At 35.7% G+C, this 131,124-nt stretch overlaps 1 protein-coding gene and 1 pseudogene across 1 annotated transcript; both read left to right on the top strand.

Moving 5' to 3' along the window:
- Positions 1–30,503: 30,503 nt before the first annotated feature.
- On the top strand, positions 30,504–81,296 carry LOC109452814 (disintegrin and metalloproteinase domain-containing protein 5). The gene is made up of 11 exons (XM_074331500.1): positions 30,504–30,613; positions 31,734–31,917; positions 36,815–36,910; positions 42,370–42,568; positions 50,100–50,190; positions 50,804–50,999; positions 61,520–61,606; positions 65,010–65,121; positions 72,296–72,458; positions 73,952–74,002; positions 81,185–81,296. Exons 1-11 carry the CDS (start codon positions 30,504–30,506, stop codon positions 81,195–81,197), a joined length of 1,302 nt encoding a protein of 433 aa, XP_074187601.1. The 3' UTR covers positions 81,198–81,296.
- A 5,683-nt stretch (positions 81,297–86,979) lies between these two features.
- Positions 86,980–108,663, top strand: LOC109452813 (heterogeneous nuclear ribonucleoprotein A1-like 2; annotated as a pseudogene).
- The last annotated feature ends 22,461 nt before the right edge of the window (positions 108,664–131,124 follow it).

Raw genomic sequence — 131,124 nt, 5'->3', positions numbered from 1 at the left:
GCTCTAATGCATCTTTTGGAGCAAAAGTTAATATAAGACTCAGTCTTATATTCTATTATGTTAGATAAGACCCGGTCTTTATTATAGTAAAATAAGATTGGGTCTCATATTAATTTTTGCTCCAAAAGATGCATTAGAGCTGATTGTCTGGTTAGGTCTCATTTTTGGGGAAACACAGTAGTGACAGTTTTACTCCTTTTCCAATTGGATTCCTTTTTCTTTTTCTTGCCTAATTTCCTCTATCTTCTTAAATGTTTTTACCTCCTTTAACCTTGATGTTATATTTAAGTGTATAGTGCCCTATTCTGAATAAAGGTTGCAGTTTCCTGCTTCTATCTGTTAGTAACCTTACTCATAGTTTTCTGTCCTTCTTTCTTTTTGTTTTAGGTAAAATAACCTTTTTCAGTATTTCCTGTAAGGCTTTGTAGTGGAAAATTCCCTCAGCTTCTGTATATCTGGAAAGGTCTTTATTACTCCTTCGTATCTAAAGGATAACTTTGCTGGATATATAGTATTCATGGCTGGTATTTTGAATAATTTGAATATTTGATTCCACTTCCCCCTGAGTTCCTGCTGAACAATCTGATGATAACCTAATGGACTTTCCTTTGTAAGTTACCATCTTTTTTCCCTGATTGCCTTGAGAACTCTTTTTTTGTCATTAATTTTTGACAGCTTCAATATAACGTGCTTTGGAGAAGGCCTTTTTGGATTAAGGTAATTAAGTGTTCAATTTGCTTCTTGGATTTGAAGATCCAGTTCTTTACATAGGTTTGGGAAGTTCTCATTGACTATTTGTTTAAATAGACTTTCTGTGTCCTTCTCCCCTCTTTTCCTTCTGGTATACACTTTGTTCTTCTATTGCTCTTTCTAATAGAGTCAGATAGTTCTTGTAGAGTTCTTTTATTTGTTTTAACTCTCAAGTCTCTCTCTCCTTCCATCTGCATCATTTCCAGATTTTTGTCTTTGATGTCACTAATTGTTTCCTCCATCTGGTCAGCTCTATTTTCTAAGCTCACAATTTTATTCTTCCTGTCCTTTATTGAGTTCTCCAGCTCCAGAATTTCTATTTGGTTCTTTTTTAAAATTTCAATCTCTATGATAAAATATTCATTTTGTTTATTGATTTTATTTCTGAGTTCATTAAGCTTCCTATCTGAGTTTTCTTGCATCTTGTTGATTTTTTTCAGACCTGCAGTCTTGAATTCTCTATCATTTAAGTTACATATTTCCATGTCCTCAAATTTATTTTCTGGAGGTATTTTATTTTCTTTCTGAGCTGCCTGTTACCTTGTTTATTCATGGTAATTAATGGATTATTTATCTTCCTGTGCATCTATGGGAGTGAATTCTGCAGTAGGTTGATATGAAGAGGTATTTCTTTTGCTTATCAGTAGGTAGCACTGGAGTGCCTTATTTTCTCTTGCCCTGTTTCATCTTCTTACAGGGTATAAGACTACCTGGGGAGGTGGGTATCTCCTCTGTGACCATGTCACCTCAGTCTCAGGGTACTATCCCTGTAGGAGGATGTGGTAAGTGATGGGGTTCTGAGCCCCTAAAATCCCAGTGCTGCCCCTGCAGCTGGATGCAGAGCTGTATGCCTCAGCAGCCCTGGGTGCCCCTGCTGGGATCAACAGGTCAAGCAGCAAGGGTGACGTGGACTGGGAGAGGCAGCTGGTGGGTTTGTGGCTTTATTCTCCTCCAAGTAATGGTGACTGCCCGACCGCAGCTGCCTCACCTCTACAGCTCCTCCCTTATCATGGGAGTTAGCCGCATTGTGCATCTGCCACTCAGGAGCTGTCTCTCCCGTTCTCAGGGCGGTAGATATTATTCTCTTTAATCCATCACTACTACCATTTTTTTCTGGGACCCACTGCAAACACTAGGAGGATGTATGGGAGGCAAGCTCTGGGAGGGTGGGGGAAGGAGGCCAGGTTCAGTGGCTTTGTTTTCTGCCTGGCAGTGAGGGCTCTTAGACCACAGTTGTCACACTTCTGTATTCACTCTTTTCCCCGATGTCTCTGCCCAATCGCTGATCCCTCAGGTAGGATTGCTGGGGCCACAGAGAGTACACCTGCAGAATCCATCCTCTCCTCTTTCGGTACCGCATTGAGCTCTGGGCTGCGACCCGCAGCCTCCATCTCTGCACTTCTCCTTCCCCTCCCACCCTGTTCACCACAATTCACCCACCTTTGGATGTTTTGATGCATGGATCTCTCAGACATGTTTGTGTGTTGATTAGGGAATCATTTGTTGAATTATAGCTTTTCAACTTGTAACTTTAAGGGGAGAGATCAGGGGACCTCTTACCCTGCCCTGCCTCTGACATCCAATTGCACATTTTATATGATTCCATTTTCTCCCCTCTCTTTGCATATGAATTATATTTGAAAAATTTTTAAGCAGTTTCCTTAAAGTTTATCACATATATTTATAATTGATTTAGTTGTAATCTAATTGCAATTAATTAGACAAAACTAACTGAAAGAAAGTAGAACCTATTAATCTAATTTGAAAGCTTTTTAAAGGTTACCTGGGTGTTGTTCACATCAGGATGGAAAGACATACAGACATGGAAATGACTGTCCTACAGGAAGAAGTTTATCATACTCATAGTTCCCTAAAAAAAGGAGGCATGACACACTATCCAGGGGCCAGATGAGGAAGCACTAGGATTGCTCAGGAAGTATAGGGAGCCAAGGGGAAAACATGGGCAACAACCTCTATTTTGGTTTCCTTGGGAAGGAATGGGCAAGGGAGGGTAAGCAGGCCTAGTATTGGCTAGTTTGAAAAATTTCAGCATGCTCTGCTGCATAGAGGCTATCCCTAGTTGTCTGATGCCTGGCTGTGGTGTACTTTTAGTAGGTGGATCATGGCCTGAGTATGTGAGCCTGATAAAGCAGGTGGTAAGTTGTATAAGCTCTGGACTGATTGCTTTGCATATGCAAAGAACACTTGCAGGTGAGTTTTTTTCACTATCTTAAAGAATTGCGTAACCCTAACAGGGGCAGTCCTCCAGAGTTGGCAAGGCCTCAGGTATCAAAGCATCAGAACACAGAAAATAAAAAATCATCATTAATTCAATTAGCCTTGTTGACATATTATTGAACATTTGGGGTAATAAAAAAGGCAACTTTTAGAGACTAGGGCATAAGTTGCACTAAACAGCATAGGAAACATTTTACTATGAGAATAAAAAGGAGAAAAACAAGGAAAAGTATAAGGAATCCTTTTAGGCCAACTCATAACTAAATTTCCCATTTATGTAGCACTAGCCAAAGAAATGGATCTGAAATTTCTGGAGTCTCTAACAGTATTGTTGTGGAGTTGTAAATTGTGTTAAAATTATATGCATATTATATATATATATGTTAAAATTATATGCATATTATATATACACATATATATTAACATTTCCATGTATATTAATTATATATATATGTTTATTTTTTATTTTTTTGACAATAATACCCTGATCTATTTCTTGGTTCAAAGTAGCAAGTCAGATCAGGCAGTTTATGTTGTTGGAGAATATCGATTGATAATTTGGTAAAGTATATGTAACGATTAGTAGTATTTGTATGTAACCAAAGGGAAGAGGTGGTTGTGGTCATGGTCAGAAATGTACGGTGGGAGGTTGTGGTAGAAAACTGAAGAGGGTAGTAGGAGAAGGCACTGGTGAGTGAGTGCGCCTCTCCCCAGGGGTCCAGATGTTCACTGAAATGAAGCAGGTGACTCCTAGGGAAAGCAATACTCTCCATTAGTTTTTAGCATGGCACATATAGTAGTAACTTTGACCAGACTTTCCTTTAGACCTGGAGTGCTGGGTTATATGTTTGACAAAGAACAAAATCTATACCAGATAGCAAGTTCAGGAAACACAGTAGATTTTCTAATATCAAAGTAAGAAAATCAATAAATTTCCAGCGTCCAATTATGCTTTAAGAGAGGCAGTCCGTGTACATGCCGAGTGTGGAGGTAAAGCTGTCTCAGGTACAGGAGAGAACTCTATCAGGGAGCTCTTAGGCTGGCGTGATATCGTCTGAGGTGATGTCACCTCTAGCAATGATCCTGGGCCAGGGCAGTTGTTCGAGATGTAGAGCTGGGGTATCCTTTTCAATTTGATACCTACTTGAGTTAATGTAGGTCTTGTTTTTGTGGCTCTGTAATTATTATAATAATGCTGAGGTACTTGTGTAATTTGAACTATTGGGCCTGGACCTTGGGACCCTGACTATAATATCATTTAACTCAAGGGGCTTGTGGGTGCACCGCTAGCCAAAGTGATGTTGGGATCTGTACCAGAGCCTGACTGGCACAGTTAAAGCCCAAATTAAGCATAGGCGGATGTAAGAGTGCGTAGCAGTCTGACATTTTGCCCTATTAAGTGATGAGAAGGGTTCTGTTGTAAATAGATTTTAAACCACATGACCTGATTTAGGTGTATGTTGTTAATAGAGTGTCAGATTGTTTGCTATTTAACATATCTGTGCTTGAGGTTGGGGCTCCAGAATTAGGCTATAGTTGGTTACTATGGACCCTTTGCTCAGTTGGTTTGGTTGGTGACAGGCAAAGGGGTGAGGTCTTTGGATTGTAGGGTTTGTATTAGCCAAACTCAGTGGCATGTGGACCTCAGCATTTGCCATGTTTGGTTGAAACAGTGGCCTACTTGGAAGATTTGGGCTTCCAGATTGCACACCAATGAAAGCACCCAGACCAATAGTATAGCTGCTCCAATGTGCAGCTGCACATGATAGGACCCTGTGTGTGTGTGTGTGTGTGTGTGTGTGTGTGTGTGTGTGTGAAGTTTAAGCTCAAATGGGTGTCATATCATATTAGCAGATAACTGGGCCATGAGGAAATCTATGGTTTACAGATCTCAGTGGAGTATGCACCCTGGATCAGGACTCCAGCTCTTACGGGCATGGGGCAAGATAAAAAAACTATAAAGATAGGGGAGATATAATTAAAGGGCCTCATATATAATGAGTCTTTGCATACATGAAGGCAAGACATAGCCCTTTAAATACAGGAAAGGGCGGTTGGGAAAGTTTTTAAAAGTTGAAGTGAGGTGCAAGTTATCCAAGGCTCCTGGAATTAAGAGAGATTAAGACTTTAGTCAATATGGACACCCATTAGGGCCCATTTGCTGGACTAGAATTTGAAAAGGAATTGTTTGAGAAGACCATTATATCTGTCAATTAAATCAGCTGTCTGGGGTCCATCAGAGACATGAAAGTTGTATTGAATGCCTTTTTCAAGATACCAGCATTTTGTCTTCTGAGAAAATTACTTGGTTATTCTTTATGATGTCTGTAACTCTGAAGGAGATAAGGAATGTCGTGGAACGGTCTTGTATTTTGTCCTAAGAACTTCTTCTGATCAAAAGCTTGGATGGAGGAAGGAGGGATTGCTTGGGTTCAAGCAGTCTTCCAGTAAATGAAATTACTCTCTCTCCTCTGAAGGTGGATTGAAATGTCCGATGCATCAGTTAATTGTTGTTTGCTACATCTTAGTGGCTACAGTTGAACAATAAGAAACCCAGGGCAATATGTGGGATACAAAATTTAGAAATATCTTCATGGGTCATGGACATCTTTTCCTCTAAATGGTTCTTTACTTGGACCTCCCTCACAATGATATCTTGCTCCTGGTCCATCAGGAACCAACTAAATTTTTTTTTTAAGACTATTTTTTATAGCAGTTTTAGATTCACACAAAATTGAGGGGAAGACGTAGATTTCTCATATACCGTACCCTTGCCCCCACACGTGCATAGCCTCCTCTGTTACCAACATCAATCACCAGGATTCCCCATCCTTTCCATATATACACACACACACATATATATAACATACATATATATTAGATATATATGTATAGTTATATATATATATATATATATGTGTGTGTACTGGGGGTGTCAAAAATGTATACACATTTTAAGAGATGTTATCTATGCTCAAGCAGTAGTTCACTGTAAATGGAAGTGTCTGGACGCTGATGGTCCACTTTGAGCACCGCTCTGAACACCTCTTATAATTGCAGAGTCAGACATGACTTGTATTCATCTTTTGTTATCAGTATATATTGAGTATTATAATAACACAGTGTTTCCTTTCTTAAAATGTGTGTATATTTTTTAGCACCCTCTGTATATACATAAAATATATATGTATATTTTACCAAAGGTGAACCTACATTGACTCATCAAAATCACCCAAAGTCCATAGTTTACCTTAGGGTTCAATCTTAGTGTTATACACACACACACACACACACACACACACACACACATTATGGTATCATACAGAGCATTTTCACTACCCTAAAAATTCTCTATGCTCTGCTTATTAATTTCTCCCCTCCCCACCTGCAACCATGGACCTTTTATTGTCTCCATAATTTTGTTTTATTCAGAATGTCATATACCCTGTTTCCCCGAAAATAAGACCTAGCCAGACAATCAGCTCTAATGCGTCTTTTGGAGCAAAAACTAATATAAGTCCCGGTCTTATATTATGTTAGCTAAGACCCGGTCTTATATTATGCTAAAATAATATTAATTTTTCTCCAAAAGACACATTAGAGCTGATTGTCTGGCTAGATCTTATTTTCGGGGAAACAGTAGTTAAAATCATACAGTGTGTAGCCTTTTTAGATTGGCTTCTTTCACTTAATAAAATGCATTTAAATTTCCTCCATTCCTTTTCATTACTTGATAGCTCATTACTTTTTAGTGCTGAATAATATTGTGTTACCTGAAATGTGCCACAGTTTATGTATCCACTCACCTACTTAAGGACATTGTGGTTGCTTGCAAGTTTTGGCAATTATGCATAAAGCTGCTATAAATGTCTGTGTACAGCAATTGGAAGTGATCCAGGGGAGAACAACAATTCCTACTGAGGTTGTATTGGTTATCGATTGCTACATAACTGTTACATAACTGATCAAATTTAGCAGATGAAAGCAACACACTTCTGTGGAATAGGAATTTAGGAGCAGCATAATGGGTGAAATCAAGGTGTCAACTAGAGCTGTAGTTATCTCATGGTTCAACACAGAGATGATTTGCTTCCAACCTCAGTTACATGGCTGTTGGAAGACCTTAGAAAATCTTTTCCCAAGCTCACACATGTGGGCCTTTCCACAGGCCTTCTTCATGACATAGTAGCTGGCTGGTTTCCCCCAGAGTGAGGAGAGTGAGACATGGAATCCAAGCAGTCAATGTTTTTATAATCTATATTGGAAATGATGACAAATCACTTCTGCTATATTCAATTAATTAGAAGCAAGTCAATAAGTCCAACTTGCACTCAGTGGAGTGGGATACACAACGACATAAGTAGCAGAAGGCAGGGATCATTGGGACCCATTTTAGAAGCTGCATTCTATAAAGAAAATGTAGAATTGATTATTAAAATAAAAGATTAGAGGCATTTTGTTGAAAATAGTTCAAAGAAGCAATATAATGTGGTGTTTAAGACTCTATTAGATTTGCTAAGATAGCTGGTCTTAAGTAAGTGATAGTATTTTAAAATTAAACTTTTGTGTTTACTTATATATACCATCCAAATGCTTAGATTACTACAATTGAACCTACATCGTTATCTTGGGTGTATTAATAAATTTTAAAAATGATTTTTTTCGTATACTAATTTTTGATGATAGTAACTACTGTTTTTTTAATTACTGTTTAGGATTCTTAGCTAAATATTTTTTCCTTTATTTTCCTTATATCTAGTATCCAGAGGGTTCATCTTTGGAGTCATATGCTGTCAGTATCGTGCAGTTGCTTGGCCTTAATGTGGGACTGAGTTTTGATAATACTGCCACCTGCTTTTGTTCAGGAGATGTTTGTACAATGTCACCAGAAGCACTGTAAGATAATTTTCCTTATGAAATACACATATTCTTTCAAAAAATTTTTTGGTAAGATTCTATTAATCAAACAAAAGTAGTTGAGAATTATAGAACACTGTATGGAACAACTGCAGGAAACACATTCTTCTCAAGTGCAGATGGAACACACACCAAAATTAGCCCAACACTCCCTCAGGTTTCTCCATGCCTGGGGAAAGTCTCTTCCTTTTCCTGCTTTCTAGTCTGATTTTTTTGTTTTTTTTTCTGGCCTAATTGAAAGCTCCCTCTAGTGACAAGCCAGATGAATTGTGTAATTTCCGTGATTCTTCATAAAGTTCAATGCTTTGATATTTGCATTTAAAACTGCCATTGTACAGTATAAGAATAAATAGTACAATTCATGTTAATAATTACATTAAAATTATTTATTTAGAAAGACGTTAAATTGCAAATAGATAACACCATGACCCATGGAGAAACTGCTGAAGAAGGGAAAAACTTTTAATTTAATCCCATTAATAATGCTTTGCCCTTGTTTTATTAATAAGGGGCCCTGTATTTCCATTTTTCAGTGGCTTTCACAAATTGTGTAGCCAATCCTGTCTGTTCCACATCATCACCAAGACTTGGTGTGCTCCAAGTATGTTTAATTTGAATCATTTTAATTGATATGCAGTGTTATCTCATATTGGTTTTAATTTGCATTTCCCTAGGAGTTAATGATGTTGGACATGCTTAATAGCTTTGTATATCTTCTTTGCTGAAGAGCCTATTCAAATATTTTGTTCAATTTTTAAAAATAAAAATTAAGATTTTTGTGGTCTTATTGAATTGTAAGAATCATTTATGTATTCTGGCTATGAGTCCTTTACCAGATCAGGTACATGATTTCTTCCTTATAGTGCATTTTTTAAGGAAATGTTTTTAATTTTGATGGTTTCTTTTATTTATCATTTTTCTTTTATGCATCATGGTTTTATAGCTCTTACATTCAACTTTATAATACATTTTGAGTTAATTATTGGGTATGTAAGTTCATTTTTATTTTTAGCATATAGATTTCCAATTATTCCAATGCCATTTGTTGAAATGAGCATTCTTTCTCTCGCTTAATTGACTTGGCAACTTTGTCAAAAATCAGTTGACCATAAGAGTGGTTCTTTTATTGAAATCTCTATTTTAGATCATTAATCTGTATGTCCACTCTTATAGAAAAGCATACTGTCTTTATTACTGTAGCTTTATATTGAATTTTGAAATCAGGTAGTACAAGTCCCCAAGATTTTTTCATCTTTTCCAAAATTGTTTTAGCTATTCTAGGTCCTTTTCATTTTCACATACATTTTATTATCAGCTTTCTAATTTTATGAAAACTGCCGAATTTTGAAAAGTATTGCATTGTATAATTGCATAGTTCAATTTTTGGGAGAATTGCCATCTTAAAAATATTGAGTCTTTTGATCCTAAAATATGGTATATGTCTCCATTTATGTAAGCCTTCTTTAATTTTTTTCAGCAATGTAGTTGTATTTTACAGTTTACAGGTCTTGTACCTGTTTTGTTGAAGTTATCCTTCAGTATATATATATATATATATATATATATATATATATATTCATATACATATTTTTTGCTATCATGAACAGAATTGTTTTCTTAATATCATTTTCAAATTGTTCATGCTAATACATAGAAGTATAATTGATTTTTGTATATTAACTTGTGTGTTTCAAACTTGTTAAACACATTAGAAGTTCTAGAAGATTTTACTTATTGATCCCATATTTTCCATAAACAAGACAAGGTTTTGTCATCATGAATAAGAATAGTTTTGTTATTTATTTCCTGTCTATTTGTGTGCAATTGCTTTTTCTTGCTTAATTTCCCTTGGAATAACTTCAGTGTAATTTGAATTGATGTGATGACAGTGGATATCCTTGCCTTGTTCCCAATCTTAAGGGAAAAGCATTCAGTTTTTCACAATAAATGTGATATTAACTGTAGATTTTTAAAAAATAAATGTCTTCTCTTCTAAAATAATACCTTTTATTCCCTTGTACATTATGTTGTTTTATTTTTCTTTTTCATTCCAATAACTGTCTCATTTCTCATATTTATTTCCTGATGTTCATACTTTTTGTCCCTAGCAGATTCTACTTTTTACTACATAACAATTGCCTACTAGAGTGCTCAGTAAATATGTTGCAAATAATGACCTAATCAGGTCAGTATATTTTTCTCATTATTTAATTGTATTCTTTCATTACTGAATCCATGAAATCCCAAATTTTTGTAAAAACAAAAAAGTAGTAATTAAATTTGTTTTTTCTTCCTTGTGATAGTTTTTCAGAAGAATATTTTTCACCATATTTTTGAGTGTTTCATTTATATACTTTACAAAAATCAAATTTATTGACATGTGACTTGTCCACAGTAAAATTTACGTACTTTAAGTGCACGAGTTTATGACTTTTGACAAATATATGTAAATATCTGAACCACGGTATCAATCAGGCTGTGCAAACTCTCCTTTTCCACAGAAAGTTCCTTTGTGACACTTGGCTGTCATTCTACCTTCCTCCACCGTTGCCCCAGGCAACAACTAATTTGATTTCTATCAATACAGTTAGTTCACCTTGCTGTAGAATTTTATGTAAATGAATATGTACTCTATTTTTAGTGTTCACACTAAAAGACTGTAATTTCTCTTAATTAATGAAACATTTTTCTTTAATTATTTGACTGTATTGTAACGTCCCTTTTTAAGTATTTATATGCTATATCTAACGCCTGGGCTATCTCAGTGTTGATTTCCATTCTCTACTTTTTATTTTTTTTTTTTTTTTTTTTTTTTTTTTTTTTTTTTTTTTTTTTTTTTAATTAGTTTCAGGTGCACAAGACAAAGCAAAACTTAGACATTTATCATTTATATCCCTCACACTGTGTGAACCCCCCTCCCCCCATCCACTATCCCTCTGTACGTTCCCAAAACCTCTTATAAGTGAGATCATATGGTATTTGTCTTTCTCTTTCTGACTTATTTCACTTAACATAATGTTCTCTAGGTCCATCCATGTTGTTGCAAATGGTAAGATTTCTTTCTTCTTTATGGCTGCGTAATACTCCATTGTATAAATGTACCACAGTTTCTTAATCCAGTCATCTACTGATGGGCATTTCGGTTGTTTCCAGGTCTTGGCTATTGTATATAGTGCTGCAATAAACATAGGAGTGCATAAAGATTTTTGAATTGGATAGATACCTAGGAGTGGGATTGCTGGATCATAAGGTAGTTCCATTTTCAGATTTTTGAGATATCTCCAAACTGTTTTCCATAGTGGCTGCACCCCCACCAACAGTGCACCAGCGTTCCCTTTTCTCCGCATCCACGCCAGCACTTGTTGTTTGTTGATTTATTGATGATAGCCATCCTGACTGGGGTGAGGTGGTATCTCATTGTGGTTTTTATTTGCATTTCTCTAATGGTTAGTGAGGTTGAACATTTCTTCATATGTCTGTTTGCCATCTGTGTGTCCTTTTTAGAAAAATGTCTCTTCATGTCCTCTGCCCATTTTTTAATTGGGTTGTTTGTTTTTTTGGAGTTGAGTTGAGTGAGTTTTTTATAAATTTGTGATATTAACCCCTTATCAGATATATCATTGGCAAATATCTTTTCCCAATCAGTAGGATCCCTTTTTGTTTTATTGATGGTTTCCTTTGCTGTGAAAAAGCTTTTTAGTTTGATGTAATCCCACATGTTTATTTTTCCTCTTACTTCCCTCGCGCCGGGGGATATATCAGTAAAAATCTTACTCCGGGTAATGTCTGTGAAGTTTCTTCCTATATTTTCTTCTAGGAATTTTATGGTTTCAGATCTTACATTTAAATCTTTAAGCCATTTTGAATTTATTTTTGTATGTGGTGTAAGGAGGTGATCCAGCTTCATCTTTTTGCATGTGTCTGTCCAAGTTTCCCAGCACCATTTATTGAATAGACTGTCTTTACCCCACCGTACATTCTTGCTTCCATTGTCATAGATTAAATGGCCATATAGGCATGGATTTATTTCTGGACTCTCTATTCTGTTCCATTGATCTATGGGTCTGTTTTTATGCCAGTACCATGCTGTTTTGATTACTGTAGCCTTGTAGTATAATTTGAAGTCAGGTATTGTTATACCTCCCACTTTGTTCTTATTTCTCAAGATTGTTGAAGATATCCGGGGTCTTTTGTTATCCCATATAAATTTTAGGATTATATGTTCTATTTCTGTGAAAAATGTCGTTGGTAGTTTGATAGGAATTGCGTTGAATATATATATTGCCTTAGGCAGTATGGACATTTTAACTATATTAATTCTTCCTATCCATGAACATGGTATGTGTTTCCATCTATTTGTATCTTCTTTCATTTCTTTCTTCAGTGTCTTATAATTTTCTGAGTACAGATCTTTTACTTCTTTGGTTAAATTTATTCCCAGGTATTTTATAGTCTTTGGAGCAATTGTAAATGGAATTGCTTTTTTAATTTCTCCTTCTGATGTTTTATTATTGGTATATACAAATGCAACTGATTTCTGAATATTAATTTTGTATCCTGCTACTTTACTAAATTCATCTATCAGCTCTAATAGTTTCTTGGTGGAGTCTTTAGGGTTCTCTAAATATAGTATCATATCATCTGCATATAATGACAGTTTTACTTCCTCCTTACCGATTTGGATGCCTTTTATTTCTTTTTCTTGTCTGATTGCTGTGGCTAGAACTTCCAGCACTATGTTGAATAGAAGTGGAGAAAGTGGGCAGCCTTGCCTTGTTCCTGATTTTAAGGGGAATGGTTTTAGTTTTTCCCCATTGAGTATGATGTTAGCTGTGGGTCTATCATATATGGCCTTTATTATGTTGAGATATGTTCACCTGTAAAGCCATCTGGTCCAGGTCTTTTGTTTGTTGGGAGATTGTTGATTACTGATTCAATTTCCTTGGTGGTAATCAGTCTATTCAGGTTTTCTGTCTCCTCTTGAGTTAGCCTTGGGAGGTTGTATGCATCTAGGAAATTGTCCATTTCTTCCAGGTTGTCAAATTTGTTGGCATTCTCGAGATATCTTTTGATTTCTTCCTTGATCTCCTGTTTGACCCATTCATTGTTTAGTAACATATTATTCAGCCTCCATGAATTTGTGTGTCTTCCAGTCTTTTTCCTGTAGTTCATTTCTAATTTCATAGCACTGTGGTCAGAGAAGACAATTGGTATGATTTCAATTTTCTTAAATTTATCCAGACTTGCTTTGTGGCCTAACATATGGTCTATCTTGGAGAATGTTCCATGTGCGCTTGAGAAGAACGTGTATTCTGCAGCATTGGGGTGGAATGCTCTGAAAATATCGGTTAAATCCAAGTGGTCCAATGTGTCATTTAAGGCTGTTGTTTCCGTATTGATTTTCTGTCTGGAAGACCTGTCCCTTGTTGTCAGAGGTGTGTTGAAGTCCCCTACTATGATAGTGTTACTGTTGATCTCCATCTTTATGTCAGTCAATATCTGTTTTATATATTTAGGTGCTCCTATGTTGGGTGCATAGATGTTTACTAAATTGATCCCTTTATTATTATATAGTGTCCATCTTTGTCTTTTAATATTTTCTTCATTTTAAAGTCTATTTTGTCAGAGATAAGTATTGCAACTCCAGCTTTTTTCTCATTTCCATTTGCATGGAATATCTTACTCCAACCCTTCACTTTTAGCCTGTGTGTGTCTTTTGATCTGAGGTGAGTCTCTTGTATACAGCATATACAAGGGTCTTGCTTTCTTATCCATTCAGCCACCCTATGTCTCTTGATTGGAGCATTTAAACCATTTACATTTAAAGTGATTATTGATAAGTACATAGTTATTGCCATTTTTAAATTTGTGGATAGATTGTTTTCGTCTTTCTTCTATTTACAGAAGTCCTTTTAGTATTTCTTGCAATGCTGGCTTGGTGGTAATGAATTCCTTTAGCTTATTCTTTTCTGGGAAGCTCTTTATCTCCCCATCAATTTTAAGTGATAGCCTTGCTGGATAAAGCAGTCTAGGTTGTAGGCCTTTGTTTTCCATCACTTTGAGTATCTCCTGCCACTCCCTCCTGGCCTTCAATGTTTCTGCAGAAAAGTCATTTGATAGTCTTATGGGAGTTCCCTTGTATGTAACCCTCTGTCTTTCTCTTGCTGCTTTTAGGATTCTCTCTTTGTCTTTAATCTTTGCCATTTTAGCTATAATGTGTCTTGGAGTGGACCTGTTTGGGTTTATCCTGGTTGGAACTCTCTGCACTTCCTGGACTTGTATGTTGGTTTCCTTCATCAGGTTAGGGAAATTTTCAGACATTATTACTTCAAATATGTTCTCAATCCCTTGTTTCTTCTCTTCACCTTCTGGTATTCCTATGATTTAAACCATTTTCATTGTTTTTATTCTTTTTTCTTTCTGTTGTTCTGTTTGGGTGATCTCTGCTAACTTGTCTTCTAAGTCACTGATTCGATCCTCTGCTTCATCTAACCTGCTGTTAATTCCTTCAAGTGAGTTCTTTATTTCGGTAACTGTGTTCTTTAGTTCTAACTGGTTGTTCGTTATGATTTCTACGTCCTTCTTGATGTCCTCTCTAAGTTCCTTAAACATTCTTCTCATCAGTATTCTGAACTCTGTCTCTGACAGTTTGGTTACCTCTGCTTCATTTAGTTCCATTTCTGAAGGTTTCTTCTGTTCTTTTATTTGGGATATGTTTCTTTGTTTCCTCATTCTGGCTGACTCTCTGTGTTTGCTTTGATGTATATTCTGCTGCGTGAGGATTGACCGCTTAGATGTGGTTTGCCCTTTGGCCTCTATGTGCCTGTAAAGAATCCCCTCTGAGTGTGTCACTTGTAGGTCAAACCCGGTAGTACTCTGGCTTGGTCTGGAGTTGGCCGCTGGGTATGTTGAATCTTGTGCCTCTTAAGCTGGGCACTGGTAGGACAATTACAGAACAAAGCAAATCACCAAGCACAACAATAACAACAAGGAAAAAGTCAAATACATTCACATGTAAAAAAACAATCGACAACCCCTACTCGACATAGGCAAAGATGTCAAAAATATAAAGACAAATCAACACCGAACAAAAACAAACAAACAAAAAACAAACAAACAAACAAACAAAAAACACAGCGCCAGTTGTGGCTTAAGCCCACCAAGTAATCTCCAAGTTGTTCTCTGCTGTAGCACAGAATCCCCACTCGACACAGGCAAAGATGTCAAAAATATAAAGACAAATCAACACAGAACAAAAACAAACAAACAAAAAACAAACAAACAAAAAGCAAACAAACAAACAAAAAACACAGCGCCAGTTGTGGCTTAAGCCCACCAAGTGATCTCCAAGTTGTTCTCTGCTGTAGCACAGAATCCCCACTCGACACAGGCAAAGATGTCAAAAATATAAAGACAAATCAACACAGAACAAAAACAAACAAACAAACAAAAAACAAACAAACAACAAACAAACAAACAAAAAACACAGCGTCAGTTGTGGCTTAAGCCCACCAAGTAATCTCCAAGTTGTTCTCTGCTGTAGCACAGAATCCCCACTCGACACAGGCAAAGATGTCAAAAATATAAAGACAAATCAAAACAGAAAGAAAAGAAAGAAAAAGAAAAAAAAAAAAAAAAAAAAAAAAAAAAAAAGACAGCGCCAGTTGTGGCTTAAGCCCACCAAGTAATCCCCTGCGTATTGTGCAGGTAGAGCCGGTCACCTGATGCCCAGAGTGACTCTGAGGCTGCAGCTTTAGATGCGTGGGGCTGAGGGGTCTGGACAGTAGGTTTTACAAAGTCAGTGCAGTTTCTGCCCTTGCCGGCACATATGCACACCGAGAATAGCACCACCAGCCCTGTGTCCAGCTCTCCTGAGTCTTAGGGCACCTCTTCCCTGTGTGTGTGTGTGGCCGGCAGGGAATTCCTCAGCTGCTGAAAGCTGAGTGCTGTATATACCACTTACTGCTGATCCCTGGGAGTGCCTCCGCCGTAATTGCCACGCCCTAGGCAGGCCAGAAAGGGTGGGGGCTGGGGATGGAAAGAGGGGTCTTCTCTTTCCCAGCCCAGCTGTGTCACACCCCACCCACAGGCCAGAAACGGTGGTATCTGGGGGTGGATGAGTCTTCTGTCTCCTAGTCCAGGGCAAACCACACTCTTCTCAGCCTCTTCCCTGGACCAAAGCCAGCGGCCAGTCTTCCCTTAGCCCAAACCCCAAGGCTCCTCTGTAATCTGACACTGCTCTTCAGATCAGGAGCCAGTTTAAGTCTCTGGAAGTTCTGCGTGATGAGCAGAGAGTCCTTTGATGGGTTATAAGCTTCCCGTTTCTGATAAGATCCGACGGAGAACTCAAAAAGTGCGCCCCGCTGCCGCCATTGCTATGACGTCACTCTCTACTTTTTATTTTAATAAACATTTTTTTATTTAAGTGTATTAGTATAGTTGATATACAGTCTTATATAAGCTATATTAGTTTCAGGTGTGCAATATAGTGATTCAACATTTTTATACCTTACAATATAATCACCCCACTAATGCTAGTAATCATCTGTAATCTTGTAAACTTATCACAATATTATTGACTATATTCCCCTTCCTCTTTTTGCCAATCCCCTCACCACCTCACTTCTAGTAACCATCCCTTTGGTCTCTATTTCTATGAATCTATTTTTGTTTTGTTTTGTTTTTAGATTCCACATATAAATGAAACCATATGGTATTTTACTTTCTCTGCCTGACTTAGCATAATGCCCTCTAGATACATTCATGTTGTCACAAGAGGCAAGATTTAATTAGTTTTTTATGCTGTATTTTATTCCATCATATATATATATATATATATATATATATATATATATATATATATATATATATATAAAACCATCATCCTTGTCCATTCATCTATCAATGGACACCTAGGTTGCTTGTATATTTTTGGTTCTCATAAATAATGCAGCAGTGAAAATAAGGGTGCATATATCTTTTCAGATTAGTGTTTTCATTTTCTTTGGATACATACCCAAAAGTAGAATTTCTGGGTTGTATGGTATATCCATTTTTAGTTTTCTAAAGAATCTCCATGCTGTTTTCCATAGGGGCTGCACCAGTTTGGAGTCCCACCAACAGTTCACAAGGATTCCCTTTTCTCTACATCCTCACCCACATATGTTGTTTGTTGACTTTTTGATAATAGCCATTTTGACTGGTGTGAGGTGGTATTTCATGTGGTTTTGATTTGTATTTCCCTGATGATTAGTGATGTTGAACATCTTTTCATATGTCTGTTGGTCATCTGTATGTCTCCTTTGGAGAAATGTCTTTTCATGTCCTCTGCCCATTTTTCTTTTTTTGTTGAAATATATATGTACTTTATTTTTTAATTACAGTAGACATACAATATTATATTAATTTCAGTTGTATAACACAGTGATTAGACATTTATATAACTTACAAAGTAATCACCCTGATAAATCCAGTACCCATCTGACACCATACATACTTATTACAATACTACTGACTATATTCCCTATGCTCTAATTCATGACTATTTTGTAACTACCAATTTGTACCTCTTAATCCCCTCCCATTTCACCCACCTGCCCAACACACCCCAATTTGACAACCCTCTGTATCTATGCCATCCATATCTATGAGCCTGTTTCTGTTTTGTTTGTTTATCCTGTTGTCAAGATTCCACATATAAGAGAAATCATATGACATTTGTTTTTTTTCTGAATTACTCCGCTCAAAACAGTACCCTCTAGATTCTTCCATGTTGTTGCAGATGGCGAGATTTCATTCTTTTTTATCGCTGAGTAATATTCCATTGTATATATGTACCACCTCTTCTTTATCCATTCATCTATTGATTGACATTCAGGTTGCTTCCATATCTTAGCTATTGTAAATAATGCTACAATGAACATATGGATGCATATGTCCCTTTGAAGTAATGTTTTTGGTTTTCTTCAGGTAAATACTCAAAAGTTGGATTACTGGGTCCATCTTTGTCTCTTGTTAAAGCCTTTGTTTTAAAGTCTATTTTGTCCGGTGTAAGTATTGCTACCCCAGCCTTTTCTTCCCATTTTCATTTGCATGAAATATCTTTTTGTATCCCTTTACTTTCAGTCTGCATGTGTCTTTCAATCTGAAGTGAGTTTCTTATAGGCAGCATACATAAGAGTTGTGTTTTCTCACCATTCAACCACCATATGTCTTTTGATTGGAGACTTTAATCCATTTACATTTAAAGTAATTGTTCATAGATATGTAGTTATTGTCATTTTATTATTTAATTTTTGATTGTTTTCTTCTTAGAAACATTTCTTATAACACTGGTTTTGTGGTAGTGAACTCCTTTAGGTTTTCCTTTTCTGGGAGGCTCTTTATTGTCCTTTGATTCTAAACGATAGCTTTGCTGGGTAGAGTAATCTTGGTAGTAGGTCCTTGCTTTTCATCACTTTGAATATTTTGTGTCCATCCCTTCTGACTGCAAAATTTCTGTGAGAAATCAGCTGACAGTCTTATGGGATCTCACTTGTAGGTTAACTAACTGCTTTTCTCCTGCTGCTTTTAAGATTCTCTCTTTGTCTTTAACCTTTGGCATTTTAATTATGACGTGTTTTGGTGTGGGTCTCTTTGGGTTCAGCTTGTTTGGGACTTTTTGTGCTTCCTGAGCTTGTATGTCTATTTCCTTCACCAGTTTAGAGAAGTTTTCCATCATTATTTTGTCAAATAGGTTTTCAATTCTTTGCTCTCTCCCTAGTACTTCTGGTACCCCTATGATGCAAATGTTGGTATTCATGATGTCCCAGAGGCCCCTTAAACTATCCTCATTTTTTTGCATTCTTTTGTGTTTTGCTGTCCCGATTGTGTTTTTGCTATTGAGTTGTATGAGCTTCTTATATATTTTAAATATCAACCCAACCCCTTATCAGATACATCATTTACAAATACATTCTTCCATTCACTGGGTTACCTTTTTTTTGTTGTTGAAGGGTCCTTCATGATGCAGAAGCTTTTTCGGTTGATATAGTCCCATGTGATTATTTTAGCTTTTATTTCCCTTGCTTGATGGGATATGTCCCCAAAAGATACAACTTATATTGCTGTCAGATAGTTTATTTTCTATGTTTCTTATAGGAGTTTTATGGTTTCAGACCTTACATTTAAGTCCTTAACCCATTTTGAGTTTATTTTTGTATATGGTATAAGAGAGTGGTCCAGTTTCTTTTTTTCTTTTCTTTTTTTGCCCAGTTTTCCCAACAGCACTTGCTGAAGAGACTGTCATTACCCAGTGTATATTTGTAGCTCCTTTGTCATAGATTAATTGACCATATAAGTGAAGGCTTGTTTCTGGGCTCTCTATTCTGTTCCATTCATCTATATATATATGTTTTTGTACCAGTACCATACTGTTTTGATTATTATAGCTTTGTAGGATAATTTGAGATCGGGGAGTGTGATACCTCTAATTTTGTTCTTCTTTCTCAAGATTGCTTTGGTTATTCAGGGTCTTTTGTGGTCCCAAATGAATTTTAGGATTATTTGTTCTAGTTCTAAGAGGAATGATATTGACATTTTGGTAGGAATTGCATTGAATCTGTAAATTGCTTTGCGTAGTATGGCCATTTTAACAACATTAGTCACTCTAGTCCATGAGAACAGTGTATCCTTTTATTTATTTGTGTCTTCTTTAATGTCTTCCTCAATGTCTTATAACTTTCAGAGTACATGTCTTTCACCTCCTTGGTTAAGTTTATTCCCCTAGGTGTTTTATTCTTTTTGATGCAATTGTGAATGGGATTGTTTTCTTCATTTCTCCTTCTGATTGTTCATTGTTGTGTATAGAAACATGAAAGATTTCTGTGTGTTAAATTTTGTATCCTCCTAGTTTCTTGGATTCTTTTGTTAATTCTATTAAAATTTTGGTGGTTTCTTCAGGGTTTTCTATATACAGTATCATGTTAGCTGCAAATAATGATAGTTTTACTCTTCCTTTCCTATTTGGATGCCATTTATTTATTTATTTATTTATTTATTTATTTATTTATTTATTTTCTTGTCTGATTGCTCTGGCTAGGACTTCCAGTACTATGTTGAATAACAGTGGTGAGAGTGGGCATCCTTGTCTTGTTCCTGATCTAAAATGTAAAACTTTCAGCTTTTCACCATTGAGTATGATGTGAGCTGTGAACTTGTCATATATAGCCTTTATCAAGATAAGGTGATTTCCTTTGGTACTCACTTTGTTGAGACTTTTTATCATAAATGGTTGCTGAATTTTTTCAATTGCTTTTCCTACATCTATTGAGGTGATTTTTATCCTTAGTTTTCTTGATGTGATAATCACATTAATTGTTTTGTGGATGTTGAACCATCCTTGCATCCCTAGTATGAATCCTACTTGATCATGGTGTATAATTTTTTTAATATACTGTTGACTTCAGATTGCTAGTATTTTGTTGAGAATTTTGACATCCATGTCCATCAGAGATATTGGCTGTAATTCTCTTTTTATTTGTGGTGTCTTTGTCTGGTTTTGGTATCAGTATAATGCTAGCCTCGTAGAATGAGTTTGGAAGCATTCCTTCCTATTTAATTTTTTTTATAATAGTTTGAGAAGGATAGGTACTAATTTTTCTTTAAATGTTTGGTAGAATTCACCTATGAAGCTGTCTCTCCTGGCCTTTGTTTGGGAGTTTTTTTTATTACTACCTCAATTTGATTGCTAGTAATTTGTCTGCTCAGATTCTCTGTTTCTTCCTGGTTTAGTCTTGGACAATTGTATGTTTCTAAAAATTTATCCATTCTTCTATATTGTTGAATTATTGGCATATAATTGTTCATGGTATTCTTTGATGATCCTTTGTATGCCTGTGGTGTCAGTTGAAATCTCTCCTCGTTCATTTCTGATTTTATGTTCTTTCTCTCTTTTCTGTTTGACAAGTCTTGCTAGAGGCTTGCCATGTTTTTATCCTTTTGAAGAACCAGCTCTTAGTTTCATGAATCTTTTCTGTTGATTTTCTGTTTTCTATTTCATTTATTTCCAGTCTGATTTTTCTTATTTACTTCCTTCTACTTCCTTTGGGTTTTATTTTTTCCTCTTTTTCTAGTTTCTTTAGGTATAAATTTAGATTGTTTATTTTGGATTTTTCCTGCTTCTTGAAGTAGGCATGTATAGCTATAAACTTTCTTTTTATAACTGCTTTTGTTGTATCCCACAGATTTTGTAGGATTGTGTTTTCATTTTCATTTGTCTCAAGGTAGTTTTTGATTTCCTCTTTGATCCATTGGTTGTTTAGAAGCATGTTATTTAATCTCCATGCATTTGTGTTCTGTTTGGGTGATCTCTGCTAACTTGTCTTCTAAGTCGCTGATTCGATCCTCTGCTTCATCTAACCTGCTGTTAATTCCTTCAAGTGAGTTCTTTATTTCGGTAACTGTGTTCTTTAGTTCTAACTGGTTGTTCGTTATGATTTCTACATCCTTCTTGATGTCCTCTCTAAGTTCCTTAAACATTCTTATCATCAGTATTCTGAACTCTGTCTCTGACAGTTTGGTTACCTCTGCTTCATTTAGTTCCATTTCTGAAGGTTTCTTCTGTTCTTTTATTTGGGATATGTTTCTTTGTTTCCTCATTCTGGCTGACTCTCTGTGGATCCTTAATTGCTTTTCGCTTGTGAGTAGGTGGAGTTAACTCCTAGGCTGACTAGTTGTAAGACTTGGCTTTGCCCACGCAGGGTATTCTGCTGCGTGAGGATTGACCGCTTAGATGTGGTTTGCCCTTTGGCCTCTATGTGCCTGTAAAGAATGTAGTACTCTGGCTTGGTCTGGAGTTGGCCGCTGGGTATGTTGAATCTTGTGCCTCTTAAGCTGGGCACTGGTAGGACAATTACAGAACAAAGCAAATCACCAAGCACAACAATAACAACAAGGAAAAAGTCAAATACATTCACATGTAAAAAAACAATCGACAACCCCTACCAAAAATATAAAGACAAATCAACACAGAACAAAAACAAACAAACAAAAAACAAACAAACAAAAAGCAAACAAACAAACAAAAAACACAGCGCCAGTTGTGGCTTAAGCCCACCAAGTGATCTCCAAGTTGTTCTCTGCTGTAGCACAGAATCCCCACTCGACACAGGCAAAGATGTCAAAAATATAAAGACAAATCAACACAGAACAAAAACAAACAAACAAACAAAAAACAAACAAACAACAAACAAACAAACAAAAAACACAGCGTCAGTTGTGGCTTAAGCCCACCAAGTAATCTCCAAGTTGTTCTCTGCTGTAGCACAGAATCCCCACTCGACACAGGCAAAGATGTCAAAAATATAAAGACAAATCAAAACAGAAAGAAAAGAAAGAAAAGAAAAAAAAAAAAAAAAAAAAAGACAGCGCCAGTTGTGGCTTAAGCCCACCAAGTAATCCCCTGCGTATTGTGCAGGTAGAGCCGGTCACCTGATGCCCAGAGTGACTCTGAGGCTGCAGCTTTAGATGCGTGGGGCTGAGGGGTCTGGACAGTAGGTTTTACAAAGTCAGTGCAGTTTCTGCCCTTGCCGGCAGGCCAGAAAAGGTGGTGGCTGGGGGCGGAAGATTCCCAGCTCCTAGCCTCCTCCCTGGGCCCGCCTGTCTTCCCGGAGCCGGGGCTCCAAGGCGCCTATGTAATCTGCCGCTGCTCCTTAGTGCAGAGGCTAGATCAAGTCTCTAGAAAGGCGGGGGCAGGGTCAGAAGAGCGGGGGAAGGTGCCCAGGCACGGAGTCTGTGTTCCTTGTCCGGCCCAAGGACCAACTGAGGTTATTAGCTGAAGTTAATGCTGGATATGCTGCCCCTGCAGCGGGAGAGGTCCGCTGTGGGGTCTCCGCTCCGCTCCTTCCTTCTTCCCCTGCTCGCCCAATTTTTCCCCACCTGCAAGAAATCCCTGCGCGAGTCTCTTCGCTGTTCTGCGTGATGAGCAGAGAGTCCTTTGATGGGTTATAAGCTTCCCGTTTCTGATAAGATCCGACGGAGAACTCAAAAAGTGCGCCCCGCTGCCGCCATTGCTATGACGTCACTCTCTACTTTTTATTTTAATAAACATTTTTTTATTTAAGTGTATTAGTATAGTTGATATACAGTCTTATATAAGCTATATTAGTTTCAGGTGTGCAATATAGTGATTCAACATTTTTATACCTTACAATATAATCACCCCACTAATGCTAGTAATCATCTGTAATCTTGTAAACTTATCACAATATTATTGACTATATTCCCCTTCCTCTTTTTGCCAATCCCCTCACCACCTCACTTCTAGTAACCATCCCTTTGGTCTCTATTTCTATGAATCTATTTTTGTTTTGTTTTGTTTTTAGATTCCACATATAAATGAAACCATATGGTATTTTACTTTCTCTGCCTGACTTAGCATAATGCCCTCTAGATACATTCATGTTGTCACAAAAGGCAAGATTTAATTAGTTTTTTATGCTGTATTTTATTCCATCATATATATATATATATATATATATATATATATATATATATATATATATATATATATATAACCATCATCCTTGTCCATTCATCTATCAATGGACACCTAGGTTGCTTGTATATTTTTGGTTCTCATAAATAATGCAGCAGTGAAAATAAGGGTGCATATATCTTTTCAGATTAGTGTTTTCATTTTCTTTGGATACATACCCAAAAGTAGAATTTCTGGGTTGTATGGTATATCCATTTTAGTTTTCTAAAGAATCTCCATGCTGTTTTCCATAGGGGCTGCACCAGTTTGGAGTCCCACCAACAGTTCACAAGGATTCCCTTTTCTCTACATCCTCACCCACATATGTTGTTTGTTGACTTTTTGATAATAGCCATTTTGACTGGTGTGAGGTGGTATTTCATGTGGTTTTGATTTGTATTTCCCTGATGATTAGTGATGTTGAACATCTTTTCATATGTCTGTTGGTCATCTGTATGTCTCCTTTGGAGAAATGTCTTTTCATGTCCTCTGCCCATTTTTCTTTTTTTGTTGAAATATATATGTACTTTATTTTTTAATTACAGTAGACATACAATATTATATTAATTTCAGTTGTATAACACAGTGATTAGACATTTATATAACTTACAAAGTAATCACCCTGATAAATCCAGTACCCATCTGACACCATACATACTTATTACAATACTACTGACTATATTCCCTATGCTCTAATTCATGACTATTTTGTAACTACCAATTTGTACCTCTTAATCCCCTCCCATTTCACCCACCTGCCCAACACACCCCAATTTGACAACCCTCTGTATCTATGCCATCCATATCTATGAGCCTGTTTCTGTTTTGTTTGTTTATCCTGTTGTCAAGATTCCACATATAAGAGAAATCATATGACATTTGTTTCTTTCTGAATTACTCCGCTCAAAACAGTACCCTCTAGATTCTTCCATGTTGTTGCAGATGGCGAGATTTCATTCTTTTTTATCGCTGAGTAATATTCCATTGTATATATGTACCACCTCTTCTTTATCCATTCATCTATTGATTGACATTCAGGTTGCTTCCATATCTTAGCTATTGTAAATAATGCTACAATGAACATATGGATGCATATGTCCCTTTGAAGTAATGTTTTTGGTTTTCTTCAGGTAAATACTCAAAAGTTGGATTACTGGGTCCATCTTTGTCTCTTGTTAAAGCCTTTGTTTTAAAGTCTATTTTGTCCGGTGTAAGTATTGCTACCCCAGCCTTTTCTTCCCATTTTCATTTGCATGAAATATCTTTTTGTATCCCTTTACTTTCAGTCTGCATGTGTCTTTCAATCTGAAGTGAGTTTCTTATAGGCAGCATACATGAGTTGTGTTTTCTCACCATTCAACCACCATATGTCTTTTGATTGGAGACTTTAATCCATTTACATTTAAAGTAATTGTTCATAGATATGTAGTTATTGTCATTTTATTATTTAATTTTTGATTGTTTTCTTCTTAGAAACATTTCTTATAACACTGGTTTTGTGGTAGTGAACTCCTTTAGGTTTTCCTTTTCTGGGAGGCTCTTTATTGTCCTTTGATTCTAAACGATAGCTTTGCTGGGTAGAGTAATCTTGGTAGTAGGTCCTTGCTTTTCATCACTTTGAATATTTTGTGTCCATCCCTTCTGACTGCAAAATTTCTGTGAGAAATCAGCTGACAGTCTTATGGGATCTCACTTGTAGGTTAACTAACTGCTTTTCTCCTGCTGCTTTTAAGATTCTCTCTTTGTCTTTAACCTTTGGCATTTTAATTATGACGTGTTTTGGTGTGGGTCTCTTTGGGTTCAGCTTGTTTGGGACTTTTTGTGCTTCCTGAGCTTGTATGTCTATTTCCTTCACCAGTTTAGAGAAGTTTTCCATCATTATTTTGTCAAATAGGTTTTCAATTCTTTGCTCTCTCCCTAGTACTTCTGGTACCCCTATGATGCAAATGTTGGTATTCATGATGTCCCAGAGGCCCCTTAAACTATCCTCATTTTTTTGCATTCTTTTGTGTTTTGCTGTCCCGATTGTGTTTTTGCTATTGAGTTGTATGAGCTTCTTATATATTTTAAATATCAACCCAACCCCTTATCAGATACATCATTTACAAATACATTCTTCCATTCACTGGGTTACCTTTTTTTTGTTGTTGAAGGGTCCTTCATGATGCAGAAGCTTTTTCGGTTGATATAGTCCCATGTGATTATTTTAGCTTTTATTTCCCTTGCTTGATGGGATATGTCCCCAAAAGATACAACTTATATTGCTGTCAGATAGTTTATTTTCTATGTTTCTTATAGGAGTTTTATGGTTTCAGACCTTACATTTAAGTCCTTAACCCATTTTGAGTTTATTTTTGTATATGGTATAAGAGAGTGGTCCAGTTTCTTTTTTTCTTTTCTTTTTTTGCCCAGTTTTCCCAACAGCACTTGCTGAAGAGACTGTCATTACCCAGTGTATATTTGTAGCTCCTTTGTCATAGATTAATTGACCATATAAGTGAAGGCTTGTTTCTGGGCTCTCTATTCTGTTCCATTCATCTATATATATATGTTTTTGTACCAGTACCATACTGTTTTGATTATTATAGCTTTGTAGGATAATTTGAGATCGGGGAGTGTGATACCTCTAATTTTGTTCTTCTTTCTCAAGATTGCTTTGGTTATTCAGGGTCTTTTGTGGTCCCAAATGAATTTTAGGATTATTTGTTCTAGTTCTAAGAGGAATGATATTGACATTTTGGTAGGAATTGCATTGAATCTGTAAATTGCTTTGCGTAGTATGGCCATTTTAACAACATTAGTCACTCTAGTCCATGAGAACAGTGTATCCTTTTATTTATTTGTGTCTTCTTTAATGTCTTCCTCAATGTCTTATAACTTTCAGAGTACATGTCTTTCACCTCCTTGGTTAAGTTTATTCCCCTAGGTGTTTTATTCTTTTTGATGCAATTGTGAATGGGATTGTTTTCTTCATTTCTCCTTCTGATTGTTCATTGTTGTGTATAGAAACATGAAAGATTTCTGTGTGTTAATTTTGTATCCTCCTAGTTTCTTGGATTCTTTTGTTAATTCTATTAAAATTTTGGTGGTTTCTTCAGGGTTTTCTATATACAGTATCATGTTAGCTGCAAATAATGATAGTTTTACTCTTCCTTTCCTATTTGGATGCCATTTATTTATTTATTTATTTATTTATTTATTTATTTTCTTGTCTGATTGCTCTGGCTAGGACTTCCAGTACTATGTTGAATAACAGTGGTGAGAGTGGGCATCCTTGTCTTGTTCCTGATCTAAAATGTAAAACTTTCAGCTTTTCACCATTGAGTATGATGTGAGCTGTGAACTTGTCATATATAGCCTTTATCAAGATAAGGTGATTTCCTTTGGTACTCACTTTGTTGAGACTTTTTATCATAAATGGTTGCTGAATTTTTTCAATTGCTTTTCCTACATCTATTGAGGTGATTTTTATCCTTAGTTTTCTTGATGTGATAATCACATTAATTGTTTTGTGGATGTTGAACCATCCTTGCATCCCTAGTATGAATCCTACTTGATCATGGTGTATAATTTTTTTAATATACTGTTGACTTCAGATTGCTAGTATTTTGTTGAGAATTTTGACATCCATGTCCATCAGAGATATTGGCTGTAATTCTCTTTTTATTTGTGGTGTCTTTGTCTGGTTTTGGTATCAGTATAATGCTAGCCTCGTAGAATGAGTTTGGAAGCATTCCTTCCTATTTAATTTTTTTTATAATAGTTTGAGAAGGATAGGTACTAATTTTTCTTTAAATGTTTGGTAGAATTCACCTATGAAGCTGTCTCTCCTGGCCTTTGTTTGGGAGTTTTTTTTATTACTACCTCAATTTGATTGCTAGTAATTTGTCTGCTCAGATTCTCTGTTTCTTCCTGGTTTAGTCTTGGACAATTGTATGTTTCTAAAAATTTATCCATTCTTCTATATTGTTGAATTATTGGCATATAATTGTTCATGGTATTCTTTGATGATCCTTTGTATGCCTGTGGTGTCAGTTGAAATCTCTCCTCGTTCATTTCTGATTTTATGTTCTTTCTCTCTTTTCTGTTTGACAAGTCTTGCTAGAGGCTTGCCATGTTTTTATCCTTTTGAAGAACCAGCTCTTAGTTTCATGAATCTTTTCTGTTGATTTTCTGTTTTCTATTTCATTTATTTCCAGTCTGATTTTTCTTATTTACTTCCTTCTACTTCCTTTGGGTTTTATTTTTTCCTCTTTTTCTAGTTTCTTTAGGTATAAATTTAGATTGTTTATTTTGGATTTTTCCTGCTTCTTGAAGTAGGCATGTATAGCTATAAACTTTCTTTTTATAACTGCTTTTGTTGTATCCCACAGATTTTGTAGGATTGTGTTTTCATTTTCATTTGTCTCAAGGTAGTTTTTGATTTCCTCTTTGATCCATTGGTTGTTTAGAAGCATGTTATTTAATCTCCATGCATTTGTGTTTTTTCCAGGTTTTTGGTTTGTTTGTTTAGTTTAGGACATTGTGGTCAGAATATATGCTTCATATAATTTCAGTCTTCTTGAATTTATTGAGGCTTGTTTTGAGGTCTAGTGTGTGATCTATCCTGGAAAATGTTCCATGTACAGTTGAAAAAAATGTGTAACCTGCAGTTTTTAGATGAAATGCTTTGTAAATGTCAAACTGGTCTTATGTGGCATTTAAGGCCATTATCTCCGTATTTATTTTCTGTGTGGATGATCTATCCTTTGAAGCAAGTGGAGTATTAAAGCCCCCAACTATTATAGTATTACTATTAATTTCTGCTTTTATGTCCATTAACATTTGCTTTATATACTTGGGTGCTCTTTTGTTGGGTGAGTAGATCTTTACAACTCTTATATCCTCTTCTTGAATTGACCCCTTTAAAATATGTAATGTCCTTGTCTCTTTTTACATTCTTTGTTTTGAAGTCTATTTTGCCTGATATAGCTATTGCTACTTCAGCTTAATTTTAATTTCTGTTTGCACAGAATATATTTCTCCATCCCTTCATTTTCAGTCTGTGTTTGCCTTTCGATAAGAAGTGCGTCTCTTATAAACAGCATATTGATGGACTATGTGTTTTTTTTTGTTTTGTTTTGTTTTGTTTTTCCGTTCTACCACCCTGTGTCTTTTGATGAGAGTATTTAGTACATTTACATTTAGGGTAATTATTTAGGGTGCTTATTGCCATTTTATTAATTGTGTTAGTTGTTCTCCACTGTTCCTTTCTTCTCCTGATCTCTTTCCTTTTGATTCATTGAGTTTTTTTCAGTTATTCAATTGTATTCCTTTGTCTTCACTTTTTGCATATTTTTTATATAGTTTTGGTTTTTGGTTACCATGAGGTTCATATATATCTACCTATTCTGTATGTGTCTATTTTAAGTTGATAGGCATTTAATTTCAGTTGCATTCTAAAAGCACTGCATTTTCACTCCCCTCCCTATTTTTTTTTTTTGATGTCACGTTTTAAATCCTTTTGTTTTGTGAATCTCCTGTGATTTATTATAGTTACAGTTAATTTTGCTACTATTTTCTTTTAAACTTCCTATTAACTTTTTAAGTGGTTGATTCACTGTGACAAATGTATATTTGCTTTTACCAGTGAGATTTTTTCCCCTCCTTTCCTGTATTTTCTTATTTCTAGTTATGGTCTTTTCTTTTCTGCATAAAGAAGACTCATTAACATTTCATGTAAGGCCAGTTTAGTGGTGGTAAACTCATTTAGTTTTTGCTTGTCTGGGAAACTCTTTATCTCTTTTTCAATTTTAAATGACAACCTTGATGGATAAAGCATTCTAGGTTGTAGATTCCTTTCTTTGAGCTCTTTAAATATCTCATGTCACTCTCTTCTGGCCTGTAAAGTTGCTTCTGAGAAATCAGCTTCTAGCCTTATGGGGTTTCCCTTGTATCTGACTTTTTATTTTTATTTTTGCTGCCTTTAAGATTGACTCTTTATATATAACTTTTGCCATTTTATTAGGCTCTGTCTTGGTGTGGGTCTCTGGGTTCATCATTTGGAACTGTCTGTGCTACTTGTACCTGCATGCCTGTCTGTTTCCTTTCCTAGATTAGGAAAGTTTCCAGATATTATTTCTTGAAATAGTGTTTCTGCCCCTTTTCTCTGTCCTCCTTGATTCCTTATAATGTGAATATTAGCCCTCTTGATGTTATTCCAGAGCTCTCTTGTACTGTCCTCAGTTTTTGTTATTGTTGTTGTTGTTTTTGGTATCCCTATTCTGATTGGGTTATTTCCACTGTTCTGTCCTCCAGGTCACTAATCCCTTCTTCTGTATTAAGTAGTCTACTGTCAATTCCTTCTAATGTACTTTTCATTTTAGCTATTGTGTTCTTCATCTCTTATTTGTTCTTTGTTTTCTATCTCTTTTTTGAAGTGTTCTCTGAGTTCCTCTATTCTAAAGTTTGCTGAGCATCCTTGAGACCATTTCTTTGAATTATTTTTCAAGCAAATTACTTACCGCTGTTTCATTAAGGGTTTTTTCCTCTGGAGTTTTTTCTTGTTCTTCATTTGGGGCATATTCTTCTGTCTCCCCATTTTGTTTGACTTTCTGTGTTTGTTCCTATTAGTTGGAAAGAATAGCTGTCTCTGTTTTGAAAGAGTGGTTTCTGAATAGACCGTGTATTGAATAGTTTGGGCAGGCAGGTTGTAGTCAGGGCAGCTCCTGTTTGGGCCAGTACAGCACCTTTTGTGCTCAGCCACTAATGCTTAATTATCCTCAGTCAGAGCAGGGCCTAGGTAGGGCCACTCCTCCTGCCTGAGTTTCAATGCCCTCCTAGCTCTGCTCTACTCTTTCTCTGGTTGGGGCAACCTTGCATACCTGCGCACAGCCATACTTGGGTAGTTCTGAAGTCTCTCCAGGCAGAGGGCAGATGCTCCTGCATGGGTGGGTGAGTAGCAGCACCCCTCTTACTCTGCACAAGGACCCTGCCTGCATGACCTGTTGTTTTAATTGTCTGCCGTCAGAGTAGGGTCTGGGTAGGGCTGCTTTGCGTCCCTGCCCAGCTGCACCCTTTCTCCAAGTGGGGCAGCCTTACCTGCATGCACAGCCTTACTTTGGAAGTTTTGCGCTCTTCCCCAGGCAGGGCAAGAGCTCTAGCTTGGGTGCTTCACAGCAGCACCCCACTCATTCCATACGGCTCCGCCGGCATGTGGGTGCCACAATATAAACTGCTGTTTTGTTTTGTTTTGTTTTGTTTTGTGTTACTATGGATCACATTTTCTTATTTCTTTGTATATCTATTATTATTAGCATATTGAATATTGTTGATAATGCAATAGAAAGACTGAGTTCTTCTACCTTCTTCTAAAAAACATTGATTCTTTTTCTACTAGATACTTCAACTATTGGCTAATCATTTTAATTTTTATATGCTTGGTTTTATGCTTTGTTAATTTGGATCTATGGAACCTCAGGGTATTTCCAACTTAGTCTCCTGTGGTGGTCTTATCAGAGGTTGAATTAGGCTCCATTTGAATTGATATAGAATAGATTTTAGTATAGGGCAGGTGTCAGCTAACAATAGTCTATAGGCCAGATTTTACTGGCTTTCTCTTTGGTAAATTAAATATGATTGAAATATAGCCAGGCTATTGGTTTTCATGTTTATGGCTGCTTTTGCACTTCAGAGAATTGAATGGTTCCAAAAGAGTATATAGCCTATAAGCCAATAATGTCTACTATCTGGCCCTTTACAGAAAAAATTTTCTCAACTCCTGATCTCGGGCATAATCTTTAGATCCTTCAATCATGTTCTGTCTGGTGTTTTAATTGGACGCTGAGGTATTGCCAAGGTGCTATCAGTTCTTACGCTGTCAGGACAGGTACTCCTACCGCCCCTCCCATACTGTAGCTCAGATAGCAGGTTTTTGTTTGAAAAATGTTTAGCTACAGAGAGCAAAAGCTGTAACACATGCTATTAAAGTTAATACAAATGTGTTCACATTGGCATTACAGAAAAAATACAAAAGCAATGTTAAATAGATTAAAGTATATTAAAATCTGAACCCCAAAATTTTAAATGCAGTTGTTTGGCACTGGGAAGGTAAGTAAGAATAACAGGGTTCCTGTTTTCTGTCATTGCAAGACTTTTCTTGGTGAAATTTAAAATATGTTTATATTAGCAATGCAATAAATATTTTTTAAAATGTGCTTTTTGTTTTCCATGAAGAATAATGCTCTTAAATCTCTCTTGAAGGTAATATACATTAGGAGAAATGCAGTGATATGCAGTAATAATTTTTATCACACCTACGGTTTTTATATTTTAGGCACTCTGGGGGTGTAAAGGATTTTAGCATCTGTAGCTTGGATGAGTTTAAGTATTTTGCTTCAGATTCTGGCCTTTACTGTCTTCATGACACCCTTCCTGATATGCCAGTTTACAAGCAACAGAAGATATGTGGCAATGGAAAGTTGGAACCAGGTGAACAATGTGATTGTGGCACTTTAAAGGTAAGCAGAAATTTTTTCAAAAAAATACTTGTTTCCTATATATATGTCTAATAGGTGGAAAAGAAGATGAAGACCTTATCATTTAGAAAGATGGCACTGGAACACATCTTAAAGAAGACCAGAGGAGAGTTGACTCTCGAAAAATTGTGTGTAATAGTTAAGAATTGAAAATTTTATCTCTCTAGCCTAAAGGTGCTCCTCTACCTCCATAGCTATGGCAGAATTAAATGGAAACTGCAGCTCTACTGACTCAGTATGGCAGAGAACATAGTTCAGGGATGAGAGCCACTGGAAACTTAAGGGTAAAACACTGAAAGTGAGAAAACTGTGAAAGTGGTTAGACCCAAAATCTGATTATTAACTGTACAAATACTTAGCTGAGTGCTAAAATATTCATGGGCCAGAAATACCCCATGGGACAAAAAATGAAGGGTGAGACACTTGAAAGATACAGGTACACTAGGTGAGCTCTGTGAGTATGATTATTTTTTGGAGAGTATTTTCGAACTATGTGCAACTCAGGTACCAGAAATCTGAAGGCTTACTGGTTTCAGATACCAGAATATAGAGACTGAGACTGTAACTGCAACTGGAATTAAAGAGGAATCTTCAGAAACAAGGAAACTGAAGATAGATTGTGCTCTGAAATCTAAGTGCAATCTCTGCCTAAATCCTTGGCTGAATGCCACATTACAGAGGGAATCAAGCTAAAAATTCAGCAGTTGGAAACTATATGAATTGAGCAGAGATAGCTGCTACACATTGCATGGGAACTGAAGTTTATAGTTTATGCCCAGGCAACTTAATTCCCTATGAGAAAAATAAAATATCCAGAAGGACATAGCTGAATAGTCATTATATCATATCTCTCTGTAACGTCCGACTTATTAACCAAAAATTACTAGACATTCAGAGAAACAGGGAAGTATGAATCATATTCAGAAAAAATAGGCAGTTAAGGAAAACTGACTATTAAGATATTTTATTTAGCAGATAAAGACTTCACAGTAGTTACTTTTAATATATTAAGAGAATTAAAAGAACTTATGCTCAAATAATTTAAGGGAAAAATTATCTTAATAAGTGAGTAGCTAAGGAATCTCAGCAGATATAATTAATATTTATAGGCAACTATATTTAACAACAGAATGAATATAAACATTCTTTTCAAGTTCACTTAAAATATTCATCAAGATAGAATATATTGAAATAAAATCACAGCATTTATTTTGTGTTGAGAATTAAATTAGAAATCAAGAACAATAAGATATCTTGAAAAGCCCCCAAATATTTGGAAATAACTATATCACCTCTAAATGGCCAATGACTCAAAAAAGAAATCACAAGGCAATTAGAATCTATTTTTAACAGTATGCAAATGAAAACATATCAAAATATATGTGGTTCAGCAAACAGTGTTTTGAGGAAAATCTATAGCGTTAAAAGCTTATATTAGAGAAAAAGAAAGACCTAAAATTAAGTAGTTAGAATACTACTTTAGAGAAATGAAATATAAGTCTAAATTAAAGCCAAAATAAATAGAAGGAACGAATGATAAAAGTAAAAGCAGAAATCAATGAGGTAGAAACCAGAGAGTGAATATCAATGAAAATAAAAGCTGGTGCTTTGAAATAAATCAGTGTACTTGATAAATCTCTCACTGTACTGATGAAGGAAAAATGAGAGTAAGAGTAAATTACCAATATCAGAAAGAAAAAAGTATATTACCACACATCGTACATATGTTAAAAATAAGGAATATTAAAAACTACTTTATGTAAATAAATTTGACAATTTAGATAAAATTGGCAAGTTTTTCAAAAGATGCAAAGTATCACAACCAATATAAGAAGATGAAATTTGAATAGCTCTATATTTAGTGAAGAAATTAAATTTGTAATTAAAATATTTTTCACAAAGAAACTCCAAATCCATGTTACTTCACTAGTGAATTTTATCAAACATATAAGGAAGAAATAATGCCAATTATACATGAACCTTTGCAGATAATAGAGGCATTTTGCAACTCATTTCATGAAGCGAGTATTGGTCTGAAGTCAAAACCAGATAAGAAATTAAAAGAAAAGAAAATCACACCAATAACTCTCATGAACAGTATGTAAATAGGTTAATAAATCTTGATCAGGTGGTATTTAGCCCAAAAGTACAGGGTTGTTTTATAATATGAAGATCATTCAATATAATTCAACATAATAGAATGTATGAAGAAAAAAATTTTAGAAAATTTAGCATAAATTCATTATACACTCAGCACTCAGTAATAGAAGAGAACCTCCTCACTCTAATAAAATACATTTCTGAGAAGCCTACAACTATCATCATACGTACTGGTAAATAACTCAGTATTTTCCCCTAATATCTGGAGCAAGACAAAGATGTTCGCTCTCCCCACTTCCATTCAACATTGTAGTGGATGCTACAGCCTCTACAGTAAGGCAAGATAAAGAAACACATAATGATCGGAAAAGAAGATGTAAACCTGTCTTTAATCAAACTCAATTGCATGAGTAGAGAATCCTAAACAATTTTCCACCCAAGAACTACTAGAACTAATTAGTGAATTCAAGTCATTGGATACAAGGTCAGTATACAAAATTCACTGGATTTTTATGTATAGGCAATAAACAAATGGAAAATGAAATAAAAAGTACAATTCCATATACATTCTTTCAAAAATATGAAATATATAGAGATAAATTTAACAGAATACATGCAAGATCTATACAATAAAAATTGACATTGCTCAGAGAAATGAAAGAAGATTGAAGTGAATGAACACACATCCTACTTTCATAGATTGGAAGACAAAATATTGTTAAGATGTCAGCTCTACATAAGTTGATATATTCATTCAACACAATACCAATCCAAACCCCACCCATCGTTTTGTAGAATTGGCAATTCTACTAACTGATACTATAATTATATGGAAATGCAAAGGGCCTAGAATAGACAAAGCAATTAAAAGCAAAAAAAACCAAAAAACAAAGGTGAAACATATATACTAGTTTCCTTTAAATTTCAAAATTTTCTATAAAGTTGTAATAATCAAGACAATGTGGTATCGGCCAGAGCATGAACATATACCTTAATGGGACAGTACAGAGAATCCAGATATAATATATGGTCAATTGATATTCTGTCAACACATTAAGGTATCTCAATGAGTGAAGAAAATCTTTTCAACAAAAGTGTTGTATGAATTGGATATCCCATAAATAATATAAACCTTAACCTCGCACCATACACAAAAATTAACTTGAAATGGATCAGAGACCTAAATATAAAAGTTAAAATCTAAGGCTTTTAGAATAAAATGTAGGGACAATCTTTTTGACCCTGTGGTACGCAAAAATGTCTTAGATATGGCAAATAAGAATGAGGTTTTAAAGAAAAGATAAATTGTACTTCATCAAATTCAGAAACTTTCTTAGATTGCTAAGAAAAATAAAATGGCAAGCTCTAGAATGGAAGAAAATATTTGTATTTCTTGTATATTCAAATATATATGAATATATGTATGAAAATATTCAAACGCCAATTTAAAGGATTTTTATTTTTTTAAAAAAAGAAGTTAAGTATTCTGATTTCTGGTCTGACATATGAAAGTTTAGAAGTCATCACTCAGTCTTTACAACAAAAGTTAAACAAATTGAAAAAGCAACAACTCTTCTTAGATTCATCAGAGAAATAAGGTTATTGCCCCCTGAATTGGAAAGACTGATAGGTAATAAAAAGAGAATCATAACCTACTGAAGTAGCAACACAGAAGTTGAAACCTTTGGGAACCAGTGACTGGGTAGGAAAATCTACACTGTAATTATTGAATTGTTGGAACCTCAATGTGGACAACTCTGAGAGTTAAAAACTCCAGGGAAACCCAATCATAAGAAAACCCCCCCACACTTTTGTGGGTTTTATAGGAGCTCAAACTGGTTGTCACATGAATATTGGAGAAAAGTATTCTCACACTTCTGGGAGAGGGAAGGGTTAAAGGAACCATTTAAAGTAGCAGATCATTCTGTTCTTAAGAAGGTTTGTCCTTACACATACAAAGTTGGATTGAAAATAATCTATAACAGAAAACAACTAAACATTTGATTAAAGGAAACATTATAAAAAGCTAACAAAAGCATATTTAAACTTTGAATACATGAGTCAATTTGTGAAATAAATAATTTTAAAAGTATTATACTGCTGCCTATGGTGAAGCTGTTCATTGAAAATGCTAATAAGAAATTACCAATAACAAAAAAGACAACACGAAGAAGCAAACATCTGATATTGTTAAACTACATAATTTAGAACAAACTTGCTACTGAAGACTGGAAAAGCTGCTTGAAGGTACTAAATCTTATAAAATATAAGTAAGTATAGGGCCAGCATCCCAGTGAAATCAGAGCTCTGAACCGATGAGCCTGGCTTGTGGGACCACTTTTTTAGGGTGGGGTTTTGAGGTTTTGCCATTTCAGAAAGAGAAACTGAGAATGTAAATGTTGCTTTTGACAGCTTCACATCAGAGAAGTTCTATATGTAAACAGATTTGGCTTATGTAATTTATTATGAAAGCAAGAATGTAACAAAATGTTTGAAGAGAATGATAGTTAACAAGATATCTAATAAGTATTTCCTCTAAGGTTTTGGCTCCACAGTAGTATCTTAATATTGATCAAATTATAAGGAACGTAGTGAAACAACACATTTCTTTTACAAACTAGTGAATGAAATGTTGATTTCTATAAATCTCATATAAAGAATGGGATTACTGAAACTGTGAATTTAAGAAAAACTTCATACTTTGTAAAGAAACTGTGTTTTAGTTTTATTTGATATTACCTAATTATATGTGATTGACTAACACAGCATTTATTTACAGAACTGTACACATAAAAGATGCTGTGATCCTAGAACCTGTAGGTTCAAAGGTGAGAAAGTCTGTGGTTCTGGGGAATGCTGCACACAACGCTGCACGGTAAGAGGCAATTTGTATGTTATAATAGCTCAGCATTAATTTCTTGAAATCCTTGTTTAAAGAAGGTGGGAAGCATATTTTGTCCTTCCCATTATATTATATGCAAGCAACACTGGACCCACCCTCACTCTTCAGTCCATTCAGCAATCTATGATTTCCAGTACTCTCATATACCTAATGCCTGATGCTTCTTTTCTCTGAATTGACTTCCCATTCCTATACCTCATTACAAATCTTTCTTGTACCCATTCAGAGTTCTCTATGATCGACGTACATCTGGAGCAACCCTCTTATGGTCTTATTTTCTAACACCCTACCTCACACGGGGTCAGGAAGTTAGATTAGTTCTTTTTGTTGGCTATATTCACTGTCATCTGGTAAAGTCCTTTGCAATTCATTCAGTTATTGTTACAATCACTCAATACCTCTTTATTGAAAGCATTTAAAGACTTCACGGATAATTATCCCAAACCCAGCACAATTCACTGGAACTCAATGGAAAAAAGGAGCAAACTCCAGAACAAGGTAAATAGCAAATAAGATTGGAGGAAATATATGCTTTTATCTTTTAAAAAATTTCCCCCAGCTTTATTGAGATATAATTGACATATAACACTGTGTGAGTTTAAGATGTACAACTTAGTGATTTGGTGTATGAGTGTATGAGGTCTGAAAATTAAGTTCAGGAACTTGTTACAATGATGTTGCTAACCTTTTTTGATATCGGAGGGGTTATGCATTACGAATTTGTACCAACTGGACAAACAGTTAACCAAGTTCACTATTTGGAAGTGCTGAAAAAGCTGCATGAAAAAGTTAGACAACCTGACCTTTTCGCCAACAATTCATGGCCCTTGCATCATGACAATGCACCAGCTCACACGGCACTGTCTGTGAGGGAGTTTTTAGCCAGTAAACAAGTAACTGTATTGGAACACCCTCCCTACTGACCTGATCTGGCCCCCAAAGACTTCTTTCTTTACCTAAAGATAAAGGAAATATTTAAAGGAAGACATTTTAATGACATTCTGGACATTAAGGGTAATATGATGACAGCTCTGGTGGTCATTTCAGAAAAAGAGTTCCAAAATTGCTTTGAAGGGTGTACTAGATGCTGGTATCAATGCATAGCTTCCCAAAGGGAGTACTTCAAAGGTGACCCTACTGACATTCAGCAATGAAATATATAGCACTTTTTCTAGGACGAGTTTGTGAACTTAATTGTCAGAGCCCCATATAGTGCAAAATGATTACCACATAAATTTAGGTAACATATCCACTATTTCACATAACAAGAACCTTGCTATGAGATACTATCTTAACAACTTTTAAGTATACAATACATTATCATTAGCTATAGTCACCATGCTATACATTAGATCCCCAGATTTATTCATTTATACATGTATTCATTTATAGTTGAAAATTTATACCCTCGACCAACATCTTCCTATCTCCCCCACCTCACAACCTCTGGCAACCACCATTCTATTCTGTGTTTTGCTCAATTTTGTTTGTTTTTTCATTCCACATATAAGTGAGATCATAAAGTATTTGTCTTTCTCTTGTCTGACTTATTTCCCTTAGAATAATACCCTCAAGTTTCATTTGTATTGTCACAAATGGCAGCATTACCTTCCTTTTTTTTTTTTTTTTTAAGATATTACTGGGGAAGGGGAACAGGACTTTATTGGGGAACAGTGTGTACTTCCAGGACTTTTTTCCAAGTCAAGTTGTTGTCCTTTCCATCTTAGTTGTGGAGGGTGCCATTCAGCTTCAAGTTGTTGTCCCTTCAGTCTTAGTTGTGGAGGGCGCAGCTCAGCTCCAGGTCCGGTTGCTGTTGCGAGTCACAGGGGGTGCAGCCCACCATCCCTTGCGGGAGTCGAACCGGCAACCTTGTGGTTGAGAGGACTCGCTCCAACCAACTGAGCCATCCGGGAGCTCAGCGGCAGCTCAGCTCAAGGTGCCTTGCTCAATCTAAGTTGCAGGGGGCACAGCCTCCACCATCCCTTGTGGGACTTGAGGAATTGAACTGGCAACCTTGTGGCTGAGAGCCAGCACTCCAACCAACAACTGAGCCGTCCAGGAGGCAGCTCAGCTCAAGGTGCCTTGCTCAATCTTAGTTGCAGGGGGCGCTGCCCACCATCCCTTGTGGGACTCGAGGTATTGGACCGGCAACCTTGTGGTTAAGAGCCCATTGGCCCATGTGGGAATCGAACCGGCAGCCTTCGGAGTTAGGAGCATGGAGCTCTAACTGCCTGAGCCACCGGGGCGGCCTGCATTACCTTCTTTTGATGGCCAAATATTATTCCATTGTATATATAAACTACATTTAAAAAATATATTCATCCATTAATGGACAACCTAAGGTTGTTTCCGTATTTTGGCTGTTGTGCGTAATGCTGCAATGAACATGTGGGTGCATATACCTCTTTAAGGTACATCTCCTTCAGATACATACTCAGAAATGGGATTCCTCGATCAATGGTAGTTCTATTTTTAATTTTTTGAGGTTTCTTTGATAGTATGGATATTGTAACAATATTAATTATTCTGATCCATGAACACAGGATGTCTTTTCATTTTTTTGGTATCTCTTAATTTCTTTCACCAGTGTCTTATATATAGTTTTCCTTGGACAGATTTTCCAACTACTTGGTTAAATTTACTTCTAAGTATTTTATTGTTTCTGATACTTTTGCAAATGGGATTTAAAAAATTTCTTCATACTTTTTGTTGTAAATGTATAGAAATGCAAATGGATTCTGTAGTCTGATTTTGTATCCTGAAACTTTTCTGAATTTTTTTTGGTCAGTTCTAACAGTTTATTTTGGTAACTTCTTTAGGATTTTCTATATATAAGATTAAGTCATCTGCAAACAGACATGATTTTACTTCTTTTATGATTTGGGTGCCTTTTATTTCTTTTTCTTTTCTAATTGTTCTGGCTAGGTCTTCCATTACTATGTTGAATAGGAGTCATGTACTTAGACACCTTTGTCTTGTTTCTGGTCTTAGGAGGAAAAGTTTTCAGCTTTTCCCTATTGAGTACGATGTTAGCTAAGATTTTTCATATATGGTCTTTATTATGTTGAGCTACGTTTTTTCTATACCAAAATTGTTGGGAGCTTTTATCATGAAGGTGTGTTGAATTTTGTCACATGTTTTTTCTGCATCTCTTCAGAGGATAATATGATTTTTATCCTTAATTCTATTAATGGGGTGTATCATGTTTAATAATTTCCATATATTGCATCATTCTTGCATCCCAGGAATAAATTCCACTTGATCAAGATGTATGGCCCTTTAAAATATGGTTGAATTTGGTGGGTTAGTATTCTATTGAGAATTTTTGCACCTATGCTCATCAGGGATATTGGCTTGTATTTTTCATTTCTTATAGTGTCTTTTTTTTTTTTTTAATTAAAGTTTATTGGGGGTGACAATTGTTAGTAAAGTTTCATACATTTCAGGTGTACAATTCTGTGTTATATCACCTATAAATCCCATTGTGTGTTCACCACCCAGAGTCAGTTCTCCTTCCATCACCATGTATTTGATCCCCTTTACCCTCATCTACCACCCGCTCCCCCCTTACCCTCTGGTAACCACTAAACTATTATAATGTCTTTATCTTTCTTTAGGATCAGGTTAATCTTGGCCTTATAAAATGAGCTTGGGCATGTTTCTCCTTTTTATTTTATTGAAAAAGTTTGAGAAGAATTAGCATTACTTCTCTTTAAATATTTAATAGATTTCACCTCTGAAGCCATGGTCCTGGGCTTTTCTGTCTTAGGAGGTTTGATAACAAATTAAATCTCTTTAGTTGTAGTTGATTTGTTCAAACTTTCCATTTTTTCATTATTCAATCGTGGTAGGCTATCTTTCTTGGAATTTATCCATTTATTGTAGGCTATGCAATTTGTCAACATATGCATATAATTGTTCATAATAGCCTCTTATAATCTTTTGTATTTCTATGGTATCAGTTTTAGTGTCTCCTCTTTTTTTATTTAAATTTTATTGAATCCTGTCTCTTTTTTCTTGGTTAATCATGTTAAAGGTTTGCCATTTTGTTTTTATTAAAAAAAATAACTTAGTTTCACTGATTTTTTTTCCTATTGTCTCTCTCGTCTCTATTTCACCTATTTCCACTCTGATCTTTGTTATTTCCTTTCTCCGAATAACTTTAGACTCCGTTTGTTCTTTCTTTTTCTAATTCCTTTAGGTGTAAAGTTTTGTTGTTTATTTCAGTTCTTCTTTTTTTAATATAGGCATTTATTGCTATAAACTTACCTCTTAGAACTGCTTTTGCTGCACCCAAATGTTTTGGTATAGTTCTTTTTTTTATGTTTATTTAAAAAATAATGTTTCACTTTTATTTCTTCTTTGATCCATTGATTGTTCAGGAGTGTAGTGTTTAATTTTCACATTTAGTGAATTTTCCAGTTTTCTCTCTGGTTTCTAGTTTCATACCATTTTGTTTGGAAAAGATACTAGATATTATTTCAGTCTTATTAAACAAATATTAATAGTTTGTCATATTTATATGTTTTTTCCTTTACTAACAATTTTGATCACTTGTTTAGATTTGAATGTTAACTCCATAAGCTTGTGTTTTGTCTTCTCACCCATCACTTGGAAATTTTGTGTCAGATTTGCTACAGGTAGCAAATACATGTAAATGTGAGAAAAAGTATGCAGAAAACCTATTCTGGGGAGGGGAGATGTGTGTGAATGTTACTTATGCTGGGCCTCTAGGACCTTTGAAAGCTAGAACAAATTTGACTTAGTTTACATGAGATAGTGAATAGCCATGAGGAATTGAGGCTTGCATTGAAGAAAAGGTTTGTTGTGATGATAGTTGGATGTTTCTTTGCAAAAGCAGGTATACAAAAAGGGAACCCTGGATGCTAGCAGCTAAAGAGTAAGTACTGAAGAGATCAGAGATATGCAATTGGAGAAGTTACTTTTTTTTTTTTAACAGTTGTTTGCAATGTGGTGTGTGAAATAAACCTTCTCCCGTGTCCTTAAATTTTCTTCTTTTAAAATCAACAAACTTAATCTAAATGTTTATAATGTGTTTTTGTAAATGCTTGCTAATTTCTGCTTTAAGGATGGCATATTGAGAAATCAGAGGCTGTACATGTGAACATCACCATAATATGTTGAAAGTAATTTTTATATTAATTCTTTAGCGCTATTTTCTTTTTTTATGTTTATGGTAGTCTTCATATCTTTTAGTTCTCACATCTCTCACAAGCATTACCCACTCCTTTATGCACAATAATTCAGTCACCTAAGTTTCTATGTAATGCTTAAGTAGTTAACAAGAAGAGTAATTTCGTCATTGATCTTAGCAACTTAGAAAAAGATGGATGGAAATTCATAGCCTGAAGAGAAAGAAAATTTGAGTGTCATTGATATGTAATCTTTTCTTACGTTTTCTTCCTTTTTAGCTAAGACCCGCTGGTAAACTTTGTAGGAAATCATTTGATAAAGATTGTGATTTCGTTGAATTCTGCAATGGGATTGCCCCACACTGTGTTCCTGACACATTTGTACGCAATGGACACCATTGTAATTCAGGTGACTCCTTCTGTTATGAAGGACGATGTCGGATGTTTAACAAACAGTGTCAAAATTTGGTTGGAAAAGGTAATGACCATAATTTTCTTCTTAGTTCCTAAATTCTGATTATTCTAAGCTCTGTTATTTGATTCTGTAGAACAAAAATGTAAATGGAATTTGTTAATGAATGAAGTCTTACCTTGCTCGTATTATTGTTAAAGGAAATCAAATTTTCTTGATTCTGTAAAACAAACAAAAAAACCCCTCTGAATTTATATGGAATTCCTGTTTGCACAGGGAAGAATCCTCAAGTAGGAATACAGCTTCTCAGAAGATTATGTAGAATTTGAGATGGTGGGTTTAGTTTAGACTTAAATGAACAAAGCAGAGCAATTACTGATTTTGCGGATTTCAAAAGTGGGTCTGTCCAAAGGGCTTACTGATGAATGAGGGCTTTAGCTTATGACCTGTCTAGTCCAGTTTGATAGCTTCCTAAAAATGTGTGGGTCATTAGCTTCATTGAAATACTACACATTTCCCTGCACAGGTACACTTCATGTTCTTTGAGAGAGAGAAAATTTTCATTCTCAGTCCTCCCTTTAGGCCTTCCTTAATCAGGTCATTAGAGAGAATTTTAAGAAACGGCTTGATCAATATGAATGCCAGGAATTTAAGGAGGAGATGAGATAGAGGTTTTAGTGATTATTATAATTTAGTCTGCTTTTCTATCAGAATCATAGTTGTACCATGTGGCAAGACAATGGCTACATTAGAGTAGTATTTAAAAAAACAAACAAACATATGATTTGTGGGATATAAAAGTGAACACGACAAATAAAGAAGATGAACAAGAACTCATATAGAGAGACAACAGTATAGTGGCGACCAGAGGGGAAAGGGGGTGGGGGGAGGTAGAAAAGGGTAAAGGGGGTCAAATATATAGTGATGGAAGGAGATTTGACTTTGGGTGGTAAACACACAATGCAATATACAGATGATGTATTATAGAATTGTACATTTGAAACCCTATATAATTTTATTCATCAATGTCACCCATTAAATTTAATAAAATAAAAAAACATAATAGACATAAAAGCAAACAAATTACCAGTAAAATAAGGAAGAACAGAAAAATGTACTCCAGAGTCAATATTTCCCCATATAAAACCAGGAAAACAAATCTCAGTGCTGGGCGTATATTTTTAGAGTTAGATAGTGGGATGTCAGCTAAGTGTTCCCCAGGTGATTTATATTATTTATTATTTTTGTAGTATTAGCAGTGATTTTAAAGCCCTCTGTGAGAACTTTATGTGTAGATGTACAGTAATCTTCTCCTAAAATAATACAGATTTCTTCTTGGAGGCAAGTGTAACATCTAAACCATCTTGATTTCAAAATAATGTCTGTTGAATCCTACTTTTAATGCATCTAGGACATGGTAAGTCTGGGCCTGTCAGTGAGCTTTTGTGTGTATTTTTAGAAAACAATCCCGTTTTTTAAGCTTCCTGCAGCAATTGGGACAAGAGGCAGCTATTGAAAAGTTGCCCTCAGTCATCACAGTATTTCAACTAAAATTAACTATAATTCTTTGACTACGTCATCTATGGCCTGTCATAGAAACTTGTTAACTAGAATGGTCTTGAGTAGGGTTTGATGCAATTCTGAAGTAGGCATTAGCTTTCCAAGCTAAAAACCATTATAATATACCGAAGTCTGACAATCAGGTTCGGAAACTCATCCTAGAAAAAGTGTTACATACCCCATTGCTGAATATCACTATGGTCACCTTCAAGTACTCCCCCTGGGAAGCTATGCACTGACACTGGACCCTAGTCTACTCTTCAAAGCAATTTTAGAACTCTTTTTCTGGACTAGTCATCAGAGCTGTGATCGTGTTACCCTTGATATCCTGAATGTACTCAAAATGTCATCTTTTCAATATTTCCTTTATCTTCGGGTAAAGAAAGAAGTCACTGGGGGCCAGATCAGGTGAGTAGGAAAGGTGTTCCAATGCAGTTATTTGCTTACTGGCTAAAAATTACCTCATAGATAGTGCCATGTGAGCTGATGCATTGTTGTGATTCAAGAGTCTTGAATTGTTGGTGAAAAGTTCAGGTCATCTAACTTTTTTACAGACCCTTTCTGCACTTCCAAATAGTACACTTGGTTAACTGTTTGTCTAGTTGGTACAAATTCAAAATGCATAATCCCTCTGATATCAAAAAAGGTTAGCAACACCATTGCAACAAGTTCGTGAACTTAATTGTCATAACTCCTATAGGCAACAGCAAATAAAAATCTTATCCTACACACCTAATACAAATCATCATATACCACCAAATTATTGGTGTCTGGCCAAAATATTCTTATGGCATAATATTGAAAGACTTAACCTTCTGCATGAAACAATATCATTTAAAGTAAACAAATCTATAGATCTATGGTAAAGGACCTTGAGTTTAAGCAGTAAGTCTTTTTAAAAAAAATAGATCAGTAATGATACCTCAGCTGAAAATGTATCACCTTTTTCTAAGTTCCTTACCAAATTTTGTTTTTGTAAAAGTCTAGGCCCTGCAGCATGCTCTTCAGTGTTATTTCTGCATATGCAGAAACTTCCTATTCTAGGTATAATATAAATGGTATTAAAGTTTGGGTGTCACTTAGTTTGTGGTGAGGTTTGTCCTCTGGCAGGTAGAAAATCTAATTAGTTATAAGGTCACAGACATTAATAGTTTGTCACCAAATTGAGTTGTGAGCACCTAAATGTGTGTGACTACAAATCCAACAGTTATATCAGGGTTTCTCAACCTAAGCATTATTGGTAATTTAGGCCAGATAGTTCTCTGTTGTAAGAGGTAGGGGTGAGAGGGATTGTCCTGTGCATTGTGGCATATTAGCAGCAGTCATAGCCTTTGTCTATTGGATACAATGCTTGCAGACATTTTTGTTTTTTCACAGCTGGGATGGGACTGATACTGGCTTTAGAGGGTAGAAGTCAGGATGCTACTAAACATGTTACAATGCAAAGGGCAATACCTACAACAAAGAATTATCTGCCCCAAATGTAAGGACTTACTAATGTCATTTTACGAATTACTTTCTGGATGTTTTATAGTTTCATTGGGAGAAAATGTTTGCATATAATACATCTAATAAGAAATTAATATTCAGAATATATAGAAACCTCTTAAAACTCAACCACAAAAACTAAACAGCCCAATTGAAAAATGAGCAAAGGATTTGATTAGACATTTCTCCAAAGAAAATATACAAATGGCCAATAAACACATAAAAAGAATCTCCACATTAGTGATCATTAAGGAAATGAAAATCAAAACTACAATGGGTTACCACCAAGCACCCATTATAATGGCAACTATGTAAACAAAAACAAAAACAAAAAAACCCAGAAAATGACAAGTGTTAGCGAACATGTGGGGAGATAACTCTTGTGCTCTGTTGATGGGAATGTAAAATAGTGCACCCACTGTGGAAAATCGTATAGAATTTTCTCAGAAAGTTAAAAATGGAACTAACATATGACCCAGTAATTCCACTTCTCAGTATATACCCAAAAGAACTGAAAGCAGTGTCTGTAAGAGATACTTGTACACCTGTGTTTATAGCAGCATTATTCACAATAGCTAAAACTTGGAAGCAACCCAAGGGTTCATTGACAGATGAATGGAGAAAGCAAAATGTAGTATACTCAAACAAACAAAAATAATTCAGCCTTAAGAAGGTGGAAATTTTGCAGTATGCTACAACATGGATGAATCTTGAGGACGTCTTGCTAAATATAATCTAGTCACAAAAAGACAAATAGCATATGATTCTACTGATATGAGGTACTTAACATAGTCAAAATCATAGGTACAGAAAGTAAAATAGTGGTTGCTAGTCGCTTGGGGGAGGGAGGAATGGAGAGTAATTGTTAAATAGGTATAGAGTTTCAGAGTTATAAGATGAAAAGAGTTATGGTGATGATGGTAGTAATGACTGTACACAATATTAATGTATTTAATATTACTGAACTGTACACTTAAACGTGGTTAAGATGGTAAAATTTACGTTATGTGTATTTTAACAGAATAAAATTTATGGAAAAACAAACATTGTAAACAATGCTGCAATTAACATATGGATACACATGTTCCCTCGAAGTAGTCTTTTGGGTTTCTTTGGATAAATGCCTAGAATTGGAATTACTGCCTCCTTCTTTGTCCTTGTTATAACCTTTGTTTCAAAGTCTATTTTGTCTGGTATAAGTATTACTATCTCAGCTTTTTTGTTTGTTTGTTTCCATTTACATGAAATATCTTTCCCCCATTACTTTACTTTCAGTCTGTTTGCGCCTTTTGATCTGAGTGAACCCCTTGTAAGCAGAATATGTAAGGGTCTTTTTTCTTATCCAGTTAGCCACTCTACCTTTTGATTGGAGAATGTAATCCATTTACATGTAAAATAATTGTTGATAGATATGTAGTTATTGCTATTTTATCATTCATATTTTTTATCTTCTTCCTCTTGCTCTCCTCCGCTCCTTCTTCTCCTCTCCTTCTCCTTCTCCTCATCCTCCTCACTCTCATCCTCATACTCATCCTTCTTCAAGAAGTATCTCCAACATTTCTTGTAATACTGGTTTGGTAGTGATGAATTTCTTTAGCTTTTTCTTTTCTGGGAAGCTCTTTATTGTCCTTTGATTCTAAATGATAGCTTTGCTGGGTAGAGTATTCTTGGTTACAGGTCATTTCATTTCATCACTTTGAATATTTCTTGCCAATCCCTTCTGTCCTGCAAAGTTTCTGTTGAGAAATCAGCTGACAGTCTTATGGGAGCTCCCTTGTAGGTAACTAACTGCTTTTCTCCTGCTGCTTTTAAGATTCTCTCTTTGTCTTTTATCTTTGGCATTTTAATTATGATGTGTCTTGGTGTGGGCCTCTTTGAGTTCACCTTGTTTGGGACTCTCTGCACTTCCTGGGCTTGTATATCTATTTCCTTTGCCAGGTTGGGGAAGTTTTCAGTCATTATTTCTTCAAATAGGTTATCAATACCTTGCTCTCTCTCTTCTCTTTCTGGTCCCCCTATGATGAGAGTGTTGGTACACTTGATGTTGTACCAGAGGCCCCTTAAAAACTCTTCTCATTTCTTTGGATTTTTTTCCCCTGTTCTGATTGGGTGTTTTCTGTTACTTATCTTCTAAATTGCTGATTTGAACCTCTGCTTCATCTAATCTACTGTTGACTCCCTTAATGTATTTTCCTTTTAAGTTATTGTATTCTTTATTTCTGACTGTTTTTTATATTGTTTTTTTATCTTCACTTTCATGTTTCCTTTCTCTTTGTTGACGTTCTCCCTGAGATGACTGAGCATCCTAATAACCAGTGTTTGGAACTTTGCATCTGGTAGATTGCTTGTCTCCAGAGCTTTGTTATGTTCTTTTATTTGGGAGAAGTATTTTTGTCTCCCTACTTTGGTTGCATCCCTGTGTTTGTTTCTATGTAACAGATAGGACTGCTAGGCCTCCCAGTCTTAGTAAAGTGGCCTTATGTAGTAGGTGTCCTGTGGGACCCAGTGGTGCAGTCTCTCAGTCACCAGAGCCAGGTGCTCCAGGTGTGTCCCTTGTGTGGGTTGTGTGTGCCTTCCTATTGTAGTTGAGCCTTGGTTGCTGCTTGTATGTGAGTGGGAGGGATTGACTCTCAGGCTGGTTGTGAGGACTGGCTGTGACTGCAATGGAGGAGCTGTGGTGCAAGGGCTGATGCTACAGAGCAGGGTTCACTTTAGTGGGGCTCTGGTGTCTGCCCCGTCTGCCCTTTTGGATGTGTCATCCTTTGAAGTGGTCAGGTGATGCTCTGGCATTTGAAGTGAAACACCAGGTGTGTCAGCTCTGGGCGTCCTGCGAGGGAACCTATGCTCTGCCCAGGGCCACCTGGTATGAGCCACAAAACAATCCTAGATGGCCACTGCCCACACTGGGCTTAGAGGTGCCTCCAGAGGCCAATCTGTGAATCGAGGCTGGCTGTCACTAGTGCCAGACTTTGGGCTCTCAGCCAGAGTTATAGTACACGCTGAAGCCAGATGCTGCTTGTTTGGGTTTTGTGAACCTTTGGGAGATTTTTTTTTTGAAAGTCTGTAGCATGATCTAAAACAGGTTGTTAGTATGGAAAAGACCTTGGAAGCAGCTTTGATGTGCCTGAAAGTTGGGTGGGGCAGTGTCTCACCCAGGGAATCACCAGGGCGGGGAGGAAATGGTGTTAGCAAGTTTGATAGAGACTCAGATATGGCATCTGCCTGGGTCTGCATGCAAGGAGAGGGAGAGCTCAACAAAGAAACAATGGCTTCCGTCAGCTTTTCCATCTGGGAGAAAGCTGCTCCTCCAGCCCTAGCTGTAAGCCAGGTAATTCAACTCCTCCCCGTATGTCCCTGGCACATTTTGAGCTACTGCTCCAGTGGTGGAGCTCAGAGTGAGTGAGTCTGTCACTGAGTAAGTCTGTACACATTCCCTTTAAGGGGAGCTTGGGACTCCAGCTGTCCTCTGTCTCACTCAGCCACAATCTCCACTGGTTTTCACAACCAGAAGTTTTGGGGCCCCTCTCCCTGTCACTGGAATCCTGGGTTGGGGAGCCTGGTATGGGGCTCGGACCCCTCACTCCTCTTGGGGAGGTACCTGCACAGCTGAGCTATTCCTCCTGGTTTGTAATGGTCATGTGCAGGTGTGGGACCCACCTGTTCCATGTCTCTGCCCCTCCTACCAGTCTCGAGGTGGCTTCTTCTGTATGTCCATAGTTGTAGAACTTCGGTTGAGCTAGACTTCAGGTGATTCTCAATGATGGTTTTTCTGTAGTTTAGTTGTAATTGATGTGGTACTGAGAGGAGATGAGCACAGCATTTACCTAGTCGGCCATCTTGACCAGAAGAATCAAACCTATGTTATTACATGTAATTAACATGAACAACACACACACCTCTAAATCACCAATGTCAAAGTGATGAGGCAGCTATTATATACATTTGATTTATTAATGATTTTAAAGTTAGATATAACTAAATATATAAAAAGGCTGAAATAGATAAACATTGATGTCATTCCTAATTTTAAAATTCAAAAATTCTTATTTAGTGGTTGTAACTGTACTTGGGAACAGAGATGAAGAATCTAGTATGGAATAAGAAGAGTTAAATCAAATGCTCTTCAGGTTTCTTATCAGAATTGAATTATAGATACTATGTCTCTCCTGATTTGTTTGGAATAAGAGAAAACTATATTTTCACATTGGGTAGGGAATTAAGGCAGAAAGTAAACAATTTAGCGGAAATGGAAAGGACAATGGCTACTAATTCTAACAATATACAGCCATTTGAATAATGTTGCTGTTTACTTTTTCCTCTGTTTTGTACATTAAATAGATGCTGGAGGTAAATCTAGGATTAAAAAGAGATTCTGTACTTTCTTCTGTACAGAATCTCTTTTTAATCCTAGATTTACCTCCAGCATCTATTTAATGACTAGGTAATTGTAAACCTCCCTAGGAATTATGTTATAATTTCCAGGGTGATTCTATTATTTCTGTAAATAGAATTGGAATTATGTATTGTATTCACTTTTATTTTCTTTTAGATGCTAGAGGTGCTCCATTTGCTTGCTTTGAGGAAATAAATGGAAGATCAGATCGATTTGGAAACTGTGGCCATTCGTTTTGCAGTTTTTCGTATGTATTTAGAACATTCTAATTTTCTTTGGAATGTAGGTTATATATTGCTAAGATCATAGATACTAGAATATATTTTTATGTACACACTGAAATGGTATTTTATGCCAGGTTTTCTTTGTTTCATGATCTGAACAGAGCAGTATTACCTATTGCATACAAATTATGTGTCCAGTGCCTATAATGTTACCAAAGATGACCATAACATTGCCTCTATTTATTGTTGTGATAAGTTAGACATTGTGTTAGGTACTTTATATACATTACAAATATATATTTATATACATCATATATTTGTATTAGAGTTATTTATCCCATTTTACTAATGAAAAAATTAAAGACCAGTGACCATGTGCTTAAATATCAGAAGCTGGTATAGGACAGATCAAGACCATCAGACTATAAAAATCATTAATTTTTCCCTTGCCACATTGCCTCACATAACAAAAGAGCCACATTATATGTAACTTGGTGTTCTCAAAAAATTTTACTGAGGGAAAATTCTTGAAACCTGTGTTTAAGTTAGTACAGTATATTTTAACTTAACTATATCAGCAATCTATGTTATTTCAGTAAATAATAAGATAATCTTTTTCCTGCCTTATGTTTCTAGTGATTCTCTGTGTGGAAAATTAGTCTGTGCCTGGCCACATAAAACATTAGTATCACGTGCAAATTTATCTGTGATGTACACACACATACGAGAGGACCTATGTGTATCTACATTTCTAAACACAGGCAAGCGAGGTGGTGATGCAGAAAGAGATGAAACATTTGTAGAAGATGGCAGTGCATGTGGTCCTAACATGGTAACTAGAACTACAAAATTTCAAGTGTTTTAAATGTTATTTTGTTATACTCATTTTGACAATAGACGAGCTTATGCATTTTTAAACAAACCTTATTTAGGTATCGTTTACCAAAAATTCATCTATGGTAAGTGCATAATTTATTGCTTTGGATTAATTTATAGAGTTACACAACGATCAACACATCCAATTTTATATTTTTTATTATTTTATTATTTATTTATTTTCTTCTTAGTTTCAGGTGAACAAAACAATGTAATAGTTAGACATTTAACATTTGTATCCTTCACACTGTGTCAACCCCCCCCACCCCCCATCCACTACCTCTCTGATATCACACACAGCCATTACATTTCCACTGTCTCTATTCCTAATGCTGTACTCTGCTTGTAACTATATATTTAAACTATATATATATATATATATATATATATATATATATATATATATATATATATATATATTTAATATATGCATATATGTACACACACACATATAAACTTGTAGTTGATATTCATTATTGTTCAGCTTCAGCTTCAGGTGTACAGAGCAGTGATCAGGCATCTACATCATCCCTGAGGTGGTCTCCCTAACGAGATTAGTGTCCATCGGATACCCTACAAAATCTTTACAACATTATTGATTACATTCCCCAAATTAACTTTCGTGATCCCGTGGCAATCTTGTGGTTACTGACTGTGCTTTCTAATCCCCTTACGTTCCCCCTTATCCGCAACCCCCTCCCATCTAGCACCCTCAGTTTTTCTTCTGTGTCTCTGAGACTGTTTCTGATTAGTTCATTCATTTAGTCTTTCCTTTAGATTCCACATATAAGTGAGATCATATGGTATTTGTCTTTCTCTGTCTGATTTATTTCACTTAACATAATGTTTTCTAGGTCCATCCATATTGTTGCAAATGGTAAGATTTCTTTCTTCTTTATGGTTGCATAATACTACATTATATAAATGTACCACAGTTTCTTAATCCAGTCTTCTACTGATGGGCATTTCGGTTGTTTCCATGTCTTGGCTATTGTGTATAGTGCTGCAATAAACATAGAGGTGCATAAATTTTTTTGAATCAGAGTTTTGGATTTCTCCAGATAGATATGTAGGCGTGGAATTGCTGGGTCATAAGGTAATTCCATTTTCAGATTTTTGAGATACCTCCATACTGTTTTCCATAGTGGTTGCACAAATTTGCAATCCCACCAACAATGCACAAGGGTTCCCTTTTCTCCACATCCTCGCCAGCACTTGTTGTTTTTTGATTTATTGATGATAACCATTTTGACTGGGGTGAGGTGGTATCTCATTGTGGTTTTTATTTGCATTTCTCTAATGGTTAGTGAGGTTGAACATTTTTTCATATGTCTGTTTGCCATCTGTGTGTCCTTTTTAGAAAAATGTCTCTTCATGTCCTCTGCCCATTTTTTAATTGGGTTGTTTGTTTTTTTGGAGTTGAGTTGAGTGAGTTTTTTATAAATTTGAGATATTAACCTCTTATCAGATATATCATTGGCAAATATCTTTTCCCATTCAGTAGGATCCCTTTTTGTTTTATTGATGGTTTCCTTTGCTGTGAAAAAACTTTTTAGTTTGATGTAATCCCACATGTTTATTTTTTATCTTCCCTTGCCTGAGAGGATATATCAGTAAAAATCTTACTCCAGGTAATGTCTGTAAAGTTTCTTCCTACATTTTCTTCTAGGATTTTTATGGTTTCAGATCTTACACTTAAGTCTTTAAGCCATTTTGAATGTATTTTTGTATATGGTGTAAGGAGGTGGTTCAGCTTCATTTTTTTGCATGTGTCTGTCCAGGTTTCCCAGCATCATTTATTGAATAGACTGTCTTTCCCCCACCATAAATTCTTGCTTCCATTGTCATAGATTAAATGACCATATAGGCATGGATTTATTTCTGGGCTCTCTATTCTGTTCCATTGATCTGTGTGTCTGTTTTTATGCCAGTACCACGCTGTTTTGATTACTCTAGCCTTGGAGTATAATTTGATGTTAGGTATTGTTATACCTCCCACTTTCTTCTTATTTCTCAAGATTGCCGAGGCTATCCGGAGTCTTTCATGGTTCCATATAAATTTTAGGATTATATGTTCTATTTCTGTGAAAAACATCCTGGTAGTTTGATAGGAATTGCGTTGAATATGTATATTGCCTTAGGCAGTGTGGACATTTTAACTGTATTAATTCTTCCTATCCATGAACATGGTATGTGTTTCCATCTATTTGTATCTTCTTTAATTGCTCTCTCCAGTGTCTTATAATTTTCTGAGTACAGATCTTTCACTTCTTTGGTTAAATTTATTCCCAGGTATTTTATATAGTCTTTGAAGCAGTTGTAAATGGGATTGTTTTCTTAATTTCTCCTTCTGATATTTTATTATTAGTATATACAAATGCAACTGATTTCTGAATACTAATTTTGTATCCTGCTACTTTACTAAATTCATTTATCAATTCTAATAGTTTTTTTGGTGGAGTCTTTAGGGTTCTCTCTATATATTATCATGTAATCTGCATATAATGACAATTTTACTTCCTCCTTACCAATTTGGATGCCTTTTATTTCTTTTTCTGGTCTGATTGCTGTGGCTAGAACTTCCAGCACTGTGTTGAATAGAAGTGAAGAAAGTAGGCAACTTTGCCTTGTTCCTGATCTTAAGGGGAATGGTTTTAGCTTTTCCCCATTAAGTATGATGTTAGCTGTGGGTTTATCATATACGGCCTTTATTATGTTGAAATATGGTCCCTCTATTCCCATTTTCTTAAGAGTTTTTATCATAAATGGATGCTGGATTTTGTCAAATGCTCTTTCTGCATCTATTGATATGAGCATATGATTTTTATTTTCCATTTTGTTAATGTGGTGTATCACATTAATTGATTTGCGGATGTTGAATCACCGTTGCATACCATGAATGATTCCCACTTGATCATGGTGCATGATCTTTTTAATGTATTGCTGAATTCTGTTCGCTAATATTTTGTTGAGGATTTTTGCATGTATGTTCATTAGGGATATCGGCCTATGGTTTTCTTTTTTGGTAATGTCTTTGTCTGATTTTTGGATCAGGGTGATAGTTGCCTTGTAAAAAGTGTTTGGGAGCCTTCCCTCCTTCTGGATTTTTTTGAATAGCTTGAGGAGAATAGATGACAATTCTTTTTTGAATGTTTTGTAGAATTCACCTGTGAAGCTGGTCCAGGGCTTTTGTTTGTTGGGAGCTTGTTGATTACTGATTCAATTTTCCTGGTGCTAATCAGTCTATTCAGGTTTTCTGTTTAATCTTGAGTTAGCCTTGGAAGGTTGTATACTTCTAGAAAATTGTCCATTTCTTCCAGATTGTCTAATTTGTTGGCACATAGTTGCTCATAGTAATTTCTCAAATTTTTTTTTTTTTTTTTTTTTTTTTGTATTTCTGTGGTGTCTGTTGTCACTTCTCTTTCATTTCTGATTTTATTAATTTGTGTCCTCTTTCACTTTTTTTTTTTTTTTGATGAGTCTGGTAAAAGTTTGTCCATTTTGTTTATCTTCCCTAGAAACCAACTCTTGGATTTATTGATCTTTCATATTGTTTTTCTGGTCTGTATATCATTTATTTCCGCCCTGATCTTCATTATCTCCTTCCTTGTACTCCCTTTGGGCTTATTTTGCTGTTCTTTTTCCAGATCCCTTATGTGCGAGGATAAACTGTTGATTAGTGGTTTTTCTTGTTTCTTTAGGTAGGCCTGCAATGCTATGAATTACACTCTTAGGGCTGCTTTCGCTGCATCCTATAGATTTTGGGTCATCGTGTTTTCATTTTCATTTGTCTCGAGATATCTTTTGATTTCTTCCTTGATCTCACGGTTGACCCATTCATTATTTACTAACATGGTATTAAGCCTCTATGAATTTGTGTGTCTTCCAGTATTTTTTTTTCCTGTAGTTGATTTCTAATTTCATAACACTGTTTTCAGAGAAGACAATGGGTATGATTTCAATTTTCTTAAAATTTATCAAGCCTTGTTTATGGTCTAACATGTGGTCTATGTTGGAAAATGTTCCATGTGCACTTGAGAAGAAAAAAACAACAAAGAAGAAACCAAATACACTCACATGTAAAAACAACAAATAACCCACACTCAACACAGGCAAAACTATCAAAAATACAAAAACAAAACAAAACAAAACAAAACAAAACAAAAAAAGCAGTGCCAGTCTTGACTTAAGTCCACCACGTAATCTCCAGGTTGTCCTCTGCTGTACAAAGAGTCCTCTGTGTCTTGTGCAGGCAGAGCCAGTCACCTGGTGCCTAGAGTGACCCTGGGATTGCAGTTCTAGATGAATGGGGCTGTGGGGTCTGGATGGTAGTGTTTACATAGTCAGTGCAGTTTCTGCTCTTGCCTGCACATATGCGCACTGAGAGTAACACAGCCAGCCCTGTGCCTAGGTCTCCTGAGTCTTAGGGCACTTCTTCTGTGTGTGTGTGTTTAGGGCGGGAGATTTCTGAGCTGCTGAAAGCCCAGAGCTTCATCTGCCACCTGCTGCTGACCCTGGGTGTGTCTCCACAGTTGTAATTGCCCTGCCCTAACAAGGCCAGAAAATGTGGGGGCTGGGGATGAAGGAGTCTTCGCTCTCCCAACTCAGCAGTGTCACACTCTTCCCAGCCTCTTCTCTGGGTCAGAGCTGCAAGCCAGGTCTTCCCAGATCCTGAATGCTATGGCTCCTTGTAATGTGATGCTATTCCTCAGTTCAGGGGCCATCTTGAATCTCTGGAAGGGCCAGGGTAGGATTGGGAGACTGGGAGGAGGGGCCAAGGCCTGGTGTTTCCGTCCTTTGTCTGACCTAGTTCTAACCTAGCTGGAGGTCTCAGCTGAGGTTACTGCCTCAAATGCTGGATATGCTGCTCTGTTGGCAGGAGAGATCAGCTGTGGGATGCAGGGAAAGAGCCCACCTCCTGACTCTTGTGGACTCTGTTCTGTCCTGGGAACTCCTGCGTCTCCACAGTCGCCGATGCGTGCCACGTCTCCACTCCGCTCCCTTCCCTCTTCCCCCACTCGCCCAGTTTGCCCACCTTCAAGTAATCCTTGTATGAGTCTGTTAGCTGTTCTGTGTGATGAGCAGAGTGTCCTTTGGTGGGTTATAGATGTTCAATTTGTGGTAGGTTCCGGAAGACAACTCAAGAAGACCACCTTGCTGCCGCCATTCCTATGACATCCAGTCTCTCATTCTTCCATGCATCTTCTGATCTCTCCTTTTATTTGGTCTTTGATCCAGTCATTCCTTAATAGCATGTTGTTCAATCTCCACATATTTGTTGGTTTTCCCACCCTCTTTTTGCAATTGATCTTCAATTTCAAAGCATTGTGGTTAAAGAATATGTTGGTATGATTTCAGTCTTCTGAAATTTGTTGAGGCTAGTTTTATGTCCCAACATATGGTCTATGTTTGAAAATGTTCCATGTGCGCTTGAGAAGAACATGTATTCTGCAGCTTTGGGTTGAAATGCTCTGAAAATATCGATTAAATCCAACTGGTCCAATGTGTCATTTAAGGCCGTTATTTCCATATTGATTTTCTGTCTGGAAGACCTGTCCCTTGTTGTCAGGGGTGTGTTGAAGTCCCCTACTATGATAGTGTTACTGTTAATCTCTGTCTTTATGTCAGTCAATATCTGTTTTATGTATTTAGGTGCTCCTATGTTGGGTGCATAGATGTTTACTAGGGTTATGTCCTCCTGTTGGATCGATCCCTTTATTATTATGTAGTGCCCATCTTTGTCTTTTAATATATTCTTCATTTTAAAGTCTATTTTGTCAGATATAAGTGTTGCAACTCCAGCTTTTTTCTCATTTCCATTTGCATGAAATATCTTACTCCAACCCTTCACTTTCAACCTGTGTGTGTCTTTTGATCTGAGGTGAGTCTCTTGTATGCAGCATATATGAGGGTCTTGCTTTCTTATCCACTCAGCCACCCTGTGTCTTTTGATTGGAACATTTACTCCATTTACATTTAAAGTGATTATTGATAGGTACATAGTTATTGCCATTTTTTGAATTTGTAGTTAGATTGTTTTCATCTTTCTTATGTTTACAGAAGCCCTTTTAATGTTTCCTGCAATGCTGGTTTGGTGGTAATAAATTCCTTCAGCTTATTCTTTTCTGGGAAGCTCTTTATCGCTCCTTCAAATTTAAATGATAGCCTTGCTGGATGAAGAAATCTAGGTGTAGGCCTTTGTTTTCCATCACTTTGAGTATCTCCTGCCACTCCCTCCTGGCCTGCAATGTTTCTGTAGAAAAGTCATTTGATGGTCTTATATAAGTTCCCTTGTATGTAACCCACTGTCCCCGCTGTCCTCCTCTTGCTACTTTTAGGATTCTCTCTTTGTCTTTAACCTTTGCCATTTTAACTATAGTGTGTCTAGGTTTGGCCCTGTTTGGGTTTATTCTGGTTGGAACTCTCTGCACTTCCTGGGCTTGTATGTCGGTTTCCTTCACCAGGTTAGGGAAGTTTTCAGACATTATTACTTCAAATATGTTCTCAATCCCTTGATCCCTCTCTTCCCCTTCTGATATTCCCATGATGTGCATGTTGTTGTGCTTGATGTTATCCCATAGATCTCTTAAACCATCTTCATTGTTTTTTATTCTTTTTTCTTGTTGTTCTGTTTGGGTGATCTCTGCTAACTTGTCTTCTAAGTAGATGATTCGATCCTCTGTTTCATCTAACCTGCTGGTAATTCCTTCAAGTGTGTTCTTTATTTCAGTTATTGTGTTCTTTAGTTCTAACTGTTTGTTCATTATGATTTCTCTATCCTCCTTTATGTCGTCACTAAGCTCCTTAAACATTCTTATCATCTGGGTTCTGAACTCTGTCTCTGATAGATTGGTTACCTCTATTTCATTTGGTCCAGTTCTGGAGGTTTCTTCTGTTCTTTTACTTGGGACATGTTTCTTTGTTTCCCCATTCTGGCTGACTCTCTGTGTTTGCTTCGATGTATTAGGTAGATCCCCTAGGGTTCTTAGTTTTTGCTGGGTTATTTTATGTAGTATGTGTCCTTTACATTTTTCTTGCACCACTTCTTTCTTCTCCTCTGCGTGTGCTCCAAAGGTGACTCTTGTGTGTGTATATTGTCCTTTTAAAGTTTATCTTTAATGGCTTTTAGCTTGTGAGTAGGTGGGATTGACTCCTAGGCTGACTAGGTGTGAGACTTGGCTCTATCCACAGCAGGATGTTCTGCTGCATGAGGGTTGACTGCTTAAATGAGGCCTGGCCTCTATGGGCTCTTTTGCCTGTAGAGAATTCCCTCTGGGTGTGTCACTTTTAGGTCAAACCCGGTAGTACTCTGGTTTGGTCTGGAGTTGGCCTCTGGGTGTGTTGAATCTTGTGCCTCTTAAGCTGGGTTCTGGTGTAGGGCAATTTCAGAACAAAGCAAATAACCAAGCACAACAACAACAACAACAACGAAGGGAAAACCAAATTCATTCACATGTAAAAACAACCGAGAACCCACACTCAACACAGGCAAAAATATAAAAACAAAAGAAAACAAAACAAGCAGTGCCAGTCTTGGCTTAAGCCAACCAAGTAATTACCACGCTGTCCTCTGCTGTACAGAGTCCTCTGCATTTTATGCAGGCAGAGCTGGTCACCTGGTGTCCAGAGTGACCTTGGGATTGCAGTTTTAGATGAGTGGGGCTCTGGGGTCTGGATGGTAGGTTTTACAAAGTCAGTGCAGTTTCTGCTGTTTCCTGCACATATGCGTACTGAGAGTAACACAAACAGCCCTGTGCCCAGGCCTCCTGAGTCTTAGGGCACTTCTCCTGTGCTTGTGTGTGTGTGTGTGTGTGTGTGTGTGTGTGTGTGTGTGTGTATGGATGGTGGGAGATTTCTGAGCTGCTGAAAGTCCAGAGTTGTGTCTGCTGCCTACTGCTGATCCCTGGGAGTGTCTCCGCAGTTGTAATTGCCCTGCCCTAGGCAGACCAGAAAATGGGGCCCTGGTGATGGAGGAGTCTTTACTTTCCCAGCCCAGCAATGTCACACTCTTCCCAGACTCTTCCCTGGGTCAGATCCTGAGCGCTATGGCTCCTCTGTAATCTGACACTACTCCTCAGTTCAGGGGCCAGTTTAAGTCTCTGGAAGGGTGGGGGTAGGATTAGGAGAGTGGAGGGAGGGGTCCAGGATGGTTTTTATGTCCTTTATCTGACGAAGGGCCCAGCTGGACGTCGCAGCTGAGGTTACTGCCTGAAATGCTGACTATGCTGCTCTCTCGGGGGCAAAATCAGCTGTGGGACGCAGGGAAAGAGCCCACCTCCTGGTTTTTGTGGTTCTGTTCCATCCTGGGATCCCTTGCGTCTCTGCAGCCGCGGATGTGGGCCAAGTCTCCACCCCGCTCACTTCCCACTTCCCCTGCTCGCCCAATTTGCCCACCTTCAAGTAATCCTCCTACGAGTCTCTTAGCTGTTCTGTGTGATGAGTAGAGAGTCCTTTGGTGGGTTTTAGATGTTTCAGTTGTGTTAAACTCTGGAGGAGAACTCAAGAAGTCCACCTCGCTCTTGTCATTCCTATGACGTCACTCCTCACCACATCCAATTTTAGAATACACCATCACTGCTTCCCTCTTGCCCATTTGCTTATCGGTACCCCTAAGCAACACACCCAGTTTCCCCTATTACTAACAATAGTGTGATACTTTGTCATAATCAATGAACCAATGTTGATACATTGTTATTAACTACTAGCAAATCCCATACTTCATTCAGATTTCCTTAGCTTTTACCTAATGTCATTTTCCAGGATTCTATCCAGGGTACTACATTGTACTTATTTATTAATTTATTGAAAAAAAAGTTTTTTTTTCAGCTATGGTTGACAATCAATATTATTTTATATTGATTACACGTATGCAGCATAGTGCTTAGACATTTATATAATTTATGCAGCAATGGCCCTGACTAGTCTAGTACCCACCTGATACTTACACATAGTTGTTGTGACATCATTGACTATATTCACTATGCTATACTCTACATCCCCATGACTATTTTATAACTACCAATTTGTACTTCATATAATTATCTGTTATCCTTCCTTTACTTTCTCTTAATTTTTTTCACATGGAAATAAACTATTTTCCTTTCCCACTCATATGACTGGTTTTAAGACCTCAACCTCCCACCAGATAGTAGTCAGCCCTGACTGATCACAATAATTGCCTGGACCTTGCCACCAGAGATTTTGATGTAATGGTCTCAGGTGGACCCCAAACATGACTATTTTAAAAATGCTCCTTAGATAATTCTTGAACTTAAGGAATGAATCAGTTTATTTTTCTAGACATTTGTCTTTCTAAGAGGACTTCTGGTGTGAGATGGTAAGAAAATAAGACTTCCAACTTCTTGCATATGATTACATATTTACAGTCTGAAGACACATAGCTTATTTCACATTTATTTCAATGTACTCAAATTATTGTATTTTTTGGATTTTTATTCCAATGCTTGATAATATGACTGGAATTTTCTTGAATTTTTCTTATATATGAGGTGTGATGAAACAATATGGTGAATGTTTAAATAAAAGAAAATCATTATAGTAAAAGACACATTGCCATTAATCCCCCTCAAAATACTCCCCCTCACTTCCGATACATTTATTTCATCATTCTTGCCACTTTCTGAAGCGGTTCTGGAAGTCCTCTTTTGTGAGGGCCTTCGATTGCGCTGTCATGGCTGCCTCGATGTCCTGAATCATTTTGACTTTGAGAAAGAGCCAGAAGTTGCATGGTGCCAGATCCGGTCAATAAGGTGGATGAGGACACACCATAATGTTTTTGTTTGACAGAAATTGCCGTATACCAGAAGTGATATGTGACATGGAGCATTGTCATGATGGAGGATGATTTATGACACATTTTAAAACAGACCTTCTCTCAACTGTAGCTCACACCCGACTGACTGCACGGAACAAGTTGGAACTTGTCACACACTGTTATTGAGGTTTGACACGCTGCTTCCTGTATTGAATATCCCTTTCTTTATGTTGGATGGCACTGAGCAGCAGCATTCACTGTATTTTGTGATCGCAATGGAAAGGCTTTGTGTCACACATTGCTTCTGGTCTGGCAATTACTGTCAAATAAAAACATGGTAGTGTGTCATTCACCTTATTCACCAGATGTAGCACTGTGCAACTTCTGGCTCTTCAAAGTCAAAATGACCATGAAAGGTATATTTTTTGAATCAATTCAGGACATCAAGGCAGCCATGACAGCGCAAGTAAAGACTCCCGAAAGAGGACTTCCAGAACTGCTTCAGAAAGTGGCAAGAACGATGGGATAAGTGTTTTCAAGCGAGAGGGTGTGTTTTGAGGGGGATTAATGGTAATGTGTCTTTTACTGCAATAATTTTTTTTATTTAAATATTCACCATGTTGTTTGATCACACCTCGTATTATCAATGCACATAATCTGATTGTTTCACTGACTTTATTTTTCACTTCATTTTGTTTTAGTATTGTGTCAAATTTCGTTGTCTAGAGATTAAACACCAGGCTGATTATACGAAGTGCAGCAAATCTGACAATTGCAATGATCATGGAGTAAGTAATTTCAATTTTCATTTTAAGAAACATGCTTTGAAATTTTAATAAATAGTTTGGAGATTTAAAACAAATGATTTGAGCTTTTTCACAATGTGTTTGCCACCAGAACACAGGTGTCTTGAAAACCACTGTTAAATCTAAGCCAAAATGGGAAAGGAAAAGAGTCATATCAACATTGTCATCATTGGACATGTAGATTCAGGCAAGTCTACCACTATTGGCCATCTGGTCTACAAATGTGGTGGGATCGACTAACGAACCATTAAAAAATTTGAGAAGGAGGCTGCTGAGACGAGAAAGTGTGCCTTCAAGTGTGCGTGGGTCTTTGGATAAACTGATAGCTGAACATGGTATCACCATTGGTATTTCCCTTTGGAAATTGGAGACCAGCAAGTACTATGTGACCATCACTGGTGCCCCATGACACAGAGACTTTATAAAAAACATGATTACAGTCAACATCTCAGGCCGACTGTGCTGTCCTCATCGTTGCTGCTGGTGTTGGTGAATTTCAAGCAGGTCTCTCTAAGAATGGGCAGACCTGTGAGCATGCCTTTCTGGCTTACACACTAGGTATGAAACAACTAATTGTTGGTGTAAACAAAATGATTTCACTGAGCTGCTGTATAGCCAGAAGAGATATGAGGAAATCATTAAGGAAGTTAGCACCTACATTTAAAAAGTTGGCTACAAACCTGACACAGTAGCATTTGTGCCAATTTCTGTTTGGAATGGTAACAACATGTTGGAGTCAAGCTAACATGGTTCAAGGGTGTTCAGACTGAATCCGAGTTGTTCTAAGATTTGTGCCTGAGAAGCCACAAGCCTGAAGAACACACTAGTTGGCTGAGTGAGAGACATAGGTTTATTGACACTTACAGACCAGGGAGAGTATCTGGTGGCCTCTGGCCAGAGGGATAGCGCTCTGCATGCAGGCAGAGAAGAAGCAAGGTTATATAGGTACAGCAAAATAAAGAGCATTTCGTGATCATCTGGCAGGTCCTGCAGGCCCCCACTCTCATGTACAGAGTCCCCAGAAGCGGGGAGACTTTGACTGCTGGCCAGTGTAGAGAACTGGCTGTATAATATGCAGCATTCCCGTGGAGCCACGAGACTTTGACTGCCTGCCAGCTCATCTGCCTGTGGGCCAGGTTTCTACAAAGGGATGGAAAGTAACCCATAATGATGGCAATGCCAGTGGAACCATACTACATGAAACTCTGGATTGCGTCCTGCCACCAACTTATCCAACTGAGAGGCCCTTGCCTCCGCCCCTCCAGGATGTCTACAAAATTGGTAGTATTGGATCTTTCTGGGGCCTCCAAAAAAAAAAAAAAAAAAAATTGGTAGTAGTGGTACTGTCCCTGTGGGCCGAGTGGACACTGGTGTTCTCAAACCCAGCAATGTGGCCACCTTTGCTCAACCTTACAACTGCAGTAAAGTCTGTTGAAATGCACCATGAAGCTTTGAATGAAGCTCTTCCTGGGGCCAATGTGGGCCTCAGTGTTGAGAATGTGTCTGTCAAAGATGTTCATTGTGGCAATGTGGCTGGTGACAGCAAAAATGACCCACATGGAAACAGCTAGCTTCAGGGCTCAGGTGATTCTCCTGAACCATCCAGGCCAATTCAGTGCCTGATATGCACCTGTGCTCGATTGTCATGCAGCTCACACTACTTGCAGATTTGCTGAGCTGAAGAAGATTGGTCATCATTCTGGGAAAAAGCTGGAAGATAGCCCAAAGTTTTTGAAAGCTGGTGATGCTCCCATGGTTGATACAGTTCCTGGCAAGCCCGTGTTTGTTGAGTGCTTCTCTGACTATCCTCCTTTGGGCCGTTTTGCTGTTTGTGACAAGAGACAGGCAGATGCTGGGGGTGTCATCAAAGCAATGGACAAGAAGGTACCTGGATCTGGCAAGGTCACCAAATCTGCCCAGAAAGCTCAGAAGGCTAAATGAATATCATCCCCAATACCTGCCACCCCAGTCTTAATCAGTGGTGGAAGAAAGGTCTCAGAACTGTTTGTCTCAAATGGCCATTTAAGTTTAATAGTAAAAGACTGGTTAATGATTACAGTGCATCGTAAAACCTTCAGAAGGAAAGGAGAATGTTTTGAGGACCATTCGTTTTGTTTGTGTGTATGGCAGTTTTTAAGTTATTAGTTTTTACAATCAATACTTTTTAATGGAAACAAGTTGACCAAAAATCTGTGACAAAATTTTGAGACCCGTTAACATAAAGTTTAATGAGAAACATGTGTGTTCTTTTCCTCAACACTGTAACTTCCTATAGTACTACTTAGGTAAAAGACTGAAGAGTTGCCCATAACCTATTTCTGGTGTTATATCTGCTGAAACTTTAGGATTTGATAATTATGGGTTAACTTTTTTTCTAGGTGGGAACTTTGGGGAAGAATTATCTGTTTACATATTTAAAAGCTATGGGAGAGGGTCTGTTGGTGCAACACTTCATAAGTTAGGACAGATAAACAAAGAGTAACTTTGTTTATGTGTAAGCTAGTTTATAAAGGCAAATTCTGTAATAGTAAAGTCCACATGTTGCATATAAAATTTTTTGTAGTCACATCAATATTGAGTAAATTTGTTATGTCAAATTTTAGTTTTCCAGTTATTAGAATGTGAATTCTCATATTTGCAAATACTGAGGTAGTTTAAAGAACCTAAAATGAGGCTTAAATAGTCTTGAGAACTGTCTTGCTACAGTTAATTGTATCCAGATTCTAGGAAAAATAAATGATACTGGAAGTTGAAAAAAAATCACTTGAATGATTTTTAAAATCATTTTCATACTGCTTGGTATCATTTAACAGTCTATAATTTATAACTTTAATCTTATTTTCTTCAGAAATCTTGCCAAACTATTTATTAGAGAATATAAAGTAGAAACATTTAAGGTGATACTGGATGCATAAAAAGTTTGGTAAATATGTGGGGTGGATGTTCTGTAAGTACCATGTGTTACCATATAACCAACATCATCTTATTTTTATAGAGAGAAGACAGAAACTGGTAAATAAAGGTTATTAAAATTTTCATGCTAGTCTTGCTTGTTAATTTAGAGTCTGAGCAGTTTTGTGAAGTTGAGTGGATGATAATTAGTAGCGTATTACTGGTAAATGCCAGTATTTGGGTTTGGCTGTGGGGAGAGTTGAAACAATTTAAAATGACTGATTTGGCAACAGAAGCTAGATGAACTTACTAAAGTATAGACAATTTCAAGAGAAAATTTGTGGAAGTTTGTTGAATTTGTCAATTTAAGATAAATTCTCTAGACTGGGTAAATTCTCTGGAATAAATTATCTGTTGAATAAATATATAATATTAATTGATCTCTATTGAAAACAATCTTTGTTAAAAAATTGTTCTATTTTGATTATTCCAGATTTGCAACAATTTCAACCATTGCCATTGTGACAAAGGATTTGCTCCTCCTCATTGCAAAGCAATGAAAAAAGAATTTGGAAGTATTGATGACGGACACAAAATTAAAACAAGTTAGTGTCTTTAAATTTTTATTAATAAAAGATAATATGTAAGAGAGTAAATTAAAGAATAGGTTACAAGCTAGATTGGAAAACACTTATTTCAACAAACATGGTTTTATTTTCTTTGTAAGGTTTTTAAAAATCTTAGTATAAGTTTGTACTGTTCTTTCTATATCAATATTGACATCATTTACTAACACAAAACATACCCAACATTAGGCACTTTTAAAAGTAGAAATTCCAGGGCATATAATTTGACCGGTTAATTTAAATAGTTCACTTCAGATTGTCTCATATATTTCTGGTTTAAAATAGTGTTAGTAGTCATTGTGATATGAATGCCACTAGAATCTTTCAGGCTGTCTTTTATTACTTTCTCCTGCATTGTAAGGGCTCCAATTTAATCTTTTGAAATTTCCTCTTCTAGATCCCTTTCCAACCCCAACTCTCACTCCCCATCCCACCACCAACGGCCAGGGCTCCTAAGCAATATATAGAGATCGAGATCAAGCTGGCATGGATGAGACTGGGAAGAGTTGGGGGATACTCCCTGTTCCAGAATGTATTGGTGCCCACCTAGAATAACCTAGGAGCAGAAGAGGGCTGTCCACTCTTACTCCCTTTCCTTTTGGGGCAAATAAGTAATGAAACTCCTGGGCAGACGCTTGTAGCTTGGATAGCTTGGGGGTGTTATACCTAGGGTGACCAAATTTCTAGAGAGTTAACAAAGCTATATCATACTGTGTATCAGAACAAAGGAAGGAAAAAAGCATAATAAATTAACATTATTATACACATGTATTATTGCTGTCTTATAAATATATAGAAAAATAGATATTTATTTGAAATTGTACATTATTGTGATTGTTCACTTTTATGTTACTACATAAAAGCTATTATTTAAACAAAAATACAATAGAACTAGTGAACAGTGTCGATTGATAGTAGTTTATACAAGCAATTAAATAAATAATATCTGTGAGCAAAAATGTAACAATATTTTACAATGAAAATATTTTATAATGTATCCTCTGATACAACAATTTATTTTACTCTTTTTACAAACTTTTTACTGGATACTTATTGTATATTTTTGAGATACATAAATGTAAGATGTTTTAAAAGAAGAATATAAATATAATAGGAATAATTAAAGACATACCCTATATTTAATAAAAAATAATGACATGCTTTTTCCTGTCTATTGATACAGTTGATATATTTTTGGCTCTTTCTGTTTCATTGCAATGTTTAAGACATCCTTCTTTTAAGTAATAGCAAAACAAATAGAATCAAATATAAAATTCATTTTGACTTGAAGCTCTACTCATATCCAGCCCATATTTACTAAATTCTGATATCAGTCCATTGTGATGGCATCAAGCTAAGTATCTTCTCAACAAACACATTTGAGCATGGGCTATTTGAGGTTTTATTTACTAGACATAGCAGATTTTTAGACTTGTAGAAATTATTTTACAGCTCTCCAAAAATGTTCATTCACTTTGTTTCTATAGGCTTCTAGTGGTAGACCGGTATCTGTCAATCAGTTCCTTTGCATATTTAAATTCATTATATAGACTATCTATATATAAAATATACATTTTTTATTGATGTATGTATAATTGACTATAATATATTATTAGTTTCAGGTGTACATCATAGTGATTCAGAATTCAAAAACTTTCCAAAATGAACCGCAAAATAGGTGTAGTTACCATCTGTCACTATACATAATTATTACAATATTATTGACTTTATTATCTATACTGTACTTTACATCCCCTTGATTTATTTATTTTATAGCTACAACTTTATACCTTTTGATCCCTTTCACCTATTTAACCCCCCAATCTCTCCTCTCTGTGGTAACTACCAGTTTGTTTCCTCTATCTATGAGTGTGTTTCTGATTTGTTTTGTTTGTTTGTTTTGTTTTTTCAGATTCCACATATAAGTGAAATAAGTATTTGTCTTTCTCTATCTGACTTATTTCACTTAGCATAATACCCCCTAGGTCCATCCATGTTGCTACAAATGGAAAGATTTCCTTATTTTTTATTCCATTGTAATGTATGAGTAGTATTCCATCACACACACACACACACACACACACACACACACACGGGGGGGGGGGGAGAGAGAGAGACACTTACTGCTTCCATATCTTGACTATTGTAAATAATGCTGTAATGAACATAGGGTTGCATATATCTTTTCAAAATAGCATTTTTTTTCCTTGGGATAAATACCCAGAAGTGGAATTGCTGCATGATACGGTGGTTCTCTTTTTAATTTTTTGAGGAAACTTCCTACTGTTTTTTATAGTGGCTGTGCCATTTTATATTCCAACCAAAAGTGTATGAGTGTTCCCTTTCTCTACATCCTCCTTGACGCTTGTTACTTTTTGTCTTTTTGTTAATAGCTATTGTGACAGGTGTGAGTTGATATCTCATTGTGGTTTTGATGTGCCTTTCCCCAGATAGCCTACTCCACCCCTTTGGCTCTGGATAGAGGTCCCACCTCTGAGGCCTTGGGCTGGGGAAGCCTGGCTGGGTGGAACTAATAAGGAGGCCTCACCATCTGAAACCAAAGAGGAGACATATAGCATATAATTATACATGTATGTTATTATTTTCTTATCAATAATAACTAACACAAAATATATTCAATATTAGTCATTTTTAAAGTAGAAATTCCAGAATCTCTGATGTTATCTGTGTCATCTTTGGGGTCATTCTTCTCTTTTCTTGAAAGATAAAGCAGGTTGGCAGCCAAATAGCTCTATTGTCCTATCTTGTTCTCTTTGGTCCAACCTGGATGCATTTCTTCTGATATAATCTTATCTTTATAATCTTATCCTATAATCTTATTTGATATAATCTATTCCTGGCTTCTGCTGAGATGGCTGCTGAGATGGTTCATGTGCATAATCTCTTAATCACATGATTTGAGCCACACCTTTGATATTCTCTTCAGAACAGGTTTTCTCATTTTTTTGCAACATGAATAGGTTGAGTATTCTCCAAATCTTTAACTACTGGTACTTCTGTACTTAACACTTACCTTTTTAAAATTAAATTTATTGGGGTGACAATGGATAATAAAATTACATAGATTTCAAATGTACAATTCTATAATACCTCATCTGTATATTGCATTGTGTGTTCACCACCCAGAGTCAGTTATCCTTCCATCACCGTATATTTGACCTCCTTGACTCTCTTCTCCCACCCCCTCTTCCCCCTTCCCTTTAGGTAACCACTAAACTGTTGTCTATGTCTATGAGTTTTTGTTTGTCTTATTTCTTTGTTGCTTTCAGTTTTATATCCCACATATGAGTGAAGTCATATTGTTCTCAACTTTTCTGTGTGATTTATTTCGCTTAGCATAATAATCTCAAGATCCATCCATGTTGTTGCAAATGACAGTATTTCATGTTTTATTATGGCAAAGTAGTATTCCATTGTGTATATATACATCTTTATCCAATCATTTATCAAAGGACACTTTGTTTGTTTCCATGTCTTGACCATAGTAAATAAAGCTGCAAGTTCTTCAATTCAACTCTTTCCTCTCAAATTTTACTTTAAGCAGTTAGGAGGACTTGGGTTGCACCTTCAACATTTTACTTAAAAATTTTCTCAGCTAATTATCCTGTTTCATGGTTTACAAATTCTATCTTTCAAGTAACACTAGATCACAGTTGAGCCAACTTTGTTGCCATTTTTTAATGCCAATAACTTTTTCTTCTTTGTCTAATTACATATTCCTTTTTTGTCTGAAATCTCACCAGATGCACTTTTAATGTACAGATTTCTACAACACTCTGTTTATGATTATCTGTTATTCTCTAAGAAAATGCAGACATTCTCTCCAGTTCTCCTCTTTTCTTTCTGAGCCCTTACCAGAATCACTTTTAATGTTCATATTTTCATATTTTTACCAACAGTCCCTTCACAGTAATCTAGGATTTTTCTAAAATGCACCTCAAAATTCCTCCAGCTTCTATCCATTAGCCAGTTCCAAAGCCCTTTCCACATTTTTAGGCATTTGTTACGCCAGCACCCTAATTTTCAGTACCAAAATCTGTATCAGTCAGGGTTCTCCAGCAAAACAGGACCAATAAGGTGTGTGTGTGTGTGTGTGTGTGTGTGTGTGTGTGTGTAGAGAGAGAGAGAGAGAGAAAGAGAGAGAGAGATATTATAATGAATTCGCTCATGTGATTATGGAGGCTGACAGATCCCAAATCTGCAGGGTCAGTTGGAGTGCTCGGAGCCCTAGGAGATCTAATAGTATAGTTCCAGTCCAAAGGCCAGCAGATTTGAGACCCAAGAAAAGCCAGTGTCTCAGGTCCAGTCCCCCAGACAGGAAGAATCTTCTCTTATTCTCTGGAAGGTCAGCATATTTGTTTTATTAAGACCTCTAGCTGATTGGATGAGGCCTACACATTATTAGAGAAGGCAATCTATTTCACTCAGTCTAATGATTTAAATGTTAATGTCACTCCAAAACACCCTCACAGAAATACCCAGAATAATATTTGACTAAATATCTGGGCACATGTAGCCCTGTCAAGTTTACATATAAAATTAACCATCACACACTTTAATAGTATTTGTCAGCAGAAAGCTACCAGGTGTTCCTCCCTATAAAATGTTTTTGGCAGGATATATCTGTATGCATAGATTATTTTAAATAAACCGGGAATTCATTGATTAATGGTGGGATAGTTGGTTAGAGAAACTAGGTAATCATTCAAGCTGTGATTTTTTTTTTTTGATTTTTTTTTTTGATTAAAGTTTATTGGGGTGACAATGGTTAGTAAAGTTACATAGGTTTCAAGTGTATAATTCTGCAATACATCATCTATATATCACATTGTGTGTTCACTACCCAAAGTCAGTTCTTCCATCACCATATATTTCACCCTGTTTACCCTCATCTACCACCGCTTCCCCCTTCCCCTCTGGTAACCACTAAACTATTGTCTATGTCTATGTGTTTTTGTTTCTGTTTGTCTTGTTCCTTTGTTCCTTTGAGTTTTATATCCCACATATGAGTCAAGTCACATGGTTCTCGACTTTTTCTGTCTGACTTATTTGGTTAGGATAATAATCTCAAGATCCATCCATATTGTTGCAAATGACACTATTTCATATTTTCCTTTGGCAGAATAGTATTCCATTGTTTATATATACCACATCTTCTTTATCTTATCACCTATAGAAGGACACTTTGGTTGTTTCCATGTCTTGGCCACTATAAATAAAGCTGTAATGAACATTGGAGCACATATATCTTTATGGATAAATGTTTTCAGACTTTTTGGGTAGATACCCAGGAGAGGGATTGCTGGGTCATATGATAATTCTATTCTTAATTTTTTAAAAAAACCTTCACACTGCTTCCCATAACGGCTGCACCAAACGTAAGCTGTATTTTTAACAATACAAAACTGAGATAGCTTCATTCATGAGAAATGTTTCTGCTTACTTAAAACTCTCATATGATTTTTCTGAAATAGATTTGAATGGGAGTTGGGGGGTGAAGAAGGGAAACCTTTGGGAACTGCAGCTGATGGATTCAGGCTCCTCCAGGGAAACGTCCTTTTTTCTCTACCCGATGTTTGACTATAAAGTTTGGGATGAGTAAGATACAGGTTTTGGGGAGTCTGATCTGACAATTAAACCACTGAGTAATAAAGGTTAAGGTAGTTTGAGATAATAAAAGGGAGGAAGTGAAAAGCCATGAATAATTAAATGCCTGGATGATTCCCCAAGGCATTTTTGAAATGAAGTAGAAGAAACTTTTAGGCAGATTACTGGGGACTAGTTTTAACCATTGGAAAATGGAGACCCAGAGTAATTAATTCAATGACAACCACCAAACTGAAAGGAAAGTTAGAAGAAAAATATTTTTTCTTGGCTGTTATTTGTAATGCTTATTAAAACTAGACAGTGTAGGGGAGGGAAGTAAGACCCATTTTTCTGGTGCCTAGAAATCCTATTTATGCTCTTTGAGGCCACCTGGAAATATATTCATCTTCAAATAATCATGTGGTATCATTGATTACCCAAAGACTATACAAGTGGCTGAGAATTGTTGTGCAGTATATAGCCAGAGAAGCTGGTCTCTTCCTCTGATTCAGCAGCTTTCTGATTACAAATGTAACTGTAATCCTTATCCCAGTAATACCGGAACCCCAACCATATGCACAGAACAGACAAACAACAAGTGTTGAACTTTCTACCTTGACCTCACTTGAAAAACCTTATGGGGAAAAAAGGAAAGGTTCCAGGGCAGTCGTAAGAGGAGTATATTGAGACACAGTTATCATTGTCAACTAGAGCTGGAGAGTGGCTCCTCTGCCAGTCAGCTCCTCCATTGTTCTGACTGGCAAAGAAGAGATAGAATGGTATTCCTTATCAAGTAAAAGGAGCAAGCCAACAAACTGTGCAGAAAGCAGAACTTGACGTAGTGTAAATCCGTCAGGGTGGCTAGTATACAAAGAAGTGGACCTGAAAGCCACATAGATTAGATGCTCAGGAATGAATACAGATGTCTGTTGAGAATGAATAGGAACTGGAGGGAAATGTAGATATTAGCACTCGTTAGTCAAAAATGGGTTAATTCCAGGTTTAGCCATGCATTCCGTAAAATGATCCAAGAGACCTTCCTTTTAATAATTTCCTATTGCTACACATTTGATTAAAGAACTCAGTTACATAAGTTATTTAGTGACTGCTCATTTTCAGTTTTGAGAAAAAAAGTTGTAGTAATGTAAGAGAAATTGAATGCCACATTCCCTGGGTTCAATTCTCACATATAGGTACAATCCCAATAATCTCTGTGATACACATGTTTGAACTTTGGAGAAGCTGTATCAGAAGGGAACTGAAGAGATGTTTGCGAGTATTAAACATGTGCTTCATGAAAGAATATTACCTTTACTCAAAGACATCACCATGTGGTGGAAGGTTGAAAACTCAAAATCATCACTAAAGCACTAGTAACAGTTCATTTTATACATTAGTGGTTTTTTTTTTAATTTTATGTATTCATAATATATATGAATGAACCGTTTTGTGTTTGGGAGAAGTGTTGGTAATGATACCCTCTCCATCTTTTCGTTTGGGTAACGAAATCTCAGACATAATTTTAAATGCATATTTTCCATTCCAGGTAAAAGTCTTTTGGAGGAAAGGTCTACGACTCCTCCAAAACACCGATTTCAACTCATTTTCTACATTTCTTTACCTGTTGTGCTCATCATTACTGCTGCTGTTTTAATAAAGCAGGGTAAAACAAGAAAGCGATGCTGCAGAGGTGAAACTGAAAGTGAGAGGTATACACACACACACACACACACACACACACACACACACACACACACATGCATATACATAAATTTTACTCTTATTAAATAAGCCAAGGAAAAAAGTATTCAGGTTTCATCAGGAGTAATCTAAGATTATAGGTAAAGCAATATGAGGAGAGGACCAGGGATACATTTCAAACTGGTTTGGTGTCCGATAGATTTTTTTCTAATTTTACTCATTACTAAAACCATTCACTTTACCATTAGTATCACTTCACAAGGACATATGAGTGCCTTGGGTATTGTGGTTTATTCATCATCTTAATTCACTGACCCTGTCTAAATAGTTATAATGTCCACAAGCTTCATGAGAATAGGTAACATTATATTTCTAGGGCACTTTCAAAAAGTAAATTTTTTACATACAAAGTCTCAGACCAGTGGTAAGCAACTCTATTAAGAGCAAGTCTCTCACCTAGAGATAATGTCTATGAACCTGCCTCCATGTTATTTAGGAAACTAAATATTGGTACTATTAATTTGTAAAGTTATTTCTTACCTAGAAATTACACGTATAGTTCATAATATCAGACTAGGAGACATCATGAAATGGGGACAGAATTACTTGTAGCCTCAGAAAACTTGGTTTTACTTCCTCAATCTTGCATGTAAAATGTATGATCTCTTGAGCAAGTGATTTAATCTTTATGTTCTTAAAATTATTCTCTATAACTCTATAAAATGGGAGATAATAGCTTTCCAATGTGTCATAAACTTTAGGGTACACCAAATTAATAAGTGAAATCACCATATTATCTGCAATCAGTTACACAAATAAACATCATTATTGAGACCCTTATTCATAACTTGCTGTATTTTCCACAGAGGTATTTATCTCTCATTTTATCTTCCAAGAATTGACAAGAAGAGAATACATGAGTATGTATTATAAGAGGAAGAAAGAAATATGTAGAAATATATTGAAAATTTAACACAAAATGTTGACAGCTTGTTAATGGTTTTGGCTTAATTTGACTTGAGGAGTTAGGGATATCATAGAATCATGGGACCTATCTGTACAGATATGGGCTTTTAACACAAATGTTTGAATAAATGTAAAATAAGGAGTGGAGGAGTTAATCAACAAAGCAAGGTGGCTGATGGCATTTGTTCTATATTGAAACAGTATCTGTTACGTTTGTATTATTTTATTTTGTGGGAAGGAGATATTTTATTTCACTTAATGAATCACTCTGTTTCTTTTTTGTATATCAAAATGTACTTTTTTCAATTCTAGTTGACATTCAATATTATTTTATATTAATTTCAGGCGTACAGCATAGTGATTAGACATTTATATAAATTATGTAGTGATCCCCCCTGATCAGTCTAGTACCCACCTGGCACTATACATAGTTATTACAGTATTCTTTGAAAAACATTCCTGATTCAAATAGTCAGTGAATTGTTTAAGATTTTAAAATTTCCCCACTTTAAAATAATCTTTATCAATTTTATAGATCTGTGTCAGAAGAAAGCAGCAGTAACAGCAAGTTATCCCCCAGTACAAGGTACGTGTAGAACAATGTGATTAATCATTTTGCATTGTATGTTTTGATTATTGTTTAGGAACACTGAAGAATTGTTAAATTGAGACCAAAATATTTGTTCATAATATTCTTCATAGTTCTAATTGTACGTTATTTTATAATACTTAACAAATTGGTTTCATGATTATCTCACCCTCTCTTTTCTAACCTACACTAAAGAAATGACTTTTGTGCACCCTCACTAACATTTATAAGTACATAAATTACGGCTTTTTTTTCTTTTTCTTTTAATTAAAGTTTATTGGGGTGACAATTGTTAAATTGTTAGTAAAGTTACATAGAGTTCAGGTGTACAATTCTGTATTACATCATCTATAAATTCCTTGTGTGTTCACCACCCAGAATCAGTTCTCCTTCCATCACCATATATTCGATCCCCCTTACCCTCATCTCCCACCCCCCACCCCCCCACCCCCCTTACCCTCTGGCAACCACTAAACTATTGTCTGTGTCTATGAGTTTCTGTTTCTCATTTGTTTGTCTTGTTCTTTTGTTGTTTTTGGTTTATATACCACATATCAGTGAAATCACGTGGTTCTCTGCTTTTTCTGTCTGACTTATTTCGCTCAGCATTACTCTCTCAAGATCCATCCATGTTGTCACAAATGTTCCTATATCATCTTTTCTTACCGCCGAATAGTATTCCATTGTGTATATATACCACAACTTCTTTATCCATTCATCTATCGAAGGACATTTTGGTTGTTTCCATGTCTTGGCCACCGTAAACAAAGCTGCAATGAACATTGGAGCACACGTGTCTTTATCTCTAAATGTTTTCAGATTTTTTGGGTAGATACCCAGGAGAGGGATTGCTGGGTCATATGGCAATTCTATTTGTAATTTTTTGAGGAACCTCCACACTGCCTTCCACGGCGGCTGCACCAGTCTGCATTCCCACCAACAGTGTATGAGGGTTCCTTTTTCTCCACAGCCTCTCCAACATTTGTTACTATTTGTCTTGTTGTTGATAGCCATTCTGACTGGGGTGAGGTGATATCTCATTGTGGTTTTTATTTGCATTTCTCTGATGATTAGTGATGTTGAGCATTTTTTCATATGTGTATTTGCCATTTGTATGTCCTCTTTGGAGAAATGTCTCTTCAAGTCCTCTGCCCATTTTTCAATTGGGTTGTTTGTTTTTTTGTTGTTGAGTTGCATGAGTTCCTTGTATATTCTGGATACTAGCCCCTTATCGGAGGCACTGTTTGCAAAAATCTTCTCCCATTCAGTTGGTGGCCTCTTTATTTTGTCAATGGTTTCTTTTGCTGTGCAGAAGCTTTTAAGTTTCATATAGTCCCATTCGTTTATTTTAGCTTTTACTTCCATTGCCTTTGGAGTCAAGTTCATAAAATGCTCTTTGAACCCAAGGTCCATAAGTTTAGTACCTATGTTTTCTTCTATGCAGTTTATTGTGTCAGGTCTTATGCTTAAGTCTTTGATCCATTTTGAATTAACTTTGGTACATGGTGACAAATAGCAGTCCAGTTTCATTCTTTTGCACGTGGCTATCCAATTCTCCCAGCACCATTTATTGAAGAGGCTGTCTTTGCTCCATTGTATGGTTTTAGCTTCTTTGTCAAAAATTATCTGTCCATATTTATGTGGTTTTATTTCTGGGTTCTCAATTCTATTCCATTGGTCTATGTGTCTGTTTTTCTGCCAATACCATGCTGTTTTGATTATTGTGGCCCTGTAGTACAAGCCAAAGTCAGGAAGTGTGATACCTCCATTATTGTTCTTTTTCTTAAGATTGCTTTGGCTATTTGGGGTCTTTTGTGGTTCCAAACAAATCTGATGATTTTTTGTTCTATTTCTTTAAAATATGCCATTGGGATTTTGATGGGGATTGCATTGAATCTGTATATTGCTTTGGGTAATATGGCCATTTTAACTATGTTGATTCTTCCAATCCATGAGCACGGAATGTCTTTCCATTTCTTTGTGTCTTCTTCAATTTCTTTCAAAAATGTCTTATAGTTTTCAGCATATAGGTCTTTCACATCCTTGGTTAAGTTTATTCCTAGGTATTTTATTCTTTTTGCTGCAATTGCAAAAGGAATTGTTTTTTGTATTTCTTTTTCTGAGATTTCATTGTTAGTATATAGGAAGGCAATGGACTTTTGTGCGTTGATTTTGTAGCCGGCAACTTTACTATATTCGTTGATTGTTTCTAATAGCTTTTTGGTGGAGTCTTTAGGGTTTTCTATATATAGCATCATGTCATCTGCAAAGAGTGATAATTTAACTTCTTCATTCCCAATTTGGATATTATGGCTTTTTTTTTGAGCATTGGGAAGGAGCACTTACATCTTGATGACATTTTACTGCTACATTGAAAGGGGACTGATGTTGTAAAGGATGCCATATATACTTATACTATTATCTCAGACTAAACTTACTCTTAATGAGATGTCAAGCCTGGTAGTTTTCATTTATTTTACTACATCTTCATCTGGGTAGGTAAATTTAGAGATCAGACTATGAAATAATCAAACATAACATTTTATAAAATTAGATATTTCATCTGTATTAGTAGTATATAAAATTTTCCCTTAGAAAATGATGGATAAAATTTTATAAAAAGAGAGAATATTTCAATAGCATCCAAGATGATTTTTCAAGTTCTCTCTTCATCCTTATGGTACAAAGTTGCACACTGACTATGATCTTCGTGTAACAGATGTTAAGATACATGTCTGAAATGAGAGAATTCCAACTAGGAATTCAAATTTTAAGAAAAGCACTATTAAGTATGCACAGTACCATCCTAACACTACTGTCAAGGCAGACTGGTTTAGGTTCTACAAAAATTCGGCATTTCTCTGCTTTTTAGGCAGCAATTTAATCCCTTTAATCACAATGAAATCCCTATCACAGGACAGAGAATGATCAAATGTGTTTTTTATTCCCCTTATAATCTGTATCAAAAAGGTATAAAAAGCACTCAATGCCCTCAAGACAGTGGATGGAAAGAAATAATTAAGGAAAGAGCAGAAATAAATGAAAAGAAAAATCAACAATTAATCGAAGACAAAAGCTGATTCTTTGTAAAGATTAATGTAATTGTTTAAAAATTAGCTAATAGTTCAAAATAAAAAGAGAAAGGATTTAAATGGTCAATATCAGATACTAACATGGCATATTTTTGATCTTTTGGGCATTAGAAGAAAGGAGGCTACTAGCAACAACTTAGAATCAATAAATTCAAAATTTTAGATGCAAAGCACCTGTGGAGTGTGGTGCTGGTATAAAGACGATAAAGACCAATGGAGCAGAATGGAGAGCCCAGAAATCAACCCACACATATACGGTCAACTGACCTTTGGGAAGGGAGCCAAGGATACACAATGGGGAAGGATAGTCTCTTTAACACACGGTGTTGGGAAAACTGAATATCCACATACAAAAGAATTCTGAAATTGGACCCTTACCTAAAACCATACACAAAACTCAATGCAAAATGGATTAAAAACTTAAATGTAAGACCTGAAACTGTAAAACTCATGGAAGAAAACACAGAGGAAAAACCTCATTACATTGGTCTTGGGAATGATGTTTTTGGATTGCCACCAAAAGTACAGGTAACAAAAGCAAAAAATAGACAAGTGGTACTATGTCAAACTAAAAAGCTTCTGCACAGCAGGAGAAATATTCAATAGATTGAAAGGAAACTTAAAGAATGGGAGAAAATGTTTGTGAACTATGTATCAAGTAAAGGGTTAATTGTCAAAATATGTAAGGAACTCCTACTGTCAATCCCCCAAAACTGATAACCTGATTTAAAAATGGGTTAAAAGACTTGACTAGATACTTCTCCCAAAATGTCACAATAATGACCAACAAGTATATGAAAAGATGGTCAGTGTTACTAACAACCAAGGAAATGCAAATTGCTGTTATCAAAAAAACCAAAAGTCAACAACTGTTGGCAAGGATGTGAAGAAATTGGACCCATTTTGTGCTGTTTGTGGGATGCAAAATACTGCACCTACTATGCAAAGCTGGTGAAGATTCTTTAAAAACATTAAAAATAGAACTATTGTATGGTCTAGTAATTCCACTTCTGGATATTTTTTTATTAAAAAAGTTGAAATCAAGATCTGAAAGCTACATTAGCATTCCCATGTTCATTATAGCACTATTTAAAATATTCAAGATGTAGATAGAAAGTAAATGTCCATCAACAGATGAATGGATAAAAAAATGTGGTATATACATGCAGTGGAATGTTGTTCAGCCATAAGAAAGATGGATCCTGCATATGTGATAACATAGATGAAACTCGAGGACATTACGCTAAGGGAAATATGCCAGTTACAGAAGGACAAATAACTGCATGATTTTACTTATATGAGGTATCTAAAAAGGTGAAACTCATGGAATCAGAGAGTAGAATGGTGGTTGCCTCAGACCGGGGTTAGGGGAAGATGGGAGTGTTGTTAATCAATGAGAATAAAGTCTCAATTATGCGATATGAATAAGTTCTAGAGATCTGCTGGACAACATCGCCCCTATTGTTAACAATACAGTGTTGTGCACTTAAAAATTTGTTAAGAAAGTAGACATCATTTAAGTTTTTTTACCACAATATAAAATTTTTAAAAATGTAAGAAGTTTTGCTTCCCAAAAGACTTCCATATAAAAGGAAAAAGAAATGCCCCAATGTGGGGGAAAGTTTTCATAAACATATTTCCAATGAAGGACTCATATTCAGAATGTATACAGAATATCTATGAATCAATAACAAAAGGTGGGAGAACCTAGTAGGCAAAATATTTGAAGAGATACTTCTCAAAAGATGATATCAAAGAAGCTCAAAACATGAAATTACTCAACATCATTACTCATCAGAAAAACACGATCTGAAATAAGAATGAGGGTCCCCTGTGCTCAGATTGAAATAACTGACATCAATGGTTGGTGAGAATATCAAGCAACTAGGACTCTCACACATTGCAGGTGGGAATATACATTAGTCCAGTATACTTTTTATTACCATTCAGCAGTTTAGGATCTTCTAAACTATTAGGTTTCAGTTAAATTTGTAACTTATATTTTCATTTTAAAAAATACTATACCTGTCATATTTAAATTTTATATTTACTTTATAATTAACTCAATGAGTATTCCTAGAATTATGACAAAGGAAATTTCCTATGAATTTTGAGTCTGATTATCTAAAATACTTTTCTTTTTTTTTCCATTTAACTTGAAGATGACTGTCTCTACTTCTCCCTCTTTTGAACTTTTAATTTTAAAGCTTATGCTCTTCTTTTCCACAATCAGTAATTTATGTATATGTAAGTTTCTGTATAGTTAACATAAACTCAATCAAAATACTTTTTGAGTACATGGGTAGAGAGAATTGAGAAAAAGATTCTGAAATTCATACGAAAGGAAAATAGGGGTAGCCAGGTAAATTTTAGTATTAGTATTAAACTAATAATGAATTAAAATACACAGCATTTTATTTTCAAAATGTGTCTTTTGAATTTTTAATGTAATATCAATATTTATTAAAATATCTAAGATACCTTAGTAGATATATGAATTAAGGATACATTTCTCATAATTACAATACCCAAAGATAATTTCCATTAATCATATAGATGCATAGTTTTAAAATGGTTTTCTAAGTAAAACCTATCCTTTTTTTTCAACTTAGAGACTATTAGGGACAACTTTTCATATCTTAAAATATAGGCCTATATCATTCTTTTGTGACATATAGTTTTCAATCTAAAAAATGAAAAATCCGTTCATATGAATATTTAGACGACTTCCAGTTTTTCATTGTTACAAATACCCTCTAAATAATATCCTTATTTGGTTACACACTTTGGAGCAATTGTCCAATTATAGCCTCAGGATAAATCCCTAGAGAGAGGTAGATCAAAGCATAAATATGTAGACTCTTGTCGTTTATTGATAGCTATTGCCACATCACCTAGTTGTAATGATCACCATCAATCCATTTGTATCAAGTTGTAAATTCGTAAGGTTTTGTTTTTAGTCATTTGGACATGTGTGTGGTATACTTTCTCAGACATAGCATATCTTAAATTTTACGTTTATTTTACTGTCCTATTGAATTTTTTTTTTATTTTCAACTATGTCATTTAGTAATGAGCTATTTCTATAAAGAAGATGGCATAGAAGTACAAAATATACAATATAACCACACAGAATTAGAGGTATTTTTGAGACTCCCTTTAGTATGAGGAGTGCTTCGTATATTTTTACCTTCTTCCCTCTTTCATTCCACTGATTTTTTCTGTTATAAGGGGATTTTTAGATTCATTAACCCCTTGTTAATAAATTCCTGTTTTTTAAGCATTATTTATCTTGGTTCCAGAAGTATTTTGTCATTTTCAGTTTTGTACTTAAGTTTACAACAAACATTTTAATTTTATTTGATGCTTAACTGGTTTCATTTTTCATAATTCTGAAGGGTAATTTTAGATTTCAATGACATTAAGATCCTTTTCCATCCAGAGACCTTGGAATGCCCAACTCTTGCCTTGACTCTCCTCTCTTAATTCATTCAATAAATTGTGTATGTGAATGTCTGAACCATTCTGCTTCTTATTACAGAAGTAATAAGTAATAAACATTCATCTAAAGAATATAGGTATGCAAAAGAATGAAATCATCATCATCATTAACCTTAGCACCTAGTATGATCTTTGTTAAAATATTTCAGTATATAGATGTACAGTGTGTGTGTGTGTGTGTGTGTGTGTGTGTGCATGTATGTTGGTGTTTTTGTGTTTTATAAAATGTGATTGTACTTAGAATCATGATGATTTTTTCCTCTTTCTAAATTAAAATCAGTTCATGTACTTAGAATGGAAATGTCAAGGCAATTTGCTTCATTGACTTAAATAGTTAACCAAACATGGATAAATAAACAGAATATTTTAGAAGGCCACATCTATTACAAAACTATTTGCGGTTGAGGTAACAAATAATTGTTTTTTCTGGAACTAGTTTTCATTTCCTTGATCCTTTCCTTTCGATGACACATGTCTTTTAAATGACTTGTGTTAGAAATATGTTAGCTCAGGGAAAACCAAAAAAGTAACACTGGTATTTTGTTTGTGTTTTTTGTTTTTGTTTTTGTTTTGCTTTCTCTTACAGTGGCAGTCTCTAACAACCTTGGCCTGGAGAGAGGATCGTACCAAATAAATTATCAGAAACTGACCCTAAACCAAAAAGGAAAAAAAAACATAATTTCTTCCTCACCACTGGTGTCACTACTGGAGGTTTAGGTTATGAAATAATAAATCATCTGCACCTGAATCAACTGAATTATGTGTGGTGTCTTCACTGTATTTTCAGTCTCCACTTTCACCCTATCTATTCCAATTTGAATCAAGGAAAGGCTCTGAGTCAGGTGAAAGCAGCCTAACATCCTCATCCCATGAAACCAAGAGGGCCTACCAGTTCAGCCTCATGACTCAAGGATAAAGAGTATCCCTTTTCCTTTCTCCTCTTTAGGTTGACCTGAATCTCCCTCCTTCATTCTGAGCTTCCTCTTTCCCTGCAGAGATCCTAGGTGGCCCGTGACTTGTCCCAGTGACATTTACTCAGATAGGCTCTGCTTGCAGTCCTCCTCTTGTTACACTGCTTCTCCGTTTTGAAAACAGCACACCCTCTGGAGTGTGTTGAGATACTTGTTACGAAGAGTACACTTATCACGAAGCTAAGGAGGCAAAAGCTTCAGGGCCACTTGCTTGCATAGGTTCTTTTCAAAGTCATGGGCCTAATTTTATATTCTTTTCCTTAGAGAGTTCATCAAGTTTTATACAGTTCAGGCCCCACTGAACCTGTATCTGCGTATTCACTAGCTGACTTAGAGTGGTGAGGAGCTGGAAGGCAGTTCATATCAGCTTGTAAGAGCTGATCATTAAACTATTATAAATTTTGCTCTTATCAGAAATGAAAGCAGTGTTGGTTAGGATGTGGAGAAATTACAACCATTGTATATTATTGGTGGGAATGCAAAATGGTACAGATGTTATGGAAAAAAGTATGGCAGTTCCTCAAAAAAAATTAAAAATAGAACTATCATATGATCCAACAATCCCGAAATTCTGGGTATATATTAAAAAATATTGAGTTCAGGATCTCAAAGAGATATTGGCATCCTGTGTTTAGTCACAATAGTCAAAATGTGGAGACAATTTAAATATACATCAACAGATGAGTGCATAAATAAAATGTGGTATATGCATTCAAGGGAATACTGTGCAGCCTTAAAAAAGAAGAAATTCCACCATTCCACTTATATGAGGTATCTGAAATAGTCAAATTCATACAATTAAAGAGTAAAATGGTGGTTTCCAGGGGCTGAGAGCAGGGGAGAAATAGGGAGTTGCTAATCAATGGGCATAAAGTTTCAGTTAAGTAGGATGGATAAGCTCTAGACATCTTCTGTACAACTCTGCACCTGTAGTTCACAATAGTGTAGTGTGCACTTAAAGTTTGTTAGGAGGGTAGATCTCATGTTAAGTGTTTTTACCACAATAACATTTTTGAAAATTCAGAAGCTTTGTGAGTCAGTTGTTAAACAGCCATTATTAAAAACATTATATCAATTTAAATATATTAAAAACTAATACTCAAAACCAATCATTAATTTTATTATATAAGGTCTGACAATTAAACTCGCAAACTGATCCTAGAAAAAGTGCTACATGCCCATTGCTGAATATCACTATAGTCACCTTCAAGGGACACCCCTTGGGAAGCTATGAACCAATGCCAACATCTAGTCCACACTTCAAAGCAATTTTGGAACTCTCTTTCTGGAATGGCCGTCAGAGCTGTCATCCGTTTACCCTTGATGTCTTGAATGTCATCAAAATGTCTTCCTTTCAATATTTCTAGTATCTTCGGGTAAAGAAATAAGTCATTGGGGTCCATATTAGGTGAGAAGGGAGGGTATTCCAATACAGTTATTGGTTTACTGGCTAAAAACTCCCTCACAGACAGTACCGTGTGAGCTGGTGCATTGTCGTGATTCAAGAGCCATGAATTGTTGGCGAAAAGTTCAGGTCGTCTTAAATTTTTCACATAGGCTTTCAGCACTTCCAAATAGTAAACTTGGTTAACTGTTTGTCCAAATGGTACAAATTCATAATGAATAATCTCTCTGATATCAAAAAATGTTAGCAACATTGTTGCAACAAGTTTGCAAACCTAATTGTGAGACCTGTATTTTACTCTTAGCATTGTTCTTGAGGTTATGGCTATTGGATTTGTATGGTGAAATTACTATATTTTGGTGTGCTACTCATGTCTCTTCCCAACTCTGCCTCTAAAAATATCAAGTAGCCGCTTGAAATCAGCCTTCACTGAAACCGATAAACCTGTAAGTCCGGATCTTATTTTTTTTCCAGAGAGATAGCTGTGTAATATTCATGAGCACACCACTGTCCTTGTAGGTATCTCAACTTCTATTTTTACCTTTTCAATACCTTATTTGAGGTGCATTTCTGTCATGGCTCTAATCTATCTCCAACTCACCCTGGACAAGAATACCCAATTGCTGGTCCCTAGGATGTTTGGCATGGGTTGGCAGAGCCTAGGAGCCACACCTGTAGGAAGCAAAGAATGTGTATTTCAGATGTGCTTTCTGTTATGGAGAGTGGAGAAGCTGCTAGGAGGCACTATTGTTACACCACCAAAAAATGACAAGGGTATGGAGTCTGTTGTCTAAGGATAACTTTACTCTGCCTTTAGGGCTTTTTAAATGCTGATGAGCTGGGAGATCTGAGGACCATCATGTGGGGCAGATATTTAACAGTCATTGTGATTACCAAACTTATGAAAGCCTAAGATAAGTGAAATATTTAAGCAGCTCTGGGTCAGGGTGAGTTTGGGACTTCTTATAAAGCAGCATTTCTACTTTCACTGACGCTTATGCTGAAATTGTAGAAAGAAGTGAGGAGCAAAGAAAGTTTCAAAGATAGAGATGTCTTACAGAAAAATCTTTTTGCCTTTAAAATTGTAAAGGGAGATAGATTCTGCAAAAATGAGGATGTTGCTAAAGTAAAATGTTTTGCATCTTGTAAGAAAACTTCTCTGTTACTCATAATTACATACAAATTGTGTAAAAGGCTAGTGAAAATTTGGAAATCATGTAGTTGTGTAATATTTTGAGGATTCTTATTCCTAATTTGGAAACATAGAGCTTAGAAATTCTGTATCAGTGAAAATCTGTGCTGTTATGCAGGTATACTCTGGTATGAAATTGTTATTTAATAATAGATGTAAGTTCTCAGAAATCAAAATGTAAAACCATTTCCTCATTGCTTAACTGCAGATAGTCTTTGCTCCCTGGCAGTTTTCTGAAATTACTCTGGCAAAATCAACACTTAACCTATGCAGTGTAAAGTTCTATAAATTCCTTTCAGTTCTTGTTTTTTCTCCCTTTCTTAGTTGATATTTGATTATTCCTCATTTGAAAGTTGCTTCTTCTTTCATTTCTGAAAATTTCCATCTCTTCTGATTGCCAGTTGTGTATCTGTCTCTGATAATTTGCTTTGTTACCATCCACTTATTTGTCTTTAAATGTTGGTGTTACTCACCCTTGACTTCCATCTCTTTTTATTGCATACAAGTACTTCATAACTAACTGTGTGCATTACTACTACTTGGGGAGAGTTTCCAAAATACTCATTCTGAAGCACTAATACTAGAAATTCAGATTCAATAGGATATTTCTCTGATACTGCTGGTTGTCCTTTTGATGTAAAATACTCCTTATTGCTACGAACTTAAATATACCTATATAGAGATCAATGTTTTATCTGAGTGCACATGCCTACCTAAATTCCTAGAACTGGACACAGATTGCCAAGATAATTCTTGTTGGTGTTTGTACCTGTTCCTGAGTGTGTTATGCAAGGTCATTCTTTGAATTCCTGGGAAAAGGAAGAGGCCTACTTAAACAGGTAGAGCTCAGGTTGTGCAGTGTACTCACATGTGGACCACCAAAGGGAAACATACAGAGCATGCTTGCATCTTCAGAATACAATGAGAAACCAGGACAAGTTCCCAGGGAGGATTATCTCACCTACAGTACTTGGGATGATCCATACTAATGCTTCCCCCAATGCCTTAGCTTTAGCTGGACACAATTTAGATGGATTCTGATGCATAACTTACCTCATCTCTGATGGATGGCAATTTTCCTGGGCAGCAGAGTTTGTCCTCCATTTGATGGCTAGTTATCCAGGTTTCTTCAGTCCTGTGGCTCTGTATTCTCAGCACATGACTCCACAGTTGCCAACAAAACTGAAAAAAGTGTGGAAAATTCATACCTGCCCACTAACTATCTCTAACTGGCAGTGACACAAGTAACTTATTCTCATGTTCCATTGGCCCAATCTAGTCACATGGTCCCAAATCTAACTTCAAAGGGACTGGAAAACATCAAGAGAACTCATGGAATGTTTGGTGAGCACTGATTTCCCTACCACAAACAAAGGTTGTGCCAGTTGTGGTGAGATGTAGGCCTGTTACAGTTCCCATGATGAACGACCTTCTTAAGCAGCCTTTGACAGGGTTGTGGTCACTGATTTGGCTAATGCTCTCCTCCACCCCCTCCCCAACCAGTCTCTATAGAATAGGTTTGCTAGTTTTCATGTTGAATGTAAAACTAATCTCTGAGGTACATTGACATTGGAAAAATACCCTGCTGCACTGACAAGGCCTATAGACATTTCTAAAAGTTGGACACCTCGGAATCAGATAAGTGTGTGCATAAATGGAGTGCTATGTGTGGCAGCCACTGGAATGTACATTGCAGACCTCCTACTACAATGAGCATGAAGGGTCTGAGGTACTGCTCCTGAAATGCATCAATTCATTTTTGTCAAGGCCATACTTGCCATGGTAAGCTCCCAACCAATGATGGAACTTGATAGAGATGTAGAAGGCAGACATTCCTGGGACTCAGGACTCCTCCGACAGCAAACTCTGGCTTGAGGACACCCCAACAGTTTTGATGAACTTTTGTTTCATTGCATGGGCCTTTCTTAAACCTTGTGAATCCTAGACTGCTTCTATGCAGTTTTCTCTTCCTCTCTCCTTCACTTAGGGTCAAACTTGCTTCACTGTCTAATAGGTTTTTGAGCCATTTCATCTCTCTCCTCACTTTTCACACACTGATGTCCCACCTAGTAAAATTCTAGCACATTTAGTCCTGTCTTGGCATCTGATTCTCAGGAGATACAGAATGAAACAAGTAATAATGAGAGTACTGTGTTTAAACCAGTAATAAGATGTGAATTTGGCTCTGTTTACCTAATTCTGCAGCAATGAGGACAGGATCCCTCTTGGAAGGAGGGTCACAAACAGTCCCGACCACAAAGTAGTAGCAGTACAATTTAAAAAATTTTATGGCAATTGGGGAAAATGTCCCAATATAGGGAACTGTGTGGCAGATGCAATAAAGCAGGCATTTAAAATCAGTGGAGTTAGATGGTTACTGCTAAGTATTATTGATGCCCAGCAGAAGGATAAGAGATTGAAGGCTGAAACAAGCAGTTACCAGCTATGTGTGAGGGCCAGAGAGTCTGAGTGGAATCAGGAAACAGAAATTGCATGGTAATTTAAATAAGAGGAGTTTAATAATAAGCTACAATGAGCTAGGAGAGTAATTATAAAGACACAAAGAGAACTCTACAGGTACCCTAGGTCTGATGGAAAGTATCCAAAGAAGGATACATTTGGAAGGGTGGCCACTCTCCAAGGCTAGAGTTCAGGTCTCACTAGAGAAGGTGTGATTTATGTCTACTTGATCACTAGGCTGGAGCTGGTCTGCAGACATTTGGAAAGCAGAAAACATACCTCCAGCTAGTGTTGCTGGGAGAATCAGAGCCACTTTGTGTGCATGGGCTGAAATGCACAGTATCTGAATCAGGATGGGCACAGGTAAGTCACAGCTGGTATGGGGTTGCACAGGGTGTGTTGGGATGATGCTGCAGGAGCATTGCCTGAAGTATGTGATGTCCATGTCAGTAAGATCATGAGAATGCGGTTACTGGGCCCAGGTCAGGCCTGCGAGGCACTGAAGGACAACATGCTCTGGGAGGATAAGCACCTGGAGCACAGCACCACTGAGTGCCCGCATATCCTGGCACTGCTAATTGCATTGCAAAATTAAAGCAAAAGTAAAACATAGTACATACCCAAGAGTCTCTTTTTCCTTCAATGTCCCTCTGGTGTCTTGTACTGGCAAATTTTAGCATCACCCTCATTATAATGGAGAAAATGTTTAGCGTTCCATCCCTTATTGCAGAGTGGGTAGTGAATAATGAATTTGGAGCTGAGAGGCAACAAATGCATAACTTGCATATGACCAGCTACAAGTGAAGGAAAAAGCCTAAGTTGGCTTATGGATAGTTTAACCTGGTCTTCTTATGGAAACAAGGAGGTCTGGGTAGAGGCATGTAGATGAACATACGGGAATAGGCACGAGTATGAAGATTTCTGCTTGGTGGTTGCCAGAGGGTAAGGGGGTTGGGGGGTGGGGGGTGGGAGATGAGGGTAAGGGGGATCGAATATATGGTGATGGAAGGAGAACTGACTCTGGGTGATGAACACACAATGGGATTTATAGATGATGTAATACAGAATTGTACACCTGAAATCTATGTAATTTTACTAACAATTATCACCCCAATAAATTTAATAAAATAAAATTAAAAAAAAAAAAAGATTTCTGTATCATATGCTAATGCCCACTAGAAAACATCCCCCACTGGAAAGGCAGAAAATGACTAAGTAGACAAAATGACTTGGTCAGTTGACTTTAGTCAACCATTATTGTTGGCTTCCCCAGATGTGTCATGATGGCATGTAAATGGCATGGTCATGGTTGCTATGTATAGGCCTAATCACATGAACTTTCATTTATTGGAGCAGATCCAGTTACTTCTGCCTCTGAATGTCAAAACTGTCAGAGGCAGAGACTATTATTGAGCTCCAATATAGCACTATGTAAATATATATGCATCTATAAATATATATATGTATATATAAAATATATGCATATATATACATATATATGCATATATATTACATAAAATTTTTTGTTTTTATTTAAGAAAAGCAACTGTCACTTGATGACAAGTTTATCATATCATAACTGCTTCCTAGAAGGGCCAGAGTTCTGTTCTGTTAGGAAGAGATACCTATTCAGTTATTGGTTTGAATTTCCTACCTGCAGAGGCTTAGGTGGCACTATTATATATGGGATTACTGATACAATCAATAATACAATGGAATCTATAGGCATAGAATCTCACATCACATAGCATCCGACCACAGGACACTTCAGAGTCTAGGAGGTGTGGGAGTGAGCCCGTGAGATCTGCTGATTGTTTCTCATAATGTACCTCCTAGCCTCGTAGAACTCTTGAATAGCTTTCTAAGAGGTGAAATTGAAGCACCAGCTTGAAGGAGGTATTTTAAAACAATGGGATGATATCTGTGATGGTTCATTTTATAAGTCAACTTGGCTGAACTAGATGCCCAGAGAGGTGGTAAAACATTATTTCTAGGTATATCTGTGGGTGTGTTTCTAGAAGAGATTAGCATTTGAATTGGTGAATTGAAGAAAAGCAGATGGCCCACCCCACACTGGGTGGGCATCATCCTGTGTGTTGAGGGTCTGAATAGAACAAAGTGGTGGAGGAAGGGCAGTTCACTCTCTGCTTGAACTGAGACATCCATCTTCTCTTGCTTTTGGACATAGGTGCTCCTGATTCTTGGGCTTTCAGACTGAGATCGAGGGCTTACGTCATCAGTACCAGAGTTTCAGGCCTTCAGACTCAGACTGATTACACCACCAGCTGTCCTGGGTCTCCAGCTTGCAGATGTCTGATCATGGTACTTCTTGGCCTTCATAAACACGTGAGCAAATTCCTAAAATAAATCTCCTATCATCTCCCTATCCATCCATTTATCCATCCATCTATCTACCATTTATTTTCTTATTGGTTCTGCTTCTCTGGAGAACCCTGACTAATACAACATCCTAAGGATACAGTATATTTATTAATCCAGATAGCCCTAAAGTGTCACTAACAGGAAGGACTCACAGGTCCGGGAATATAGGGAGGGAAGTAGAAGTGGTCACGCTCACTTTCGTACCACCACTACAGGGCCTGGCTTCACATAGCATTTCTTCAATAACATTCTATTTTTCCACTACATTCACTACCAACTATGTATGTGGAAACCAGGGCAAAAACACACTGTTATGTCTATAAATCTGAAACTGTCTTTGCATTGGAAACTTTTTCCTCCTTGTTTCAAATATGTGTATGCCTTTTGTGTCCATAACAATGCTCTCATTTATCATCTTGAAAGTTGTTGGGAAATTGCTAGAGCATATGTCATGGCAGTGTTTTACACTGTACTCTCGTACTGTTTATCTCAAACTATGTTTTTTCCCCTTGCATGTAATAGTTTAATAACCTATAGAGCTGATTTGTTAGATAGTTCAACAAATATTTATTCAGACAGCCTATTGTTATGGAGTACTTATTATATATTAGACATTGTTCTAGGCACAGTGAAAAAAACCCAGAAATTAAAAGAAAATAAATATATCTCTGTCTTATGTAAAATTTGGAGATTACTAACTTTACCATATTCTGTGTCCCATAATAGACAATGACTCTTAACATTTAGACTGCTGTTATCATCCTCTAAATCTTAAGTCTTTCGGCAGAATATTTCTCCCTTCTTTACTTTTCAAAAAAAAAAAAGTAATAGATTATTATTTTAATGTTTTAATCCTGCCTCTTTTGAGTGTGATATAATTTTCTCTTTACTTTCATATTTTGTTTTCTAATCATTCCTTCTTATCCACCTTCATTCTTGCTAAGTTTCTTTCTTCTTAACTGGACCTTTCTTTGGCCCTGCTAAAAAGTAGGTTGCCTCTTCTAATATCTGCATCATTTCACCTCATTTTTCTTCCTAATTTTCTGCATGATGGCTTCTGTCTCTGCTATTCTGCCAGTTTCTGGCAATGTCTGTTTGGCTAACAGAATAATGCACCATTCAGATCCCCTTCAAGAAAAGATTTGCTGCCCAAGGGAGGAGTGTGGCTAGCTGACAGCCTCAAATTCTTAGCGCCTTTACAGTCTTTCTCAGCTTTTCAGCCAATCATACAGCCTTTTGGGGGTGAATCAGTTCAATTACTGAAGAAGCCAGTGGTACAAAGGCCTAAACTTTGTCTCCTTTAATAAACAATCTTTGCTCTGGAGCTCCCTTGCTCTGCAGCAACCTGTCTGAGTTGGTGGAAACTGTCAGGTCTTTATTACTGTCCTAGGCTCCATTTACCCAATTGTGCTTCTTCCCTTTTTTTCACAGATGTTATCCCTCACCCCTCACCCCCAATTTTTTGCTTTCTAACTCTTTCTCACCATCTGATTTCTGGAGAACACAATGAGGACTTTCATTAGTGACTCATTACCACCAATACAATAATCACTTTCTCAATTCTCCAACTCATATCTCCAACTACCCATCCAATACTTGCTATTCTACAAGCATCTCCAATTCAGTGTATCTTTAACTGAAATCATCTCCCACTCTATGTTGAAATCTACTTCTAAAATTAGTGCCCTTCTCATCTCAGTTGGTCAGTCATCTTAACAATTTCATCAACCTCCATAACAAATTATTCAGCAAATCTATTTTTCTTCATAAATATCTCTCAGATATCATGCCTGCTTTCATTTTTTCCCCACTCTCTATTCCTGCAGATGTAGACAATTTTGGCTTAAATTATAGAAAATTCCCCTTAATGAAGTTATTGCATCCAGTCTTCATCATTTCAATCCCACCACCCCTAAACTATTACAAGTTATCATTCTAACACAAGACTCTATCATTCATTTGCACTTAAATTCTTTGGATAACTTAAAATCATTAAAGAATAAAGTCCGAAAATGCAGTAACATCCATACAAGTCATTCACTCATCCAAATATAGCGTGGATCAACTATCACATCTACTCTTTAGCTTCACTTGATATCTGTAGAGAAAATAAAATTATCTAAGCTTTGTTCCCAGAGGACTTTGAACATCTCTCTGAGAAAGATTTTTCATTTCTAGCTGTGGCATCTCTTGTACATGTTCAGTTTTCTGTTAGTTTCTGATGTACTTGGACACAGGGAGAGCGTCACACATATTTTGATAATAGCCTGGTCATAGGCTGTAAAAATTAATTGTTGAAATAAATACAAATGGTTTGAGTGCCTATAAGTCATGCATATTAAAAACTGAGCAGTTATTATCAATCATTCACATACAGTAATGAATTTAAGCAATACATACATATTTCACTTTTTGGTTACTTGACCAAACAACAGAGAGTTTTAGTAGAAACACGAACAATCTTTAAATACTTATCATGTCTTCAGTGAACATATAGTGGACTTCAAAATTTGATCAGGTTTTAGACTCTCAGGAAGACATTTCATTTTAAGAGCAGTATAGTTAATCCTGATACATTAAACTCCATCAATATTCATATAATTTTGCAAAAAAGATAATATAAATTTTTATTGTATGTAGAAGTAGTCAAATAAAAAAAATGGTATACAACAACATGCATCACAACAAAACTAAATAATTAGGCTGTAAATATGTTAGTGAAATAATGTATGCAGAATTGGCTATTTTGAAGTTAAATTTTCTTCTGTTATCATTTGTTACTTGTACAAATATTTTTAGATAAACACTAACGTGTTTTAGGAAAAACACAAAAAATAGTTTTTTTTAAAAGTCTATCCTTATCCATTTTTCTATTTTCATTCCTTTTACAAATTGGGAAAACATAGTCCTTTGATTTTGTGTATAAATATTGCACGTAAGGAATGCAAGTACAAGTATTCCATGGAAGGACAAATTAAGAACTGTCTTGCAAAAATGTGTGTGCAAAATGAAAATTATGCAAGTCACCAAACTGCATATTAAGCCATCAAATGAAAGCTAATTCCAAGTTAATTCCATTGCCTTTCCACGTGTTAAACCCACACTATTGGGGGCGGGGGGAAGTTGATATTTAACTTTTATTAGGTCTCCTTAGCCACAGATTTCCCTAGGAAGCCGAATTATACACAAGGTATAAATAAATAATGGGAAAATAAAGTTGTTTTCACAGGATCATTTGATGCTTGTGATTATTTTCCTTCCTGATACTTATCTTTTTATTTAATTTCGTTAAATCAAAGAATTTTCTAAGAAACAAACTTACCGGCAATTGAAGAATTGATTTACATTTTTTTAAACAATATCTCTTTATGTGTGTGGATGTATGTGTATTTGTTTTGACCTGTAACTTAAGTAGAAATCCGACAATAGATATGATTAAAATAGGCAATTGTCTGTTACTAAACATATTGTGAATTGCTATTTTCTTTTTCCTTCACTACAGTAATTCAGCCATTGTACCCGTAAGCTATGGCGTGGACCCTTTAGTATAGCCAAGAACTTCACAGCAAATGGCTTACTACCGCCAGAGGAGAAAGCGCTTTACAACACCTATATGACCCCTGAAATGTCAAATTTAAAATGTCAAATTTCGGGGAAATAAAGAGTGTGGGCAGGGCACAGGCTCCCGAGTGCTCCTCGTACAGCAGGCTGGGGTGGGCGGAACCCAACAGCCGCGGCTCCACCTGCGGTAGCCCTTTTGCTCCAGCTGCCACGCACCTGGCCAAGCGCCCGCGCCCAGAGCTCGCGAGCTGCTTGCTGCCTGCCTTCCGCCAACTGCCATCGCTGTGGGGAGGCCACCGATCACGCAATGCTGTCTATCTTGCTGATCCTTTCAGGCCTGGGCTGGCTGACCTCCGCAGGCCATCGTAAGTGGAGGACCTCCACCTCCCTAGGGTGGCCTGGCAGAGACCCCCGGGTGTGGCAAGCATCACCCTCCTTGTTCCAGAACCCTGGAAGGGCTGGAGAGAGCCCAGTGACCTGTCAGAGCCTGCCTAGTTTCAGGGTCCTGCTGGGCCCGGTGGTTGGACGGCTCAGAACAGGTCTGGGACAACTGTCCCTCACTTACCTGATCCTGCACTGGCAGGAGAGGGCGCCCATCTTCTGGGCAGGTGGGGAAAGGAGAGAGCCTGGATGGGGTCCTGAGACCAGCATTTCTTCCCAGGGCTGATGTTCCCCCCCCCCACCCCACCCCGCCACAGGCCTCTTCCTGGAATCCTACAGCATATGATTTTGTGGTGAGTGAGTGTGTGTGTGTGTGTGTGTGTGTGTGTGTGTGTGTGACTATTATGTGAAGAATTAGGATGCTCTATGCCCTGAGAATGCTCACACATGTTTTCCTTGCTATAGACTCTGAAACATCACTTCTGCAAATTACTGTGCCACAGAAGATTGGAACCAACACCAATGATGGCGATGTTTCAGAAACGCATGTAATTAAGAAATCACTTTTTTTTAAAAAAATGAGAGTTTATTTTTGCTGGACTATATGACCCGAATTAATTCATGCATATCGTTTTTTGAAATTGTGTGTTCTCATTACCGTTAGAGAGCCATTTTGTTTGAATGAGACCAAGTGTTTTGATTTTTTTCATTCTCCAAGTGATATATGAACATTATGAAATTATAAAGACACACAATGACCTGATGGGAATCCAAGGACTGGAACCTCAGTAGCAGGGTCTGAGAGGAACATTGAACTGCCAACTGGAAGACAATTACACTCTGAGGCAAATTTTATAGATTGAATGGTCTATCTGACTGTTTCCCTTTATGGCACCCAAAAATCTCGAGTGATTATTTGTTCATAAAAGCTATTGCACCAAAAGCAGATATCCAGAGAGCTTAGAATGTTTAGGAGAGTATAGCATATACTGGGAAAATGCTAACAAAAAGAAAACATGCGTATCCCTGAAAACAGCAGGAAATAAAACAAAAGCATTTAGTACACAAACAGAAACTTAACACACGCACAACATTATGAAGGATAAGTATTATTACTTAAAATATTCATTTAACTAGGAACATATAACAATTCTAAATTTATATGAATTCAATAAAATGCCCTCAGCACATATAAAATGAAAACTGATAGCACTAGAGGGAGAAATTTTCAAATCCATTTACATAGTGAGATGTTAAAATGTTTTTGTCACATTTTAGTTGACAAATCATAAAAATATAAAGACAATTTGAATAACAAAGACAACGTTTTTAGTCAATGGATATATTTTTACGGAAGTGACTCCACGGAGTGAATGTACTGTTTTCCCCTATTTGTTAGGACTCACTAAACCTCACAGGGTATCATACATGAGGCTTTTCTTTAATGGCAAAGCATATGGTGCAGTAAGAGAAAGAGAATTCAGGCAAATATCAGGATCCAAGAAACATCCACAGTGAGCAACCCGTGAACCTAGTCTCTGCTCCTGGGACAGGCTGAGTCTCTGGCTTGAAATAATAAGACCTGCGGGAGGAATTTGGCCTTGGGAGAGCTCCTTAACAAAGCTTTTAGTGATTAGCTAAGCAAGCCTCCTCAGAGGAAGTAGGTAAACACTAAGGAAGCTAACCTTGGCCAGGGGGCTTTTGAACCCTAAACAGTACATTATAAATCTCACTGCCCTTATCTTAACTAAGAGTCAGAAACATTCAGGCTTGTAGACATTCCCAGAAATATAGAGCTTTTCTAATCCAGCTATAAATCAGCTCTGTCTCCACAGTAAATAGTGTATATTCTTCTCAAGAATAAACAGATCATTGAACAAAATTGACAACAGTAAGTTAAAAAAAATTGAAAATCAAACACCAATAGTACAGAACTCATCTGGTAAGAATTTAATTTAAAACTTAACGAAAAGACTGAAAAACGTATTTGGTAATTTAAAAATACACTTGTACATAATTCATGGATTGAAGAAGAAATCATAAATTATAATGAATATTAAATAAATAATGGACAAGAATGAAAAAATTACAGACCAAAATTTGAGTAATGCTCTCAAGATGCTATAGGGGCATAATTTATAACTACAAATACATAAATAAGCAAACAAAGTCTGAAAATTAGAAGTTAAAAAATAATATAACCTTAAAATTTTTAAAGATGGTACTAAAACTAAGAATTAATGAAAAAGAAAATTAAGCTAAAATAGCCTACATTCACAATGTCAAAAGTTGATTTCTGAAAAAAATATAATACAGATATTTTGGTGAGATAGATTAAGGAAAATGGAAAGGAGAAGGAAAAATATGTAATATTAGAAATGAGAAATATAGAAAGGAGCAAATAAAACTATTAAAAATGTATGCTTATAAATGTTATTTAAACAATATATTTTTAGCCATAAAAATAATGCTGACCTAAGATGACATAAATCAACATTGATACTTTTGTCCTATTAAGAAACTGAAACATTGTTTAAATCATATGACTGACTCCTCTAATAACAGGCTATGCTGGGTCTTTAAAAAATGTGTATAATTATATCAAAATACAAAAATCTGAAATGTTTTTTGTACATCTAAACTCCTGTAGTCTGACCCAGATCAGAAAGTTTCCTTGTGCCTTTTCCAGACATAACCATTAACTTCACTATTTTGTTGTCTTGAAATTCACAAGAAAGGGATCAGCCATTAATACTTTCAGTTGTGTGTGTGTGTGTGTGTGTGTGTGTGTGTGTGTGAGTGTGTGTGTGTGTGTGTGTGTGTGCCTAATTTCTTCGATTCAGCAGTCTAATATTTTTGAGATTCATCTATGGAGATTCATATATGCTTTAGTTCATACATTTTATAGCTTCCTAGTATGCTAAAAATTGAAACATTAACCTATTAGTGGACATTGTTTTCAATTTGTAATCGTTATGAATAAATCTGCTCTAAAGAAACAACTATCACATTGATGTATGCTTTCATATGCATATATTTAGGGGTGAGATGCTGATGTATAGAGTAAGTGCACATTTACATTTGTAGAAATCTGGTTAATACAAACTTATTTAAATGGGTATAGTATTTTGCATTTCCACTAGCAATATATGAGAGTTTTAGTTGTTCCATATCCTCACTAACACTTAGCAATCTCAATCTTTTGTTGTTTGCAGTTTTGTTAAATTTATTCCTTTTTCTCTATCTTCTTGGGTCATTTGCCACGTTGAATAGTGATGATGAGTGACTTGTAGAATGTTGATGGGCCAATTGGATATGAATTGCAAATATCATTCTTTAGTCTAGGGATTGCCTTTTAACATTCTTAATCATGTCGTTAGTTAGGTGAACAACAGTTTTTAATTTTGATGATGTCCAATTAATCAACTATTTTATGGCTATTCTTTTTATCTTCTATTTGATAATTATTGGCTGTTGTCCTATATTTTCTTCCAGAAACTTTATAATTTTAGTTTAGATATTGATATCTGTCATCATTTCTAAAAATTTTTTATGATATAGTATAGGGATCAAAGGTAGTCTTTTTCCATATGAGTATCTATTGACTTACCTCCATTTATTGAAAATATCCCTTTACCCATTAATTTAAATAGGTACCTCTGTCAAAAAAATTATTTTTTGTGGATTTATGCTAGACTCAATTCTTTCCAGGTGATATAATTATTTTTACTGAAATGGCACATCATTTTAATTGCTATAGCTTTATAGTAAGTCTTGGAATTTAGTATCTTAAAGTCTTTCTACTTTTTGCTTTTCTTCAGAATTATATTGTATAATATACGTCATTTGCATTTATATATAAACTTGAAAATTATCTTGCCAAATTTTACAAATAAGCTACTGGATAGCTTTCAAACTGCAAGTCACTTTTGATTGAAATAAAATCTTAACATTAATATGTCCAATTCATAAAATTGGCACATCTTTGCCATTTATTTAGGTCTTATTTAATTTTCTCTGCCATGCTTTGTAGTTTTTAAGTAGAGGACTGCATATCTTTTTATGCTTTCTGATGCTTTAGTAAACGGTATTTATAAAGTTTATTTTTCCGATTGTTTCTCATTTTAGAAAAATGAAGTTGATTTTTATATGTTTACCCATGTCAATTCTGGAAATATTAAATCATTGTCATTAACAATTTTCTGCCATTCCCTTTGGATTTCTATGCATTACATTCATCTCATTTGCAGATAAGGATACTTTTGTTCTTTTTCCCCAATCTTTAAGCTTTTTTTTGTACTGAAATCCCATACAATGTTAAGTAGCAGGTAATAGCTCATTTAGTTTAATGATGCTTTTGTGTATGTCTTGTTTTTACTGTAGGAAGAAACTATCAATATATTAAATATCACAAATAAGTATGACATTGTCTGTAGGTTTCATAAATGACCTTTACTAGATTTTTGAAAACTTTTAAAATTTTCAGATAGATCTACCTATCTGCAGTTATATATAAGTATACATATCTGTGTGTGTATGTATATGTACATTTCCTGTCAGTGTAGTGAATCAGCTTTTTATTCCTGGGATACAAGGCCATTTTGTCATGATATGATTTATGTGTGTTTGATTTAATTTGGGAGTATTTTTTTTAGGGCTTTAAAATTATGATCATGAGAATTGTTTTACTTACTGGGAATATAGTTGTCTTATTGCAATATCTGGATTATACTGCCTCATAAAATTAGTTGGGAAGTGTTCTAACTTTCTATGTTTCATGAATTTCTGTAAGATTAATATTTTTTTTCTTATTCAAATGTTTAGTCCAGTTCACCATTGAATAAATATCTCTGGACGTGAAGATTTCTTTGTGAGAAGATGTTTAAATTCAAATTTTGATGTAGTTTGGTTTAAACCTATCAATTTTTATTATTTCTGTATGCCCTTTGTTTCTGTTACATTTTTCAGTTCTCACCATGTTTCTTTTTTTCACTATTCAATTTATCTCGTTAATTGGATTTTACTAGTTTTCATTATTGTTTACCATTAGTGAGGAGTAGAAAATGGTGTTTCGAATCCAGTCTCTGTCTGCTTGGTATGCTAATTGCTACTGGGGTTTCATTATTTACATATAATTCAGTGGTCCAAGCTAGAAAATCTGTGTGTATACACATACACACACAGATGTAGGGTTTGTGTGCATAGGTGTGTGTATGTGTATAACTATGCATGTGGGTTTATATTAAAACCATAAGTTTATATTGATATATCCAACTCCAATTGAAAACTACAGGTAAAGAAAAAAATGGGGGGAAGAACCAATAAGATACGCTAAAAACAAACAGCAAGAGAGTCAGATTATAGTGTAATATATGAATTTCATTAAAAGTAATTGGTGTAAACTTTGCAAATACAGTCAGAGATTGTCACATTGGGTGAAAAACATTGAATGCTGTCTACAAGAAACACTTTTTAAGTATGAGACACAAATAGGTTAAAATAAAAACATGGAAACATATTTCATTAAATATCAAAAGGAATTAAACCTATGTTTCATTAAATATCAAATCAAAAGGAAGCACAAGTTCATAAATTGATATCAGACAAGTAGACTACAGAACAAGAATATTATCAGGATAAATAGTGGCATCTCATGATGATAAATAGCTCACTTTATCAAGAAGGCATTATATAATAATTCTAAAAATATTTGCATCTAATGAGAGTGTGTCAAAAACATGAATCAAATACCTATAGAAGTGAATAAAGTAGACAAAGCCACAATTATATTAGCGATTTAAAAACTCTTCTCTCAGTAAATGATAAAAAAATCAAATTGGTAATCTACAGGGATCTAGAAGGCTTAAAATACTAACAGTCACCTTGACATTAATGGGCATGTATAGAACATAGGAAGTGGGTATTGAATTTTTATCAAATTCCTTTTCTGTAATTATTGATACATCATAATAGCTGGAGTTGGGATATTAAATGTGGCTGTCCCTGAAAGTTGTGAGGCAATTCCTAAAGAGAACAGTGAGATGAAGACTATCTATAGGTAGTGCTTTTGACAGCTATGGGATATTTCTTTTAACCTTAAAAGGGGACCTGCACTGTATTATTTAATTTCCATTTTTTTGTGTGCTAGAAACTGCAAAGTAGAAAAAATATAATACAATTCAAGTTTCTTCAAAGGTTACACAGTATTTCTAAATGTAATAATTTTTAAATTAAAATTTGTTTATGATACTTAATACATACTAATGACTAAAATACTCCTACTTTTTAAATGATTTTAAATTCCTTGATTTTCTCACATTTTGAGATTGAAGAAATATAAAAAATAAACCTATATATGTATATATAATTTTGAGACATGCATGATACAATCTGTATTTATATGAAAGAGTACATTTTTAAAAATTATGATTTTTGACTTTCAAGAATTTGAAATTTCTAATAATTACTTTCTCTCTGAATATTTTGCTGTAGGTCACTTATGCCATCGAAATTGATGGGAAAACATACACTCTCCATCTTGAAAAACAGTAAGTGTCGAAGACAGTCCGTTTGTGTGGAAAAGCAACTGGAGCAGCTTGGGTGCGCCCACAAGTTGGGTAGGGCAGGGTCTCAGAGAATCAACAGGGCAGGGCAACCAGGTTGTTAGAGACTCAGACTTGGTACCCATCTGCACCTACATGCTGGGAGTGGGGAGGGCTCAATAAAGTAACAGTGGCTTCTTCCAGCACTTCTGTCTGGGAGAAAACTGTCCCTCCAGCTCTCACCCTGAAGCCAGTGAATTCAGTTCCTCCCAGTTTTCAAGTTGGTGCCCTAGTGCTGGAAACTCAGAGCAAGTGAGTCGATCAGTGGGTAAGTCTGTGCACAGACCCATTAAGAGGAATGCCTGGAACTCCAGTTCACTCAGACATAATCCCCTCCACCACAGTCAGCTCAGCCATAATCCCCACTAGTTTTCACAGCCAGAAGTTATGGGACTTCTCTTCCCAGCACTGGAACCCTGAGCTGGAGAAGCTGGGGTGGAGTGGGGACCATATGTTCTGCAGGGGGGACCTGCACAGCAGAAATATTCCTCTCAATTTTTAACCACCACACATGGATGCGGGACCAGACTGTTTCATGTCTCTGCTCCGCCTACCATTCTCGACATAGCTTCTTCTGTATTCTAAATTGTAGGACTTTCTTTAGCTAGACTTCAGATGGTTTTCAATGATGGTTGTTTTGTAGATTAGTTGTTGTTTTAATGTGGTCATGAGAGAAGGTGAGCACAGCATTGACTTATTTTGCCATCCTGAATGGAAGTCTCTGTTTTTAGTTTCTTAAATGTTTACAATCACTAAAATAAGAGCATGAATATTACATTTATTTAACATGTTATACTATACCTTTTCCTGATTCATGTCAGACTAGATTTTTCGTCCATCTTGAGATTTAAAATCTAATATGTGTGCCAAATTCTATTAATAATTTAGTGATATATATGTTAAGGTATGCTAGATAGATTAAAATTACTCTGTGTAACTCCTTAAAATATAACAACTGCAAAAATTAAGGGAATAGTTTTATTTGTCCATTTTTAATTTTGTCTCCAAGTTATTTTACCTGTTTGTATGATTTTAAGCATTTTACTTGATATTCCACAAAATTGTTTTTTCTCAGTTTGCTATAGTATATATTTTTAATCTCTTAAATATTCTCTTTTCTACTTTTGCTCTCTGAGGAAACCAATATCAATAAATCTTGTATGTATCTTTCCCTAATTTTCTATCTAAAATTCACCTTTCCCTTAAATAAAACATATAGAGACCTACTCAAAATTTTGTTTTTACAAAAATGGGAATTAGGTTTTGCAACTGGCAGGTCTTATTAAATAATGGTGTTTATTTTCTTGCTCTATGTATGTATTGTAACTCATTCTTTAATAGATAACATTCTATTGTATGTAACATTGATAGGTAATAAGGTTATTTCCAGGAATTGTCACTATATAGTCCTTCAATAAACAGCTTTCTATCTATATTTTTATCTAGTATAGGTTTTTGTTTGTTTGTTTGTTTGTTTTTTGTTTTGTAGCCTTGATATCAAGAACTAGGTTTCTGGCATTTCTGTCTGTGTACACCACAGAGTAAGTGCATCATTAAAGTCTTTCCTCCTGTGTCACGTCTAACTCAATCTCCTAAAGAGCTTGAACAGCTGTGGAATCCCTCCATTGGAGGTTTAAACTTTGAAACAACTGATGAGAGTCTGAGGCACCAATTTGAGTAATGGGGAACACTCACAGACTGTGTGGTGATAAGAGATCCAAGCACCAAGTGTTCCAGAGTGTTTGGGTTTGTCACGTATGCCACTATGGAGGAAGTGGATGCAGCCACGAATGCAAGGCCACACAAACTGGATGGAAGAGTCGTGGAACCAGAGGGCTGTCTCAAAGGAAGATTCTTAAAGACCTGGTACCCACTTAACTGTGAAAAAGATTTTTGTTTGTGGAATTACAGAACAAACTGAGGAACATCACCTAAGAGATTATTTTGAACAGTGTTGAAAAATTGAAGTGATTGAAATCATGACTGACAGAGGCAGTGGCAAGAAGAGAGGCTCTGCTTTTATAAATTTTTCTGACCATGACTCTGTGGACAAGATTGTCATTCAGGAGATGACATCATAAAAATGGCGGCGTGAAATCTCCCCTGGAATTTACAACAAACTGAACAACTATAAGCCAACAAAGGACTCCCTGTGCAGCAGACAGGCAAAACTAAGAGGCACACTATTGAAATCATCTAAAGGTCAGCAAATTGTGCTAGTGGGGGAGAAGAGAAGGGAAAAGTGAGACGGGGATGCATGGGTGCAGGACGAAGACCTAGCTCAGTGCTCCGAACTTGCTGCATCCTGGAACTACCACAGCTGCGGGAGAAACCCACAGCTTATGACCCACAGGGCTGAGGGGACAGCATATAACACGGCTGAAACCAACACTCATGACAGAGACCTTGGAGAAAAGACTGAGGGAAGAAGGCTGAAAATGGTGGTTTAATCCCTCACTGCAGAGCAGAGAACAGAAGCCTTAGGCACTGAGCTTAGCCGCCTTCTCCCTACCCTCCCAAGGCTCTCCCTGCTATCACCTGCCCAGTGCTAGAAGTAGAACAGTAGCAGTGTCAAATCAAAAGAACGGAATATTTGCAGTTCTGAGAACTGTAGTCCACAGATACGGACTCGCCACCCAACTAGTTCTGACAAAGGGGAGGAAGCAGGACTGGCTGTGGTGATGGTCGTCCCCATTGCTCTGGGCCACCTCTCACAATCCACCCCGCCCCTGTCCTCACCTGTCTGTGTGGATCCCTGGAGGAGGAAACAGAGCTGCGGAAACACACTGGCTCTGAATCTGGTACAGGAAGAGCTTTGGAACTTCAGAAGCTCTCCACATCCCCCCATGGAGGTGGTGCCCTATGACACAGGCAAACTGTTCACAGAGGAGAAGCCCGCCTTCCATGAATCCCCCCATTGTGTGAGACACTAGAATAGTGCAGAGAAAATATAACACTACAGTGTGAAAGAAAATAAAAGGCTACAGTCTTAGAGAAAATATTCTACCAACACCTAATGGAAAACAAAAGAAAGACCTCTTCCTATCAACCTGTTGCAGAACCCACTCTTGTAGATGTCTAGGAAGAGAAATAATAAATCATTACTAGCCAAGAATAACCAGCTCAGAAAGAAAATGAAAAGTCTCCAGAAAATGAACTTAAAGACATGGAAATATGTGACTTAAATGACAGAGAATTCAAGATTGCAGTTCTTAAAAAACTCAATGTGATACAAGAAAACACAGACAGGCAGTTTAATGTACTCAGAAACACAATCAAAGAACAAAATTAACATTTTACCAAAGAGACTGAAATTTTAAAAAAGAACCAAATAGAATTTCTCTGAAGATTAAGAACTCAATAAAAGAAATGAAGAATGAAAAAGTCAGGTTAGGTAGTATAGTTGACCAGATGGAGGAAAGAATCAGGGACATCGAAGAAAGACATCTGGAAATGACATGGATGGAAGAAGAAAGAGACTTGAGACTTAAAAGAGATGCAAGAACTCTACAAGAACTTTCTGACTCCACCAGAAAGAGCAATATAAGAATAATGGGCAAACCAGAAGGAGAAGAAAGAGAAGAGGGAACAGAGAGTAGATTCAAACAAATAGTCGATGAGAACTTCCCAAACTTGTGGAAAGAACTGGAATCCAAGAAGCAAATCAAACACCTAATTAAGTACCTCCACCCCAACAAGTGTTCTCCAAGATACATTGTATTGAAGCTGTCAAAAATTAATGACAAAGAAAGAATACTCAAGGCAGTCAGGGAAAAGAAGACAGTAACCTACAAAGGAAAGCCCATTAGATTATCATCAGATTTTTGGCAGAAACTCTACAAGCCAGGAGGGACTGGAATCAAATATTCAAACTATTGAAAGGGAGAAATTATGAGCAAAGAATAATATATCCAGCAAAGATATCCTTTAGCTATGAAGGAGGAATAAAGACTGTTCCAGACATACAAAAGCTGAGGGAATTTTTTAACACATGTCCTGCACTACAAGAAATATTGCAGGAGGCTGTTCGAATAGCATAAATAGGGATAATTTATGACAACCAAAAAATAAAAGGTGGGAAGTTAAAGGCCTGAACCAGAATATGGGAATGGAGAAAGTAAGCGTGCTGAAGAAAATGGAATACTCTAAATATGCAACTTTTTTACTAAACATATTTGCAAGCACTCAAAATAAATCCAGAACTGAAATATATTATGTAATAAAAGAAGAAACAGAGGGAAAAATCATAGAATATCACCACACAGAAATAATGAAAAACAACAAAAAGGCAAAGAAACAATGGAGACAGTCCTACCAGAAAACCAAAGATAGAATGATAGGAACTCCTCACATATAGCTTCTTGGCCTTTTGGCTAAGATCAAGTGTAGGAAGTCCTCACATATCAATAATCACCCTAAATGTAAATGGACTGAACTCACCAATAAAAAGGCACAGAGTAGCAGATTGGATCAAAAAACTAAACCCAACCATATGATGCCTCCAAGAGACACATCTCAGCTACAAGGACAAGCATAGACTCAAAGTGAAAGGGTGGAAATTGATACTCCAAGCAAATGGTATCCAGAGAAAATCAGATGTAGCCATGCTGATATTAGATGAAACAGACTTCAGGATAAAAAAGGTAACAAGAGACAAAGGTGGACATTTTACAATGATAAAGGGGACTCTACAACAAGAAGACATAACAGTCATCAATATTATTGCCCCCAATCAGGGAACACCGAAATATACCAAGCAACTACTAACAGAACTAAAGGGAGAAATTGACCAAAACACAATTACAGTACAGGACCTAAATACATCATTGACAGTTATGGATAGATCATCCAAACAGAAAGTAAATAAAGAAATAGCAGGCCTAAATGACACATTAGATGAAATGGACATAATTGACATTCATAGAGCTCTTCATCCTAGAACATCAGACTTTACATTTTTTTTCTAGTGTACATGGATCATTCTCAAGGATGGACCATATATTGGGACATAAAACTAGCCTCAGCAAATTTAAGAAGATTGAAATCATATCAAGCATATTCTCTGATCACAAGGCTTTGAAATTGGATATCAACTGCAGAAAGAAAAAACAAATATTTGGAGATTAAACAACATACTTTTAAAGAACAACTGGGTCAAAGAAGAAATAAGAGGAGAGGCACCCTCCACAACTAAGATTGAAAGGACAACAACTTGACTTGGAAAAAAGGCCTAGAAGTACACACTGTTACCCAATAAAATCCTGTTCCCCTTCCCCAATAAAATCTTTAAAAAAAAAAAAAAAAAAAAAGAGAAATAAGAGGAGAGATCAAATGATACATAGAAACAAATAAGAATGAAAATACGTGCTATCAAAATTTTGGGGATGCAGCAAAAGCAGTTTTAAGAGGGAAATTTATATCATTACAGGCCTATCTCAAGAAAGAAAAAAATCCCAGATAAATAACCTCACGTTACACCTGAAAGAACCAGAAAAAGAAGAACAAATGAAACCAAAGATCAACAGAAGAAAGGGAATAATAAAAGTCAGAGCAGAACTAAATGAAATAGAGACCAAAGAGGCAATAGAAAAAATTAGTATGACAAAGAATTGGTTCTTTGAAAAGATTAATAAAATTGATAAACCCTTGGCTAGACTCACTAATATAAAAAGAGAAAAGACACTAATAAACAAAATCAGAAATGAAAGAGGGGAAGTTTTCACGGATGCCACAGAAATAGAAAGGATCTTTCAAGAATAATATGAAGGACTATATGGCACCAAATTCAATAACCTAGAAGAAATGGAGAAGTTCTTAGAAACATATAGCCTTCCTAAGATGAATCATGAAGAATTAGAAAATGTAAATGGACTGATCACCAGTAAGGAAATTGAATCAGTCATCCGAAACTTTCTGAAAAGCAAAAGTCTGGGACCAGATGGCTTCACTAGTGAAATCTACCAAACACTCAAAGAGGATCTAATACCTGTCCTACTCAAACTATTCCAAAAAAATTGAAGAAGAGACAATACTCCCTAACTCATTTTATGAGGCCAACATTACCCTGACACCAAAACCTGGTAAGGATAACATAAAAAAAGAAACTTACAGACCATTGTGTCTGATGAATCCAGATGCAAAAATCCTAAACAAAATTGTAAGAAATCGAATGCAACAATGCATTAAAAAGATTATTCATCACGACCAAGTGGGGTTCATCTCAGGGGCACAAGGATGGTTCAACATCCTTGTTGATGTTGATGATCCTGATGGATATGCAAATCCATCAACGTGATACATCACATAAACAAAATAAAGGACAAAAATCACATGATTATATCAACTGATACAGAAAAAGTGTTTGACAAGATATAGCATCCATTTATGATTAAAACACTTAATGACAAACCCTCAGATAATATCATAATTAATGGTGAAAAACTGAAGACCTTTGCTGTATGTTCAGGAACATGATAGAGCTGTCCCCTATCACCTCTGCTTTTCAACACGACAGGGTTGTCCCCTATCTCCCCACCAGAGCAATCAGGCAAGAAAGAGAAAGAAATAAAAGTCATCCAAATTGAGAATGAAGTTAAATTGTCACTCTTTGCAGATGACATGATGCTATATATAGAAAACCCTAAAGACTTCACCAAAAAGCTATTAGAAACAATAAATGAATACAGTAAAGTTGCCGGCATACAAAATCAACATACAAAAGTCCATTGCAATCCTATATACTAACAATGAAATCTCAGAAAAAGAAATAAAAAAATTCCTTTGCAATTGCAACAAAAAGAATAAAATACCTAGGAGTAAACTTAACCAACAATGTGAAAGACCTATACGCTTAAAACTATAAGACATTTTGAAAAGAAATTGAAGAAGACACAAAGAAATGGAAAGACATTCCATGCTCATGGATTGGAAGAATCTACATAGTTGTAATGGCCGTATTACTCAAAGCAATATACAGATTTAATGCAATCCCCATCAAAATCCCAATGGTATTTTTTAAAGAAATAGAACAAAAAATCATCAGACTTGTTTGGAACCACAAACGACCCTGAATAGCCAAAGCAATCCTAAGAAAAAAGAACAATGCTAGAGGTATCACACTCCCTGACTTCATCTGTACTACGGGGCAACAACAATCAAAACAGCATGGTATTGGCAGAAAAACAGACACATAGACCAATGGAATAAAATTGAGCACCCAGAAATAAACCCACATAAATATGGACAGATCATTTTTGACAAAGAAGCCAAAAACAGACCACGGAGAAAATATAGCCTCTTCAATAAATGGTGCTGGGAGAATTGGAAAGCCACGTGCAAAAGAATGAAACTGAACTGCTATCTGTCACCATGTACCAAAATTAATTCAAAATGCATCAAAGACCTTAGCATAACTCCTGAAACAATAAACTGCCAGAAGAAAAAATAGATACTAAACTTATGGACCTTGGGTTCAAAGAGCATTTTATGAATTTGACTCCAAAGGCAAGGGAAGTAAAAGCTAAAATAAATGAATGAGACTATATCAAACTTAAAAGCTTCTGCACAGCAAAAGAAACCATCAACAAAATAAAGAGGCAACCAACTGAATGGAAGAAGATTTTTGCAAATAGCGCCTCCATAAGGGGCTAATATTTAAAATATACAAGGAATTCATACAACTCAACAACAAAAAAACAAACAACCCAATTGAAAAATGGGCAGAGGACTTAAAGAGACATTTCTCCAAAGAGGACATACAAATGGCAAATAGACATATGAAAAAATGTTCAACATTACTAATCATCAGAGAAATGCAAATAAAAACCACAGTGAGATATCACCTCACCCCAGTTAGAATGGCGATCATCAACAAGTCAAATAGTAACAAGTGTTGGAGAGGCTGTGGAGAAAAAGGAACCCTCATACACTGTTGGTGGGAATGCAGATTGGTGCAGCTGCTATGGAAGGCAGTGTGGAGGTTCCTCAAAAGGTTAAGAATAGAATTACCATATGACCCAGCAATCCCTCTCCTGGGTATCTACCCAAAAAATCTGAAAACATTTATCCATTAAGGCATGTGTGCTCCAATGTTCACTGCAGCTTTATTTACGGTGGCCAAGACATGGAAACAACAAAAATGTCCTTCGATAGATAAATGAATAAAGAAGTTGTGGTATATATACACAGTGGAATACTATTCGGCAGTAAGGAAAGATGAAATAGGACCATTTGTGACAACATGGATGGATCTTTGGATTATAATGCTAAGCGGAATAAGTCAGACAGAAAAAGTACAGAACCATATGATTTCACTGATATGTGGTATATAAACTGAAAACAACAAAAGAACAAGACAAGCAAAGGAACAAAAACTCATAGACACAGACAATAGTTTAGGGGTTACCAGAGGGTAAGGGGTGAGGGAGGTTGTAGATGAGGGTAAAGGGGATCAAATATATGGTGATGGAAGGAGAACTGACTTTGGCTGGTGAGCACACAATGTGAGATACAGATAATGTATTACAGAATTGTACACCTGAAATCTGTGTAACTTTACTAACAACTGTCACCCCAATAAACTTTAATTAAAAAAAAATATTGTCATTCAGAAATACCACACTGTGAATGGCCACAACTGTGAAGTAAGGAAAGCCCTATCTAAGCAAGAGATGTCTAGTGCTTTATCCAGTCAAAGAGGTTGAAGTGGTTTTGGAAACTTCTGTGGGGGTCGAGGAGGTGGTTTTGGTGGTAATGACAGCTTTGGTCATGGAGGAAACTTGAGTGGTCGAGGTGGCTTTGGTGGCAGTCGTGGTAGAGGACATGGTGGCAGTGGGGAGGGCTATAATGAAATTTGTCAGGATGGAAGCAGTTTTGAGGAGGCAGAAGCTACAATGATTTTGGCAATTACAACAATCAATCTTCAAATTTTGAACCCATGAAAGGAGGAAACTGGAGGCAGAAGCTCTAGCCACTGTGGTGGTGGGAGCCAATACTTTGCCAAACAAAACCAACGTGGCTATAGAGGCTCCAGCAGCAGCAGTACCTATAGCAGTGACAGTAAATTTTAATTACTGCCAGGAAACAAAACTTGTCAGGGAGGAGAACTGCGGAAGTGACAGGAAAGCAATAGGTTATAACAGATTTGCGAACTCAGTCAAGCACAGCGGTCGCAGGGCTTGTCTGATACAGAGAAGATATGTTTTAGACAATACTCATGTGTATGGGCAATAAACTTGAGGGCTGTATTTGTGACTGCTTGTATAATAGTTATTATTTTAGTTTCTGTTCTGTGAAAAGTGTAAAGCATTTTAACAAAGTGTTTTAATGTAAATTTTTTTTGTACCTATATTGTTGATTGCTAAATGCAATAGTCTGATCATGATGATGAATAAATGTGTCTTTTTTTAAAAAAGTGTGCTGTGTAAAGTTAGTCTACTCTGAAGCCAGCTTGGTAGATTACCCCAAAAGTGTGAAGTTATAATTCCTTCAGATTGATGCCAGTTTCCATTTGAAATTTACTTACAACCTGCTTGGGCACAGTAGCCATCATCTTCAGAAATTTTGGTGTAGTTGAACTGACAGTTATTGTGTCCTGGAGCCCACTGTTAATAGTGTTACCCAAGCAGAGTTATGGAGTTTATTAGGTTATTAATGATTGTTGGCACATCTTATGCAATAAATCAAAATTGAATTATGATACCAGGTAAAATTATAGATTGTGAATCAAAAAATTGTGTATCATTAAAATAGGTTTCTAGATCAATAAGTATGGATAATAATAATAGTGAGAATAATAATAACCAAAAGAAACAAAACTAACTTATATTTATTGAACACGTACGATTTCCTGGGCATATATCTAAGCAATCTACATGTAGAAACTGATTTAATTTTCACAACCACTTCTAAGGTTGTTCTTTATTACTCACATTTTATACTATATAAAGATTTTGAGAGATATTGCCAGTGTCATTCTGAAAAGATGGTAGCAATTTAGATTTCCAAAAACATTCATGATGTACTGGAATATTCTATGTCATTTTACCATCAGTTTGTATTTCCCTAAATAATTTCTCTAAACATTTATCAGCTATTTGCATTTTCCTGTACGAGGCTTCCCTATTCATACAGTTTTCCCATTATTTGTTACTCATATTATTTTAATATACTTTACTTTTTAGAACAGTTTTAGGTTCATAGCAAAATTGACTGGGATGTGCAGAGATTTCCCATATACTGCCTATCCCACAAAAGCATAGCCTCCCCCATTATCAACATCCCTCATCAGAATGACATATTTGTTATAAGTGATGATCCTACATTGACACATCATTATCACCAAAGTCCACAGTTTATATTAGTCCAGTATTTTTCATACTGGCATTTTTTTTTTTTTCTTTTCAATGATAAAAAGTAAAATGGAAATTTCTGAAACTAATGTAAGCAATTAGTGACACACATGTAATAATTTTGCCTACGTATTTAAAAAGAAGTGTACATGGCCAGTAATAGTGAAATCTATTATTTCTATGCCCAGACCTATGCTTTTCTCTCACTTCTCAGTGCTAATCATATTGACACATTCTTCTGTCATGTTTTTATCTTCATTCATCCATATGCATAGAGATCAATAAGAATCATAATGTTTTGAGTATTACTTTATAGATGTAAATGATACTGTATATTCCATCATGCAACTTATTTATCATAATATGGTGGACCACAAAAGTGGCCTGGAATCTTTACTTTTCCCTCTTGGCCATATAACTTTGTGTGTCATTAGAGATGGGATATATACATTTCCTCCAATTTTCCCACTCCCCAGCCCTTGGATCTGAATTTATCTACATGTATGCAAGGCCAACTTCATGGGTGTGTGGTGCCACAGAGCCTCATGGTTAGAAGGGCCCTGTACTTGGTTTACTGCTCTGCTGTTGCTATCCTGAGATTCTTAATACCAATTAGCAGAGCTACCACAACTACCCACACCTGACCCAGATGTGTGTGAGCAATAGATACTTATTATTTAATTTTAAGTTGTGGTTGGTTGTTATGCAACATTTTGCATAATGTTATTTTTTTGAGATTCATTCATATTGCTGTGTGCAAACTGAGTTTATTTATTTTAAATACATATGCAGCCATTAAATGAATATATCTCATTTATTATTTATCCACCCATATTTATAGCAAGGAAAACCGTATTGTGAATATCCTTGGCCATGACTTCCAGGGTACCAATGATATTGGTGGGTTATAAATAAGAAAATTCTCGTCTGCTATATGTTGGCAATTTTTTACTTCAAAGGGTTTATACCAGTTTTCACTCACACCAATAATTCAAAATTGTTACTCATTTATTTTTGTTAATGAATGGATAAGAAATGCTATTTTTTAAAATTACAGTTTATTGGGGTGACAATTGTTAGTAAAGTTACGTAAGTTTCAGGTGTACACTCCTGTAATACATCGACTATATATCACATTGTATGTTCACCACCCAGAGTCAGTTCTCCTTCCATCACCATATATTTGATCCCTTTTACCCTCATCTACCACCCCCTCCCCCTTACCCTCTGGTAACCACTAAACTATTGTCTGTGTCTATGAGTTTTTGTTTCTTCATTTGTTTGTCTTGCTCTTTTGTTGTCAGTTTTATATACCACATATCAGTGAAATAATATTTTATTGTTATTTTAATATACACTTCACTGGTTATTAATGACATATAGTATCTTTTCAAATGTTTACCGACCATTCTAATTGAATTGCCTCTCCTAAGTTTTTTGTTTTTTCTTTTGAGTTTTTATTTTTATGCATTTGTTTTGAGTACTTATTTTCAATCTTTGGCTTATCATTCTTCTTTTCTTTCTTTTTTTCCATGATCAATTTTTGGGATTTTTATTTACTATAGATATTAACCCTTTCTTTATTTATTCTATATGTTGTGAATATGCCACTCAGCCTATTGATTGCTTCCTCCCTTTGTGGGATTTTTTGCTTCAAAAATGAAAGTTTCCTATAATCATTATATTCATATTTTTCTTGTATAGGTCCTCAGATTTCTCTTTTGTGTTTCTCACAGCTGAATTTATATCATAATATTCTTATAGTATTTTAAAAATTCTATTTACATTTAAGATGTAAATCCAAGGCTTTCAGTTACCTAAACACTGTATTGCATTTTTCAAGTTTTATTACTACTTCCTTTTTATTTTTTCTTTTATTGCAATTTCATGCTGACTCAGGTATTGTTTAGTTAGAGCATTTTCATATTTTCTTCAGCTAGAATATGCAGTTGGCATGCTTTCTGAATCTGTGCACATCTGCAAATGTCCTTTTAGGGTCCATAACTGAGTAGCATCTTGGTAATGTGTAGAATTTGTGAGTCATATTCCTTGGCTGTAAATTTTTGTAATTTGATGTAGTCTATCTTAAGTGAATTTTCCAATATATTTTGTGTGTTTGCGTGTGTGCACGTGTGGTGTTACATTAATCTTCCCTCATATATCATAAGTCCCTTAATTTTTCATTTTAGCTTAAATCTCTACACATTTTTTATTCTGTGGGAAATCTGTGGTTTCATCCTGGGTCTTTTTGTTCTGCCCTCTATGTCATAGTTTTTTCTATAACTATTTCCAATTTTAAAAAAAAATTATTTGGGTGACATTGGTTAGTAAAATTATATAGGTTTCTCATGTACAGTTCTATAATACAGCATCTGTATGTCACATTGTGTGTTTACCACCCAGTCAGTTCTCCTTCCATCAGCATATATCTGAACATCTTTACTCAAACCTTGATTTTTATTGTAGCTCTTATCAGTGTTTGTGCTCTTTATTGGCTAGGTATCTAATCTGTTCCCAGTAATCACATTCTCTTTGACACATTTATTGAATTATTTAATTTTAACTGTCATGTGTTTTGATTCAGTGTGTTCTTTGTTTCTTGAAATGATATCCTTTGAAAGCCTGTTAAGTTTTCTTGAAATTATGATTATTTTCTAAATTCATGGTATTTCATTAGGAAGTAACATTTAAGTTTTGCCTTACCCCTTTTTAGTGTTCGTTTTCCTTACAGTGAAACTTGTTTTCTGTGAATGGTCATTTGCATTTTTAATACTTCACTGATCAAGGCAGACTTTTGTTGTTTCATGTAGAAGCAAAAAGTATACTTTTGAAGGCCCAGGGTGAATAAACTTGCAAACTAAACTTTTATCCTTTTAATTATGTTTGTAAGACATCTGTTAATTTTTTTTACCTGTAATTTCTTTTACCTAGGGACTACTTCTGATTCCTGTTTTCACCACCCTCATTTACATGCGTACAGTTACTAAAATGTGGCTCTGCCCTTAAGCTGGAATTCATGTTCCAGATACCTGCATCTAAACCAACCCAGGCCATTCAGAGTTTTTCCTTGACTATATGTAGCATTTGAACTGATATATGTCTGTTTTTCTCTGGGAAGCTCTCTAGTTTTGTTATTTAAATGCAGGAAAAGGAAAAGTTATCAGGAATGAGGGAAAATGAAGCAGATTATGAAAAGAGGTTGTGGTGAAAGAAAGTCCCATGTGAATGCTCTAGGCCCTCTTCAGTTCTGGCCTTGAAATGCCTCTGGGTGTTTGGAATCCTTGAGAAATCCCAGTCTCCCTGTAATGAATAATGGTGTTAGATTGTTCCATGATAATCACTATCTTCCCGGTAAGAAGATTAAACTTCCGTACCATATTTATTTATATCAGGTTTGTCTATAGAAATCTTTCAGCTTAGCTAATAAAATTTGAACACAGTATCTCACTTCTAAACAAAATCTTTAAGAACTATTGTGTGCTTCCACAAATTTTTCTCCTTCTGCTACAAGAAATGCACATTCCTGGGAGAAACTATTCCTTTCCCTGGGTTCCAGACCGAAGGTGGTGTAGAGGTGTACCTGCAGTGAACTTTCAAAGAACATCTATTGTTTTAAGGCATTAAGAACTTGGAGTTTGTTTCTACCACAGCATAACTTCATGAAAACTCATGATAAAAGCATATATATATTTTTGTCTTTATCAATCCATCACTACTTGTTAGCAAATATTAACTAACATTTTTGTTGTAGGATTTATTGTTGCTTAAATCTAAAAGAAAACTTGGTTGTGGGAATCTGGACGCCTTGATTTTTATTATAGATAAATCTGTGTCATTAAAGTACCCATACTGATATTTGTTTATACTGGTTATAAGTTTTTCTTATATACACAATACGCTATCAAAAAGCAAGTTAGATAATGGAGAGATGAGTCCATTTAATATTTGGATATATGAACTTGTATCATTGAAAGTAAATTTTGTTTAATTTCATGATTTTAGAAGTTACTTTTATTAATAATATTATTACAATGAAGTGTCATTATTTTGATTGAATTAGGTCATTCTTAGACCCTCACTTCCAGGTGTATTCTTACAATAAATCAGGAGCATTGTATCCAGATTCTTCATTTATAAAGGTAAGTTTTGCTTTATGCTGCGTAAGTTTTTTTTGTTTTGTTTTGTTTTTTGTGTGTGTGTGGTTAAGATCCCATTGGTGAGAAGAAAAATTTGGGGAAACACATCACAAATCCAAATGTAATGTGGCAGTTACAATAAAATTATACTGACTAGAATAACTACTTTTAAATTTGGAACTCAGGAATCACTTATACAAGATCATTTAACTATCTGGAAGTATTAGTAGGAGTTTGAGAGGAAACAAATAAACAAAAATGGGTGAAGGAGCTAAGAAGCCCCTAAACACACTGAGTAATTTAAATTGAGTTATTGTAGGATCTGTGCGGTAGAGGTAATGGTGGAAATTACTTTGTATAACAACCAGAGGGAAAGTGAAGATGCAAAAGCATATCGGATACAAAACTCTGAATATGTTCACATGTCAAATAGAAATTTGACAAATAGGAATTTGAACTGTATCCCAAAATGCAGATGGGAGTCAAGAAATTTTTAAAGTATGTGAAAAAGTTAGCTTTAGTCTGTCTGTACAATACATATTTTGCCAGAACATATGATTGGAAGGAAACAAATGATTGACAAGTGAATGATCAGATTCTATTGCTACTTGTATATTACAATTGAGTGATAATGCACTTAAAAATATGGTAACTGGTACATTATCTGTCTTTCTCACCATCTACAAGTAGAAAGCAGAACAAAATATATAAGGCACCTGTTTTTAGACATTTGACAATAGGTAGATCAGGAATTTTCTCTCTGAGAGGAAGGAAGCATAGAAAGTGAGTCTCACATTCAATGTGGCCGTCTGACTGGGGATAATGTCTTAATCATAGCATAGGAGGTGGAACCAAGCAGGTTGGAGTTCAGGGCTGCTGAAGCAGCTGGAACTTTCAGGACGCAGGACCAGAGATGAAGAAGCCTGTCAGATGTATGGTTTTCTTTGGGGTGGGGTGGGGGGCATGGAACTATTCTTAAGTCCTTGACTGAGGATTAGGCTGCATCTGTGCTAAGACTCTACTGAAGGGTAGAGTGGTAATACTACAGGTCAAAAAGTGTTGGGAGATGTTGGATTTTCAGCCCAAGCAGAGTAGTGTGACCAGGCATTCAGCTGAGATCAGAAAGTCTAATCCTTAGGAGGAAGGATTAAGCTCTGGAGTAAGAGATATTTTTATCATCCCCATTCCTCACGCCATAGCCTAAGCCCAAAATGAGAGGATCAAGGAGGGTTACCATTAAATTAATTGCCTTCCAATGCAAAAGGCAATATTCTATAAAGGGTTACAACATAGTAGAGGAAGGCAATAATGCAGGTAAGGGCAGAAATCCATGAGATAGAAAAAGGACGAAGAATAGAAAAAAATTAAAGACCAGAATCTAGTTTCTTAACAGGACTAAAAATTAATAACTCCTAGTAAGACTTATCCAGAATAAAAACTAATTCCACCAATATTAGGGCTGAAAGGAGATATTATTAGTCATAGAGGAAATAAATATTTTGGAGTATTGTGAAATCTTTATGCCAATAAATTTGATAATGTGGATGAAATGGAAAATTTTATTTCTCTGGAATACATGCTCAGGTATATGATTGCCCGGTCATATTATAAGTGTATGTTTTTATATTTTTAAAAAAACTACCAAACTATTTACCAGAGTGGTTGTATCATTTTACATTTCCACTGGCAATATATGCGAGATAAAGTGTCTAAATTCTTGCTACTCTTTAATCACTATTTAATATTTAAAAAAAATTTAGCCATTCTTACAGATGTGCAGTGCCACCTCATGTAATTTTGATTTGCATTTCCTTAATGATTAATGATGTTGAACATATTTTCATGTGCTTATTTATCACTTTTTGTGAAATGTCTATTAAATGTCTTTACCCATTTTCCAGTTTGGTTGTTTATTTACTGTTGATTTTTGAGCAATTTACGTATTCTAAATCCCTTGCCAGATGGTGGTATGCGAATATTTTCTCGCACGCTGTAATTTGTCTTTTCATCCTTTACATAAAGTCTCTCATTGATCAGAAATTGTTGTCTTGGCCTCCTTGAGCATGTTTATGAGAGTCATTTTTATATCTGTGTTAGGCAAATCCTTTAACTTCATTTCATTAGGGTCAGTTTTGCAGATTTATCTTGTTCCTTTGTTTGTAACATCTTTTTTCCAGATCTTCGTTTTACTTAATTCTGTGTTTTGGTGTCTGCTTATTAGAAGACTATCCCAGTCTTCACTGACTGTCCTGGTGTAGTAGAGGACCCCTACAAATCATCCTGGAAAGTGATTTTGGAAGCTTTTACTAGCTCTTTCCCTCTTCAGGGCGAAGCAGGCATCTGTTTTGTTCCTACTTTTTCTGTGCTGGGAATGAGGGAGGATCAGTGGCATCTACCACCCAAGTTGCTGCTTCTGTCCTTTTCCAGGCAACTAGATTGTGCCGGACCCATCAGTGCTCCAGGTTTGGTGCGATAGATGCTAGGCATTTGGGCAGTTTGGGTGAAGTGGGAATACTGCATGCGTGGATCAACTCTTTTCTTCTCCCAGGGGGCAGCAGAGAGCGGGCGTTTTCATCCACTTGTTCTGTGCAGAACCTGGGTGGGAGTGAATTAATGGTGTCTATTAGCCAGCACCTACTTTTTTGCCTGGGTGGTAGACTGTGCTGAACCCATCAGAGCTCTAGGACTGGTGGCACACATACTAGGTCTTTGGGTAGCCCCCTCAGAAACATTGGGGCACTGGGCATATGAACAAACCTTTTTCCTCACTTTGGCCAAGCTGGGAACTAGAGGGTTTCTTTCTGACTGTATGACAGTGCTCTGGGGCAGAGTCTCTGGTGAAAGGGTACCCTAAACTGCCATTGGTGAGTCCGATGTTGTATTCTTCCAGGTGTGCAGGAGCTTTTCAATTAGTTCCTGATTTCTCACAAAGGAAATTTGTCTGTAAATTGTAGCTGAATTGGTGTGTTTCTTAGGGGATGGAAGAGCCAGGCCTTCGGACTCCACATTTTCCTGATCAGAATTTCATTTCTCTGTTCATTTAAGTAATTTTATTACACCTGTTTCAAAATCTTTGTCTGATAATTTCAACATGTGGCTCATGTCAGCATTGGCATCAGTTGGTTATCTTTTCTCATTTTTGCTGTGATTTGCTTGGTTCTTGGTATAGTGTGTGATTTTCAATTGTATGCTTAACATTTGAATCTTCTATTATTTAAAATAATCACCCCGTATAAGTTTAGATTGAGTGTGGTCTGTTGTTCCAACGACAGTTTAGCTTCCTTGGGTCTTCTGACATTATTTTGTTGGGCTCCATTCCTTTGGCTCTGCTGGGGCTCCTGCTGGATCTCTCCTGGTGCAGCCTAAGAGGCAAAAGGTACTTTGATGGATAAGCTTGTATTCCTAGGTGGGGTTGGGTGATAAAGGATCCATGGGATGGTGAGCATTTCCTCTGGCTGTCTTCTACCCACTGGATGTCCGTGTGCTTCTCACTCCATCTCTGCTAGTGTCCCTTGGTATAGAAAGATCCTAACCAGGCCACTACTGACTGTTTGGAGTTGGAGGTGTTGGGAAATATCTCATGAAGATAGTTTTTTCTGACTGGGTGCAAGGCCAGGAGCTGGAAAGTCTGAATTGCACTCTGCTGCTGTGTAGAGTTTGGCACCCAGTTTGCATTCTACTTTGTGATGGGCTTGTAGCTGCAATGTCTGCTGGCACCAGTGCAGGTGGAGGTAGCTGCAGCTGTTGCTTGGTGTGAAGCAGGGCGAGGTCAATGGGTGGGAGATATGGTTATGCCCGGTTTTTAGAAAAAGTAAATGGTTACTGATGGAGATGTATGTTTGTTAGCTAAACATGTATAAGTAAATTCATCAGGGAGAATGTGATGATACTAAAGTTTTAATAGTACATATTAAGGGAACAGGACTGATTCTAGATATCACTAGTCTTTTAAGGGAAGAGAAGGGGTTATTCACTGAAAGATAGTATTGGAGGGGAACTTGAGAAGACTAATACTGTGAAAGCCCATGGCAACGAGAGTTTGAACTAAAGATGACCTATGTGGTGAAATATTAAAGAGAAAAAAATATGAAGGAATGCTGTTTAAGATACTTTTGGGTAAACTAGAAAATACAAGCAAGATGTTTATAATTGAAGTCAAATTAATGATGTTAATTACATCAAGTTAGCAGTTATAGACCATACATTCAAGAAATGTGGCTGAGAAAGAAAAGATCAGAAAGCTTTTTATCAAAATATTAGAATTTATAAGTATAGTAACAATTATTGGGAAGAATAGGAGTCGTGATTATTCATAGACTGAAGAGGGTTAAGAGGAAGAGATTGTAGGGCGATAACGAGGAAATGGGATGTCTGGTGAATAATATGGTAATGGCTAAATCTGAATGTTTCATGATATCTAGGCAGTAAAGATAAAACCCAAAATGTTATATTCAAATCATTCATGAATGCATCTTTGTATCCTCCTGATTAGGGCCATTGCTTTTATCAAGGATATGCCGCAGAAATTCCAAAATCAGCTGTGACACTTAGCATCTGTTCTGGACTCAGGTAATGGCACATTCCAGAGATGTGCATGCTTGCAAATCTCGTGAACCCTTTAATTTTTAGAAATTCCTTGAATGGAAGAGTGAAAGCAAAGAAAATATAGGCTTTCATTGTGTTTCTTCTCATATACTTTCTTTTCCTACTCCTTTTACCATTTTTCCTATTCTTGTTGTGTCTACCCTAGGCTTGCAGTCATAAAATTTATTCAGAAAAAGCCCACTAATATAAAGAATATTCACATTCATTAGCTATACTAGAACCACAGTGACTCCTAAATGCCATAATAGACAGACGGTATAAAGTTTTGTTGAAGGTTAATTTAAGTAAGACGGGATGATTCTTAGATTAAATTAGACCATAAAGACCACTATCAAATTTTTATAAATATTTTTATTTAATGTTAATTTATGTTTCTCATATATATATTCTCATATATTCACATTTCTAATAATATATAATTAATGATATATAATTAATAAAATAAAATCTATATTAATTGCTTTTATTTTTTTTATGTCTTCAAATATGCAGGGGAGTATTGCAGTTGGGGAATGTCAGTTATGGAATTGAACCATTGGAATCTGCAGCTACATATGAGCATATGCTTTATCAAATGAAAAATAATGAAATGGATTTTCTCCCTTTACAAGGAAATTATCCTATAACTCAATTGGTAGATCAGTCCTACAAGATTCTTGTGAAGTCAGAAGTAAGTAATCCATTTTCTGAGATTTTCATTTTTGTTACCTTTGAAAAACTTATTCGTATTGATTCATGTTACATTTGGAAAACAAATTTAAACTGATATTGATTATATTAAAACCTTCTCTTGTAAGATATTTATTTTAAAAGTTACAGGAATGAGCATGTAATAGATATGAACACACATACTTCAAAAATGAAAATTGTCCACCCAGAGTCAGTTCTTCTTCCATTACCATATTATTTGACACCCTTTACCCTCCTCTATCACCCTGGGTGGTGTATACACAATGCATTATATAGATGATGTATTAGAGAATTGTGCATTTGAAATTTATATAACTTTACTAATCAGTGTCACTCCATCCAATAAATTTAATGAAATGAAATTTTTAAAAATGAAAATTCTCACATTTCCCTAATTTCAAATATTATTATGCATATATATATATATATATATATATATATATATATATATATGCGTTGTTACTGAATTTACATCCTCCCAATATAATGATACCCAAATTTGCTGATTATTATTTTGTCAGTATTTTCCTTGCCAATACATATTTTTAACTTGTAAAAAGTTTTATTTTAATAGAAAATTTAAAAATAGAAAAAGTCAAGAAGTCCCAAATATCATCATTCAGAAATAGTGCTCTTAGAATTTTGGAATATTTGGTCCATTTATTTTAATATATCTCATTTTAAATGTAGATTTATAAATGTACAGACTTTTTTTTTTAACCAAGAAATGATCGGACCATATATGTTTCTTTGAAATTTTCTTTTTGTTGTTAAGAGGATAATGCATATTATGTTACATTTATTATATTAAATTAAATAATACTGGTTAATATTGATTAAAATATTAAATATATGCATAGGTAAGGAAAATAAGAATGGGGAATAGTGCCATTTACTATATACTAATGCTGTTGTGCAATCCACTGCAATCAGTTTGATGGATACTCTTTTACACTTTTTCATATATTTATGCATAAACTTGAAATGTATATATTTGATAAAATTATGTCATACTTGGCATATTTACATTTTTATTTTAACCAAGAGATGGACTGGATGAATGAACCACATTTTTGAGCAATCACAGTTTGCTTATAAATAGTTGCATCTAAGGGTAGCCATATTTTCAAAGACTTTTTGATATATATATATACACTCGTGTGTGTATATTCTGACTTTCAATGTTATCCTTAAGAATGTTTGTACAACTTTGCATTTTATCCTCAGTGGTTAAATAAATGAATCTCCGTCCCCATAGTCTCTTCAAGATTGAATATCACATTAAAGAGAAGCTAAACAAAATAGTAATGAATGAAACTAGAATTTAATTTATGATTAACTTCATCTCATTTTGCTTTAATTTTCTTTTATTTATTTTGGCAAAGATATTGGTTTGAATACAGATAAATAACACTGCTCTTTTAGAAACTCATAAAGATGATAAAATAAAACCATACATAGAGATGAAAATTTCATTTTTAACGAAACTAAATTGTGACCCCAAAATTTGTGCCAGCTCTGGAAACCATCTGCATGTTACAATACAACATTGGATACAACTTAAGACAATTTTTGCAACTGAAATAGAGCACTATCTCATAAAGTAAATTGAAAAAATTTAAAGGATTCCATGAATACTTTTCAGTGGCAGAGGGATAACCTGAAGGGATAGACGTGCTTTGGAAAGACAAATAACACTGCGCTCGCAGCCATCCCTCTCCAATGAATCAGCAATAAGAGAGGGATTGGAAGAGAAAAAGATAGCACGTGGTCTCAGATGCCTGGCTTGAAATCCAAGTCTGTCAGTCTGTAGCCGTAAGAACTTGGACTAGTAACATAACCTTTCTGTGTTTAAATTTTCTTATGTGTCAAAAGCCAATAATAAAAACAATATGTAACTATTACAATTATTTCACAGATCAAATAAGTTTATAAATAGAAATTACTTAGCATAATAGGTGGAGAAATATAAGTGATCAGTAAATATCACTTGCTCCTACTATTAATATTTGCTCACCATATTTTCTAATATAGTGGCTCTAGGTAACTGGAAGTAATTATAGAAAGTTTGGATACAAAACAAAATTCAATAAGAAATAAAATAGAGACAAAAATGTCAGAACCTAAGAAGAAATGAGGATTGTCACTGCAGGAATGGAGATAAGTGGGTATTGGTGTGTGTGGGTGAATTTTGTTCTTTCATAGTAGAACTTGATAATTGTTTTTTATCCTGAATGTGATAGGCTTAAATCTGTAGGTTTAATTAAGTATGTTTTCACATGTACTAGTGCTTTAACTAGCACAGATAAACAAAGTGAAAATCTTCAATATAACAGATTTTTACAAGGAACAGAAAAATAATATAAAAGCCTATAGGCACATTTATGAAAGTAAACAAATAAGGTTATAAACAAGGTGAACACCTTCATTATAACCAAAGTTGAAAAGTATTTAAACAACAAAGGGCTTATCTATTAAAAGCAGATTGTACACATGCATTTACTCCTGCCCTTTCCTTAAATCCCACTAAAGTGAAAAGGGATTTTAAAAATGGCATAAACATACAAGCACAAACAGAACAGGAGAGGAGTAATAACAATGGAAGTTGAATAGCCGATAGCTAGTTAGCTGAGTTAGCACCTAAAAAGCTGAATCCGAAACTGGCAATTGTGTTAGGCTATAGGAAACTTGATATATACTGCAGTAGTACTCAAACATTTCTGGAATTGCATGTCCACATATCTTAGGAAGTGATTTTAAAGGTGGACCTACAAAGAGAATTTGTTGAAAATAAGTTGCAGAAATATTTAGAAATCCTGATTTCGTCTCCTAATCGATTGTCTCTGTTGTAGACTAACAGATAACTGAAGACTATCTTGTCACAGAGGAGTCTGTGAAAAGGCACAGATATTCTATTATATGTCACAATAGAGAAGGAGTACCATACCGAAATGGATTTGACTAAGTTAAACTTGGCATATTGGATATTGGGAACCAGGATTATACATTCTAAGAAATGTGTTGAAGATGCCTCTTCAGGAGGGAATCAGATCAGCCCAAAGAATCAAAATTAACCATATTGACAGCAGGGTTTTCCCAACGAACAATCTAGACAAATTACCCTCTGTGAAGAAAACAACCTCTAAATGCCATATGAGGTCACAGACATTGGAATAAGATGTTAAGTGCTCAATTCCTAATGACCATGTTTCCCCAAAAATAAGACCTAGCTGGACAGTCAACTGTAATGCATCTTTTGGAGCAAAAATTAATTTAGTAAATTTATAGTAAAATATTTATAGTAAAATAAGACTGGGTATAATATAGTATAATATAATATAATATAATATAATATAATATAATATAATATAATATAATGTAATACCAGGTCTTATTTTAATGATATAAAACTGGATCTAATCTAATCTAATCTAATACCGTGTCTTATATTAATTTTTGTTCCAAAGACACATTAGAGCTGATTGTCTGGCTAGGTCTTATTTTCGGGAAAACATGGTATGAAGGGGCAGCAGACATATGACGAAACAATTTAATATGGAAGGTAGATATATGAAAAAAATCAAAGTTTTAAAAGTTGAGAAACCAAAATGTATAGAGAGTGAAAAAAACAAAAATGACAATGTCCTTGGAGAGGTAAGAGAAAATATGTACAAAATAAGAACAGATTGCTATCTATCTATCTATCTATCTATCTATCTATCTATCTATCTATCTATCTATCTATCATCTATCTATTATTTATTTATTTGATTATATTGGTTAGTAAAATTATACAGGTTTCATGTGTACATTTGTATAATACACCATCTATATATTGCATTGTGTGCTCACCAGCCATTGTCAGTTCTTCTATCACCACATACTTGACAACCTTTTCCCTCTCTACCACCCCTCCCCTTACCTTCTGGTAACCACTAAACTGTTGTCTGTGTCTATGAGATTTTGTTTATCTTATTCGTTTGTTGCTTTTAGTTTTATATCCCACATATAAGTGAAGTCATATGGTTCTCAACTTTTTCTGTATGACTTATTTTGCTTAGCATAAATACTGCTATTTGCAACAACAAGGAGGAATCTTCAGATTGCTGTTTTAAAAATAACATTCAGCAGATAACAGTTCTTGGAAATTAAAAGCATAATAACAAAAAAGTAAGAAATGAATATAAAGTTCATAAGACAAAATTGCAGTAGTTACACAAAAAGTAAAGTACAAAGACAAATGAATGGGAAATTTGACAGATAAAAAAATTAAAATATAAATATGGGTGATACAAGAAGAATTCCAGTATGAATAAACAGAGAAAACTGAGTTAAATAAATCACAAACAATCCAATAAAAATTCTCAAAATTATTTAAGATGAGTTTCTTGACTGATATAAGAAAAAAAAAATCTTGTTTTCTTATACATGAGTAAGATAGAGAATGACATGAAATATACCAGCGGCCATACTGGAAGTTGAAAGGCAACAACCACAGTTACTTAAAATGAGGCAAAGTCATTTTCAGTCTATAATTCTGCACTCAGCAAGAACTACATAACTGAGATTTTTTGATTGAAACCAATTTTTTTCCTCCCTAATAGGAAATGTCCTTCCTAACATACAAAACAAGCAATCCACAGTTAAATAGATAACAAGAACCTATAATTTCATCATGAATGAGACTAATAGCCAGCCAAAATCACAACCAAATTCACACGTAATAGTTGCCAAATCCAGTGAACTTTCAATCAAGTGTAAAAGAAGAGTCACAGGAAAAAAAGAAATTGACATTGTTAAAATGTTCATTTTCCCCACATTGATCTGTAGATTGAGTGTAATCCCAATCAAAATTCCAGAAAACATTTTGTAATAATTGGTTTGGAAATTCGTAAAGAGACACAAATATCCTAGAATAGTCAAACAGTTTTAAAAAGAATAACAAGATGGAGGACTTACATTATTATTATTATTATTATTATTATTATTATTTTGACCATTAGAATGTGTTTGTCAGCTTTATTCATAACCGTTTCAGTCCCAGAATATCTCTCATTTAAATCATATCATTTTGTGTCTCTCCAGTTAGTGTATTTTATTGCTAGTATATAGTGTTCTTTTGTATGAATATATCACAATTTGTTTACCTAGGCTCTTGATGATGGACATTTGGGTTATTCCCAGTTTGGAGCAATTATTTTTTTCTTAAAAGACCAGATAGTAAATATTTTAGGCTTGTGGGGCAGGCATATGGTCTGTTGCAGCTACTTTGCTCAGCTTTTGTAGCATGAAAGCAGTATAGACAGTATATAATCAAATGGGTGTGGTTGTGTTCCAGTAAGATAGTTGTTACAAAACAGGTGACCATATCTTGCGCCATAGTTTGTTGATCACTGCTACAGAAGTACATATTGTGTTATTGATATAAATACAGACCTATAGAACAGTGAACAGAATAGATAAGAAGTAGACCCAAATGCTATTGGCTAGTTGATTTTCCACAAAGATGCTAAGAGTTTGAAAGGTTAAAGAATGATCTCTTCAAGAAATGATGCTAGAAGACTGGATATCCATATGGAATAAAATGAGTCTTGTCCCCTCTTAAAACAAAAACAAAAACAAACAAACAAAAAAAGAACTAGAGCCGAGACTTAAATGTCAAAGCTAAACATAAAACTTCTAGTAGGAAACCTAGGAGACATCAAATTAATGATCCATAAGTATGTTAAAAGATATTCAACATCATTAATCATCAAGGAACTGAAAATTAAAACCTCAATGAGATATCAATACAGACTAACAAGAATGGATACAATGATAAAGATTGACAATACCAAGTATAGACAAAAATGTGGAGCAATTGGCACTCATTAAACTTGGTGAAAGTACAGAACGATCAAACTACTTTAAAAAACAGTTTGGAACTTTTGTACTACTTTACACACCCATAATTACCATGTGACTTGGTATTCAATTTCTAAGTATTTACCAAGAAAAATTAAAGAATATAACTGCAAAACACTCATACATGAATATTTATATCAGCTTTAATTATAATATAAAATGTCTAAATAAGCAAAATCAACAGATAAATGTACAAAGTATGATATAGTTCTACAGTGGCACACCATTTAACAATAAAAACTAATGAATTACTAATAATCACAACAACATGGGTGAAAGAAGCTGGACAGAAATTAATACATGCCATATGATTCCATTTCTATGAAATTCTAGAATAGATTATTGTAACTTATTTTGAAACAAAGCAGATCATTGGTTTCCTTGAGCCAGGAGGGCTATTGACTTGGAAGAGGGTGATGGGAACCTTCCTTGTCTTACTCTTGGAAATGGTTATATGGGTCCATACATTAATACCAGTTCATATAACTGTATACTCAATATAAATGCATTTTATTGAGTTTAAACCACAATAAAGTTAATATAAGTAATTAAAGGTATAAAAGTAATGGTAAAATAGACGCAATGTTTGGGGAAAGTTGATGGGAGTTTGTTTAACTTGAAGGTTGGGGGAGGATCCTAGCGGGAGGTTTTGAGAGGAAGGAAATACGAGGTCTGAAGAGTTTGTGAACTTGTTGCAACGATGTTGCTAACCTTTTTTTTCACATTAGAGGGATTATTCATTATGAATTTTTGCCAACTGGATGAACAGTTAACCAGTTTGGAAGTGCTGAAAAAGCTGCATGAAAAAGTTAGACGACCTGAACTTTTCAACAACAATTCATGGCTCTTGCATCATGACCACACACAGCACTGTCTGTGAGGGAGCTTTTAGCCACTCAACAAATAACTGTATTGGAACACACTCCCTACTCACCTAGTCCCCAGTGATTTCTTTCTTTACCCGAAGATAAAGGAATTATAGAAAGGAAGACATTTTGATGACATTCAGGACATCAAGGATAATCTGATGACAGCTCTGATAACCATTCCAGAAAAAGAGTCCCAAAATTGCTTTGAAGGGTGGTCTAGGCACTGGCATTGGTGCATAGCTTCCCAAGGGGAGTACTTCTAAAGTGACCATAGTGCTATTTAGCAGTGAGATATGTAGCACTTTTTCTAGGATGAGTTCGTGAACTTAATTGTCAGACCTCATATGTGTTCTCCCTCATTGCAGTCACTTTTTGTGAGGATTCAATTGATCAAGAATATAAAGTAAAAGCTTCTGACTTGTTCCTAAACATTTATTTGTAATCTCACCTGCTTATTTACTCAGTCAGCATCGATCCTCTTATTTTCCTATTATCTATAGCTATCAATTTGTCTATCTAGCTATACCTCTCTGTGTGTACATATATAATGTTTATGATCATTACAAATAATATAAGAATTAAAAAAAATGTTGTAGTTAATCATGACCTCTGTTTCACAGAAAAATTCAGATGTTGTGCTATTGAAAAGAACTCTGAAAATACAAGTCATTATGGATAAAGTCTTGGTATGCATCATTGATATATTTCATCATATCTTTGTTTTGCATTTAAATTCAATGGGAATAAGAAAAAGAAACTTCCTTTTTTGCAATATAGATGTATTTTACTCTGTTCAAAATATGTATCTCCGTATAGCAGGACATAAAGAAATGTCAATTGCCTCTACATTGAAACAGGGGGAACGGTATTTATAATATTGATTTTTAAATCAGTATGGAATTCTAGTAACAATGTATAAGTTTGCATGTATAGAAGGCTTCTACTACACTATAATCTATTGGATTATAACTAGCTGCACAAATTTCTGAATTCACTCCAAGTTGTGTGAAATTTTTCTTAAATGGATTTCCATTTTAAACCAAGCTATTTCATTTATTATACCCAAGAGTGAAATTTCTGGGTCATAAGGTAGTGCTATTTTTAATTTTTTGAGGAACCTCCATACTGTTTTTCATTGTGGCTGCACCAATTTGCAATCCCATCAACAGTGCATGAGGGTTCCCTTCTCTCTGCATTCTCACCAACACTCGTTTGTTAATTTATTGATGATAGTTAACCTGACGGTGTGAGGTTATATCTCATTATGGTTTTAATTTGTATTTTCTTGGTGATTAGTGACATTGAACATCTTTTCATATGTCTGTTGGCCATCTGTATGTCCTCCTTGGACAAATGTCTATTCAGGTCCTCTGCCCATTTTTTATTCAGATTGTTTGTTGTTTTCATGTTAAGTTATATGAGTTTCTTATATATTTTGGATATTAACTTTATTGGATGTATCATTGGTGAATATCTTTTCCCATTCAGTAGGTCATTTTGTTGATGGTTTCTTTGGCTGTGTAAAATCTCTTTAATTTGATATAGTCTATAGCATTTTTTTTCTTTTGTTTTCCTTGCCTGAGGAGACATAGCCAAAGAAATATTATTAAGAGCATGTCAAAGAATTTATGGCCTAAGTTCTCTTTTAGGAGTTTTATGGTTTTGGGTCTTGCATTTAAGTCTTAAATCCATTTTAAGTTTATTCTTGTACATAATAAGAAAGTGGTCCACGTTCATTATTCTCATGTATCTGTCTAGTTTTCCCAACACCATTTATTTATTAATAAGATGCTGTCTTTACTCCATTGTATATTCCTGCTTCCTTTGTTGCAGATTAATTGACAATAAAGGTGTGCGTTTATTTCTGGGTTTGCTCTTCTGTTCTATTGATCTATATGTCTGTTTTTATGCCAGTACCATACTGTTTTGATTATGATAGCCTTGTAGTATAGTTTGATATCTGGTTATGTGATACTTCGAACTTATTCTTCTTTCTCAAGATTGCTGTGGCTATTTGAGGTCTTCTGTGGTTCCATATATATTTTAGGATTAGTCTAGTTCTGTGAAAAAATGCCATTGGTGTTTTGGTAGGGATTGCGCTGAATCTGTAGATTGCTTTGGATAGTATGGACATTTTAACAGTATTAGTTCTTCCTATCCATGATCACGGTATAGGCTTCTATTTATTTATATCTTCTTCAGTTTCTTTCTTTAATGCCTTACAGTTCTGTGAGTAGAGATCTTTTACCTCCTTGGTTAAATCTATTCTTACGTATTTTATTTTTTGTAATACAATTGCTAATGGGATTGTTTTTTGGACTTCTCTTTCTGTTAGTTTGTTACTGGTTTATAAAAATGCAACCAATTTCTGAATATTAATTTTATATCCCAGTACTTTACTGAATTGATTTATTAGCTCTAATTTTGTTTGGGTGGATTCTTTAACCTTCTTTTTTATATCGCATCAGGTAATCTGCAAATAATGACATTTTATTTCTTCCTTTCCAATTTAGATGCCTTTTATTTCTCTTTCTTATCTGTGGCTAGAACTTCCAATACAATGTGCAATAAAAGTGGTAAAAGTGGACATCTCTGTCTTGTTCCTGCTCTTAAAGAAAGAGCTTTCAACTTTCACCATTGAGTATAATGTTAGCTGTGGGCTTGTCATATATGGCCTTTATTATGTTGAGGTATGTTCCATCTATCTCTGTCACACAACAGCCTAGCCAACTGTCCCCCCGTGTCTTTCCTTAAGGAAAGAAAAGTCTGTGAGACTGTGCCTTTCTGGGACTCTGTTCCATCCTTGTGTTTACACCTTATGTCTCTCTGTCTGGTCCCCAAAAGATGGTTTGCAGCCAAAGACGGGTAAGATATCTCACGGGAGATACAACCTAAGCCAGGCGGAACCGAGCGGGGTCCCCTAATGAGCTGCCTTAGAAGAATATGGGAAGGAGCCCTGCCTCTCCTTCCCCCTGCCTGGGAAAAGCGGCTGCTGGCACTGACTTTTCCCTCTCTCCTAATTGTGAGAAAAGTCTTGAGAGTGATAAGATTAAACTCTCTCTGCTCAGCTCTGTTAAACAATTTCAACATGTGATATATGTCCCTTAAAAGAGTTGCACACCTCACCTTAAGGACTTTCTGCTTCGGCTGTTTGAAGATCAACATAATTGGTTTGGGTTGTTTCTATAACGTGATAAGTGAGTCTCACAGACAGTGCCCAAAACACTGCTACTCCCTTGTATACTTATCAATAAAAACCTCCAGTTGGCTCAAATATGAGCTCCAGTCCTCTGAGACTGAGAGACCTCTGGCCTTCGGAGAGATTTAACTACATTAAGTCTCTGTTTGTTTCTTTCTAAAAAACTTAACCCAAACCGCCCCTTCTCGCACCCTCACTGCCCGTGTTGCGAGTTTTTATCATAAATAGATGTTGAGTTCTGTCAAATGCTTTTTCTGCAACTATTGATATGATCATATGATTTTTAGCCTTCATAATGTTCATGTGGTGTATCACATTAATTGATTTACATGTATCAAACCAGCCTTGTATCCCAGGAAAAAATTCCACTTGATCATGGTGTATTATCTTTTTAATGAATTGCTGAATTCATTTCATGAATATTTTGTGGAGGAATTTTACATCTATTTTCATCAGGGATATTGCCCTGTAATTTTATTTTATTTTTTGTAATATGTTTGGTTTTGGTATCAGGGTAATGCTGACCTTTTAAAATGCATTTGGGAGGCTTCCCTCCTTTTCAATGTTTTGGAACAGTTTGAGAAGGCTAGGTATTAATTCTTCTTTGATTGTTGGGGACATTCATCTGTGAAGTCATCTGGTTCAGGGCTTTTGTTTGTTGATAGTTTTTTTATTACTGATTCGATTTCTTTCGTAGTCATCAGTTCAGATTTTCTGTTTCTTCCTGAATCAGCCTTGGAAAATTTATGTTTCTAGGATTTTACTCATTCCTTCCAGGTTGTCCAATTTGTTGGCATATAATTATTCATAGTATTTTCTTATAATCTTTTGTATATCTGTGCTGTCGGCTGTCACTTTTCCACTTTCATTTCTGATTTTATTTATTTGAATCCTTTCTCTTTTTTCTTGATGAGTCTGGCTCGAAAGCCTATCAGTTTTGCTCATCTTTTCAAACAATCAGCTCTTGGTTTCATTGATCTTTTGTATTGTTTTTGAGTATACTTTGTTTATTTTCACTGTGATCTTTATTATTTCTTTTCTTCTACTCAATTTGGACTTTGTTGTTCGTTTTCTAGTTCATTTAGATGTAAGATTAGATTGTTTATTTGAGTTTTTTTTCTTGTTCCTAGAGGTAGGCCTGTATTGTTGTATATTTACCTCTTAAAACTGATTTGGCTGTGTTCCATAAACTTTGGGTCATTGTGTTTTCATTTTCATTTGTCTCAAGGTATAGTTTCATTTCTTCCTTGACCTCTTTGTTAACCCGTTCATTGTTTCATAGCATGTTATTCATCTTCCATGTGTTTGTGTGTATTTTAGTTTTCTTTTTGTAATTGATTTCTAGTTTCATACCATTGTGATGAGAGAAGATGCTTAATATGATTCCAATCTTCTTAAATTTATTGAGACCTATTTTGTGGTCTATCCTGGAAAAATATTCCATGTACAGTTGAGAAAAATGGATATTCTGCTGCTTTTGGGTGAAATGTCCTAAATATACTAATTAAGTCCATCTGGTCTAATGTATCATTTAAGGACACTGTTTCCATATTGATTTTATTTCTAGATGACCTATGTATTGATGTCAATGGGGCAGTAAAATCCCTTATTATGACTGTATCACTGCCATTCTCTCTCTGTATGTCTGTCAATATATTTAGGTGTCAATATATTTAGTCTTTATTTATTTAGGTGCTCCTACATTGGGTGGGTGGATGTTTTCAAGATTTATGCCCTATTGTTGGACTTATCCCTTTATTGTTTTGAAATGTCCTTCTTTGTCTCTTGTTACAGCCCCTGTTTTAAAGTCTATTTTATGT

The sequence above is a fragment of the Rhinolophus sinicus genome, linkage group LG04 (genome assembly GCF_036562045.2).
Source record: "Rhinolophus sinicus isolate RSC01 linkage group LG04, ASM3656204v1, whole genome shotgun sequence".
Classification (NCBI taxonomy): Eukaryota; Metazoa; Chordata; class Mammalia; order Chiroptera; family Rhinolophidae; genus Rhinolophus; species Rhinolophus sinicus.
Note: the sequence above shows the minus strand (reverse complement) of the source record. Positions and strands in the feature narration are given on the sequence as shown.

What these genes read in the sequence shown, in the direction of transcription:
- LOC109452814 (XM_074331500.1), top strand. Translation starts at nt 30,504, where the DNA reads ATGCACAGCCTTACTTTGGAAGTTTTGCGCTCTTCCCCAGGCAGGGCA. An exon ending in GCTGCACACAACGCTGCACG is followed by an intron (nt 36,911 to 42,369) that starts GTAAGAGGCAAT and finishes CTTCCTTTTTAG; the next exon opens with CTAAGACCCGCTGGTAAACT. An exon ending in GTGCATGTGGTCCTAACATG is followed by an intron (nt 51,000 to 61,519) that starts GTAACTAGAACT and finishes ATTTTGTTTTAG; the next exon opens with TATTGTGTCAAATTTCGTTG.